This window comes from Bufo bufo, chromosome 2 (assembly GCF_905171765.1).
Source record: "Bufo bufo chromosome 2, aBufBuf1.1, whole genome shotgun sequence".
Lineage (NCBI taxonomy): Eukaryota > Metazoa > Chordata > Amphibia > Anura > Bufonidae > Bufo > Bufo bufo.
Genome location: NC_053390.1, coordinates 62483494 through 62627672, shown reverse-complemented (window position 1 = coordinate 62627672; position 144179 = coordinate 62483494).

Below are 144179 nucleotides of genomic sequence, written 5' to 3'. Positions count from 1 at the left end.
GCCCTCATTATTATTCTCATCTGTGGGGTCTGAGGGGTTCAATAACGGGGGGTAGCACAATCGCCATTCCCCGTCATTGAGCCCACTGCTTACAAAGAAATGTACAGGGTGGGCCATTTATATGGATACACCTTAATAAAATGGGAATGGTTGGTGATATTAACTTCCTGTTTGTGGCACATTAGTATATGTGAGGGGGGAAACTTTTCAAGATGGGTGGTGACCATGGCGGCCATTTCGAAGTCGGCCATTTTGAATCCAACTTTAGTTTGTTCAATAGGAAGAGGGTCATGTGACACATCAAACTTATTGGGAATTTCACAAGAAAAACAATGGTGTGCTTGGTTTTAACGTAACTTTATTCTTTCATGAGTTATTTACAAGTTTCTGACCACTTATAAAATGTGTTCAATGTGCTGCCCATTGTGTTGGATTGTCAATGCAACCCTCTTCTCACACTCTTCACACACTGATAGCAACACTGCAGGAGAAATGCTAGCACAGGCTTTCAGTATCCGTAGTTTCAGGTGCTGCACATCTCGTATCTTCACAGCATAGACAATTGCCTTCAGATGACCCCAAAGATAAAAGTCTAAGGGGGTCAGATCAGGAGACCTTGGGGGCAATTCAACTGGACCACGATGACCAATCCATTTTCCAGGAAACTGTTTATCTAGCTGGCACGTTCCTTGAGTTTTTCCAGCAAGATGGTGCACCACCACATTATGGGTGTCAGGTCCGAACATTCCTAGATGAACAGTTTCCTGGAAAGTGGATTGGTCGTCGTGGGCCAGTTGAATGGATCTGACCCCCTTAGACTTTTATCTTTGGGGTCATCTGAAGGCAATTGTCTATGCTGTGAAGATACGAGATGTGCAGCACCTGAAACTACGGATACTGGAAGCCTGTGCTAGCATTTCTCCTGCGGTGTTGCTATCAGTGTGTGAAGAGTGGGAGAAGAGGGTTGCATTGACAATCCAACACAATGGGCAGCACACTGAACACATTTTGTAAGTGGTCAGAAACTTGTAAATAACTCATGAAAGAATAAAGTTACGTTTAAACCAAGCACACCATTGTTTTTCTTGTGAAATTCCCAATAAGTTTGATGTGTCACATGATCCTCTTCCTATTAAAAAAACAAAAGTTGGATTCAAAATGGCCGACTTCAAAATGGCCACCATGGCCACCACCCATCTTGAAAATTTTCCCCCCTCACATATACTAATGTGTCACAAACAGGAAGTTAATATCACCAACCATTCCCATTTTATTAAGGTCTATCCATATAAATGGCCCACCCTGTACTTTGTGACAAAATAATTTTTCACAAAGCGAATTTCGTTGGCAAATTCGGTGAAGCAGCTGAATAGAATTTTTCAAAAATTTGCTCAACACTAGCCTAGACGCAATAGAACTCTTTGATGAACGGATGCCACTGTATGTCTTCAGTCTGAGGTGTTTTGCGGACAAGAATAGGCATGTCTACAATGGGCCGCGGGAGGCACACGGGCGGCAAAAACGTCACGGTCGGGTGAATGTAGCCTAACTGTTGTAATCACAATAGTTATTTTTGCTGTATCTCTGCTATTATTATTATTATTATTATTATCATATTTTAAGGGATTTTTTACTTATGAAAAATCACTCACCTATTTTAGCATCTTGAGATTGGATTGGGTCCCAGATAGGACATTTAGGGCATACAGTATCCTACCAATGTGTCATAAATGTCCAGATGGGAATACCCCTTGAGGGTACATTCACACGAACATAAGCTGTCCATGCCCATGCTGTGGATGGCAAATTGCCATCCACAATGCACAGGCACCGGCCATGTGAATCCCGTATTGCAGTCCATTGACTTGCGATCCGCAATACACATCCTATCTTTTGCGGTGCGGAAGCACAGACCAAAAAGCCCAAGGAAGTCCTTCTGTGAGCTTCCGATCCGTGCCTTCGTTCCACACTGTGCCCTATCTTGAGGATTGCGTTCCCATACAGTATTCACAAGGCCTGTGCCCGTATATTGCAGAACTGCCTTTTGCGGTACACAAAAAGAACACGACGGGCCTACGGTAATGTGAATGGAAACTTAATAGGATTCTTCTATACCTGTGGCTCAGCACCATCTGTCATATATGAAAGTGGCTCACAAGCTTAGGGTTATTTCAGGAGTAAAGGTGCCTGTACACCTGGTGCTGGGTGCCACGCAGTCACTGGGCGGCCTCTGACAATACATTCATTAATGAAATGATTGAAAGGTTGATTGATTGAATGGAGATATATGCTGTATGGTAATAACAAGCAGCTCATGAAGCAACATGACACCGCTTCTTTCTTACCTACGGCGGTGTAAATAATTAAACCTGCTGTTTTGTGAGATTGACACCCAGGCAGTCGGCATTAACATAAAATAACTTATTATGGAAATATACAGAAAAATTATCTGAGCGGCATGAAATAATGAGAATAACAATGCACATTGTCAAAACATAAAAGGAAAACCTGCATTTTCTCCTTAACAACTTCCAAAATCCTAAATGGCAGTGATATTATTATTATTATTATTTTTAATTATTATATTATTAGTAGCAGGAAGACCCGGCTTCGCACAGGTATATTTTGACTATTTTATTTAATGTTTGCGTGTGAGGTTAAAATATATACACAGTGTTCCCCATAACAGTGACCTCTACAGCACCCCTCCCCCTTAATAGTGACCTCCACAGCAGCCTGCCCCTTTAACAGTGACATCCACAGTTCTCCACCCCTTTAACTGTGACCTTCACAGCCCCCGCCCCCATAACTGACCTCCACAGCAGCCCATCCCCTTAACATTGACCCTCCACAGCACTTTAAGACCCCATGCAGACGAGCGTGTCCGGATTAGGTCCGGATGCGTCCCGGTGCATTGCGGCAAACCCGCGCGAGTAGGAACGCAATTGCAGTCAGTTTTGACTGCGATTGCGTTCCGATGTTCAGTTTTTATCGCGCGGGTGCAATGTGTTTTGCACGCGCGTGATAAAAAACTGACTGTGGTACCCAGACCCGAACTTCTTCACAGAAGTTCAGGTTTGGGTTAGTTGTAGTGTAGATTGTATTATTTTCCCTTATAACATGGTTATAAAAGAAAATAATAGCATTCTGAATACAGAATGCATAGTACAATAGGGCTGGAGGGGTTAAAAAAAATAAAAATAAATTGAACTCACCTTAATCCACTTGTTCGCGCAGTCGGCATCTCTTCTGTCTTGTTCTGTGAGGAATAGGACCTTTGATGACGTCACTACGCTCATCACATGGTCCGTCACATGATCCATCACTATGGTGATGGATCATGTGACAGACCATGTGATGAACGTAGTGACGTCATCAAAGGTCCTATTCTTCACAAAAGAAGACATAAGAGATGCCTGCTGCGCGAACAAGTGGATTAAGGTGAGTTAAATTATTATTATTTTTTTTAACCCCTCCAGCCCTATTGTACTATGCATTCTGTATTCAGAATGCTATTATTTTCCCTTATAACCATGTTATAAGGGAAAATAATAATGATCGGGTCCCCATCCCGATCGTCACCTAGCAACCGTGCGTGAAAATCGCACTGCATCCGCACTTGTTTGCGGATGCTTGCGATTTTCACGCAACCCCATTCATTTCTATGGGGCCTGCGTTACGTGAAAAACGCACAAAGAGGAGCATGCTGCAATTTTCACACAACGCACAAGTGATGTGTGAAAATCACCGCTCGTGTGCACAGCCCCATAGAAATGAATGGGTCCGGATTCAGTGCGGGTGCAATGCGTTCGCCTCACGCATTGCACCCGCGCGGAAATCTCGCCCGTGTGAAAGGGGCCTAACTTTGACCTCCACAGCAGCCCACCCCAGTCGTTTGGCCATGCATAAAGAACAGCCAGACAGACAGAAATTCATATGTATATATGATCAATAACTAGTGTTGAGTGAATCTAAGTGAAACAAATTGGCTTCGATCCGAATTTCAAGAAAAATTCTATTTGCCACAAATCCGAATTTCTTCTCACTTCGTGGTAACGAATCGTTTTTTTTTCTTCAAAAATGGAGGCTACACATGAAAGTAGAAGCCCGGGAACGTGATATGACCCATAATTTGGGATGAGTGAATCGACTTCGGATGAAACATCCAAAGTCGGTTCACATAAAACTTTGTTTCAATCCGTACAGTATTAGAATGTATTGGCTCCGATGAGCCGAAGTTATTACTTCGCAAAGTCTCGCGAGACTTCGCATAATAACTTCATAAATTGATTTCTACTGTAAAAAAAAACATTTTCCGAACTTGGGTTTGGTTCCAAGTGGTTCGATTCGCTCATCCCTACCCATAATACCGTGCAGCCAGCTAATCAGCAGAAAGCCATCTTCTGTGATATCACAGACCTATTAAAGCCTCATCTCGCCAAGTCTCTGTCATTTTACTGAGCTGAACATAGGGATAGATGTGCCAATCGCTAGGGACAGTGGTTAAAAAAGCTTTGAATGATAGAATATGATAGGGACAGTGCCGGGACAGTGTAAGGAGATCATAGGTAGAATTTTTATACACTGTAGGGAGCACATAGGGAGATTGCAGGGACAGTGCAGGCTCCGTGTAATCGCTCTGTGCATCTTGTTTACCTGCTGCGCCATTCATACTTAATCTGTTCTGTTTTACATAGACTTACAGTGCATCAGACTCATTGTCAACAGTCGGTCTAATATATAAGCGTGTTTTTCTAGTTCATTTGCTATGCCATTTATATTTAATCTGTTCTGTTATACATAGATTAACTGTGCATCAGACTCATTGCCAACCGGCAGTCTAATATAAGGCGTGTTTATCTAGTACACTCTATTGAGCTTTTTTTTTTTTTTCACTACTTTATTTGCTTTGCCTCCATGTCCATATTTTGTTCTACTAAGGAGTCAATGGGACACAAATCCTGCAGGGGCATGCAGCGTTTTGTTTTTTTTTTGCTTTACTGAAGGCTGCTGTATGATTTTCCTTTGGTTTAGAAAGGGGTTAGCTACGACTGTTGGTGACCTGCACACAGATATATATATGATCTGCCTGTCATTCTGACGCAGAGTAACTGTTTCTCTACCAGAAAGGGCTAGCTATGCATGTTGTTGCACAGCACGGTAATGTCTACCGAGATACATTCTCCATCCTGCAGCCTGGGATAGACCTGATTTAACGCGCTTCGTGATTAATTAATTTGTTATTAAGTGAATTTCTTGGAGAAATTCGGAGAAGCGACCAAATCAAATTTCTGAAAACTTTGCTAATCTCTATTAGTATTATTATTACTATTATTATTATCTATATTACTTTTCTTTTTAACCACTTATGAACTTTCCAATGTCTTTAAATGTCAGGCCGGTTCACATACAGTATAAGGTCTCAGTCACACGACTGTATGAATGAGTCCGCATCCGTTCCAATTTTGCAGAACAGGTGCGGACCCATTCAATTGGGTCCATCAATGGGGGAGCAAAAGATGCGGTGTGCTGTTCGCATCCGTAGTTCCGTTCCACAGCCCTGCAATAAAGTTAGAGCATGTCCTATTCTTGTCCACAATTGCAGACAAGAATAGGCATTTTCTATGATAGCAGCGGCCATGTACGGTCCGCAAATTGCAGAACGCACACTGGCCGGTAGCCGTGTTTTGCGGATCTGCAATTTGCGGATCCACAAAATACTACGGTCATGTGAAAGTTACCTAAGGAAATATTTCTAAATGTAAACAATGCCATGGCAGAACAAGAGAGCTGACAAGTTTTAAAAAATATATATGATTTTGCGATACTCTGTTGGGAGATGTTTATGCAGTATGTGTCTGTATGTGGCCACTAAGTGGTTGTAATCTGAATAGGAGTCTTTCAAGGGTTTTGTCTGGATGTCAACACATTTTATTGAGTTTGTATCAGTCCTTAAAAAAAAAAAATCAAGAAAAAGTAATGGGGACACATCTGTATATCAGTATACTCCTTAAAAAAAAGAGGATGCAATGACATAGCAGACTACATTTTTTCATTCAATAATACCCAGTAAAAGACATATATGTTGCATATATGTTGTTTTTACATTGGGACTCTTTAGGTGATGTATGTCAATGAATGGAATCCAGGGGTGGACTGAGAACTTAAAGTGGCCCTGAAAGAAATCCCTAAAAGTGGCCCCATGTTACAGGCGGGTCTACGTTGACAGAAGATGGGACAACAGAAGTAGGCCTTCATGCAGCACAAAATACTACCCGAACACAATGAAATACCACAGTGCAGCACAAAAAACTGCTGCCCCCTCTGCAGCATTCCACTGTATAAAAGTCCTGAGGATGGCGAGACGGCCACCAGCCAGGTGCATAAGTAACTAGTGCTTCTAGCACTAATTAATGCTGACTGCATCAGATTGTTATGTACTCGGCGGGCAGCCGCGACGAGGGCTTGGATGGCCCCCTGGATATCGGTCCACCGGGAAATTTCTATGTAGGGTCTATGGCCAGTCCAACCCTGATGGAATTGTCACAGAAATATACTGTAGACCATAAGCATACAGTAATGTGAACAGAACCTAACTCTGTGCTGCACAGTTCCTCTGTTATACAATGTAAAAAGTAATACAATAATTTTGACATTGTATTACTCCTGAAGAAGGGGGCGTTTTTAAGACCCCCGAGACACGTTGAGTGCTGTGTTGTCTACCTAATAAAAAGAATATTGATCAGACGCTGGACATCTGGCTGACATCATTTCCAACATCTTTAAGCAGACCCGGCGGGGGGGGAGGGTCTCTGTCTGAAGGTGTCTTGAGCTTTATCCGACAGACATCCTCCCCAGTGAAGTGAGTTCTACATCTTACTTTTAACCGACTTTTTAACTTTGAATATCTTAACCTTCTTATGTTTTTATATCCAGCTCGCATTTACTTATTATATTTTATTACGTATATTTTATACTATATCTCTCCCATCAGAGACATAAGTAGTCTTATTCACTTTATCATTTCAGTGTTCCTACTAAGGAGTGGCGCTACAAAGTGAGTGATTTACTTTAGGCCACATGAGTTCCTGTTGTGCCCTCTGAGCCCTCAGAGCCCAAAGTGGCAGATCTGTCTTTCCTACCACAACGTGTGAGCTGTGCTTAACGTAACCACTCAGCTGACTTCCGAATTCTTACTCATCTAATATCGTCTTTGATCTTCCACCCTCTTGGCGCCTGTCATCCTGATATCCCACATATTACGGGTTGCCGCCACTAATATCTATCGGATGTTTTAACCTCTTTTTATATCATTTTTTTTTCCTTTTTTTCCCATCACGTTGGGGTATGAGGCCAGTGCCAGAGTTTTATGTTTACCAGCACCAGTAGTTGTTAGTAGCCATTTACCTGCAGAGTGCCATACTTTCACTCTGTAGTGCTATGACAATGGAGTAGGAGCTCTTCAAGATTCTTGCAGTGCTTGGGGATAGCCTGTATTATATATCTGTTGCTCTGCCTTCTGTTTTAGATTGTCACAGCCAGTTTTTGAACCCAGGACCTTCTATAGGGGAGGTACAGAAGTTTTTCTCTGACTAAAAACTTCAATAGTATTCGTTACATGCAAAATGCACAGATATTTCTCTATATGCCAGTACATTGTTTGTTGTGCTGTTGTTGTTGTTGTAGAGTTGTTTTTTTTTTTTTTCAGTAATTGCAAACAATTTCATTGCACAAAATAAATTACAATAATCATAAAACCATTCATCATAGGAGAACAATTTAAATAATGGAAGTGCAGTTTCCATCAAATGGCAGAAATGAACACCACCTAATAGAACGCACTGAGTATAATGGGATCAGGTTTACATTAGAAAACCCGGCCTTTTACCTAACAAGAAAACATAGCATGTTCCTAACGGAGCCTCCAAGACAGATGTGAATGAAACCTTACATGGACTTCTGTGCATGTAATCAATCCCCCCATTCTCCATCATACTTGCTCTTTTATTGTCACACATATTGTCAGATTTTTTTTTTTGCTGAAGATAAGTGTCCACCTGTGCCAAATTATGCTGTTTTATTGACGACCCAGACATTTGCCAGCTTTCAGATGACAGCGCCAGATTAGTAAAGTAAAGCGTACAGTTTACACTGTTCCCCTGTCCATAATAGATCTTTAATGTACAACCTGGGGAGTGCTTCTCTATCGATAACCATTACGCGTTGCAGTAATGGCGATAACGATTATCACTGGAGAGGAAGATCTAATAGATGTCTGACAGACAGAGGTCTCCATCACTCCAGACATTTTCTTTCACTGACTGTCACCATAAACCATGGTCTTCAAATAGTTTTGAATTGGACCCATGTTACAGCCATGTGGATTGTCAACCTAGGTCGGACAACAACACGCAAAAATTTACAGTATGACATCCCCTTTTCCCATTGACTGACACTTCTCATTTAAATCCTCATTGTGTTGGCTGCCTACATTACCCAGACCCCCTCGTGCTGACTTTGTCTGCGGTAGGTAGACCACTGCCTTCACCAAACTTCGAGAAAGCATTAAGTACAGCATGAATCAAAAATGCTTTGTTTTCCGATATAAGAGTAGGAAATGATAAGAGATAAAGCCGGATTGCTATACATGAGATGCTGCGGCCTTTCCATTTTATGTAGCTTAAGCTTAATTAAAGTGAGAAGCACTTAATCCTATATGTGAGCTGCCTGAGAAGGCTTAGTCAGTAGGAAGCATTTTCTTTAAAAAAAAAAAAGGGGGGGAGGGGGTTTACACACAATAACATTTAAAAAAAAAAAATCTTTCAAAGACGACTGATATCCAGCGCTCAGCTACTTAGTCTGTAGCCAAGATCCAATTTACATTCTGTCTCATATTTCTGCTACCAAACAAAATATGTTTCTTTTGCTCCATTCTGCTGAGGTAACAAGGCAAAAAAAAAAAAAAATGAGAAAGCGGCCAGATTAAGCATTAGTACTTAATCTTAAGGGCTGCCTTAGTGAATATATTTTGTAAAATAATTCCTTTTTAAGCGATATGCAAAATGATGAAAAGAAAAATGCGCTTAGATTTTGAAACTTTTTTTTCCCTTCATTTTATTATACAATATTTCTATCGGGAGATAATTGTGTTTCTTTCTTCCAGTTAGATATTCCACCTCAAAATATATGGTTTGACTATGTAGGAGGAAATAAAATTCTCTAATATATATTTTCCATTTACGGTAATTCTAGAGAAACAGTGATCATTCCATTTGAAGTAGAAAGAGGTTCTTAGACTGGTCAATGTAATACATATCCTTAATACAACTGCAATTTTCCCAAGGCTGGAAGAATCCCAGGGCTGAATTTCATATTGGCAAAAGAGGCCTGTGCCTATGGCGTGCCCTGCAGGAACGGCGCTAGGTATTGTGGGTTAATGCTGCTTTACATATAGTGGAGGTGGTTGACATGGCCCAGTTACTGCTTACTTAGCTTGACCCTACCGTATATCATCTTTTCTTTGACCATCCTAAATTTGAGCCTGAAGAGGTCTATGACTTGTCCATTGTGATGACTTTTTTCAGTTTCAAGTCATGCTACTTTTAATTTTTCAACACCAAAATTCAAATGGTAGAATTTACCAGATAGCTAATAATGTATGATCATTTGTGGTCTAATTGTTTGGATCCTCGCCGATCTTGAGAATGGAGGTCCATCAATCCATTGTGTGAATAAAGGAGTAGTGCGCATGCCTTACTACAACTCCATTCACTGTCTATGGGACCGTTGAGTACCCCAGTAGACACATAGACAGTGAATGTAGCATTGATTAATCATGTGTCCTACCGTTCCATTCCACAAGTGGCTCAGGGACCCTCATTCTAGTAATAAGTGAGGGTCCCATTGGTAAGACTCTCAGCAATGATATAGTGTCACCCACCCTCTGGATCCTGTTCCATTATGGGTCGCATAATGATAATGCATCTGTGACATGTTGAGATTGTTCCATGTCACTTGATAAAATTGTCTCTACAAGGACTGGAGGAATAATTAGTATAATGTGATATCAGATACATATCACATTATTGGGCTCTGCTTAGGCTCTACAGCATGAAAACTCCCCATCTACACAATAACAGGGTTACATTATCCTGACAGGAGCCAAAAGAGTGTATTGTTGTTCTCCATTGGACTGGTAACATACCAAAGGTATGAAATAGCATAGTAAACTATGGGTGACTGATGCAACTTTATGCCTATACAGTGGCATCTGTGGGAGAGCTATGTACACCACTGTGCAAAAGGTAGGCAGATGTGGAAAAAAAGCTGCGAAATGCTTTCAAAAGTGTTAGTTTATGTTTTATCAGTTAACAAAATGCAAAGTGGATGAACAAAAGAAAAATCTAAATCCAATCAATATATGGTGTGACCGCCCTCTACCTTTAAAACAGCATCAATTCTTCTAGGTACTCTTATACACAGTTTTCGAAGGAATTCAGCAGGAAGGTTGATCCAAATATCTTGGAGAACACATATCTTCTGTGTATGTAGGCTTGCTCAAATCTTTCTGTCTCTTCATGTAATCCCAGGCAGACTCGATAATGTTGAGACAGGGGCTCTGTGGGGGCCTTATCATTACTTTCAGGACTTCATGTTCTTCTTTACACTGAAGATACAGTTGTTCTTAATAATAATAGCCGCATGTTTGGGGTTGTTATCCTGCTGCAGAATAAATTTGAACTTAGGCTATTAACACTTCTAATTTTGAAAGCATTCTGAATTTGCTGTAATTTTCAGCATAAAATCAAACAACAACCATGAACAGGGAAGTATAGGGTCTGAAATATTAGCACCGCAGTGTAAAAGTGAAGACTAAGTGGGTGTAAAAATATACTCACTATTCATTACTGTATTATTGCTATCCACTATACTTAGCATACTTTGCTGACATGTATGGCCATTGTTACATTTGGTTCTATGAAGTTATCTATTTTTGTAATTCATTATATCATTTATCTTGTAACTCCTCCTGCTCTGTGAGCTCACATCCTGGATCCTTCAGTCATTTCCTGTTTGTCAGACATGCATCACAGAGCTGAAGAGAGGATTTTCCTTTGATCTCTATCATCATTTCTGAAGGTGCATTCAATAAATTACTACTATATGTATTCTGACATCCAGTCTCTGTGTCAGGTCTGCCCAGAGAGTAAGATTCAAATTAATACTGGTGAGCTGGGAACTATAAAACTTAGCTTTTACTTTGTTATACAGATAATATAAGATGGAAAAGGTGCTCAAAGAAGTATAATATATAATGGAGGGTCAGATCAGGTACCGTTTGGTGAGGCTAAAGGGGTCAAATGAAGCTCACAAGTCTCAATGGTGGTGTGAACTCCACAATGCAATATAGCAAAGTGCCTAGGTACACTATCCCTCATAGACCCTAGTCTGTTCATGGGAAATAACTAAATGGCTAAAATCGGAGCACCCGCCCTGAAAAGAGCAACCCCCAGCCTCTTGAACCTCAGACCTATGTAATCCACCCTAACATAGACTAACCCCTAATGGCCCTAATGCGTTTCGCCGGTCATCCGGCTCATCAAGGAGCAGCGTTGTGGGTCAGTGCATTACTGAGCGGCAGTGGCAATCGAACACTGCCTTCCTCTTCCTTTTACACACCCAACCCCACCCACAAAAAGGGGTTGTCGACGCAATCAACCAATGGCAGGTAGAGGGAGGAGACCAGCCAGGTCAACTCAGTCAGCCTCTCTCTCCACCCGCTCTGATGTGGCCAAGGCGTCACAGGTTCGGGGAGGTAACCATGGGGATCAGAATACGCTTCCCCTGCAGGTTCGTCCACACCACAACTCTGGAGAGGCATAGCTTAGCAGAAGGGATAAACAATTGGGTAATCTGTCATCATGATAGTTTTACACATTGCTCTTCGGGATCCATTGGGTTGAAAGTTATAAACGCCCGAATGAAATGCAGCAGGAGCTGAGATGAGATGATATTTTATTAGATCAGAGTCACAAGACAGGCAGCTCAGTGCCTAGAGATATTTACAAGGGGCTAATAGAGAAACAGTAGTCACCGATTTGAAATTAAATGTCTCCCTCCTATCATAAAAAGGGCTTATATGAGAGAACCTTGTTAAGACCACTGGGGGTGACACTTTTCATTCTAAAGATGCACCTTGATTCAGCTCTCAGGATCAAATTGTCCCAATCACCTCCTCGGGGACCCTGCGGTACATGCTGGATCCCCATGAAGTGAATAGATGCTATATTGCCGTTATGGACTTCATTAATGTGTCTTGTCACAGAAGTATCTTTTTTATTTATGATATCATTGACATGATCTCTAATCCTGCGTCTAAGCTCTCTCTTGGTCTTCCCTATATAATCCAATAGGCATGAGCACTTGGCGAGGTACACTACACCACTAGTCTGACAATTGATGAAGTCCCAAATGGCATATTCACGGCCGGTGGATGCAGAAGTAAATCATTTGGTGGCTGTGACTTGGTCACAGGCGACACATTTACCACATTTAAACATCCCCTTGGACTTCGTGACAGCCAAATAGTGGGCTGCGGAGGAGGCCGAAAGTGACTATTCACAAATCTGTCCGTTAGGCCTCATGAACACGACCGTTGTTTTGGTCCGCATCAGAGACGCAGTATTTGCGGCTTGGATGCGGACCCATTCACTTCAACGGGGCCGCAAAAGATGCGGACAGCACTCCGTGTGCTGTCCGCATCCATTGCTCCATTCTGTGGTCTGCTCAAAAAATACAACTTGTCCTATTTTTGTCCATTTTGCGGACAAGAATAGGCAGTTATATTAATGGCTGTCCGCGACGTTCCGCAAATTGCGGAACGCACACGGACGCCATCCGTGTTTTCCGGATTGAATGTAGAGCGGCGCCCAGGGATCTCCCTGCACTTACTATTATATCTGGGCGCCGCTCCGTTCACCCGCTGTGGCCTCCGTTACCGTCTCCCGCGCTGTATGATAATTACTACTATCAGAGCAGGGAGGAGGAGACTGCCCTTTTTCTCAATAGGCGTTCCTTCTCCCTGGCTGTAGCGCTGTCCAATCGCAGCGCAGAGCGTTACAGCCAGGGAGAAGGTGAGGTTTTTTTTTCTCCCTGGCTGTGATGCTCTGTGCTGCAATTGGACAGCGCTACAGCCAGGGAGAAGGAACGCCCATTGAGAAAAAGGGCAGTCTCCTCCTCCCTGCTCTGATAGTAGTAATTATCATACAGCGCGGGAGACGGTAACGGGGGCCATGGCAGGCCAACAGAGCGGCGCCCAGATATAATAGTAAGTGCAGGGAGATCCCTGGACGTCTCTCTACATGTCCTGCTACTTAGTTAACAAAGTCCGGACCCATGAAGGGTCCTCTTTAATACAGTTTTTCAGGCCAGGCCCCTTCACATACAATGCGGTGCCAGCAACATTGGGGCCTGTCCATCATCATCATCCTTCCATCGTCCATCCATGTCTATGACGGCTGCCAGTGTGCCCCCCTTGCCCTTGTCAGCGTAGCCCCTGGTCCCTGTCTGTGCCTCTCTGGCTCTTTCAGCACAGCCCCTGACCCTTATCTGGGCCTTGTCTGTGCCCGCCATGGCCTGTGGACTCCAAGCCACTGTCTGCGCCTCCCTGGCCCCTATCTGCACCTCCCTGGCCCCTGTCTGAGCCCTGGCCCTAGTCTGTGCTCCCCTGCCTTTGTCTGTACCCCTGGCCCCTGTTTGCGCCTCCCTGGCCCCTGTCTGCGCCCCTGGTCCCTGGCCCTTATCTGTGCCCCCCCCCGGCCTTTGTCTGTGCCCCTGGCCCCTGTCTGCGCCTTCCTGGCCCTTGTCTCTGCCCCCTTGGCCCCTGTGTGCGCCACCCTGGCCCTTTCTGTGCCCCCCCTGGCCCCTGTCTGCACCTCCCACACCCCTGGGCCTTGGCCCTTTTCTGTGCCCCCTCCCTGACCCTTGTCTGCGCCCATGGCCCTTATCTGTGCCCCCCCTAGTCCCTGTCTGTGCCCCTGGCCCTTATCTGTGCCCCTTCTGGCCTTTGTCTGCACCCCTGGCCCCTGTGTGCACCTCCCTGGCCCTTGTCTGTGCCCCCTTGGCCCCTGTGTGCACCACCCTGGCCCTTTCTGTGCCCCCCTGGCCCCTGTCTGCACCTCCCTGGCCCCTGGCTGCACCCCTGGGCTCTTATCTGTGCTCCGTCCCTGGCCCTTGTCTGCGCCCCTGGCCCTTATCTGCGCCCCCCTGGCCTGTGTCCGCCCTGGCCTCTGTCTGCGCCTCCATGGCCCTTTTCTGCGCCCCTGGTTTTTATCTGAGCCCCCTCACTGATCCTTGTCTGTGCCCCTGGCCCTTATATGTGCCCCCCAGGCCTTTGTCTGCGCCCTGGCCCCTGTGTGCGCCTCTCTGGCTTTTGTCTGTGCCCCCTTGGCCACTGTCTGCGCCCCCCTGCTTGCTATTCTGCCATCTACGACTGCTCATTTTGTTACTCTTATATATGCAGAGGGTGTGCGCTTATATGTGCGATATTAAGTACAGGTACATGGCGGAACAGCGGGCAGAAAGGGGAGGCTGCCATGTACTGCAAGCTATAGACAGTATCACCCCCCCTTCCCAATGTTTTATATAAAGATAAATAAACAAAAAAAAAGTCTTCACTATTAAAATATAAAAATACTACAAACATGGTTTTGGTGGACCCCCCCCCCCCCACCAACACACACACAAACCAAACAAAAAAACATTTGAATAAGGGCCCATGCACACGACCATATGCTCTCTGAGACATTCGATCCTTGAGCGAGCCATATGTCCTGGAGCGGCATTGATCGTGTGCACGGGAGTGCATAGCTTAATAGATTACTAAAACGTATGATTATGGGACAGTAGTCTCGCTCGCAGCCCAACGCGGACATAACTTATGATGCTGTGGGCTCCTGTGCACATGATCAATGCCGCTCCGGGACATATGGCTCGCTCATGGACTGTATGTCTCAGACGGCATACGGTTGTGTGCATGGGCCCTAACAATGATCAAAAGATTTGTACCAATAAAAACTACAGTCCACCCACAAAACAGCCCTCATAAAGAAATATGAAAAAGTTATGGCTGTCGGAAAATGGTGATGCAAAGAATAAACTTTTTTTCTCAAAGGTTTTATTTTAACCCCTTCTACCCCTTGAGATTTTTTTCTTTTGCATTTTGGTTTTGTGCTCTCCGCCTTCCCAGAGCCTTAACTTTTTTTATTTTTCCATTCACATAGCTGTATGAGGGCTTCTTTTTAGCAGGACAAGTTGTACTTGTACTTGTATATTGCATAAAATGTAGTGGGAAGTGGTAAAAAATTCCAAAGGTGGTAGAATTGTAAAAAAAAAAATAACTTTGCCGCAGCAGTTTTTTTTTTTTTTTCACTTGTGATCTTGATTCTCCAGGTCAGTATAAATCTGGCAAATACCACATATGTATAGTTTTTCTTGCGTTTTGATACTGGAAAAAAAATGTAAACTTTTTTTATTTTTTGCCATTTTCGGACCCCTATAATCTTTTTGTAGTTAACTAGCATTAGAGTCTATAATGATTTTACTAGCTCTCCTATCGAGCCCGGGTACAGACAGGGGCTCCATAGGAAACACTGTGCAGCAGCCTCCTGTTATTCACTATGACAGGGGCTGCCGTACACAAGCTCCGGCTCCTCTGATCGCCACACAGGGGATCCGGAGCATTACCAGAAGCGCGTATTGAAAAAAAAGACTATGTAAATTAAAAAGTTCCTGATCTTGGGGGAAAAGGAGGAAATAAAAAAAATCTAATAAAAGTATTAAAGGGGTTGTTGTAATCTTATACATTGGTGGCATGTTGCTACACAATGCCACCAATGTCAGTTAGGCGCCAGTTCCAACTGTGGGGCCCACACTTATCTCTATAACAAAACGCCAAAACCCTACCCTCATCTTACATTTTCTACCTCTTGGGCTTATAGTATATTACAAAAGATTTTTTTCTACCTTCTAGATTTCATTGCTTGGAGCAGTGCGTCGGCAGAACTTGAAGAGGAGAAGAGCACGTCAGTGAAGAAACCAGTCCAGTGAGAAAGATCCCAACAAGGGTAAGTACGTCTGGCTTCAGTGCTGTGGACCCGAGTGTCTCCTTTTCAGCCTCTACTAAAATTAGAGGAGGAGAAGGATGGACTTCCGTGGCATCTGGCACTGGCTGCCAAGCTACACTGAGTGGGACTTGGAATGTGCAGGGTGTTGGAGGAGGGCAGCAGCAGACTACTAATGCCTCGTTTCCACTGAGCGGATCGGTTCGCTATTTTGGGTGTTTCCACTAATGAAAGCGATCCATACAAGCGAACCGTACCGCACCATTCAGGGTCCTGCTTCAGATGTAGGGCCATAGAAAAACGGAAAGGTTCGGATAGGGCGGAGCTACTTGCGTCACACAATACATTCTCCTGATTGGCGGCCTGAATTACGTCAAACGTAAGCGCAACATAAACACCACGCCGCGATTAGTTCAGATAATGGGAGAAGGATGCCTGCAAACAACAGCAAGCTGTGGTCGTCTCAGGAACTATCCACTTTTTTAACTATTCTTGGGGATGGCGCTATTCAGAGTGAGCTTGATGGATCAGTGAGAAATGAAAAGGTGTTCCAAGATATTTCTCAGCGGATGGCGGACGAAGGATTTGAACGGACGTCGGGTCAGTGTAGGGCAAAGCTTAAAGGGACACTGACAGGCCTTCTGAGCATAATTAGCTCTTTATATGCCCCCCTAGGTCTTATAATAAGTTCCCAATTCAAGTATTATCCCTGTGCGCATTATAAAACGTTAAAAATAATCTTTATAATCACCTCTCCTTTCTGCCCAAGGGGCGTTCTTTGTGGCGCATTTGTGCCCAGCCGCGACCCAACTGCCGGGTCCTTAGACACGCCCATCTCATTAGTATTCACTTGGCGCAATGTGATCCCGGCGAGCGAGGGTGCCGGGCGCATGCGCATGATCTCCGAATGTCGGGGACTGAGAAATACCGCCCAGCGAAGTGAATACTAATGAGATGGGCGTGTCTAAGGACCCGGCAGTTGGGACGCGGCTGGGCACAAATGCGCCGCAAAGAACGCCCCTTGGGCAGAAAGGAGAGGTGATTATAAAGATTATTTTTAACGTTTTATAATGCGCACAGGAATAATACTTATATGAATTGGGAACTTATTATAAGACCTAGGGGGGCATATAAAGAGCTAACTATGCTCAGAAGGCCTGTCAGTGTCCCTTTAAGAAGCTTAAAATACAATATAAAAAAATTAAGGATGCCAACGGCCGTAGTGGAAACAGTCGCAGTACCTGGAAGTGGTACGATGCCATGGACGCCATTTACGGTCATAGGCCGGCAAACCAAGGCAGGGAGGGAGGTCTGGACTCTGCTACTGCTCTTCTCAAGTCCATGATAGAACCTGTTGGTAAGTGTTTTTTTTTTTGTAGCTCTGCTAACCGTTATAAAAAAAATATATATAACCATACTTGCATTTTCAGATACAGTTGAAGGACTCTCCAATGATGCGTCAAACTTGTCTGATGATGGTCCGTCAATGTCGTTTAGCAGCACCAGCACTATTGCATCACCACCTTCCAGCCAACCACATAGTACGCCCAATGCACCCCGGCAAACAGGTAAGACATGATTAGGTTATTTCTTATTTTTTAATTTGTGCATATATTTTGTCCACTCACACTTGAAAGAGTACATAGCAAGATTACTTGTGAACTTTTTGGTGTCTATACTCTATTCTGTTCTGTTGTATATTCCAGGTGAAAGGAGACGCTCGCAGCTGGATCTGCGCACAGTCATGGAGGATATGCGGGCAGCTGAGGAAAGGCAGCTGGAAAGGCTGGATATCCTTTCTGAGCGGAGGTTTCAGGCACTGCGTCAGGATGCCCAGGAAGCTATGCGCCAGGAGGCTGAAATTGCACGGCAGCAGATGGAGCAGTTGGCTACATTCAACCAGGCCTTCCTGGGTGTCCTTGGGCAGCTTGTTCAAGTGCTAGGAGCCAGTCATGATACCAGACCACCGCCAAGGGAGTAGTCCCTCTCTGCCAGTGGTTCTGATGTAAAGATTTGATGTACATATGTATATTTCTTAGTATATAGCAAGATTACTTTTTGGTTTGAAAATAAAAGACATGAGACCCTGGTTGTGTCTGATGTAAGGTAAACTTTATTTGAGCAATAAAAAATTAATACAACAATAAAAATTAAGCGATAAGGTATCGCATCAGAGCCTGACGTACCTCATTGCACTCTTCCTCCATATCCTGTGCTACTACCCGTACTGGCTCTTCTGCATTCGTATTCCAGTCCTGGTAGAAGTCTTCTCCATGTCTTTCACAAATATTGTGAAGAGCACAGCAAGTAAGCACCATGGCTTTTGCAAGTTCAATGTCACTGTCATTCCTTTTCATAAGACACCGCCATCTACCCTTTAGTCTTCCAAATGCATTCTCTACAACCACCCTTGCCCTGGATGTTTTCCTGTTGTAGATTTGCTGTTCTGGTGTCAGGCGGCCATTGTCACCAAATGGTTTCAGGAGCCAATTTTGTAAAGGGTATGCAGAATCCCCGAGCACATAATAGCCAACATTCACCCCTGAAATGTTCCTTGTGTGGCCAGAGTACAGGCCTCCCTGGCCAACCCAGTCCCAAAATGTTGACAATCTTAGAACTCGAGCATCATGCAAACTTCCAGGTTTTCCCACATTCACACTCCAGAATAGTCCTTTTCCATCCACTACTCCCTGGAGGATGATGGAATGCCAGCCTTTTCGGTTAAAATAGTCAGTGTGGTATACTTGTGGTGCTATTATTGGTATGTGTGAACCATCAATGGCGCCAACACACTGTGGAAGGCCCCACCTGTCCTCAAATAGTTAGCCATGTCTTTTAGCTTTTCACTGTCTGGAAAATGAACAATCTCAGGAGCTAGCAATGTGCAGACAGCCTTACAGAAGTCCTGCACACACCGGCACACTGTTGATTTGCTCACACCGAAAAAGGTGGCCTATACTTCGGTATTCACTGTTGGTAGCCAGCTTCCACAGTGCAATGGCAACTCTTTTCCTTACTGGCAAACTAGCTCTGAAGTTGGTGCTTTGCTTCTCCATTGCTGGACTTACCTTTGCGCAAAGGTATCCAAAGGTTTCCTCCGACATTCTGAAATTGCGCAGCCACTGTGTGTGTGTAAATCCGAGGACGGTCACATCCCACCACTCATTGGAACGGGGTAGAGCCCAAATGACTGGTCGGCGGCGCTGCTTTAACGAAAGGAGAAGCATCAAAAAAACAAGTTTAAAAAACAAAGGGTCAGATTGCATCATTTATAAAAGCGGGCAACAAAAAACAAGGAGTATTTTATGTAGAATACTATGTCAATTTAACATACGTGTGCATACAGTAACGCATACAGTTGATGCTTACCCTATAGCTCTGCCGTCTTTGTCGTACAAGGCTGTATTTCTCCTCCCGGCTCAAGATCCAAGTTCGAAGTTTTCGTCTCTTTTCTGCTGTATTTCTCTTTGCAGCTCGCAACCTTCTCTGATACAGAACAGCATGTATTTTAACTACCATACACCAAAATGCAAGTAGTGAAAACACGAGCTGCTGGATGACCTCCATCTTTGTTGTTTATAGCGTCGCGTTTGTTGTCGCACTAGTGTGACGTCACGCGACACATTTTTTTCTAAACCACATATGGACCCTGGGGCCCGAGTTGCAGTGGAAACGCTCACCTAAATAGACCGGACCATTACAAATCGTCCAAACTGTGCCGACCCGAACCGATCCGCTCAGTGGAAACGAGGCATAATAGTTCAATTGTTACTATGGGAAGAAGCCCTCCTAAGTAGTGTTGATCACGAATATTCGAATTGCGAATTTTTATAGCGAATATCGGCACTTCGAGAATTCGCGAATCTTTAGAATATAGTGATTTATATTCGGAATTTCGCATATTTAAGATTTTTTTTTAATCAGTACACATGATCCCTCCCTGCTTCTAGCTTGTGGGCCAATGAGAAGGCTGCAATATCTTTGACTTTAGGAGTAGTGTTGATTGCGTATTTTTTAGAATATTCGTCTTTTTAAAAAAAAAAGTTGTTCCACTTTGGCATACTCCTCCCCGACAACCGTCACCATGGGAACGCCTGGGGGTTAGAATATACCATCGGATTTGAGTTTTTATGATCTCATTGATTCTCATTACAAAAATTCTCATTACGAATATTCTCATTACGAAAATTCGCATTACGAAAATTACAAAATTACAAAAATTTGCAATCAACACTACTCCTAACGAATATTTGAAATTTGCGAATATTCGAAGAATATTCTACAAAATATTCGCGAAATATCGCAAATTCGAATATGACCCCTGCCACTCATCACTACTCCTAAGTATCGTAGCCATTAAAACTCAATGTGACCAAGGCAAGCCAGAGATATGGAGGACCTAATGCAGTATGTCTGACAGCATTTCTCATTCTAGCATTTCTTTACCTCTTGGAAAGACAACATGTTATGAAAACCGTGATCTGCCATACAGAAGAACTGATCAGAAGGAAAGAATTTATAGAATTTATATTTAATAGACAGGCTTGAATAAGACTATTATGTGCTTATGAAGGGGGTCAGAGAGCTTGAGAAACGAAATGGATTTGAAGTTAATATTAAAGTAGGGCTATGTGATAAAAAGCTATAATAATTTAGACGATCGTGCTGAATGTGGGGATTTGTGAGTTATCTCCAGAGTATTTCATATGTAAATTGTCATTAATTAAATGTGCCTTGTTGTTTTCTGAACTATTACTAAAAGTGCTGCATAAGGCTTTAGATTTTAATTTAAAGTTTCTGCTTTAAGACTTTTTAAAAGCGGCGGAGATGCGGGGAGGTTTTAGAAGACAGCTGTCAGGGATTAATACCTGATGCTTGGACTATTTAGATTACTCCTCGTTTTGATTAGCAGTCAGTTTTTCTTTTTTTCTCTTGTGTAAATCATATTTTTTTTAAAAACTAAAAAGCTTATTTTCTACAACCGACACAAACATTTAATTTAGGCCTCATGCACACGACAGTATTTTTTCACAGTCCGCAAAACGGGGTTCCGTTGTTCCGTGATCCGTGTCCGTTTTTTTTTTTTTCCGTGTGTCTTCCTTGATTTTTAGAGGATCACCAGACAAGAAAAGTGAAAAAAAAAACTAAGTCAAGTTTGCCTTGAAAATGATAGGATCACGGACACGGGTGACAATCTTGTGTGTCTCCGTGTTTTTTCACGGACCCATTGACTTGAATGGGTCCGCGAACCATTGTCCGTCAAAAAAATAGGACAGGTCATATTTTTTTGACGGACTGGAAACACGGGATACGGACGCGGATGACAAACGGTGCATTTTCAGAGTTTTCCACGGACCGATTGAAAGTCAATGGGTCCGTAGAAAATCACGGAAAACGGAACAACGGACACGGATGCACACAACGGTCGTGTGCATGAGGCCTTACAGATACTTTTTTGTTTTTTTTCAACGCTAGACAAAATGACAAAATATCAGGAGGGAGGCGACCCTATTACAACATCTAGTGTAGACTTTTTGGTAAGGTTTGGTTTGGTAAGGTTTTGAGTGAACTTGGTGATAAATAATCTTTTTTTTTTATTATTTATGCTCTAATATTTAGAAAATCACCCATATGAGAGACTTCGGTCCAGGTTTACAAGTAAGCTAAAGGGCTTTTCCAAATGTTTTTTACTGATGACCTATCCTCTGAACAGTAGCGCCACAGCCTTCTCTCTGCTCAACAAGCACAGCGTCGTACATTGTATAGTGGCTGTGCTTGGTATCACAGCTCAGACCTATTCACTTCAATGGGACCTAGACCATGTGACCGATGAACGTGATGTCACACGACGTGGAAAAGGCTCCGGCACTACTGCAAGCGCCCCTGTCTTCTCAAAAAGCTGATCTGTGGGGTTCTGGGTGTCGTACCCCCACCGATCAAATACTGATCATATCCAGAGAATAGGCCATCAGTAAAAAAAACACTTGGAGAACCCCGTTAATCCCTTCAAGACCTAGAAAAAGTTCATTTTTGTTTTCTCCTCCTGACCTTCCAAGAGCCGTAATTGTTTTACTTTTCTGTTCACAAAGCCGATAAGGGCTTTTTATGCCAGATAATTTGTGTTTTTTTATGGCAGCATTTGAAAAAAACTGCAATTCCACCATGGTTCTTTGGGATTTGGCTTTATGGTGTTCTTGTTTAAGTACAATTACCATGATACCAAATTGATATAGTTTTTATTGTGTTTTACTACTATAAATGCCTTTGTAAAAAAAAACTTTTTTGATGTTCAACCTGTATATATTCCTATATATTTCTATCTACAGATCTCGGTGAACGCATTGTCAGATGCGGTGATACCAATTATGTTTTAATTTACATTATTTTTATGGGGAAAAGGGGGTTTAAATTTTTTTTTTTTTTTATATTTTTAAAAGTCTATATATATTTTTTCTCATCTATTACAGCATAGAATGCACAAGAATACTTTTTCAGTCTATAGGATTCTTACAGTCTGCCTGCTAAGCCCTGCCACAGGCACATCTTAAGGGCTCATGCACATGGCGTTGCCTGGCTATGCCCGTATTGAATGAGTCCGCAATCCGGAAGGTTGCTGCGGAGCGGAGGCACAGAACCCCACGGAAGCACTACGGAGTGGTTCCGTGGGGTTTCTGTCCGTGCGTCCGCACTGCAAAAAAGTATTGCATGCACTACTTTTTTGCGGTGCGGACCGTCTGATGCGGACTGCGGACCCCATTCAAGTAAACAGCACATTCCCGGCTGACACAATTTTGTGTTTGAGCCCTAACAGATAGCTTACTATGACAGGCCTGGAGCCTTCTCAAGGCCCCAGACTGTCATAGCAACCAATCAGAGCCCTGGTTGCACTGGTCTGACTTCAAGAGTGGTGTCCTGCACCGCCCTGCAAACTGGGACATGAAGCTAGGTATCGTGGATGATTGTTTTTCTTGTGCTCTGGCAGCAGGCACAGTTTCTCCGCACCCAGGGCCACGGCCTCTGCGTGCACCATCAGCATCACGGCCACTTCCCCGTCCCTTACTGCTCGCCTTCTTCATTTTAAATGTGATATATGCTTGAAAGTATGTCACACGTACAGTGTCGTAGGATTTGGAAGTATATGCGCATAAAAATTTACAAAGGTATATGTGACTAGGAAACAGGTCCCACAGGCAATGTTCGCAGTGTCTACGGAAAAAGGTGCACTGAATGTCACTGATATTTTAGGGATGTGCACACTTTAAACAGGAGATGTGGCGCGGATGATTTAACTGTCCACAGCGGACACCGTATACGGAAAAAGTACACTGGATGTCACTGATATTTTAGGGATGCGCACACTTTAAACAGGAGATGTGGCGCGAATGATTTAAGTGTCTGCAATAAAGCACCCGATGACACGTTCCGGCCACCCAATCACTGTAATGCCAGTAGCCAACATGGCTATTGGCATTACAGCGAGGGCAGCACTTACTTGCACATTTATTGGCTGCGTAGCAGCCAATAAATGTGCGGGGGGGAGACTCAAGCGTGGCGCTTGAGCACATGCGGTACTTGCCCGAGTACCCCATTGTGCCGAGCAATGAGATGCTCGAGCCGAACAGGTGTTCGGCTGAGCATGGTCGATCATCACACAAAAAAATAAATAAATATTATATATATATATATTTATTCCTTTTAATACTTATTTGTTATTCATCATCTATTTCTGTCAAGAATCTCCACCATTGAATTTTATATATTTATTAATATTATGTATCCATATAATTATGTGGAAATTGTGTCCTTATACCTACCAATCACTGCTATCACGTACCAACCACTCATTACCATACAATTCATTCATTTATACCCTTCTTTACAAATATCCTTATAAATATGCAGTCCCAACAATAAGTCATGTTATCTTATTTATTTTCCAATTTTCAGATATTTACTTTTTTTCAGTCAACTAGTGACAGCAACAGCATAAGTGGAACGTATCCTCTACCTATTGAAAAATGGGGCAGACAGCTGGATGCGTTCCATCCTGGAGCACATCAGCCTGTCCTCAATCTCCACCCCTGTCCCCTCCCGATGCTTTTCACGTTGGAGCGCACGCGGCCCCCTCCGATGCGTTCCACAGTGGAACGCATGCGGCTGTCTAACACTCCCGCTCCCATCAGCGACAGTGCAACCCCCCCAGGGAAGCCCAAAATTATTACCAGGACCACACATTAACCCCTCTTAGGGTAGTTTAAATAATTTCCACCTCTAGGTGTAAAATATATTCAACTAAAGACTAAGTTCTCTTCCATGCGTCCCACCCTGGAACGCATAAAACCCCACCCCCATTCCGGTCCCTACAATTCCAAACTAATAAAGTTTTTTCACATACTCATTACCCACAACTTTGTCAACATCAATTCTTTCACATTATATCTTAAATTGATTTTATTAATCACACAAGCTAATTCAGTTTTTGTGGAGTATCAGGAAGTGAGGTCAGATATGGCCAGCCCCTTCTAAGCACCTGACTGTTAACCATGTGCTTTTGTTCTACTATATAAATGTTGTCATACCAGCTTTTTATTCATGCTCTTGATAAAGGGATGTTATCCCAAAACGCGTCAAGATTTTCAATCAGAAATAAAGACTTCTACTATATCCAGGAGCCCCTGTGTCATCCTTTGGGGACCTAGAAGCCATATCTACGACCTATAGGCGACCTCGGCAAGGGAGGTGCAAGTATTGGTGTGTTGGGTTTATCCTATACTTCCCTCCCTGGTAAATTAAGTCCTTTACCATTGCAATAATACATACATTTTATCCATCAGCAGTCACAATTGTGACAAAGTATGGTACTAAGACTGATGTGTATGTGTTTTTATATACAATTTTTATAATTGCTTTTCTAACTGTTTTATATATCCATCTTTCTTTATATAATTTTTTTATTTATAAAATTTATATCATATTTAGAACTTCGCAAACTCTCTGGCTTTGTGGCGCCCCCTCGGTGCTCCCAGGAAATCCCTAGAATAGCACTGCTTACCGTCTCTCCTTTTTCTTTCACCCTATCAAATCAACAGTTCACTGGTGTGTACTGATTTTTACGATTTGGGGAGCTGCCTCACGTTTCTTCCTCCACTGTCCACCACTTCCATCCCTTGGTGATATCCCTTGGCGCCTCCCACCCCGTTCCCCCCTCCCACTTTCCTTCATCCACGTCCATCCACTTAACTCCTTTTTGAATTTCTTTTACATATGCCAAGAGATGGTCAGGATGGGAAAGCACTCAAATCCTGACCAGATTATTTGATGATTCTTTTATTTGAGAGGTAAATTAAGGGAGACAGCTAAATTGCAATGACTGGACTGATAAAACTGAGTGGAAGTTCGCTAGCAAGTGGGAGTGAGTGTTGTTCACAAATTGGTGTACTGCCTTTGAGGACTTAGATAGAAGTTGAAGTATTGACACCTACAGCAGTGGGGAGTGTTAAAATAGGGCACCTGAGCATAGCAAATCCAATCTCTCAAACCTACAATTATTTAGAGGATCTTTGATATACCTGATCAGAATGGGAGACTCCAATGTCCTTTTGAGGTCAATAGACATAATAGAGCACAGTCCTTCACTCGGGGACTGCGCAGTAAGAGCAGCTGCCATTCTGGTAGACTAGGACCCTCCATGCATTACATGTAAAGCCATTTTTGGAATGGCTTCCATGTGCTAGACAAATAAGTAGACAGAGCTGCCCCTCCCTTTTGATAAAAGCTGAATGTCAGTGATCTGAGACTTTTGGCTCGTCAGATATGCCCACTTTGTTTATCTGTGAAGACAACCTCTTTAGAAGAGATATGTCATATCAAGACAACCCCTTTAAGACAAATCAATTGTTATTACTGGGAATTACACTGGGGCTGACCACACAGTATATTCCACATAAATATGGAAAAGGGTGATCATCATGAGACAGCCCTTTAATTCCTTCACTAGACATCCCGAGTCCTTCTTTCCACATCTTCGTTCAATCCCATATTTAGAGATAGTTTAAAAAAAACACATTGAGTTTGATGTCTGCCGCTGTTTTAAATAAAACAATAAAAGAGATTTTTAAATTCATCGTTATGGTCTCCTTGTGATTTCATATTCTCCCCTTGCTGTGCAATAACATAACCTGAACTAGCCGAGAAGCATCTTGATAGCTATTAGTCTATCGGTAAATCACTTTTATGTTGGGATGCTGAAATCTCCAGCCTTGATTCTTTGGAGCTTTCCGACTTTCTGCCATCGTCATTAATACTATATACATGATGCCTGTGACTGTTAATTTGATAATAACTTAGAAATACAGTATCTATTCTTTATGATGGACAGGCCAGGGAATGGTTATTGTGTAACGGCATCGCATGGAATCCTGATAGACTGAGAAGCGAACATCATTTTTACGGCCACAAAGAAGTTAAATCGGAAGACTTAAAGTTGGAAAGGTGAAATAAATTGAAACAGATATTATTGCTTCCAAACACTCTCAGAAATAATGGCACCTTGACATTTTATCAGTCAGTCATGCGGTCATTCACGGTGGTATCAGCCAAGGCTTGAAGGATTGAGCAGTAAAGAAAGGATTGTCAGCCATAAACATCGCTCAAAACCACGAAAGCCCAAATGAAAGCTTAAGTAATGGAGGACACAATACCCTTGATATTCCAACAATTACCTGCAACAACAGGCTCAGTTCGGAGCTGTGGACATTTTTTTTAAAGTCTTTACTTGTCAAATCCAGATAACAAAAAAAAAAAGAAAAAAGAATTTCTGGAGGCTTGAACCCGAGTGGGTGACAGAAACGTAACAGACATACATTTTCAGTTCATTTTATTATGCCTATATTAAAATCCGTTAAAGGAGATATAACCAAAAATGTTATCTGCCAGTTAAAACCAGATATCAACACATATTCTTTTTTTTTTCTAATCTGTTTTTATTTTTTGATTGTAGATTTTTGTATTCTGTTTTTCTGAACATGACTATGGGGGCAGCCTGAGCTGTCCTTAAAGGGTTTCTGTCACTAGAATTTTCAGTATTAAACTGGCTGACATTAGCGATGTGCTAATGTCAGCTGCACCTAACTCTGCTATTCTAATGATTATCCGTGCCCCCATTACTGTAGAATTCTTACTTTTATAATATGTAAATGATCCTCTAGGAGCAGGGGGGGGGGGCGTTGCTCCTGCACCTAGAGGCTCCCGTCTCCCACTCAAGTCGCTCCTTCCAAGTGTTGATTGACATGGCCAGGCATCGTTCGCATCCTTCTGCCTGCCCTGTGCCCTGGGGAAATCTCGTGCCGTTCGGTATTCTCCTTAGGCGCGGTGAGGGAAGGATGATCGCAGGCTGCCAGCTTCCTCACCGCGCCTGCGCAGACTGCCGGTATTCAGGGAAACATGGGAAGGGGGAAAACACCTTTAATCACCTCTGGCCCCTTTACCCAACCTTGACCCATAACAAACAACACAGACAACTGTATCATTTTATTGCTGGATGGTGATCGGCCACAGCTTCTTTATTAAAGCGGCAAACCTTAATAAACCATAATATCAGAGCAGTATGCCAAACGCTGGACTCCCAGCGGGCAAGTTAAACCGTAATCATCAGAGCGGTATGCCCACCGCTGGACTCCCAGCAGGCAAGTTAAACCATAATCATCAGAGCAGTATGCCCCCAGCTGGACTCCCAGCGGGCAAGCACACCATCTGCTCCCACCATATCTCCGCTGTACTCAAATGCCGCCAGCTGTGACTTCATAAACTCAACCAGAATTTGCAGCTCTCCAAAACCGAAATCATCGGAGCGATATCCAAACTGCTGGACTCCCAGCGAGGGATCTGAAGAAATAGAAAAAACAACACAGAATAACCAAGTATACATAACTGATCATAACCGCGCACCTCGCCCGCCTCTCAATGATAACCGCAAAAAGGGAGGGAGGGCCAATTTCTGCTTCCACTTGCAAGAGGAAGTGCTGGAACAGGGGGAGGGGTATATGTACCTTCAGGATTCCTGCACCGCCCCCATCCAGTCTAAGGAGGTTCCACCAGTGAATTAACCCCTTAACGGCCGTCCTAATCCAACACTACTTAAACCTTACATGACGGGGCCAGCTCCCAGAATGTCCTGAAGGGGGGAATGGGGGGAGGAGGACCATCAGTCCCTAAGCACCCTCCCTATACAGTCGGGCGCTTGCCAGACTGCCGGTATTCAGGGAAACATGGGAAGGGGGAAAGCACCTTTAATCACCTCTGGCCCCTTTACCCAACCTTGACCCATAACAAACAACACAGACAACTGTATCATTTTATTGCTGGATGGTGATCGGCCACAGCTTCTTTATTAAAGCGGCAAACCTTAATAAACCATAATATCAGAGCAGTATGCCAAACGCTGGACTCCCAGCGGGCAAGTTAAACCGTAATCATCAGAGCGGTATGCCCACCGCTGGACTCCCAGCAGGCAAGTTAAACCATAATCATCAGAGCAGTATGCCCCCAGCTGGACTCCCAGCGGGCAAGCACGCCATCTGCTCCCACCATATCTCCGCTGTACTCAAATGCCGCCACGGAGGAGAACCGTTCTCCAAACAGGGCTCCGACCACCACCCAGCGGAACAGGGTCTATTTAAAAACGTTCTTACAAAAACCTTCACTTATAAGGCAAAGTAGATACCAATCAGCCATAGCAGCAACTCATAGCCGGAAAAGGAAAACTAACTAGCGTACAAAACGCAAAACATGTATCATCAAAACCAATGCCAATCAGAAAACCGGTTAATGAAAATGGGGAATAGAAACCCATGAGGAGAACATAGCCCAACCCCCATTTAAAATACTAGTCAAACCACCCTGAAGGACAGTGTACAGTTCTGGTGCCCCGTAAACAAGCAGGCATACCGGAGCTAGAGAGGGTTCAGAAGAAAGCAACACAACTCCCATAAATCTACCCCCAGGACCGAGCCACGAACAGAGGAACCACCTGGAATCCCGTATCCCGTTCCAAAAACTTCCACCTCTCGACAACCGAAAACGCCCACCGGGCCGTGGTCCTCTCTCCGAACCCACGGAAGATATCCGAAAGGCCAACCAGCAAACCGCCGAACGCCACGACCTGAAAGAAAAAACAATTAGCCCGAGCAGAACACATGGAGGATCGATCATATAACAAGCCATAGAATGCCTCTATTCCATACACATGACATTTTACAAATGTTATTCTTATCTTTTAATTATGTATTGGATTAGTTACATATTCCAATTTTATTTATTCATTTATTTTTTCATTCTTTTGGTGAAATGCAAAAACACAGGGGAAAAACCATGATGAGAAAAAGGAATTGAAGGCCCATCATAGTAAAGTCATAACCGAATACCCAACTAACCGCCGAATCGAAACCGGGCGGAAGAGGAGGTACACACCACTTAGATTCACTGGACCATAATGTATAGGCGGGCACTAAGCCCAATAGAACCATTATCCCATACAAAACCTGGGATAAAACCCCAAACGCAGTACGGCCTGGAATGAAGAGACAAACACTTTAATGAAATATAAATAAGCCAAAACAGAAGGCTGAAGGAGACAAAACATAGCTTGCCAAAGAAAATACTCACTTATTACAGCCGCATCGCCTACCGTACAATGAAATGATGCATGAAAATTATATTTTGGAGGGTCAAATGACGGCCTGAAGGCATAAGAGGACCAATCATCGTGTCTGATCCACTCCAAAACTGATAAGAACGGGGATTGAAAGGCTGCAGGTTAAAATGAAATTACATGAATTGTGCAAGCATCTTTTTAAAGCTCTATCCTGAGTGACAACTGAACGGACCCGGATGTCCGCTACCGTCTAAACTTCTGAAATACCTGAGACATGGATCCTAACATATGCACCCAAATAGAGGCAGCGGAGCACGTACAAACCCCTTTTTTTTTTTTTTTTAACCGCTGCGCCAATACCACCGAGCCAAACAACCCAGCAGCGCTAGGGTAAGGCCTCTTGTGCCAAACACATCGCGGGTATACCCCTTGGATTCGTCCCTACTGAAACCCACCTAACATGAACAAATGAAATATAAACAAGAAAAATTTGTGAGGGAGTCTGAACTCACAGCTACTGTATAATAGCCCAGGGGTTTGGGAAAAGTAAATATACAAAGTTATCTCTATTACCGAATGTTTCTGTCAGGATTCAAACTAAACCTAGAATACTAGAAGCAAGTAAGGCAACCACTACAAGAAGAATATCTCTTCATGTTGCTTTTCCCTTTTTTTATTTTTTTTTATTTTGGTAAAAGTTTGTGATGGGATTTGAACTCACTGCATCGTAGATCAGTACTTTAACCATTTTTTTTTTTTAAATCTATTTTATTGCTGACTATGATGAATAAAAACCCGCAATATATGATAGTATTGAAAGCACAAATAGAACGCATTAATGATTATTATCACTTTTTATTTTATTAAATACACACAGCATAGTGCCAAAGGTAGGAGCCCAACAGGCAGTACTACTTTACACAGGAAAGAACCCGAATGTAACACTACCCATACTTTACAATTTTATTATATTATTACGGAATATGAGAAAATAACCCCGGCATATTATGTCCTTACTTGTATATATATAACATACTCTAATATATATATACACACATGATTATTATTATTATTCTTTATTTATTTATTTATTTTTTTAATACTTACATATGATATACTCAAAGAGGGTCACTATACCAATAGCTAAATCTGTAACTCGCTACTGCAAAATAAAACCCTTAGATTTTTTATTTTTTTTTTGACATAAAAGTTTCCCCTGGGACTTGAACTCACAACCTTACAAATCAGAATCAAGGCAATTACCCACACAGCTATGAAAGCTGTATATTTGGTGAACTTACGTGAAAACCAAGAAAACATTGTTTGTTTGTTTTTTATATATATATATATATATATATATATATATATATATATATATATATATTTTTTTTTTTTTTTAAAAAAGGCTGAAAGGGGTTTGAACTCAGAAAGACTGGACGTTTGAGCTACCAGCTTGCCTTAAGCATCAACACAGCCAAAAGGGCTGCCAGGAGTACAGCATATGGCGGTAGCACTAAAGTTCCAACAGGGATATACGACCTCGTCCCTTAGGCAATGAACTAAATTTTTACAATATGTAATTTAAAATTATTATTATGTTTTTTTTTTTTTTTTATTGTATAGAAAGTTCCTCCAGAGATCCGAACACACATCAGAGGCAAGCATTTACCTTCATAAAGCAACAAGCTAAAAGAAATTTAATAGTTAGACCCAAAAACGTTAGAATTTTTTTTTTATTTTTATATTTTTTTTTTTTTTTTTTTTTTTAAGGGTGCACGCATCCAAGAGTGCCATAATTAATATATCACTATACAAGAAATTTCCCCAGCCCCAGTGCATTGGTACTCGCCAGGCGTAGCGTAATCAGGGACGGCGCCACTGAAGTAGCAGGTACAGGAACTGCAACCCAAGGGGCCACTACAGTGACCAGGCTGAATGGATGGTAGGCACCTGCCTCTTACGGTTTTGATTGCAACATCAGACCAGACTCCTCAGACGCACCCGACATACCATCAAAAGACGATGGTGAGCGCCGCCTGGAGGAACTGGGGCGCCTACTTCCACCAGAAGCGGCGACGGGCCCGGCGCTTGCGGGACCCACTTTGGCCTTGCCGTCTGGCACCTGCGAGAAGGAGGAAAAACACAAAGCCACCCCTGCTCCAAGAACGGGAGGGGGGGGGCAGATGAAAACAGGAAAAAACTGAGACCCATAGTGCCCCATGCTTAGGAGGTGACGGATTAATAAACGAAGCACCAGTAATCCGCTGTACGGGCAATATTATATGTGAGGCACAGTAGGTGGCAGCAGGGGCTTATATGCATTTTACATGGAAAGTGCGGGGAGAGAAGCTGCACAGTAAAAACCCAAAGAAATACAATAAGAGGGTGGTGCTAGGGCCACAGTGGTGCTGGAGCCGGTCCCTGGTGCCCGGGAAGGGGGGGGGGGGGACACATAAAATCAGCATGAACACAGAACCCCATGGGTACTGCTAGTAGGAGGGAAAAAGGAAGGGGGGGTGCGGTAGGGGAAGCTCTGTCGCTGGGGTGAAAAACTTTTCACATGCCCACACCACTGAATATAATTGCTAGACACACAGGTGCCATGTAGGGGCTATAAGGGAAAAAGCAGGGGCACGGTGCGACGCTGCAAGTTCCTGAGGGCCATTCAATAGAGGGACGCAGGTAAGATAAGGGGTTGTAATGGAGAGGGGGGGGAGGGGACTGCCGTGTGGATCGCAGGTCCCTCTCTCAGGCGGTGAGGCTGCTCGCATGAAGCGGCAGCTCCCGGCCAGTTCTGTAAATAGGAGCAGGGGGGAGGGAAGGGTGCCAGGGAGAGCCGGAACACTCAAAATGAGCCAGCAAACCCTCACCCTCCACATACATACTCGCCAGGAGGACCACGAGGCCGCAATCCCGCGGAAGCTTGGAGTGGACAGAGCAGGGAGGGAGACATACCTCTCCAATTTCTGCTTCCACTTGCAAGAGGAAGTGCTGGAACAGGGGGAGGGGTATATGTACCTTCAGGATTCCTGCACCGCCCCCATCCAGTCTAAGGAGGTTCCACCAGTGAATTAACCCCTTAACGGCCGTCCTAATCCAACACTACTTAAACCTTACATGACGGGGCCAGCTCCCAGAATGTCCTGAAGGGGGGAATGGGGGGAGGAGGACCATCAGTCCCTAAGCACCCTCCCTATACAGTCGGGCGCTTGCCAGAATACCGAACGGCGCGAGATTTCCCCAGGGCACAGGGCAGGCAGAAGGATGTGAACGATGCCTGGCCATGTCAATCAACACTTGGAAGGAGCGACTTGAGTGGGAGACGGGAGCCTCTAGGTGCAGGAGCAACGCCCCCCCTGCTCCTAGAGGCTCATTTACATATTATAAAAGTAAGAATTCTACAGTAATGGGGGCAGAGATAATCATTAGAATAGCAGAGTTAGGTGCAGCTGACATTAGCACATCGCTAATGTCAGCCAGTTTAATACTGAAAATTCTAGTGACAGAAACCCTTTAACAGCATTTAGAAAGCATTAAGAAAATTGCTTTAATACACAATGGTCAGGCGGGGACCTCATTGATTTCTATGAGAGAGTTTTCTAGGCATGCTCTGTGACCTGTGCAGAGGTCATTGTACAAGGAAGGAATAGATAAGATTTGACAATAACCTATTGTGAAACGGTGGATCCTGTCTTATCCATGCACATGGGTGATATCATTACAGGCAGGCTTAAAATGACAGATAAGCAGATAACTGCAGTAAAGTGATCTGTACAGACCAAGAAATGGCGCCTATTAATAGGCTTAAGGTTGTATTACACTGGACAGTATGTCCCACTCAGGACCCTGGTCTTTGAGCCAGAATAGTTACCTGCTGACAAGCAGCATCTCTTGCACTAGCAAAGTCAAGCTGTTCATGTATTAGAAAGACAATCATTCATCTGAAGGGCCTTCAGTTTTATACCACGTTTCCCCTACAAAGTCAGCTGAATCTGCTCCTGGTTTGTCGGGAGTGTAACCTCAAATAAATAGGCACATTTCTGGGAAAGCTGTCTGACAACCCTGAGGGAGATATAACAGTGAGAATATTGCTTGTCACTCAGCTTTTCCATGGGAAAGGCTGAATAGAATTTGTAATAACAGAAGGGGCCGATTATTACATTTACCGTCATAAGTTATACAATTCTGAATTCAACTATATCATCATCCTCAAGACGGTGATTCAGTTAGGGCGACAATATCTTGTGCGGCACTGTGGTTCTGTTGACCTCCTTAGGCGGTATTTTGTGCTGCACTACGGTATTGCTGACCCTGTCTACTCCTGTTGTCTCTGCCTACTTATGCTGTCCCTATTAACTTGTAATGCCCCCTCCTTCTCTCAATTTGGACCCCTCTACAACATGACCCCCCTACTGATCACTAGAAAAGGCCAGTGCTGTATTTGGCTCAGATAAATTGATTGGCAGTGCGCATGCTGGACCTGCCGCCCCGTTCATTTTGGGGCACCCTGGGGGTTCTGGGCCCCATTCTTGTGATGTGGTCTCAGTGGCAGGTCACCCACCAATCAAATAACTATCCTCTATCCTGTGGATAGGGGATATCTTCAAATTACTGGAATACCCATTTAAGGACTCCAAAGAACTTGGATAACCCCTTTAAGTATTGATTATACTGTATGTACAGTGAAATCAATGAGTGTCTGTATGATGTATGAATACAAGTGGTTCTCAAGAGCAAGATCTTCTGTAGACTGTAGACTGCCTCTATAGCCTCTATATACCATGCAATAGTCCAAACCATGCCCTTCTCGAGTGAAACTTTACATTTCATGGATTATATCAAAGTGTAACACACAAACTCCACTTGATGGACTAATATAGCCTGCATACTCTAGCACAAGGGCTGCAGAACATCAGATGAGCGAGCTCGGAAGTAAATATTCCGTACACCAATCCATACCGTAAAACGACTTACATGAAATTAGATACCGTGGCATATTTTATTTTAAGACTCTATAAAGGTGTGGACAGCGCCATATCCACCGCCATCTAATTTTCGCTTAAATTGTAGGTAAAGGCCATTAAATGAGCAGATCACACGTGTGAATCAGAGCAACACGGCTTATCAGATCAATCTTAAATAGGTTTCAGCCTGAGTTTTCCTTGCATCCAATAACAAATAAATGAATTTCTACTCCTTTCACTTTTATTGAAAGCAAAGTAAATGTGCAGAAGCGTTCATTCAGATCTCCCTCCAGGGAACAGGCAGGGAATTAAGATCTGTTAGCGAAAGCAGCCGAAGGTTATGAGAAGAGACTGAAATTGTAGAAAACCAATTGACGCAACTATAAAAACAAGAGGGGGACATGGTACGGTATTTGGAATAAAGCATATTCTACCGGTATTTCTTAGAGGTTTTCTTTTAGGTCATGTTGTATCTAGTAGACAAAATCAAAATCCAGTGTTAATGTTAGGGCTCATGCACACGACTGCATGTATTTTGCGGTCCACAAAAAACGGATCAGCAAAAAATAAGTCTGGGTGCATTCTGTATTTTGCAGAACGGAACAGCTGGCTCCTAGTAGAACACTACTATCCCTGTCCATAATGCGGACAATAATAAGACATTTTTTTGCAGAACGGAAATACGGACATACAGAAACGGAATGCACACAGAGTAACTTCCCTTTTTTTTGTGGACCCATTGAAATGAATGGTTCCGCATACGGTCCGCAGAAAAAACTGAACGGACACGGAAACAAAATACTTTGTGTGCATGAACCCTTAAGTAATGTCCCCAGTGCCCACCCAAAAGGTTGCCATTATAAAACATTATCATCTGCAGGGGCAACCAGTGTCAGACTGGGTTTTCATTGGGCGCACCAGAAGGAATTATTCTGAGGTCCGACCTCCATCTACTTACCACATTGGGGCACATTTATTACGACTGGCGTTTTAGACGCTGGTCTTAAGAAGCCCTATACCTGGCTGTGGATCTGCCGGAGTTATGAACAAGCACCGTCCTCTACATAACTTCGTCGGATCCACCGCCACTTCTAAATGTAAGACAGCTTCCGAGCTATCTTACCTTTAGACCATCTTCTATGTCTAAAACAGGCACACCCACTTTTTTAGACCTGGCACGAGCGTGGAAAAGTTGCGGATTGCGGCGCAAAGGACCTTTAAGGTCAATAAGGTTTAATGGACTACTTGTGAATCATCTTATAGGAAATAGACTATAGTAACAAGTGACTGGCTCTATGGGGCTGATTTCTGCTGGAAAATGAGGAGCCATTGTTGTGTTAGTGTAACACCGGTGGTCCTTGTCTGCTAGAATCTCCCCTTTCCTTCCTAGTGGGCAAGTACTTATAATAGGTCTCACATTAGGCCTCTTCTGGCCTCTTGCTTCTCGCCCGCAGTCTGTACTCCCATAGGACCCCTACCTAGCTCTTAGGCCCCTTTCACACGGGCGAGTATTCCTCGTGGGTGCAATGTGTGAGTTGAACGCATTGCACCTGCACTGAATCCTGACCATCATTAATTTCTATGGGGCTGTGCACACGAGCAGTGATTTTCACGCATCACTTGTACGTTGCGTGAAAATCGCAGCATGCTCCTCTTTGTGCGTTTTTCACGTAACGCAGGCCCCATAGAAATGAATGGGGTTGCGTGAAAATCGCAAGCATCCGCAAGCAAGTGGGGATGCGGTGCGATTTTCACGCACGGTTGCTAGGTGACAATCGGGATGGGGACCCGATCATTATTATTTTCCCTTATAACATGGTTATAAGGGAAATTAATAGCATTCTGAATACAGAATGCAAAGTACAATAGGGCTGGAGGGGTTAAAAAAAATTTTTTAACTCACCTTAATCCACTTGTTCGCGCAGCTGGCATCTCTTCTGTCTTCCTTTGTGAAGAATAGGACCATCATGTGACGGACCATGTGATGAGCGTAGTGACGTCATCAAAGGTCCTATTCCTCACAGAACAAGACAGAAGAGATGCCGGCTGCGCGAACAAGTGGATTAAGGTGAGTTAAATTCTTTTTTTTTTTTTTTTAACCCCTCCAGCCCTATTGTACTATGCATTCTGTATTCAGAATGCTATTATTTTCTCTTATAACCATGTTATAAGGGAAAATAATACAATTTACACTACAACTAACCCAAACCTGAACTTCTGTGAAGAAGTTCGGGTCTGGGTACCACAGTCAGTTTTTTATCACGCGGGGATAAAACATCGGAACGCAATCGCAGTCAAAACTGACTGCATTTGCGTACCTACTCGTGCAGGTTTGCCGCAATGCACCGGGACGCATCCGGACCTAATCCGGACACGCTCGTCTGCAAGGGGCCTTAAAGGGCCAACGCCTAACTCCCTTAGGAGTAACCCTAAGCAAAATCCTATCGGTAACACAGTGAGTCCACACCCACTGTTCTACAGTTAGAGAGTGGACACGACAAAGAATACTTGTGAGCCAATCTGAACTAGAGAACACCTTTATGACATTAAAATTAGCTTAATTGCGGCAAGGAGTCCATGTTAATCTCCCAGTCTTCACTTTTCACCCCAGTGGCATTTCCCAGAATGGTGCCCTATAGATAGCAGCTAGTGACTAAATGTGCATTTACATGCACCAACTGAGCAGGCAACTATCGGGAAGCAACAGTTCCTTCTCGATAACTGCCTGCTGGTCAGTGGAGGTAAAGAGCTGCATTTACTTAGAAATAACTGATGGCTACTGCAATTGCTCGTCCTCATATAGATTTATTGTTGCTTGGCAGCAGATCGTTGTTCAAACAGCACAATCTGAAGCCCAGAAATGATGATTTAGGTGCCCACATAAACAGTGATTTCAACCAATGAATGAGCGTTCACATCTGGCCTCTTAAAAGGCCAAAGTACACACTCCCAAATCCTTCCCTAGCCAATGGCTAAGGGTCCCTGGGTATTTAAGACACCCTCTCCAGTAGGAGGTTGCCGCAACTTTAGGGTGCCTGATCAGCAATGGTGTTTTCCCCTGCACTTTCAAGTGCAAGTTCAGTTTAGTTTATGTTTAAGTTAACCCAGTCTGTCTACCCTGTATGTGCTCAAGTGAAGTCACCAGCCTGCCTCTCTTATGTTTGCCTCTTCACTACACCACCTTCAAGTTTTTCCTGTGTCTGCATTAACTGTGGATCTCAGCATTCTAGTCTTGGTGACTGTTCAGACTATACTTGCGGTTTTCCTGCATTTTTGGAGTGTTTTCTGACCTCTGAGGTTCTAGTGTTTGCACCAGACTTCCTGACCACAGTGGGTCAGCTGCCAAGTACACCAGGAACTATCCCAGGAGGTAGCAGTCTGGTTCGCTCTTTGCAGCAAAGTCCAGATTCTAGTATAGGGCTTAAAAGTTGAATACCAGGGGCATACCAGTATAATACCCTTAGGGCCTTAGCCCAAACCCAAGCCAGTTAGTTGGCACAGTGGTTTCCCACTAATTGATCTATAACAATTATATCCAAGAGAAAGAACAACTAAATTTATCCATAAGTTAGAGGACTATTAACGCCGTGCTGGACAGACAGTAATGTAAATGCACTTTTATGGCAATATACTTTACTGCTTGTGGGTTGGGTTGTGTTTCTGGTACAAGCCACACTTCTGAGATGGACTAGTCATTCGGATCTAGGGTCTGCAGCCTGCAATTTGGAACTGCAGAAAGTTTGAGAGTGGTTGGATGACTTTGTTTAATCTGGATAGATTACATGGATATTTAAAGAGAGACTTAGAGTGGAACATTGTACTTTTGACCCCTACTACAAAGCCTTCTGGAGAACTACTACCTTGTGAACTACTTGAAAACAAGTTTTATTGCTTACATTTGACATCATCAACTCTCATAATCTATTCAGTATCTATTCTCCTGCTTCTGTCCTCCTGTCATGCGCCCTGCCAACCATCCACCATCAAGGGCACCCCAGTCATCAACAGACAGGAGATCCCAAAGTCCAGGGTGTGATCTAAGGAGAAGAAGGGTTGCACACTTCCATTCACTGCCCGCACAACCTAAAGTTGGAAGTAGGAACCCCCACCAGGAGGACTACGACCACCCTCGTTGCCTCAACGACCACTTCCATATCTTCCAACCCCACACCTCCCTTGCAGGCCGGCACTTGTATACATTTTGTTGTATATGGATTTTTCTTCATACTGTCCTGTGATTTTTGCCTGAACTAGTTTCACATTGGTGTTGTATATGATAGTTGGGGGCTGACCATTTGTTAATCTTGTTGTTAATCTTTGACTTTTGTGGTCAAACACCTTTTTCTTGTTTTTGGTGATATGCTTGTGGTTTGGTGCATTGAGACCTTTACAGTTGATGGGGGATTTTGCTCTGGGTTTAACATTTAGACCATATATGTACAGCAGAAGTTGTCTGTTTAAAAACGGAGCCAGCTCAAAAGTGCAGAGGTCGCCATAGCCGTAATGGGTTACTACTTACCAGTAGGACCTACCCACGGTAAAGCCCCCCATTCATGCCGGACCATCCATTTATGGGCGGGACTTACATAAATCCTGTCCATTTTGCATTTGCAGGCATGGTACCTGAAAATTGGGGATAATCCCTGCAAATTTAGGACTATTGGACTTTGTGACAAGCAGCCATCTCTATAGGACCAACCATTAGGGAGTCTGTCACCTTCAAATTCAGTTTTAAATTAAAAAATACCGGCAAGTAGGGTCGGTAACCTGAAACATAAACTTCTTTATGCTTATTTATGCTAATTAGGTTTTAGGTGCACCATAAGCGGGGCCACACCATTCAGTGCACCTTCGCTCTGCTGATTTCACCACACAGACTGTAGCATTGCTCCTAGATCTGACATCCCACTCCTGCACTGACTGCTCAAACTTTGGCACATGCATAGTACAATACGTAGAGGCCAGGCTAGAACCAAAGGCGGTTGTGTGCATGCACTAAAGTGTGAACAATCAGCACAAGTGTGGGATATCAGACCCTGGAGCAAAGATGCATCGGGAGCCTGATGAGACTAAATTGCAAAATCAGACACAGCCCATGGTCAAGAATGGGGCTGTCTTTGCAAAAGACATTGGTCCTCCTCATTTTAAGCAACCCCTTTAATCACCTATTAGCGGTAGCCCATTTCTCTAATGATAATGGGTCTCTGTATTCTAGATTTATTTGATGTTTCATTCTGACGGGAATTTCTTTAACTCAGAAATGCAAAAATGCATCCAATATGCTATGTTATCACCAGAATGTGAACATCCAGAGACGTGCAGATTGTCTGTGACCTTGACGAAAGGCTCCTGGACCGCCCGCTCTATGTCCCCATCTGTAAACCTTCTTTTTGGAACATTCAAAACATTTTTTTCATTAAAAAGCTTTTAGGTGTCCTGGTGGTCTGGCAGCAGCACTCTGTAACTATTACCGTCTGTGATGGATCGCAACATAGCTCATCGACCAAGCCTAGGCACTGAAACATTTTTCTCTCTCCGTAACAGGACTTCGTATGGCCGGTACCTCCTGCCTTGAGAATTATCATCCATCAAATTTTCTATTCAGAATTCAGGCTTTCATTTCTTTAAATTAGTACAAAATAATAATAATAATAATAGTAATAATAATAATATTCCATTTAATATTTGGATAGTTGAAGTGTGAAATTAATATTTGCTGGAATACAGATTTTATTTTTTTTTTTACATTTTACAAAAACGTTAAATTGGGGACATTTACTGTATCATGTGTTTTCTAACAGATTTTAGTCCTGGACTGGTGAATAAGTGCGAAGCATAACTGAAGGCACGGGCAACATGACCATTTGAGCCTTAGAGCCATGTATTCACGGTCTTTAAAGGGGTTGTCCAGGAATGATTTTTATTTATTTTTTTATACTATCTCTTCCCCTACCTGCTCCCTGCCACTCCATGGGTCTCCTGCTGGATTCGGTCCTGCATGTAAACTTCCATAATGGATGGGGTCATGTGTTAAGAAGAAGAAGAAGAAGAAGAAAATCCCTTTATTGTCCCTCAGTGGGGAAATTTTGGCATAACAGCAGCAATCAGATTCACAACAGGAGCAAAATAAGAGTAATTAGAAATTAAAGAGTAACATACAAGAAAAACATGACACAGAATTTACTTTAAAAATTCACTACTGGGTTTCTGGGAACAGTGGTGGTTATAAATCCTAACCGCTGGTGGGAGGAAGGACCTCCGATAATGTTCCTTCGTGCACCTAGGATGCAGCAGTCTGTCACTGAAGGAGCTCTCCAGCTCCACAACAGCTTCGTGCATGGGGTGGGAGACATTGTCTAACAGTGATGGTCATTTTGCTAGAGTTCTTCTGTCACCCACCTCCTGCACTGGATCAAGGGGACAACCTAAGACAAAGCTGGCCTTCTTAATGAGCTTATTTAATCTATGTCTCTCAGCCACAGATAAGCTGGCCCCCCCAACAAACCACACCATAGAATTTGGCTGATGCCACCACTGAGTCAAAGAAGGTCTTTAGGGGCGTCCCCTGCACTCCAAAGGACCTCAGTCTCCTCAACAGATAGAGTCTGCTCTGACCCTTTTTAAAAAGAGCATCAGTGTTATGGCTCCAGTCCAGTTTGTTGTTAAGGTGAACACACAGGTACTTATAAGAGTCCACCACCTCAATGTCCGTTCCCTGTATGTTCACCGGAACCAAAGCAGAGGGCCTGTGTCTGCGGAAATCCACCACCAGCTCCTTGGTTCTGCTGCACCCAGTGACTAGCCTCAGTGGTGATATCTCCCAAAGCAGCATATGATAACAGTAACATGCCAGTTGGGGACACATCAATGCTGAGGCCAGCCATGGACTGCAGCGGCGCATATGACTCTGTCCTTGCCAGAAGTTTACATATGGGGACTGAGTGAAGAAATCCGAAGACTCACAGGGGAGCAGCAGGGAGAACGAAAGTATGCTTCCCTTCACAGGTTTGGCTGGGAGGGGGTGGTATTTATAAAATATGTCCATCCCGAACAACCCCTTTAAATTTTAAAGGGGTTGTGTTACGAAACATATTCTACATTTTTTTAAACCAACACCTGGATCTAAATACTTAGTAAATTTAGTATAGCAACAGAGCTATTCAATAATATGTATCTGCTCTTTTTTTTTCCTTTTTTTTGTCCATCTCACTGAGCTGGTCCAACGTGCTCAGTTTAAATCTTCAACTGCCACCACACATATGTTCTGTTAGAAGCCATGGCAGTCACAGGGAGAGAGCTTCAACAGACAGGACACGCACTATAAGCTGCCAAGATGAAGATAATCTAGCGGAGCAATTGGATCAGGGAATATGGAGATCTCTGGATCCATGTGCGGTACAGGGCTGGTTCTAGCTTTGTTAGTTGCTGTTACTACAGTATATGATGTTTGATTTTCATTTTACATCAATCATGGCCTAACCCCTTTAAGTTCAGGACTGGCAGTAAAACAAAATAAAGAAACAAAAAACAAGAAGACATAGAGATCGCCCAGAAAATAAAAAAAGGGTCTTCACACAGCTGCGCAAACATAAATTCCTAAAAAAGTTATAGGGTTCAGAATATGGAGACTAAAAAAAACATTACTTTTCAAGGTTTTTATTTTTTCAGTATAAAAAAGCAATAAAAAATATACATATGTGGTATTGTCGGATTTGTACTGACCTGAAGAATGAAAGTAACTGGTCAGTTTTATGGTATAGGGAACGCTGTAAAAACAAAACCCCACAAAAACTGGAATTGTGTTTTTTTTTCCTATTTCACCCCATTTATAATTTTTTTCCCCATTGTATGCAACTGTAAATAGTGCCATTAGAAAGGGCAGCTTGTCCCGCAAAAAACAAGCCATCATACAGCTATGTGAACAGGAAAATAAAAAAGTTATGGGCTGGGAGTAAAAACCTGAAAATCGCCAGGTCATGAAAGGGTCAATTTTGACTCTTACTGCTGTTAGTTCTTTGAATCTCTACTTACATAATAATCCCAGGCCCTTTCTGCAGCGGACTTCGCAAATGCATGGACTTCTTGAAAGAGCTTCTGGAATGAGTAGAAAATTGTGTTAATCAAGCACCAAAGTGCTTGGGCCGAACACATCGGGATGCTCGGGTGCTCTACTGAGCACAATGGAAGTCAATGAGAGAATCCAAGCATTAAACCAGGCACCTCCTGCTCTGAAAAGGAGAGGGTGTCTGGTTTACAAAAAAAGTTAGAAATTGATGGAACCACCACCAAAATGGTTTGGTAACAACATGGTGAGAACATCTGGATGCATCTTAAACTCCTATTACCTATGACATACAATAGACAACCACACAAAGACTATATGCCAAAAGCCAGGTATGTGCAAGCCAACAATCTATCCATGAAACAGATACAGTCAGCACACCTTACAATGGCAGCCTTATACACTATGAGACATTCAAAAGCAGCTCTCATCTGACTGAAAGCCAGTTAGCTTCAAAGTTGCTTCATATCTGTTGGATGGCTTGGGTGGACCTGCGCACCTAGATCATTATCATTAGGGTGGCAAAAAGTTTTCTAGTTGTCCTAACGCAATATTCAATAACCTTTATATACAGTTTTGTCATGTAAACTAATTTGCATAAACATGGGCATTTGGGAAAGACATGCAAAAGAAAGACATGAAAATTTGCAATAGAAATTAGCGATTACAATATTCGCAATCTGCACAGCGCCATCTATTGGATTCATAGTCTTGTCATTAGACTATAAAACCAATAACATATAAAGCATCATTAATCCTTACATAAAGATGCACTACCATGAGACAATAAATCCACATGAACTCCAAAATGAGACACTGTACACCTCCAGGAATACCTACAATAAAAATAAAACTTTAAACCATATCACCGTATAAAAGGGGGGAGGATTAGGGGGGGGGGGGAATGTTTAGAGAAAGGATTATTGCACTGTTTATATGTGTTTTATCTTTATTTCCACTGCACATATCTGTAAAAAAAAGGAATATGACCTATAATTTGATCCAATATGTACCTTTGAATGTAAATGTGCAAATTATATCAAAACCTAATAAAAAATTAAAAAAAAGACTATGAAACCAATAGATGGCGCTGTTCATGAGTCATGAACAGCACCATCTATTAGATTCATAGTCTTTTTATAAGACTATGAATCCAATAAATGGCGCTGTTCATGAGTAGTGTTGATCTCGAATATTTTAATCGCAAATTTTTATCGCAAATTTTCCATGCAAATGGTGTTTCAGCTGAAAAACAAGCAGATTCAGCTCATTTGCATATGCTCATGAGTTTACATGACAAAACTGTATAGAAAGGCTATTGAATATTATGTTAGGACAATCAGAAAACTTTTTGTCACCCTAATGATAATGATCTAGGTCAGGCATACTCAACCTGAAGCCCTCCAGCTGTTGCAAAACTACAACTCCCATAATTCCCTGACAGCCTACAGCTATCATCCTACAGAATGGCATTGTGGTAGTTGTAGTTTTACAACAGCTGGAGGGCCGCAGGTTGAGAATCTCTGATCTAGGTGCACAGGTCCACCCAAGCCATCTAACAGTTATGAAGCAACTTTGAGGCTTACTGGCTCTCAGTCAGATGAGAGCTGGTTTTGAATGTCTCATAGTGCACAAGGCTGCCATCGTAAGGTATGCTGACTGTATCTGTCTCGTGGATAGGTTGTTGGTTTGCACATACCTGGCTTTTTGCATGTAGCCTTTGTGTGGTTGTCTATAGTATGTCATAGGTAATGGGAGTCCAAGATGCATACAGACATCCTTCCCATGCTGTTTTCATAAATGTCTAACCTTTTTTTGTGAACCAGACACCCTTTCTTATTCAGAGCAGGGGGTGCCTGGTTTAATACATGGGTTTCACATTGATTTTCATTGTGTTCAATTGTTCTCGAGCATACTCATTATTTGGCCAAACACTGCGATGTGCCGAGCATGCTAGCTCAACACTAGTAGAAAAACCTTTTTAAAAGCAACAGAACGGGTTCTTAGCATTCCTAGAAGAGAATGCCAGCAGGATGAGCACTTTGATGGACATTCGCCTCATGCTGAAATCTGTCTTGAAATAATTTGAAATTAAATGAACTAATTAAGATTATTTTAGAACAAACATGTCAAAAATGCTGATGTCACCAGGATTGTCTGGATCTGGTAATGTATGAAAAACACCCTTTCTCCAAGTCTACACAATGTACAGCACGTGAACCTGTCTAAATATAGAGTAAGTAGCACCAAGAGACAGACGGCAGCAGACAGGAGGTCAGCGGTGTATCGGAGACAGGGGACGTGCGATCTCATTAACTGCCACCATGTTTTGACAATAGCAATTATTCTGATTTCAATGAAGTTTTCTAATAATGAGAAACTTTATCACCTTCACAGCTGATAGCATACAAATCCAGCCAATTATTCTTAGTTAAAAGTCAACAAAACCCTAACGGTTAATATATACGTTATAAATGTAAGTAAGTTATTTAACCCTATCCTTATCAAGTACTGTACGTCTTATAGTAGTCAAAAGTTTTAAAAAAATCAGATTTTTTTTCTTTTTTTAAAAAAAAATAAACATTAGAGAGCAGCGAAGTTTTGTAAAATTTGATTCTTAAACTGCTTCATCTAATTTTTCGAGCACAGGATTTTGGACGGGATCTTCAAGCAAAGTGGGGGCGGCCGGCCCATCGCAAGAAAATGGAGGAGGTAAGTATTATTTTTTTGGTTTTTACACTAAGTTAAATCGATTCGCTACAACAAAGCACGAGGAAATTTGGCTTTGCGGCTAATCAAATTTATTATGAAATTCAAACCGAAGTCCACTTTTTGGACTTCAATTTTCTAATCATGAATAAAGACCATTACAATTTACAACCAGGGAAATGCATTCTCCATGAAATCTCTCTCCTGGAATTAAAGGATCAATGGAATAATCTGCATTACGGATAACCACTGGGTTTCTGACATTTAAATGGTCACTGTACTTACATAAAATAAGCTTAAGAGAATAAAAAAAACTTTATAAATACAGTATATCTTATTTTTCTAAAAATGCATCTTTCCACACTTCTTCTGCCTCCTGAACCAATAATTCATCCACAAGTCACAGCCTAAACTGGTATTGAGAGAAGAGATAGTCTATTAGCAGAGGCATCAGGTTACATGTTGCCCAGAGAAATTTGTAGGTAGGGCTGGAGAAGAAGTGAACTGCTGGAGGAAGACAGAGACACACAGAGGTGCTGCTGGCCTTCTGCCTTATCCCAGGGCTAGATTCACAACTACACTGCTGAGTACAGGTATAAAATATCTTCCATGCTTCTATTGCTTCTGAGGATGTTCTGTAATACCCCAGAGTTGGGTGGTATTACTATTTTGTACTTGTTTACTGCATTTTACATATTTCTTATAAAATATGAATGCAATGACATGATATGCACTTGGTTCACCAGCAGATGGAGTATGGTTGGTAATGTTAGGTAACAGGAATGGAACTTCGTCCCACGTTTGATAGAAGTGGGCTAGGCTGACTTCCTGTCAAGGGCAGGGCTGGACTAGGGAGAGTGAAGGCTAGAGAAGAGTTAGGCAGAAAGGGGATTTGTGAGGACCTTCTCCTGTCTGGGAGTGAGAAAGTATATCCTAGAGCACCCACTCTCCAGAATTAAGTAGGACTCAAGTGGAGTTTCGGAATCAGAGACCGCAGAGTGACCAGCTACACCCAGCTTTTGCTGACGCTGCTGTGAAGTGAGGGAAAACGGGCCGAAAACACCCTCATCATCAAACAACCATCACTAGGTAAGTATCAACTAAGCGTTGAATAATCACCAACCCACCTGCTACCATACCTTCTCAGCTGGTGCCAGAAGAGAGATGCACTAAAGTCAAGACTGCTGCTACTGTTTGTATTTTCAAGTTCTACGTTGCACTTAGTAAAAGGACTTTGTTACATTCAATTCTAGCCTCACTCTTCAGTGCTACATCTTTCACTGTAACAGACCCCAGGGAAAGACAGCAGGAAATAGGACACCGTGACACTACAACTACATCAGGGCCACTACCACTCCTATCCTCTACACTGACTGCCACAGGGGCTCGCTGCAATTCTACAGGGAGATGGGGAGCAAGATCTCCTCTTCTCTGTATGCTGTGCATGAGAAAAATCATAGCAGCTAGTCTCCAGCCACTAGCTCAGGAAAAGCTGAAGATTACAGAAACAGCCCATAGGAGAAAACTGGTGCAATTTAAAAATATATATATATATCTGTGCATCCTAATCAGGTGTGAGAGGTGTGGTTCAGTTACATTAGCCCACAACTGTGATCTGTGACTACAGCATAGCTGAAGTGCTTACAAGAGTCCGAGGTTCACCTGAAATTCACTTCCTGGATCATGTTTGGTCCAGGTTGCTGCTTTCTTCCTGTTCCTGCAGCTTTTTCCTTCAGATTGGCCACCATGTGTATCACAGACTCACCAGGAAGCCAGTGCATGGAAAGATGACTTCGACTACATTCACATCTGTGTTTAACTTTTCCGGTATTGAGATCCAGCAGAGGATCTCAATACTGGAGAAAAACGCTTCCGTTTTGTTCTCATTCATTGTCAATGGGGACAAAACTGAACTGAACAGAACAGCGTGCACCAGAATACATTCTGTACCATTTGGTTGTGTTCCCATGCCAGACAGAAAACTGTTGCCAGCAGTGGTTTTCTGTCCGGCATTGGATGCGGAGCTAAACAGATCTGGCATGATGCGCAATGCAAGTCAGTGGTGGCGATCCGTTTTCTCTGACACAATAGAAAACGTCATTGCAATTTTAAAGATAATACACCCGGAAACATTCATAACGGATGCAGCTGGTTGTATTATCTAGATGGAAGCGTTTTTGCTGTTCCCTGCTGGATGAGGCAAAAACAAGTGTGAAAGTAGCCTTCCAAGGGCACAGACCATTAAACTAGCAGTCATAAAAACAAGATAATACTACAGTAAAGGAGGCTTTGTAATGGAGAGTCTTGAGATTCACTTGTATTCAGGGGCGTTGCTAGGGTCTCAAAAGATCCGGGGCCCAAGCCCCAATGCATATGTGCCATATTCTCAAAGTATCTGCCCTGTCTCCCCCCCACACACACACACCCTAGGACTAAACATACATTATATTTTACTTGCTGCATGGACACTATTAAACATACATAATACGGCACCACATACCTATTACATCCAGTGCTTCACAGGCGACGTCTCCTCTGATGTAGCATTTTTCTTTCCTCATCTTCTCCCCTTGGCCCATGACGACTTCTTTCAGCAGCATCTTGTCTCTTCAGAGTTTACCAAACAGACATCTTAGGTTCCTCATTTTTCTATTATCTTCATCCTCCCACCCTGCTGCCCCAACAATATTATCCTGCTGATGCCCCCAGTATTGTGCCTGCTGTGCTCCCCAAATACTATACCACAAAAATTATATTGCCATACAGGTTAGTTTCTCCATAGTCATATAAAAGTCCTACCAATAGCAATGATTTTTTCTTATTGTGCACTTATTAGCAATAGTGCCCCCTAAAATGCCCCCAATAATGATACCGCTCCCCAAGAGTGCCCCTGTTAGTGAGAGTGCCCTCCATATTGTGCCCCATAATAACAACCACTATAGTGCACCTAGCAGTAATAAGGCTCTCTATAGTATTAATAAGGATGTCTGTGGTACCTCCAGTATTATTTATCCACCTTTTTTAGTGTCCCCAGTAGTTATAGTTTCCCCTATAGGACCACCAGTGGTTACTGTCTAATGCATCCCTATAGTGCCCCTGCAGTTATAGGGCCCCTTGTATCTCCCCTACAGTGTACTAGTATTTAAAATATCTCCTTATAGTGGTCCCAGCAATAGCAATGCCCCGGTTGGGCTATCAGTATTAATAATGCCACTGAGACACTGACAGTTCCTTCACTAATAGTAATGCCCTCCATAATTAGCCTAGTATAAAGGCCAGTATAGTGACATCTATCTTCCCCAGTAATAATAATTCCCATATAGTGCCCCCAGTAATAATAATGACTTCTTGGTGCCCCAGTATTTTAAATGCACCCTTAGTGACCCCGATAATAAAAATAACCCCTGTGGTGCTCGAGTAATAATAATGCTTCCACAGTGTTCTGAGTTATCATACCACCTATTGTGCCCTAGTAATATTAATGCCCCCTGTGGCGAAACCAACCTCGCCACTGGGTTTTGGAGGGGCCTGGCTACTAGCCTCTTGCCCCAGGATTATGGGCCCTCTTATCAGCCAGGCCTCATTTGTTCACAAAGGACTTGGACTAACTTGAACTCTCACCCCCACGAATTAGACCAGGGTTCAAGTTAGTCCATTACGTTTGGTAATTGTATTTTGTGGATTGCGTCTCAGACAATGCTCATTGTGTTAGTTAATTGCGTCTCAGACAATGCTCATTGTATTTTGTTTATTGTGTTACAGACAGAGGGAAGGGGATTTTGTGTACAATTGCTGGGGAGGTTTAAATACTGTAAATGCATGTGATTGGCTGTTTTTACAAAACCCTGTGGGTGGTGGCCTTGTTGGAAGATGTGTATAAAATGCTTGTGTGTTAGAATAAAGTGGTTGCTTTTTATACCTTCATGAAGTTTTGGCTCATGTTTGGGGAATGCGATAACTACACTCTTGGGGATTGCTATATCAAAATACTCCCCTGAGTATAAACTCTTGTAAGAGCTTGTTCATGGTTCCTGCTCTCTGGATGTAGGAGAGGTTCACCCACTGGAAGCTGAAGCCCAGTCTTGGGTCCAGCGTGGGTGGAGGACGGTGAGACCCGTCAAGTGGAGTGCTTGGAGTCCTCTGGAAGCACTAGGAGCATATATCGACTGAGGTACCCGGTCGGGGTGCTAGGCGTTCCGTTACATTGGTGGCAAGCAGTGGGATGGCGTCCTAGTGTGAGGAGAAGCAGCTCGGAGACACCGTTCGTGGAGTATATTGAGGGCAACGCTAGTATCCGTACAGCGCCCCTGGCTACAGCAATATGGATGCCGTTGGTTCCTGCACAGCATTCCTCCATGCCCTGGAGGACGTGCAGCGTCGGAGGGGTGAGAGATTGCGAATGCGATTGGCGCTGCGACTACCTCTACTGGGAGAGCAACCATTGATGGAGTGGGTGTGAGATCTGCATGGACACGGACTGAAAATATGGTTGTATAAATGCACCCTAAATCAGATGCTAGAATAGTAGAATGATGATATGCTTCTCACCAGAAAAGTGGATACTCGGTTTAGCACTGTCTAGACTGAGATGCAGAGTCTAAGGAATTTCTGCATGGGGGGAACAGACATTCCATGATAGATTTCCAGGTCACAGTCTCCAGAATAGTCAAAGATTGGTTACAGGGAAATTTTTGGAATAGTAGTACAGTCAGGAACATAGTCAAGGTTTGTCACCAGGAAGATGTCATAGTCAGAAGACTGATGAGGGGTCAAAACAAGATGTAGGACAAAAGGTACCAGACAATAAGTCCAAAGAGTGAGACAGAATTGAAATCCAGTAAAAAAAAAAAATATATGTCTGAGTCAAAATAGTAGTCAGGAACAAATTACCTTTTTTAGCAGGTAAGGTGGTGAAACTCCTTCTAAATAGCCTTCCCAGGACAATTTATTAAGGAACACTAGTTGCCACAACAATGTTCCCTATACACAAAAGTTAGTTCTATAGCCTTAAAGGGGTTATTTGCTTTTGCTTTTAACCCCCACCCACACACACACACCCCTTCCCGGCCAGCAGTACCTGTAAAGAGAAAATGACGTGACCCCATACGTATAGATGTTCACAGGCAGGATTCAGAAGTGCCCAGGAGCCAGAACCAAGCACCGGGAAAAATGCTGCAAAAAATAAGACCCCTAGTTATTAAACCTTATTGACCAGCCTGTTTTGGGCCTTAATGACCAGCTAATTTTTTCCATTTTTTCATGGTCGCCTTCCAAGAGCTATAACTCTTTTTCCATCTATTTAGATGTATGGAGGCTTGTTTTTTATTGAAAAAAGTTGTAGTTTTTAATAGTGACATTTTGGGGTACAGATAACTTACTGATTAGCTTTTATTAACTCTTTCTGGAAGGGAGATGGGAAAACAGCAATGCTGCCAACTGAGTTTTTACGTTATACATTTTGTGACCTTCATTGTTTTGCATAAATAACATGATAACTTTTTTCTCTGGGTCTGTACGAATACAGCAATACCAAATACATACAGGTTTTTGTATGCTTTACTACTTTTGTACAATAAAAATCCACTTATTTTAAAAGAAGAAAATGTTTTAGCATAGGCCTAACTATCTGGGACAAAATCCTCAAAAATAAAAATACTGCCACAAAATGGGATGTCTTTAAAAGCATCCTAAAATCTCATTGTGAGAGGTACATACCGTATGGGAATAAAAGGTTTAGGAACAAAAAGAAACCAATGTGGATAAATATAACTTTAAAGAAAGCAATAAATGACAAAAAGAAAGCATATAAATCACTAAAACAGGAGGGTAGCACGGAAAAACTATAAGGAAAAAAATAGAACATGTAAAAACAAATAAAAGCAGCCAAACTAGAGACCGAGAGATTAATTGCCAAAGAGAGTAAAACTAACCCTACAATGTTCTTCAATTATATAAATGTTAAAAAGTATAAATCTGAAGGTGTCGGCCCTTTAAAGAGTAATGAGGGGGGAGTCGCAGAGAGCGACGAGGAGAAAACAAAACTGTTAAATATTTTTTTCTCCAATGTATTCACTGAGGAAAATAAACTGTCAGATGACATGCAGAATGTAAAAATAAATTCCCCATTAAAAGTGTCCTGTCTGACCCAGGAAGAAGTACATCAGCGACTTAAAAAGATTAAAATAGACAAATTGCCAGGACCGGACGGCATACACCCCCGTATCCTAAGGGAATTAAGTAATGTCATAGCCAGACCCTGATTTCTGATATTTGCGGACTCTATACTGACAGGGAATGTCCCACAGGATTGGCGCATAGCAAATGTGGTGCCAATATTCAAAAAGGGTCCAAAAACAGAGCCTGGAAACTATAGGCCGGTAAGTTTAACATCTGTTTTGGGTCAACTATTTGAAGGTTTTCTGAGAGATGCTATATTAGAGCATCTCAACGGAAATAAGCAAATAACACCGTATCAGCATGGCTTTGTGAGGGATCGGTCATGCCAAACTAATTTAATCAGTTTCTATGAGGAGGTAAGTTCTAGACTTGACAGCGGTGAATCAATGGATGTCGTATATCTGGACTTCTCCAAAGCATTTGACACTGTACCACATAAAAGGTTAGTATATAAAATAAGAATGCTCGGACTGGGAGAAAACGTCTGTATGTGGGTAAGTAACTGGCTTAATGATAGAAAACAGAGGGTGGTTATTAACAGTACACACTCAGATTGGGTCACTGTCACTAGAGGGGTACCTCAGGGGTCAGTATTGGGCCCTATTCTCTTTAATATATGTATTAATGATCTTGTAGAAGGCTTGCATAGTAAAGTATCAATTTTCGCAGATGACACTAAACTGTGTAAAGTAATTAACACTGAAGAGGACAGTATACTACTACAGAGGGATCTGGATAGATTGGAGGCTTGGGCAGATAAGTGGCAGATGAGGTTTAACACTGACAAAGGTAAAGTTATGCACATGGGAAGGAATAATGTAAGTCACCCGTACATACTAAATGGTAAAACACTCGGTAACACTGACATGGATAAGGATCTAGGAATTTTAATAAACAGCAAACTAAGCTGCAAAAACCAGTGTCTGGCAGCTGCTGCCAAGGCCAATAAGATAATGGGTTGCATCAAAAGGGGCATAGATGCCCGTGATAAGAACATAGTCCTACCACTTTACAAATCGCTAGTCAGACCACACATGGAGTACTGTGTACAGTTCTGGACTCCTGTAAACAAGGCAGACATAGCAGAGCTGAAGAGGGTTCAGAGAAGAGCAAAAAAAGTTATAACTGGAATGGGGCAACTACAGTACCCTGAAAGATTATCAAAATTAGGGTTATTCACTTTAGAAAAAAGACGACTGAGGGGAGATCTAATTTATATGTATAAATATATCAGGGGTCAGTACAGAGATCTATCCCATCATCTATTTATCCCCAGGACTGTGACTGTGACGAGGGGACATCCTCTGCGTCTGGAGGAAAAAAGGTTTGTACACAAACATAGAAGAGGATTCTTTACGGTAAGAGCAGTGAGACTATGGAACTCTCTGCCTGAGGAGGTGTTGATGGTGAGTACAATAAAGGAATTCAAGAGGGGCCTGGATGTATTTCTGGAGCGTAATAATATTACAGGCTATAGCTACTAGAGAGGGGTCGTTGATCCAGGGAGTTATTCTGATTGCCTGATTGAAGTCGGGAAGAAATTTTTTATTCCCCTAAAGTGGGGAAAACTGGCTTCTACCTCGCAAGTTTTTTTTTTGCCTTCCTCTGGATCAACTTGCAGGATAACAGGCCGAACTGGATGGACAAATGTCTTTTTTCGGCCTTATGTACTATGTTACTATGTAGCATCGCTGTATCACAAGATCCATAACTTTTTTTTTTTTCTTTTTACGGAGCTTGATTTTTGTGGGAGCACTTGTAGTTTTCAATGGTATCATTTTGGGGTACATAAAAATTTAAAATCACTTTATATTTCACTTTTTTTGTGGAGAATAAGCAAAACACAGAAATATTCTCATTTTTTTCTTTACGGTATTCACTGTACAGGATAAATTACATTATACGGTAACTGAACTTTTTTTCATTGAAAAGCATTTTTGGGGAATTTTTTTATTTAATAATTTTTTTAAAACTTTTTTAAAAACATTTAATAGTCCCACAAGGGATCTATAATAGGCGACCTTTTGATCTCTTCTAATATACAGTACATTGCACTATTCCTGTAGTGAAATGTATTTTAATGTCAGTGCTAATCACTCTCTGTCTCTGCCTGCTTGGACACGCTAGAGGCAGGCCATGGGCCTTAACTAGGCCCTGACCTGCCAGCACTGACATAGGCACCCCACAGTCTCATTTGTGGGGTGCCGATGGGAGACAGAGGGAGTCCACTACCGCTATATGCTGAGTGTGATATTACCTGTGGCATGTAAGGGGTTAAACAGTCCAGATTTATGCTCCTGCCAGTCCAGGCCGTTAGAGCAGGAACTTGGCTCTCGTTACAGTCATGCCCCCGCTCTCCAGTGCACGGGACAACCTCAATAAGGAGGCAGCCCCAGCCTAAGACCCCTTAGTGACGGCTGTAAAAAGGTGTATTGGTGGTCACTAAGGGGTTAATATATTCACTACTGCTCTCATGGTATTAAAGACTGGCGTCCTCAGCTCTTTTGAGTAGCACTGGATTGTTTGACTAGTCTTAACTTACGCCCTATGTACAAAAATTAGATTTTTGTGTATTATAGGAGAGTGTTTTTGACAAACCTGCATATATTTTCTAGCAATATGAGATATTACAAGGGTATAATCAATATTGTTATTATTATTAAGATAAAATACAAAATGCAACCCTTCTGCGTAACACATCAATATTAGAAAGATCTTATATATGTAAAGCACATAAAAATAAAAGAAAGAAAATCATATAAAATAATTGTTCATTTTTCTGCCATTTGAAAAAAATGAAGTATAGCTGACATAAAGAACAGCAGGATGGTTTCGAAATAAAGGAATTGATGTATCGCTTTGTGCACCAAGAAAAACTATTTTAACTTTTCCGGTATTGAGATCCAGCAGAGGATCTCAATACTGGAGAAAAACGCTTCCGTTTTGTTCTCATTCATTGTCAATGGGGACAAAACTGAACTGAACAGAACAGCGTGCACCAGAATACATTCTGTACCATTTGGTTGTGTTCCCATGCCAGACAGAAAACTGTTGCCAGCAGTGGTTTTCTGTCCGGCATTGGATGCGGAGCTAAACAGATCTGGCATGATGCGCAATGCAAGTCAGTGGTGACGATCCGTTTTCTCTGACACAATAGAAAACGTCATTGCAATTTTAAAGATAATACACCCGGAAACATTCATAACGGATGCAGCTGGTTGTATTATCTAGATGGAAGCGTTTTTGCTGTTCCCTGCTGGATGAGGCAAAAACAAGTGTGAAAGTAGCCTTCCAAGGGCACAGACCATTAAACTAGCAGTCATAAAAACAAGATAATACTACAGTAAAGGAGGCTTTGTAATGGAGAGTCTTGAGATTCACTTGTATTCAGGGGCGTTGCTAGGGTCTCAAAAGATCCGGGGCCCAAGCCCCAATGCATATGTGCCATATTCTCAAAGTATCTGCCCTGTCTCCCCCACACACACACACACCCTAGGACTAAACATACATTATATTTTACTTGCTGCATGGACACTATTAAACATACATAATACGGCACCACATACCTATTACATCCAGTGCTTCACAGGCGACGTCTCCTCTGATGTAGCATTTTTCTTTCCTCATCTTCTCCCCTTGGCCCATGACGACTTCTTTCAGCAGCATCTTGTCTCTTCAGAGTTTACCAAACAGACATCTTAGGTTCCTCATTTTTCTATTATCTTCATCCTCCCACCCTGCTGCCCCAACAATATTATCCTGCTGATGCCCCCAGTACTGTGCCTGCTGTGCTCCCCAAATACTATACCACAAAAATTATATTGCCATACAGGTTAGTTTCTCCATAGTCATATAAAAGTCCTACCAATAGCAATGATTTTTTCTTATTGTGCACTTATTAGCAATAGTGCCCCCTAAAATGCCCCCAATAATGATACCGCTCCCCAAGAGTGCCCCTGTTAGTGAGAGTGCCCTCCATATTGTGCCCCATAATAACAACCACTATAGTGCACCTAGCAGTAATAAGGCTCTCTATAGTATTAATAAGGATGTCTGTGGTACCTCCAGTATTATTTATCCACCTTTTTTAGTGTCCCCAGTAGTTATAGTTTCCCCTATAGGACCACCAGTGGTTACTGTCTAATGCATCCCTATAGTGCCCCTGCAGTTATAGGGCCCCTTGTATCTCCCCTACAGTGTACTAGTATTTAAAATATCTCCTTATAGTGGTCCCAGCAATAGCAATGCCCCGGTTGGGCTATCAGTATTAATAATGCCACTGAGACACTGACAGTTCCTTCACTAATAGTAATGCCCTCCATAATTAGCCTAGTATAAAGGCCAGTATAGTGACATCTATCTTCCCCAGTAATAATAATTCCCATATAGTGCCCCCAGTAATAATAATGACTTATTGGTGCCCCAGTATTTTAAATGCACCCTTAGTGACCCCGATAATAAAAATAACCCCTGTGGTGCTCGAGTAATAATAATGCTTCCACAGTGTTCTGAGTTATCATACCACCTATTGTGCCCTAGTAATATTAATGCCCCCTGTGGCGAAACCAACCTCGCCACTGGGTTTTGGAGGGGCCTGGCTACTAGCCTCTTGCCCCAGGATTATGGGCCCTCTTATCAGCCAGGCCTCATTTGTTCACAAAGGACTTGGACTAACTTGAACTCTCACCCCCACGAATTAGACCAGGGTTCAAGTTAGTCCATTACGTTTGGTAATTGTATTTTGTGGATTGCGTCTCAGACAATGCTCATTGTGTTAGTTAATTGCGTCTCAGACAATGCTCATTGTATTTTGTTTATTGTGTTACAGACAGAGGGAAGGGGATTTTGTGTACAATTGCTGGGGAGGTTTGAATACTGTAAATGCATGTGATTGGCTGTTTTTACAAAACCCTGTGGGTGGTGGCCTTGTTGGAAGATGTGTATAAAATGCTTGTGTGTTAGAATAAAGTGGTTGCTTTTTATACCTTCATGAAGTTTTGGCTCATGTTTGGGGAATGCGATAACTACACTCTTGGGGATTGCTATATCAAAATACTCCCCTGAGTATAAACTCTTGTAAGAGCTTGTTCATGGTTCCTGCTCTCTGGATGTAGGAGAGGTTCACCCACTGGAAGCTGAAGCCCAGTCTTGGGTCCAGCGTGGGTGGAGGACGGTGAGACCCGTCAAGTGGAGTGCTTGGAGTCCTCTGGAAGCACTAGGAGCATATATCGACTGAGGTACCCGGTCGGGGTGCTAGGCGTTCCGTTACATTGGTGGCAAGCAGTGGGATGGCGTCCTAGTGTGAGGAGAAGCAGCTCGGAGACACCGTTCGTGGAGTATATTGAGGGCAACGCTAGTATCCGTACAGCGCCCCTGGCTACAGCAATATGGATGCCGTTGGTTCCTGCACAGCATTCCTCCATGCCCTGGAGGACGTGCAGCGTCGGAGGGGTGAGAGATTGCGAATGCGATTGGCGCTGCGACTACCTCTACTGGGAGAGCAACCATTGATGGAGTGGGTGTGAGATCTGCATGGACACGGACTGAAAATATGGTTGTATAAATGCACCCTAAATCAGATGCTAGAATAGTAGAATGATGATATGCTTCTCACCAGAAAAGTGGATACTCGGTTTAGCACTGTCTAGACTGAGATGCAGAGTCTAAGGAATTTCTGCATGGGGGGAACAGACATTCCATGATAGATTTCCAGGTCACAGTCTCCAGAATAGTCAAAGATTGGTTACAGGGAAATTTTTGGAATAGTAGTACAGTCAGGAACATAGTCAAGGTTTGTCACCAGGAAGATGTCATAGTCAGAAGACTGATGAGGGGTCAAAACAAGATGTAGGACAAAAGGTACCAGACAATAAGTCCAAAGAGTGAGACAGAATTGAAATCCAGTAAAAAAAAAAAATATATGTCTGAGTCAAAATAGTAGTCAGGAACAAATTACCTTTTTTAGCAGGTAAGGTGGTGAAACTCCTTCTAAATAGCCTTCCCAGGACAATTTATTAAGGAACACTAGTTGCCACAACAATGTTCCCTATACACAAAAGTTAGTTCTATAGCCTTAAAGGGGTTATTTGCTTTTGCTTTTAACCCCCACCCACACACACACACCCCTTCCCGGCCAGCAGTACCTGTAAAGAGAAAATGACGTGACCCCATACATATAGATGTTCACAGGCAGGATTCAGAAGTGCCCAGGAGCCAGAACCAAGCACCGGGAAAAATGCTGCAAAAAATAAGACCCCTAGTTATTAAACCTTATTGACCAGCCTGTTTTGGGCCTTAATGACCAGCTAATTTTTTCCATTTTTTCATGGTCGCCTTCCAAGAGCTATAACTCTTTTTCCATCTATTTAGATGTATGGAGGCTTGTTTTTTATTGAAAAAAGTTGTAGTTTTTAATAGTGACATTTTGGGGTACAGATAACTTACTGATTAGCTTTTATTAACTCTTTCTGGAAGGGAGATGGGAAAACAGCAATGCTGCCAACTGAGTTTTTACGTTATACATTTTGTGACCTTCATTGTTTTGCATAAATAACATGATAACTTTTTTCTCTGGGTCTGTACGAATACAGCAATACCAAATACATACAGGTTTTTGTATGCTTTACTACTTTTGTACAATAAAAATCCACTTATTTTAAAAGAAGAAAATGTTTTAGCATAGGCCTAACTATCTGGGACAAAATCCTCAAAAATAAAAATACTGCCACAAAATGGGATGTCTTTAAAAGCATCCTAAAATCTCATTGTGAGAGGTACATACCGTATGGGAATAAAAGGTTTAGGAACAAAAAGAAACCAATGTGGATAAATATAACTTTAAAGAAAGCAATAAATGACAAAAAGAAAGCATATAAATCACTAAAACAGGAGGGTAGCACGGAAAAACTATAAGGAAAAAAATAGAACATGTAAAAACAAATAAAAGCAGCCAAACTAGAGACCGAGAGATTAATTGCCAAAGAGAGTAAAACTAACCCTACAATGTTCTTCAATTATATAAATGTTAAAAAGTATAAATCTGAAGGTGTCGGCCCTTTAAAGAGTAATGAGGGGGGAGTCGCAGAGAGCGACGAGGAGAAAACAAAACTGTTAAATATTTTTTTCTCCAATGTATTCACTGAGGAAAATAAACTGTCAGATGACATGCAGAATGTAAAAATAAATTCCCCATTAAAAGTGTCCTGTCTGACCCAGGAAGAAGTACATCAGCGACTTAAAAAGATTAAAATAGACAAATTGCCAGGACCGGACGGCATACACCCCCGTATCCTAAGGGAATTAAGTAATGTCATAGCCAGACCCTGATTTCTGATATTTGCGGACTCTATACTGACAGGGAATGTCCCACAGGATTGGCGCATAGCAAATGTGGTGCCAATATTCAAAAAGGGTCCAAAAACAGAGCCTGGAAACTATAGGCCGGTAAGTTTAACATCTGTTTTGGGTCAACTATTTGAAGGTTTTCTGAGAGATGCTATATTAGAGCATCTCAACGGAAATAAGCAAATAACACCGTATCAGCATGGCTTTGTGAGGGATCGGTCATGCCAAACTAATTTAATCAGTTTCTATGAGGAGGTAAGTTCTAGACTTGACAGCGGTGAATCAATGGATGTCGTATATCTGGACTTCTCCAAAGCATTTGACACTGTACCACATAAAAGGTTAGTATATAAAATAAGAATGCTCGGACTGGGAGAAAACGTCTGTATGTGGGTAAGTAACTGGCTTAATGATAGAAAACAGAGGGTGGTTATTAACAGTACACACTCAGATTGGGTCACTGTCACTAGAGGGGTACCTCAGGGGTCAGTATTGGGCCCTATTCTCTTTAATATATGTATTAATGATCTTGTAGAAGGCTTGCATAGTAAAGTATCAATTTTCGCAGATGACACTAAACTGTGTAAAGTAATTAACACTGAAGAGGACAGTATACTACTACAGAGGGATCTGGATAGATTGGAGGCTTGGGCAGATAAGTGGCAGATGAGGTTTAACACTGACAAATGTAAGGTTATGCACATGGGAAGGAATAATGTAAGTCACCCGTACATACTAAATGGTAAAACACTCGGTAACACTGACATGGATAAGGATCTAGGAATTTTAATAAACAGCAAACTAAGCTGCAAAAACCAGTGTCTGGCAGCTGCTGCCAAGGCCAATAAGATAATGGGTTGCATCAAAAGGGGCATAGATGCCCGTGATAAGAACATAGTCCTACCACTTTACAAATCGCTAGTCAGACCACACATGGAGTACTGTGTACAGTTCTGGACTCCTGTAAACAAGGCAGACATAGCAGAGCTGGAGAGGGTTCAGAGAAGAGCAAAAAAAGTTATAACTGGAATGGGGCAACTACAGTACCCTGAAAGATTATCAAAATTAGGGTTATTCACTTTAGAAAAAAGACGACTGAGGGGAGATCTAATTTATATGTATAAATATATCAGGGGTCAGTACAGAGATCTATCCCATCATCTATTTATCCCCAGGACTGTGACTGTGACGAGGGGACATCCTCTGCGTCTGGAGGAAAGAAGGTTTGTACACAAACATAGAAGAGGATTCTTTACGGTAAGAGCAGTGAGACTATGGAACTCTCTGCCTGAGGAGGTGTTGATGGTGAGTACAATAAAGGAATTCAAGAGGGGCCTGGATGTATTTCTGGAGCGTAATAATATTACAGGCTATAGCTACTAGAGAGGGGTCGTTGATCCAGGGAGTTATTCTGATTGCCTGATTGAAGTCGGGAAGAAATTTTTTATTCCCCTAAAGTGGGGAAAACTGGCTTCTACCTCGCAAGTTTTTTTTTTGCCTTCCTCTGGATCAACTTGCAGGATAACAGGCCGAACTGGATGGACAAATGTCTTTTTTCGGCCTTATGTACTATGTTACTATGTAGCATCGCTGTATCACAAGATCCATAACTTTTTTTTTTTTCTTTTTACGGAGCTTGATTTTTGTGGGAGCACTTGTAGTTTTCAATGGTATCATTTTGGGGTACATAAAAATTTAAAATCACTTTATATTTCACTTTTTTTGTGGAGAATAAGCAAAACACAGAAATATTCTCATTTTTTTCTTTACGGTATTCACTGTACAGGATAAATTACATTATACGGTAACTGAATTTTTTTTCATTGAAAAGCATTTTTGGGGAATTTTTTTATTTAATAATTTTTTTAAAACTTTTTTAAAAACATTTAATAGTCCCACAAGGGATCTATAATAGGCGACCTTTTGATCTCTTCTAATATACAGTACATTGCACTATTCCTGTAGTGAAATGTATTTTAATGTCAGTGCTAATCACTCTCTGTCTCTGCCTGCTTGGACACGCTAGAGGCAGGCCATGGGCCTTAACTAGGCCCTGACCTGCCAGCACTGACATAGGCACCCCACAGTCTCATTTGTGGGGTGCCGATGGGAGACAGAGGGAGTCCACTACCGCTATATGCTGAGTGTGATATTACCTGTGGCATGTAAGGGGTTAAACAGTCCAGATTTATGCTCCTGCCAGTCCAGGCCGTTAGAGCAGGAACTTGGCTCTCGTTACAGTCATGCCCCCGCTCTCCAGTGCACGGGACAGCCTCAATAAGGAGGCAGCCCCAGCCTAAGACCCCTTAGTGACGGCTGTAGAAAGGTGTATTGGTGGTCACTAAGGGGTTAATATATTCACTACTGCTCTCATGGTATTAAAGACTGGCGTCCTCAGCTCTTTTGAGTAGCACTGGATTGTTTGACTAGTCTTAACTTACGCCCTATGTACAAAAATGAGATTTTTGTGTATTATAGGAGAGGGTTTTTGACAAACCTGCATATATTTTCTAGCAATATGAGATATTACAAGGGTATTATCAATATTGTTATTATTATTAAGATAAAATACAAAATGCAACCCTTCTGCGTAACACATCAATATTAGAAAGATCTTATATATGTAAAGCACATAAAAATAAAAGAAAGAAAATCATATAAAATAATTGTTCATTTTTCTGCCATTTGAAAAAAATAAAGTATAGCTGACATAAAGAACAGCAGTATGGTTTTGAAATAATGGAATTGATGTATTGCTTTGTGCACCAAGAAAAACTATTTTAAAACGTTTATTTATAGTTGAACAATATTGTGGCCGGCAAGATAAAGGCCATAAAGCAAAAGGAAAGACAAAGAATAATTACGGGAGTTATACGTAGTGGAAGATAAAGGCGAGAGCGGGCTAGAGCACAAGTCTCCCGGTCACAAAAGCTTCTGATGATGAAAGTCCATCGATACAGCATCTGCCCACTAACCATAAGCTTTTTTCCAAGCACACACTCCATTGTTGACTTGATACAAATCATAGGCTTTTATAACAAAGTATCCATCATGGCAGGTGAAGTTCTTATGGTCGCATTAGTCTCTCTTTGAAACCCTAAAGAAATAAGTGAGAACATGCCAATAATTTCAGCTTTTTGTCTCTGGGTAGTTTTCCCGCAGTAGAGTTTAGGCTATTTATTTTTAGGCACCATAAACCTGAGTCTCTTTTTTTTTTTTTTTTTTTTTTCTAGGAGGAATGTTTTATGGCCATTGCTAGTTTCCCAATATCCCAGCCGGGGCCTCACACAGAATGGAGAAGCTGTGATTTCATTCCATTCCGGCAAATAATAATAATGGATAAGTAGAGTCTCATTATCATAGCCAATAGGACTTTTAATGACTTTGAATCACAAGTTTGGTCACGGATTCTCTAAGGGATTCTTGTAATATACGTTAAACATAACATTTCTCGTCTTGTTGTTCATGTCGTAGATAAAAATGGATAGAGCATGGTTGTACGGGGTGGCATTAAATAGCTTAATGAGATATTATTTTAATTTTTCATTCAATTAAAATGCAACAGTATCATGGTGGGAAGAAGAGACAACTAACGGTTTAAGCCAAAATCCACATGTAAACAAATAAAATATTTTTATAAGGGATATAATGACTATCGGAGCCCTACAAAGAGTGAAATTACAATAATTAAGCACTACTAGGATAATAATGGGGAAAGTCCAGGAATAAAGAAGGGAACGCCATCATACCGTAATTTGACCAATGGAAAGACAAAATTCTCATTATTCCCATTGTTCCCCTACCCACAACCTAGCTTAGCCAAGGCCACATATGTTAAAATTAACTCCATGTTCTACAGATATGGCAAAAAAGGCAAGCAGAGGAATCCAGGGATAAAATAGACCTTCAAATCCCAAAGCACTAGAAATCATTGATAATAGGTAGGTAGTAAAGAAATGGGCTCCCAAATAAATGCAATTAGTTAATTCTTGGTTTATCAATTTGCCTGCAATTATTTTCCTCCTTGTGTCTACATCAGTGGACAGACTGTCCTTTTCTTCACCCTAAATACATGTGTTAGCCAATCTAATGTGGTAGGAGTTAAAGGGATATTCCAGTCATAGGCAATTATTATAACTGGATAGATGATAACTGGTAGATCACCAGAATGGGGTTCCCATGCCCCCGTTTTAAATGGAGTGGTGCGACCATCATGCACACTAGAAGGCTATTCAAAGTCTATGGAAATAATGAAGACAGCTCTCAACTATCTCTGTTAGCCCCATAGATTTTAAATGCCACAGGAGCACACAGGTTTGACCGACCCTACATTTAAACAGGGAACATGAGACCATGGTGACTGGTGGTGTTCCCAGCAGTTGAACCCCCACCAATGTAGCAGTTATCAATTATCCAATTGACAAGTGATCATTTTTTAAGGCTAGAGTACCACTTTAAGCTCCTGTCCCTGCTTTATTCAGACAATGCTTTCGCACAGTTTCACCCCAAACTTTGGATCTAAGAGGGAGCATGGTGAAGACAAGAAGACTGTTAACACTCAGTTGTCAGATTAGGACAAGAGCTTACTGTTTAACGATAGAGTTGAGCGAACACCTGGATGTTCGGGTTCGAGAAGTTCGGCCGAACTTCCCGGAAATGTTCGGGTTCGGGATCCGAACCCGAACCGAACTTCGTCCCGAACCCCATTGAAGTCAATGGGGACCCGAACTTTTGGGCACTAAAAAGGCTGTAAAACAGCCCAGGGAAGAGCTAGAGGGCTGCAAAAGGCAGCAACATGTAGGTAAATCCCCTGCAAACAAATGTGGATAGGGAAATGAATTAAAATAAAAATAAAAAAAATAAAAATGAACCAATATCAATTGGACAGAGGTCCCATAGCAGAGAATCTGGCTTCACGTCAGCAGAGAATCAGTCTCTTCATGCCATAGCAAAGAATCTGGCTTCATGTCAGCAGAGAATCAGTCTCTTCATGCCATAGCAGAGAATCTGGCTTCATGTCACCCACCACTGGAAGAGGCCACTGTCACACATTTAGGCCCAGGCACCCAGGCAGAGGAGAGAGGTCCCGTAACAGAGAATCTGGCCTTATGTCAGCACAGAATCTGTCTTCATGTCATAGCAGAGAATCAGGCTTCACGTCACCCACCACTGGAACAGGCCACTGTCACACATTTAGGCCCAGGCACCCAGGCAGAGGAGAGAGGTCCCGTAACAGAGAATTTGGCCTTATGTCAGCGCAGAATCAGTCTTCATGTCATAGCAGAGAATCAGGCTTCACGTCACCCACCACTGGAACAGGCCACTGTCACACATTTAGGCCCAGGCACCCAGGCAGAGGAGAGAGGTCCCGTAACAGAGAATCTGGCCTTATGTCAGCGCAGAATCAGTCTTCATTTCATAGCAGAGAATCAGGCTTCACATCACCCACCACTGGAACAGGCCACTGTCACACATTTAGGCCCAGGCACCCAGGCAGAGGAGAGAGGTCCCGTAACAGAGAATCTGGCCTTATGTCAGCGCAGAATCTGTCTTCATGTCATAGCAGAGAATCAGGCTTCACGTCACCCACCACTGGAACAGGCCACTGTCACACATTTAGGCCCAGGCACCCAGGCAGAGGAGAGTTCACAGCGGGGTGGCACCCAAAGCAGCTCGGGCCCATCACTGGTGCGTGGCTGGGGGGAAACACAGGACGATGACGATACGCCTCCCACAGAGGACAGCTTGTCCTTACCTCTGGGCAGCCTGGCACACATGAGCAACTACATGCTGCAGTGCCTGCGCAACGACAGCAGAGTTGCCTACATTTTAACGTGTGCGGACTACTGGGTTGCCACCCTGCTGGATCCCCGGTACAAAGACAATGTGCCCACCTTACTTCCTACACTGGAGCTAGATTCTGATTCTAGCATTCGGGTTACTGGATACGGCTAGGCGTAGGGGACATTACTGCAAGGTAAGTGTACAACATCTCATTATAAACCACTTTAGATTCTGCTTCTGCAGCTAGGCACAGGGGATGTCATATGGCACCTCATCAGACATCACTTTAGATTTTGGTTTTAGGACTGCACCTTCCAGCAAGATATTATTTTGTAACCCATTCATTGGGTTCAGATGGTGTCATCATTTAAGATGCCAAGCCAAAATTATGTACAATGTTATGCAAATATTTTATTTTACCTAAACTGGCTATTTTATACTTTTCCTGTCAGGGTCTTGTCATTTTTTTAATGAATTTTCTATATCTTGCTGCCTATCAAAACTTGCTGCCTTCACACTGTTACCCAGCAATCCAAAATTATTTGTTCAATCCCCCTAGAGTGCCTATGTGTCTTCACAGAGCAAACTGAGCGGCTGACATAGGAATTAAGCAAGTGAATACGAGTGTTTCCTGTGGGGACGAATAATTTAAAATCGAGTCACACAGAAGTCAGATTGGTAGACCCTCATTAATATTCCTGAGCATACTGAACGCTATCTCCAGCCACTGCTAATTTACAGGTTTCATTGCTCAATTAAGCAGAAAATACAATATGCAATCTCCTGAAATTTTTCAAATTTCTGAGCTAAAATAAGCGCAAACTTGATATAAACGGCCACGGCACCAATAAATATACATTCAATTGATTGTGATGATTGTTGAAAAGAATAATAAATAATAATCATGTAGACTGCGAAGGGCTCTGTCTGTATCCTGAGATTAAACAATTGGGGATCGCAGCTCCGACAATTGTTCTTCTCTCGAGTTCCCTAAAGAGATCCTCAAGTTTGCTGACTTGTAGGCTTCTACTTTTTGATCATGTCTTAATATATGTCTATCACTCTCCTCCTGTTCATTGTACTAAACCAAAGGGAGTGAAATCAATTCAGCTTACCCTCACTGCGCTTTCTTTGTCAGCTTGAAAACTGAATGTAAATTTAAATGTCTTGCAGATAGACCCAGCTACGGCGGGTGAAAGGAGTCCTGGAGAATGGATTTAATTATGAAGATCTGTGCATAAACTCTTGTTTAGTCTTGTTGCCTGTAGGCTCAAGCCAAAGCAAACTAAGTCTTACGAATCAGGCTGAGAATAGAAAGAAGTTTTTTGTGGAAGCCAGACTTCACTTCGGTCTTTCTATGAACTTGAGTGTAGAAGCTGTTGGTGGACACCCTTGGGAGGGCTATCCTCCTAAAGCCTCATTCACACGTCAGTGTTTCACGGTGTTCTCCACGGACAGCACACGTCCCTATTTATTTTAATGTGTGTATTCACACATCAGTGTTTTAGAAAGGTCCGTGGGTCCATTTTTTTTTAGCACAGATGCATGCTCTATTTTGTCTATGTTCACGGATCCATCACACCAATTATAGTCTATGGGTCCGTGAAAACCACGGATGCCATCCGTGTTGCATCCGTGTTTCACGGATCATTAAGAAAAGATTCTTTAAAAATTATTTTTCATCTGGTCAGTGTCAGTGAAACACGGATGCAATACGGGCAGCAAAAAACGGATATGCGGACCCAACACGGATGCATCACTGACCACCTGCTCACGGATTAGAGCATGGACACTGATGTCTAAATGAGGCTTAATGCTGGGAACATGGATGGTTCCAAGATTGCGTGAGTGATAAAATTACAGTGACTCCCCTCATGCTTTGACTTTTTATCCACCGCATATACTATATGCCAACAATGGAATACATTTTTGTATGGTTTTTTTTGTTTATAAAAATGACATAAATATAATTCTATTATTTCTCTTAATTATTTCTACAAAAAAACACCAAACAAGTACTTAAATGTACCCTAATAAAGATTGTAACTTAATCCTTTTACTAATGGAAATGTAGGTGTTTTATTAGTGATTAGAATGGCAGAAGATTTTTTTGCTTTTGCCTTCCCACATTCAAGTATACATCTACATAGTTTCCATCTACATTGCTATACAAGGTTTTGTTTCTGTGAGACGACCTCAGAGTTTTTCAGCCAATATTTGCAAAACATATACAAGTACATATATACAGAAAAATATTTGTGCAACATTTTTATCTATGACATTTACTACTCATCTTAAATAAGATGCTCGGTATGTTGTACGGGTCATTACAGTTAGAGGATACCAAATATGTCTATGTTATAAATATACAGCCATTAAGAAGTATTTTCAGTGTAAAGAAGAACGAGGAGTCCTGGAAGTGATGATATGGCCTCCACAGAGCCCTGATCTCAACATCATCCAGTCTGTCTGGGATTATAGAGACAGAAGGATGTAAACAAGCCTACCTCCACAGAAGATCTGCGGTTAGATCTGAGATGTTTGAAACAATCTTCCTGCCAAGTTCCTTCAAAAACTGTTTGAAAGTGTACCCAGAAGAACTGATTTTGTTTTGAAAGCAAAAGGCTGTCACACCAAATATTGATTGGAATTAGATTTCTTTTTTTCACTTTGCATTTTGTTAATTGATAAAAAAAAACTATTAACACTATTTTTGAAAGAATTCTTACGTTGCAGCATTTTCCTAACACCTGTCTAAAACTTTAGTACTATAAATATATATATATATATATATATATATATATATATATATACACACACACTGCTCAAAAAAATAAAGGGAACACTTAAACAACACAATGTAACTCCAAGTCAATCACACTTCTGTGAAATCAAACTGTCCACTTAGGAAGCAACACTGAGTGACAATCAATTTCACATGCTGTTGTGCAAATGGGATAGACAACAGGTGGAAATTGTAGGCAATTAGCAAGACACCCCCAATAAAGGAGTGGTTCTGCAGGTGGTGACCACAGACACTTCTCAGTTCCTATGCTTCCTGGCTGATGTTTTGGTCACTTTTGAATGCTGGCGGTGCTTTCACTCTAGTGGTAGCATGAGACGGAGTCTACAACCCACACAAGTGGCTCAGGTAGGGCAAGAAGGTTTGCTGTGTCTGTCAGCGTAGTGTCCAGAGCATGGATGCGCTACCAGGAGACAGGCCAGTACATCAGGAGACGTGGAGGAGGCCGTAGGAGGGCAACAACCCAGCAGCAGGACCGCTACCTCCGCCTTTGTGCAAGGAGGAACAGGAGGAGCACTGCCAGAGCCCTGTAAAATGACCTCCAGCAGGCCACAAATGTGCATGTGTCTGCTCAAACGGTCAGAAACAAACTCCATGAGGGTGATATGAGGGCCCGGCATCCACAGGTGGGGGTTGTGCTTACAGCCCAACACCGTGCAGGACGTTTGGCATTTGCCAGAGAACACCAAGATTGGCAAATTCGCCACTGGCGCCCTGTGCTCTTCACAGATGAAAGCAGGTTCACATTGAGCACATGTGACAGACGTGACAGAGTCTGGAGACGCCGTGGAGAATGTTCTGCTGCCTGCAACATCATCCATTATGACCGGTTTGGCATTGGGTCAGTAATGGTGTGGGGTGGCATTTCTTTGGAGGGCCGCACAGCCCTCCATGTGCTCGCCAGAGGTAGCCTGACTGCCATTAGGTACCGAGATGAGATCCTCAGACCCCTTGTGAGACCATATGCTGGTGCGGTTGGCCCTGGGTTCCTCCTAATGCAAGACAATGCTAGACCTCATGTGGCTGGAGTGTGTCAGCAGTTCCTGCAAGACGAAGGCATTGATGCTATGGACTGGCCCGCCCGTTCCCCAGACCTGAATCCAATTGAGCACATCTGGGACATCATGTCTCGCTCTATCCACCAACGTCACGTTGCACCACAGACTGTCCAGGAGTTGGCAGATGCTTTAGTCCAGGTCTGGGAGGAGATCCCTCAGGAGACTGTCCGCCACCTCATCAGGAGCATGCACAGGCGTTGTAGGGAGGTCATACAGGCACGTGGAGGCCACACACACTACTGAGCCTCATTTTGACTTGTTTTAAGGACATTACATCAAAGTTGGATCAGCCTGTAGTGTGTTTTTCCACTTTAATTTTGAGTGTGACTCCAAATCCAGACCGCCATGGGTTAAAAAATTTGCTTTCCATTTTTTAATTTTTGTGTGATTTTGTTGGCAGCACATTCAACTATGTAAAGAACAAAGTATTTCAGAATAATATTTAATTAATTCAGATCTAGGATGTGTTATTTTTGTGTTCCCTTTATTTTTTTGAGCAGTGTATATATGCACACAGTGGCATGCAAAAGTTTGGCCACCTCTGGTGAAAATTACTGCTACTGTGAACAGTTAAGCAAGTTGAAATAGTCTCCAAAAGGCATTAAGTTAAAGATAACTCATTCCCTTTGTATTTTAAGCAAAAACATTTTTATTTCAAAATAACAAAAAAAGAAAAGGGCCATGGCTTGCACCTTTTGAGTTAGTCTATTGTGGATTTTGAGCTGTTTCGGATAATTATGCATTTTTATAAGCCATCCTCTTTTCAACTTCAGATTTTTTACAGTTGGTGTTATGTTCGCTTCCAGAATTTGCTGTAATTTTATTAAATCCATTCCTCCCTTTACCCATGAAATGTTCCCCATACCACTGACAAAATCATGATTGATCCACCACCATGCTTAATGGTTGGTTAGGTTTTCTTTTCATGAAATGCCGTGCTTTTTTTTCTCCAAACATACATTTCAAACGAATGAAATGGCAACCTGAAACTACCTCAAAAGTTGCAAGCTGAAGGTTTTACCATGGCCTTACAGTCCCCTGATCTGATAGAGATGTGAACCTCCTGGCACTCTGGAGAATGTTGCTTGGAGTCGGGTTCCCACCCCATATATAATAATAAAGAGAATACTCCAGCACTGTGTGTCAAGGCTTGTTTATTTGGAATGCGGCGTCGTAACAACGTGACGTTTCGGCCAGAACGGCCTTTATCAAACTATGTGACAAAAATTAAAAGAAGCAACAATTACAATAGTGCATACAATCCAAAAATATAGATCATGGTAGTGTTGGATGATAGAAAATACAGATGTCATCGAAAGCGTCATTATACAAGAAAAAACGGTAAAACAAACAGAAAAAAAAACAGAAAAAGGCAGAGAAAAGCAAGTTAATTTCCATAGCAGGGTGAGTATAACACTCATAGAGTCAAGGGAGACCTGTGGGGGTGGAAATCGGTATACTGTTGTTAAGGACAAATTCTATGTATTTAGCATGATAAGTATATCTCACACAATGAGTATATTTAGAACATAGGGTCGGGGAAGACCTATAGAAGTGCAAATACTGTATGATACTATTGAGGGCATGACTACTGGTGGTGTCGGGCTGACCATAGTAGGTAGGATTGTCCGTCTATGGAGTAAGGCTATAGTGGGTGCATATCTCAATGGAGTTCCTAGTAGCCATAGTAACTATATGTGTGAGAAGCGTAGTCAGTAGATGGACAAGCTGGCTAGGGCAGTATGTTATTAGGTTAATATGCAATAGGCTTACCAAATGCCGCTGTAAGGAAAAACGCCAATGGATGCTGCGCTGCAAAGTAGATAGCGTGTATCCACATGCTGGATGAAGAAGCGCAACCAAATGTGGAAATGGCGCCCTTAACCACCTCAGCCCCCATAGCTTAAACACCCTGAAAGACCAGGCCACTTTTTACACTTCTGACCTACACTACTTTCACCGTTTATTGCTCGGTCATGCAACTTACCACCCAAATGAATTTTACCTCCTTTTCTTCTCACTAATAGAGCTTTCATTTGGTGGTATTTCATTGCTGCTGACATTTTTACTTTTTTTGTTATTAATCAAAATTTAACGATTTTTTTGCAAAAAAATGTCATTTTTCACTTTCAGTTGTAAAATTTTGCAAAAAAAACGACATCCATATAGAAATTTTGCTCTAAATTTATAGTTCTACATGTCTTTGATAAAAAAAAAATGTTTGGGTAAAAAAAAAAAATGGTTTGGGTAAAAGTTATAGCGTTTACAAACTATGGTACAAAAATGTGAATTTCCGCTTTTTGAAGCAGCTCTGACTTTCTGAGCACCTGTCATGTTTCCTGAGGTTCTACAATGCCCAGACAGTACAAACACCCCACAAATGACCCCATTTCGGAAAGTACACACCCTAAGGTATTCGCTGATGGGCATAGTGAGTTCATAGAACTTTTTATTTTTTGTCACAAGTTAGCGGAAAATGATGATTTTTTTTTTTGATTTTTTTTTATTACAAAGTCTCATATTCCACTAACTTGTGACAAAAAATAAAAAGTTCTATGAACTCACTATGCCCATCAGCGAATACCTTGGGGTCTCTTCTTTCCAAAATGGGGTCACTTGTGGGGTAGTTATACTGCCCTGGCATTCTAGGGGCCCAAATGTGTGGTAAGGAGTTTGAAATCAAATTCAGTAAAAAATGACCTGTGAAATCCGAAAGGTGCTCTTTGGAATATGGGCCCCTTTGCCCACCTAGGCTGCAAAAAAGTGTCACACATCTGGTATCTCCGTACTCAGGAGAAGGTGGGGAATGTGTTTTGGGGTGTCATTTTATATATACCCATGCTGGGTGAGAGAAATATCTTGGCAAAAGACAACTTTTCCCATTTTTTTATACAAAGTTGTCATTTGACCAAGATATTTATCTCACCCAGCATGGGTATATGTAAAAAGACACCCCAAAACACATTCCTCAACTTCTCCTGAGTACGGGGATACCAGATGTGTGACACTTTTTTGCAGCCTAGGTGGGCAAAGGGGCCCATATTCCAAAGAGCACCTTTCGGATTTCACTGGTCATTTTTTACTGAATTCGATTTCAAACTCCTTACCACACATTTGGGCCCCTAGAATACCAGGGCAGTATAACTACCCCACAAGTGACCCCATTTTGGAAAGAAGACACCCCAAGGTATTCCGTGAGGGGCATGGCGAGTTCCTAGAATTTTTTATTTTTTGTCACAAGTTAGTGGAAAATGATGATTTTTTTTTTTTTCATACAAAGTCTCATATTCCACAAACTTGTGACAAAAAATAAAAACTTCCATGAACTCACTATGCCCATCAGCGAATACCTTGGGGTCTCTTCTTTCCAAAATGGGGTCACTTGTGGGGTAGTTATACTGCCCTGGCATTCTAGGGGCCCAAATGTGTGGTAAGGAGTTTGAAATGAAATTCAGTAAAAAATGACCTGTGAAATCCGAAAGGTGCTCTTTGGAATATGGGCCCCTTTGCCCACCTAGGCTGCAAAAAAGTGTCACACATCTGGTATCCCCGTACTCAGGAGAAGTTGAGGAATGTGTTTTGGGGTGTCTTTTTACATATACCCATGCTGGGTGAGATAAATATCTTGGTCAAATGACAACTTTGTATAAAAAAATGGGAAAAGTTGTCTTTTGCCAAGATATTTCTCTCACCCAGCATGGGTATATATAAAATGACACCCCAAAACACATTCCCCACCTTCTCCTGAGTACGGAGATACCAGATGTGTGACACTTTTTTGCAGCCTAGGTGGGCAAAGGGGCCCATATTCCAAAGAGCACCTTTCGGATTTCACAGGTCATTTTTTACAGAATTTGATTTCAAACTCCTTACCACACATTTGGGCCCCTAGAATGCCAGGGCAGTATAACTACCCCACAAGTGACCCCATTTTGGAAAGAAGACACCCCAAGGTATTCCGTGAGGGGCATGGCGAGTTCCTAGAATTTTTTATTTTTTGTCACAAGTTAGTGGAAAATGATGATTTTTTTTTTTTTTTTTTTTTCATACAAAGTCTCATATTCCACTAACTTGTGACAAAAAATAAAAACTTCCATGAACTCACTATGCCCATCAGCGAATACCTTGGGGTCTCTTCTTTCCAAAATGGGGTCACTTGTGGGGTAGTTATACTGCTCTGGCATTCTAGGGGCCCAAATGTGTGGTAAGGAGTTTGAAATCAAATTCAGTAAAAAATGACCTGTGAAATCCGAAAGGTGCTCTTTGGAATATGGGCCCCTTTGCCCACCTAGGCTGCAAAAAAGTGTCACACATCTGGTATCCCCGTACTCAGGAGAAGTTGAGGAATGTGTTTTGGGGTGTCTTTTTACATATACCCATGCTGGGTGAGATAAATATCTTGGTCAAATGACAACTTTGTATAAAAAAAATGGGAAAAGTTGTCTTTTGCCAAGATATTTCTCTCACCCAGCATGGGTATATATAAAATGACACCCCAAAACACATTCCCCACCTTCTCCTGAGTACGGAGATACCAGATGTGTGACACTTTTTTGCAGCCTAGGTGGGCAAAGGGGCCCATATTCCAAAGAGCACCTTTCGGATTTCACAGGTCATTTTTTACTGAATTTGATTTCAAACTCCTTACCACACATTTGGGCCCCTAGAATGCCAGGGCAGTATAACTACCCCACAAGTGACCCCATTTTGGAAAGAAGAGACCCCAAGGTATTCGCTGATGGGCATAGTGAATTCATGGAAAAAAAAAATTTTTGTCACAAGTTAGTGGGATATGAGACTTTGTATGAAAAAAAAAAAAAAATCATCATTTTCCACTAACTTGTGACAAAAAATAAAAAATTCTAGGAACTTGCCATGCCCCTCACGGAATACCTTGGGGTGTCTTCTTTCCAAAATGGGGTCACTTGTGGGGTAGTTATACTGCCCTGGCATTTTCCAGGGGCCCTAATGTCTGGTAAGTAGGTAAATGACCTGTGAAATCTGAAAGGTGCTCTTTGGAATGTGGGCCCCTTTGCCCACCTAGGCTGCAAAAAAGTGTCACACATGTGGTATCTCCGTACTCAGGAGAAGGTGGGGAATGTGTTTTGGGGTGTCATTTTACATATACCCATGCTGGGTGAGAGAAATATCTTGGCAAAAGACAACTTTTCCCATTTTTTTTATACAAAGTTGGCATTTGACCAAGATATTTATCTCACCCAGCATGGGTATATGTAAAATGACACCCCAAAACATATTCCCCAACTTCTGCTGAATACGGAGATACCACATGTGTGACACTTTTTTGCAGCCTAGGTGGGCAAAGGGGCCCAAATTCCTTTTAGGAGGGCATTTTTAGACATTTGGATACCAGACTTCTTCTCACGCTTTGGGGCCCCTAAAATGCCAGGGCAGTATAAATACCCCACATGTGACCCCATTTTGGAAAGAAGACACCCCAAGGTATTCAATGAGGGGCATGGCGAGTTCATTGAAAAAAAAAAATTTTGGCACAAGTTAGCGGAAATAGATTTTTGGGATTTTGTTCTCACAAAGTCTCCCTTTCCGCTAACTTGGGACAAAAATTTCAATCTTTCATGGACTCAATATGCCCCTCAGCGAATACCTTGGGGTGTCTTCTTTCCAAAATGGTGTTATTTGTGGGGTGTTTGTACTGCCCTGGCATTTGAGGGTCTCCGCAATCATTACATGTATGCCCAGCATTAGGAGTTTCTGCTATTCTCCTTATATTGAGCATACAGGTAATGAGATTTTTTTTTTCCGTTCAGCCTCTGGGCTGAAAGAAAAAAATGAACGGCACAGATTTCTTCATTCGCATCGATCAATGTGGATGAAAAAATCTCTGCCAAAAAAAGAAAAAGGGGGGGAAAGGCGTCTGCCAGGACATAGGAGCTCCGCCCAACATCCATACCCACTTCAGCTCGTATGCCCTGGCAAACCAGATTTCTCCATTCACATCAATCGATGTGGATGAATAAATCATTGCCGGGATTTTTTTTTTTATATATACAAAGTGTTTGCCAAAGTATATGAACACCGCCACCTCCTCAGCTCATATGCCTCGGCAAACATATCTTTTACTGCAGAGGAGAAATCTCGTCTTGCAGCGCCGCATACACCGACTTGCGTGTAATCTGACAGCAGCGCAATGCTTCTGTCCGAATGCACATCAGTGCTGCAGCTGGTCGATCGGTTGGTCCACCTGGAAGGTAAAAAAAACAAAACAAAAAAGAAAAAACCAGGCCGCAAAGCAATAACTTTATTAACTTTAGAACAGAACATATTAACTTTTTTAAACTTTTTTAACTTTTTTACTTACCGGTAATTTTTTTTTTGTTTAGTTTTTTTTACCTTTAAAGAACAAACCTCTCCTTCCCCATGGGACAATGTGCAAAGCGCAAATCGCCCAAAGATGTGGCGAAGTACGTTATGCACTTTATCCCAGGTGAAAGGAGAGGTTTGCAGCAGCTGAGAGTAAAAGGGCCCTAATAGCCCTGTGTGCCTGTCCTGTGAGATGCAATCCCTATGCTAGGTGTACCTGTGTGTGGTACTTCCGGAAACACTCTCCATAGCATAGGGCAGGGTGGTCCGGACAGTCAGGACAGAAATAGCGGGTGTCACGCCTTATTCCACTCCTGCTACAGACACGACATCTTTTTCGGGGTGACGGTTGGGTTGAGGTACCAGGAACGACACTGGGGAAATGTCGCTCGTGTAGACGGCTAACTACACTGGGGGATGGGGCCACGGAACCTCCTGGGTAAAGGAGGTTCTCGATGATCTCTTCCTGGAATTTGAGGAAAGATCGTGTTCTCCCAGCCTTACTGTAGAGAACAAAACTATTGTAGAGCGCCAATTGAATTAAATATACAGACACCTTCTTATACCAGCGTCTGGTTCTGCGGGAAACTAAATACGGAGACAACATCTGGTCATTGAAGTCCACCCCTCCCATGAGCGCATTATAGTCGTGGACACAGAGGGGCTTTTCAATGACACGGGTTGCTCGCTCAATTTGGATTGTCGTGTCTGCGTGAATGGAGGAGAGCATGTAAACGTCACGCTTGTCTCTCCATTTCACCACGAGCAGTTCTTCGTTACACAAGACAGCCCTCTCCCCCCTTGCAAGACGGGTGGTTACAAGCCGTTGGGGGAAGCCCACGCGACTAGTTCGCGCGGTGCCACAGGCGCAAATCCGTTCTAGAAACAAATGCCTAAAGAGGGCCACACTTGTGTAAAAATTGTCCACATAAAGATGGTACCCCTTGCCGAATAAGGGTGACACCAAGTCCCAGACTGTCTTCCCACTGCTCCCCAGGTAGTCAGGGCAACCGACCGGCTCCAGGGTCTGATCTTTTCCCTCATAGACACGAAATTTGTGGGTATAGCCTGTGGCCCTTTCACAGAGCTTATACAATTTGACCCCATACCGGGCACGCTTGCTTGGGATGTACTGTTTGAAGCCAAGGCGCCCGGTAAAATGTATTAGGGACTCGTCTACGCAGATGTTTTGCTCGGGGGTATACAAATCTGCAAATTTCTGGTTGAAATGGTCTATGAGGGGCCGAATTTTGTGGAGCCGGTCAAAAGCTGGGTGGCCTCTGGGACGGGAGGTGGTGTTGTCGCTAAAATGCAGGAAACGGAGGATGGCCTCAAATCGTGCCCTGGACATAGCAGCAGAGAACATGGGCATGTGATGAATCGGGTGCGTTGACCAATATGACCGCAATTCATGCTTTTTTGTCAGGCCCATGTTGAGGAGAAGGCCCAAAAAAAAATTAATTTCGGAAACTTGGACTGGTTTCCACCGGAAAGGCTGGGCATAAAAGCTTCCCGGGTTGGCGGATATAAATTGTGTGGCATACTGGTTGGTCTCTGCCACGACTAAGTCCAAGAGCTCCGCAGTCAAGAACAGCTCAAAAAATCCCAGGGCCGAACCGATTTGAGCCGTCTCAACCCGAACTCCAGACTGGGCGGTGAAAGGGGGAACTACAGGTGCGGCTGAAGTTGGTGACTGCCAATCAGGGTTTGCCAGCACCTCAGGGATTCTAGGGGCTGTACGGGCCTGTCTGCGCGGTGGCTGCGACGGGGTAACTAGTGCACGTGCCACCGTACCAGCTTCAACTGCCCTTCTGGTGCTCGCCACGTCACCATGTTGTACGGCAGTGCTGGTACTAGGTCCAGGGAGGGCTGCTCTGCTGGTGTATGCCTCACCACGTGATCTGGCAGCGACAGCCCCACTCTGCTGCTCTTGAAGCGGATCCTGCATAACCTGTGGTCTAGCGACACGGGGCCGGGTACGCCTGGTGCTGCCAGGGACCTCCACCTCCTCGTCCGAACTTTGGGTCAGAGAGCCACTGCTTTCCACAGGTTCATATTCTGACCCGCTAGATTCATCAGATGAGGGTTCCCACTCCTCATCCGACTGGGTCAGAATCCTGTAGGCCTCTTCAGAAGAATACCCCCTGTTTGACATTTTGGACTACTAAATTTAGGGGTATTCCATGAGACTACCCAAGAAAAAAAGCAAACCTGTCTTACAAAGGGGAAGCTAGCGAAGTACCGGAGGCCGCTGCGGTTGATAAAAAATATCAAAACTGATTTTTTTATCGCCGCAGTGCGTGTAAAATGAATGTGCAGTGATCAAAAAATATATATTTTTTGTCACTGCGGTGGGGCGGGCGTGGGTGAACGCACGTGTGGGCGACCAATCAGGCCTGATCGGGCAAACACTGCGTTTTGGGTGGAGGGCGAACTAAAGTGACACTAATACTATTATAGATCTGACCGTGATCAGTTTTGATCACTTACAGATACTATAAAAGTACAAATGCTAATTAGCGATACGCTATTCAGCGAATATAAGTGACTGCGGTGCGGTGGGGTGGGCGCTAACTGACGCTAACTACCTAACCAAGGGGCCTAAACTATCCCTAAAACCTAACAGCCACTACCAGTGAAAAAAAAAAAGTGACAGTTTACACTGATCACTTTTTTTCCTTTCACTGATGATTGACAGGGGCGATCAAAGGGGTGATCAAAGGGTTAATTGGGGTGCAGGGGGGTGATCAGGGGCTACAGTGAAGTGTTTGGTGTACTCACAGTGATGTCTGCTTCTCTGCTGGATCCAACCGACGAAAAGGACCAGCAGAGGAGCAGAGAAGCCATATAACAGATCATATTTACTAATATGATCTGTTATATGGCTTGTGATTGGATTTTTTAAAAATCGCCAGCCTGCCAGCCAATGATCGTTGCTGGCAGGCTGGTGACGAACTTGTTCTTTAACTTTTGCCGGCCCGTGATGCGCATGCGCGGGCCGGCTTGGAGCGAAATCTCGCGTCTCGCGAGATGACGCGTATATGCGTGACTGTGCGCAGCGCTGCCACCTCCGGAACGCGAATCTGCGTACAGCGGTCCGGAGGTGGTTAAATAGGGTAGGGGGCGGGTCAGGGGGGCAGATGTAACTCGCGGTGCAATGTCTGGAGAGCGCTGAGGCTCTTTTCCGGTCCGGAAGTGGTGCGTTCCACCACTTGCGTGTCAGACCTCTCCTGGGTTGGTGTGGGGCGAATGTGACGTGCGGTGCGCATGTCAGGAAAGCATTTGGTCTCTATGCTGATATCAAACCATGAAAAAAGCCAGATATTCTTTAAATAACCTGGGAAGAGTCCCCTGATCTGAACATAATTGAAAATCTGTGGGTAGACCTCAAAAGAGCATTGCATGCCAGACGGCCCAGGAATCTCACAGAACTGGAAGACCTTTCCAAGAAAGAATAGAGGAAAATGCCTCAAACAAGAATTGAAAGACTTACAAGCTGTGCGCAGGGTGTCCAAAGTTTTGCTTCAGGCCCTATTCCTTTTTGTTATTTTCAAAACGTAAAACAAGAAAATAAAAAATGTTTTTGCTTAAAATACAAAGGGAATGTGTCATCTTTAACTTTATGCTTTTTTGAGATCATTTCAGCTTCAACCTGCTTGACAGTAACAGTTATTTTGACCAGGGGTACACAAACTTTTGCATGCCACTGTATATAAATACTGTATATATATATATATTTATATATATATTCAACGAATGAAGAGGCAGCACTTCCAGTTGTTTGGTGATAGGGTGACGACACCAAACTTTATTCCAGCAACGTTTCTGCCTTCTCAATGAGGCCTTTGTCAAGCTTGTTTGACCAGAGCAGGCTTGAGACAGCGGTCCGAACAGGAGGAGCCCCAACGCAAGATCTCACCGGTGGACCAATTCAGGACAGGGCTATGACGTTGAAGCCACGGCAGACCCAGGAGGAGTTCGGAGGAACAGAAGGGAAGGACAAAGAATTCTAAAGTCTCGGTATGAAATATTCCGATGTCCATCTGCAGAGGCTGGGTACGGAACTGCACGGTGGCTGAGAGTCTCTCACCGTTAACAGTGGAAATGAAAAACGGCTTGGGTAGATGGATTACTGGAATACGGTACTTGTCAACCAAGGAGGCGTGAATGAAGTTGCCAGCTGAACCGGAATCCAAGAAGGCGGCTGCGGAGAAAGAGGACTTGGAAGAGATGATCAACTGCACGGGTATGATGAGACGTGGAGAGGAAGAATCCACACCTAGTGGAAGAATCCACTCCCACGCTTACTAGGTGCGAGCGTTTCCCGAACGCGGTGGACGGAGAGGACAATCTCTAAGGAAGTGCTCGGTACTGGCACAGTACAGACACAGGTTCTCGTTTCTGCGGCGGCTTCGTTCTTGCGGAGTCAAGCGTGACCGATCCACCTGCATGGCTTCCACGGCAGAAAACCCAGTAGCGGGTTGAGGGGGATGCGGAAAAACGGGAGCCAGACGAGGAAAGCGTCTAGGACGAGCTTTTTCCTTTTCAAGGAGGAGTTCCTCTTGTCTTTCGGCGAAACGTTTGTCTATCCTAGTGGCCAGCAAGATGAGGTCACTAAGAGTGGAAGGAAGCTCACGTGCAGCCAGAACGTCCTTTACTTCACTGTTAAGTCCTTTCTTGAAGGTGGCGCAAAGGGCTTCATTGTTCCAGTTCAGCTCAGAGGCCAGGGTGCGGAACTGAATGGCATAGTCACCCACGGAAGAACCTCCTTGGGTCAAATTTAGTAAGGCAGTCTCTGCGGAGGTAACCCGGGCAGGCTCCTCAAAAACATTCCGGAACTCTAGGCAGAAGCTCTGGACGGAAGCGGTGGCAGGATCTGCGCGGTCCCATAGTGGTGTAGCCCAGGCCAGGGCCTTCCCGGACAGTAAACTGAGAATAAAGGCTACCTTGGCTCGCTCAGAAGGAAACTGGTCGGACAGAAGCTCGAGGTGGAGAGAGCACTGCGACAAGAACCCACGGCACTGCTTAGGATCTCCGTCATATTTGTCTGGTAAGGACAAACGGATTCTGGAACCGGTGGTAACGGCAGGCGGAGGAGATGCAGCAGGAGCAGATGGAGGAGCTGGCTGTTGCAGAGAAGGCAGGAGCTGCTGCAACATAGCGGTCAACTGGGTTAGCTGTTGACCCTGCTGGGCCACAATGGCGGTGAGGTCCTCCAGGCTTGGCAGGGGAACATCAGCGGGATTCATGGCCGGATCTTACTGTCACGCAGGACAGGTAGTGAATCCTCTGGACCAGAGAGGCGATGGTGCGGGTTGTACTAGAGGACCGGTTCTAAGCAGTTACTGGTCTTCACCAGAGCCCGCTGCAAGGCGGGATGGATTTGCCGTGGCGGTAACTACCAGGTCGTGTCCCCTAGTAACAACTCGACCTCTCTGGCAGCGGATAAGGCGTGGTACACAGGGAGAAGGTAAGAGCGTAGTCGGACGTACAGCAGCGGTCAGGGCAGGTGGCAAAGGTTCAAAGGCGAGTGGACGGTAGCAACGGGTACGGCAACAGGTAAGGCAAACTAACAACGTAGGGAACGCTTTCTCTGAGGCACAAGGCACAAAGATTCGGCAGAAAGCTGTGGGAGGAGAAGGTATAAATGGACAGTGCACAGGTGCATCCTAATTAAGTCAGCACTGCCTCTCAACCTTAACCCTTAATAACCCCTTTGGACCAGGCACCAATCACTGGTGCACTGGTCCTTTGAATCTAAGAGTCCCGGCGCGCGCACGCCCTAGAGAGCGAGGGCGCACATGCCGAGACGCTGGAGTGCTGCCTGGGGGCATACGCTGTGAGCGCTCCGAGGCCAGCAGGGGACCCGGAGCGCTCAGCGTAACACACACCTTCTCATTCAAAGAGTTTTCTTTATTTTCATGACTATGAAGGCATCAAAACTATGAATTAACACATGTGGAATTATATACATAACAAACAAGTGTGAAACAACTGAAAATATGTCATATTCTAGGTTCTTCAAAGTAGCCACCTTTTGCTTTGATTACTGCTTTGCACACTCTTGGCATTCTCTTGATGAGCTTCAAGAGGTAGTCCCCTGAAATGGTCTTACAACAGTCTTGAAGGTGTTCCCAGAGATGCTTAGCACTTGTTGGCCCTTTTGCCTTCACTCTGCGGTCCAGCTCACCCCAAACCATCTCGATTGGGTTCAGGTCCGGTGACTGTGGAGGCCAGGTCATCTGGCGCAGCACCCCATCACTCTCCTTCATGGTCAAATAGCCCTTACTTTCAAAGTTTTCCCAATTTTCTGGCTGACTGACTGACCTTCATTTCTTAAAGTAATGATGGCCACTAGTTTTTCTTTACTTAGCTGCTTTTTTCTTGCCATAATACCAATTCTAACAGTCTATTCAGTAGGACTATCAGCTGTGTATCCACCTGACTTCTCCTCAACGCAATTGATGGTCCCAACCCCATTTATAAGGCAAGAAATCCCACTTATTAAACCTGACAGGGCACACCTGTGAAGTGAAAACCATTTCAGGGGACTACCTCTTAAAGCTCATCAAGAGAATGTCAAGAGTGTGCAAAGCAGTAATCAAAGCAAAAGGTGGCTTCTTTGAAGAACCTAGAATATGACATATTTTCAGTTGTTTCACACTTGTTTGTTATGTATATAATTCCACATGTGTTAATTCATAGTTTTGATGCCTTCAGTGTGAATCTACAATTTTCATAGTCATGAAAATAAAGAAAACTCTTTGAATGAGAAGGTGTGTCCAAACTTTTGGTCTGTACTGTATATATAATACAGTATATTAGAAATGAGGGAATCAATTTCAAAGGAAATGTATTTGATTTGTTAGCAATGCTATTTTTTGGGATTCTAAGAGAAGGGCAACACAGTTTTCCTACCAAAAGGAAAAGAAAACTGAGCATCTCACACAACTGTAGCTATCCAAAAGTAGCTATCCAAACTTCTGCCATAAATGTCCAGTGGAGATTCTGAAGGGATTAAGATATTTTGACATAGGATATTCTCTCATACAACGTACAAAACATTGTAGCCTATGGCTCACCCCTGCATCAGGATCATGTGGATTGTAATGGCGGCAAGAAGCACCTTTACACTGACAGTCATAACATACTGCAATGCAGAAGTACTGTATTGCAATTTATCATAAAATTGATCAAACATTCACACTGTCAAGGCCCATAGTGGGACTAAATAAATTGTGCAGAAAGATCAATAAAATTTATTGGAAAAAAAATCCCAGTAAAAAACAAATAAAAAATCCCTTACACACACTTTATTATAGAAAGAAAAATTGCACATAAATGGTACTGCCACATTTGTAACAGCCCAAGCTACAAAATTATCACATTTTTATCCTACACAGTAAACTCAGTTTTTGTTTATCTCACAAAATAGCATAAAAAGTTATGAAAATGTTGTATGATTTCCAAAATAGTATCAAGGAAAATTCCAACCCATTCTGCAATAAAATACCGCTCTATTGTTGCCAAAATAAAAAGTGATGAGTCTTGGAACGTTGAAGCAGAAAAACAGACAATATTTTCATTGTGCAAAAGTAGTAAAGGATATTGTACATAAAACTATAGAAATTTGGAGTAACTATAAACATATTGACCCAGAAAATAAATGCATTATGTTATACACCCTAAATGGTGTGTTCCCACCCCCACCCCACCCCCCAAAAAAAGGGAACTTATAAAATGCATTTCCCCCTAAAATGTTTCCCAAATGTAGCCAAAATACTACTGGTACCACAAAGAACAAGCCTTCATATGGTTATGTTGACAGAAGGTTGTCAGTTGTCACTCTTGGAATGTGATGATAAAAAAAAAAAAAAACCATAATATATAAAAATGCTTTGTCATTAACCACTTCATTACTAGAGTGTTTAACCCCGCACCCCCCCCCCCCCCCCTTTCCTTAACAGGCACATTTTTTTAGTTTTAGCAACTAATTTAATTTTTTAATAACTAATTAATTTCTAAGCAAACCTACATGTATTGAATATAACATTACAAGGGACACCTTAAACCTTTCTTTTGTGCCATTAGATGACAGATTTTATATTTTTTTTAAAAATTAAGGAAAAACAGAAAATTATGAAAAAAATAATATTTTTCCTTTCTTATGAATTTTTTTTCTAACTGCTATAAACAGTTTCAAGACAAAACATTTTTAAAACTATTACCGTATGTCTGTACCATCAAAATGGACACTATTTGTATAGTTTATCTCTGGCTGGGCCCACCGCAAGACTTCAAAAGACTGAAGTACATTTGGGATTTAGGCGGCTTATTTCTCTATTACTGGTTCTATGGCACCCTACTTCCAAGTAGTCTCCAAGGCATTGCTCCTGGTTAGCCAGAATCCTACTCCACACTGATGAGGGGCAACACTCCAAAACAGCTGTCTGTGGATGGATAACTGGCTTAGGTCACATCCTTAAAGCTTGTAAAAGAGCAGGATCTTGACATAGGGGCCACTTAAAATGGTGGATCTGGTGATCTCTGTAATGGGGACACCCCTTTGCTCGGTTTTCCTTCCTTTGAAGGATATCTGGCTCTCTCTGTGTTGAAGACCAGTGATGGCCAGTTCGCAGTGTTCGCCAGCGAACACATGCGGGCTGCCATCTTGACTCACCTGTCCGGCGATGCACAGGTAAGCCCTTACCTGTGCCTGTGCCGGGAGCCGGTCTGAAATCAAATGTGGTCACCCGGAGCAGGCAGTTCCGAGAACAGCCGCCAGGGGTCTTCATCGGGCTGTTCTCGGAACTGCCTGCTCCCGGTGACCGCATTTGATTTCAGACCGGCTCCCAGCACAGGCACAGGTAAGGGCTTACCTGTGCATCGCCGGATGGGTGAGTCAAGATGGCAGCCCACATGTGTTCGCTGGCAAACACTGCGAACTGGCCATCACTGTTAAAGGCCCATAACTAGGGCTCCACAGTTATTTTTCGTAATACTTCCAGTACAGATGCTGTACAGCGCTAAAACATTACAAGCCCCATTCAAAGTGGTCTTTTTTTATGCTGTCCCCTTAAAGTATTCATCTTGGGGAAATCTGGACATTTTAAGCATTAGGTTTTATTCTTTTTAAGATTTTTTTTAATAAATGAAAAAAAAATGTGTGTGCATTTGTATATTTTACACAGAACCCCCCCCCCCCACGCTATACCAAATATAGCTAATAAGAATACCTAGATTTTACAATTTCTTAAGAAAGCAAAACAGAAAAAAAATGTGTGTGCAAAGTCTGCTATACTATTGCTAAAACCAATAAATATATAAAAAAAAATTATGAAAGAAAATTGGGGGGAAATGTGTGTATGTGTGCGTGTGTATGTGGTCTGCTATACTGCTACTAATACTAATAACTATAACTATAATGTTTTAATTCTTTTATTTGCTTTATTTAGCTTTTTATTAATTTTTTGTATACTTTTTTATTTATTAATGTTTTTACTTTTTATGTATTTTTTTTTTTTTTTTTTTAAAGTGAATTAACCCCTCCCTGCCACATTTAGGGGGATTATTCACAACCTGTAAGCTTACAATTAATTTTACAGCCAGCAGGGGGCACTCCCCTGCCGTATTTTATATTTTACACCGTGATGAATCATTGTAGATACCACGAAGCGAGACCGCTTCCACTGGTCTCGGCACTCCTTACTGTGACCGCAGCTGTCTAATGACAGTGTGGTCACAGTGATCTGTAATCACAATAAACCCGACACTTTTATGCTGGTTTCAAATGAGCGAGTCCTGAACTTCCAGCACTGCCGAGGTCACATAGCATTATATTGATTTATGATGCTATGTAACCCTTACAGTTATGGAATGTATTAGATGGCACTGACATGATGCTGTCAGTGTTATCCAGTACATTCTAGAACTGTAAGTGTTACATAGCATCATAAATCAATATAATGCTATGTGACCCCCAGCAATGCTAGAAGTTCAGGACAGGTGCTGCGCTGTGAGTCCGGAGTGTGACACTCGCTCATCTGAAACCAGCCTTATGCGTCGGGTTGCAATTAGAGCCTACCACTACGACGTATAAAGTCAATCAGCAGGAAGCAGGGGGTTAAGGCCCAAAGGCAGGTCAATAAAGATCAACTCTATTAAATCAGATTTTTTTTTAGGGGGTACCACAAGTGATTTTTCGAAAGTCAGGTATTTTCTGAATTCAGCAGGATCAACCATACCAGTCATATAACTGGTTTAATAGGATTTATTCTCCTGCTTTTTAATAATACAAAAGGATTACTCACCTCCACCGATCTACCACTACTGCCGCTCCAACACTACTCCTGTACCCGCCGCTCTCCACTTCCTGTCACAGCTCGATGTGCTGGAAATGCCATCAAAGACTCAAATAGCCAATTACTGACCTTATCATGGACCCGCCTCAGCCACTGATTGGCTGAGCATGTCTTCCCTGGCATTTCTGGTGTGTGAGTCAGAACACGAAGTGGACAGCAGCAGGGACAGGACCAGCATCGAAACGGCGGCAGCAAGAGATCTGTGAAGGTGATTAATCTTGCATTTTTTTTTTTTTATACATTCTAACCTGTTTTATTTATATCCTCTAAATCCCTTCTTTTATCTTCACCAGATCGCCTACTGAATTTCTTTGAGATTCGGAAAGTAGTGATTTAGAGGATTTCTCTAAGCATGCCCACACTCTGCATATAAGGCCTCATGCACAGGACCGTTGTTGGGTTCCGTGTCCGTTGTTCCGTTTTCCCATTGACTTTCAATGGGTCCGTTGAAAACACGGAAAATGCACCGTTTGTCATCCGCGTCCGTGATCCGTGTTTCCAGTCCGTCCAAAAAATATGACCTGTCCTATTTTTTTCACGGACAACGGTTCCCGGACCCATTCAAGTCAATGGGTCCGTGAAAAAACACGGAGGCACACAAGATTGTCATCCGCGTCCGTGATCCGTGTCCGTTTTTTTCCTATCATTTTCAAGGCAAACTTAACTTAGATTTTTTATTTACTTTTCATGTCTGGTGATCCTCCAAAAATCAAGGAAGACACACGGAAAAAAAAACGGAAACGGATCACGGAACAACGGAACCCCGTTTTGCGGACCGTGAAAAAATACTGTCGTGTGCATGAGGCCTAACACTGCTCAAATCTCCATCCAAACTTCACAATATTGAAAATACTGATGTTAAAAAAGAATCAAATAGAAGCAGCCCATAAAATAAACCTAAAAAGTTATTATTAAAGTTCGATCACATATACACTTTTACTTCCAGACATACGAGGCTGATACACCTAAACGTAAATTGGTTAAAAATTGCACTTTTATGACAAGTTCCAAACAAAAAAAACAGTGTTACATAAAGAAGAAAAAGAAAATCTATGATATGAATTACGGAAGGTCTTTATTGTTATATCCAGTCTGAGGCTGAACAAAAAAAAAAAAACCTCCTATGTGGTCAGCATGCCCCCTGCAGCTCCTCAAAGAACAGGGACTAAAGCCTTAAGAAAACAAGAAAATACAAACCCATTTCACCTATCACCGCTGTGATGAGTACAAACGGCAGGGAAGATATTCATTAGGGTGTGTGGGCTGGAAAGCTATAGGAAAATGATGCTCACTTCACAATTTACAAAACTCCTTTCAAGTCTGAGAAGAAAAGGAAAACAGCAGGGTCATTATTTAAATCCAAAACATAACATTTCCTCTATTTAAAAAAAAAGAATTACTAAATTCTTAAAACCATCAGAAGGTTTTTCATTATCGACCACTTCTATGAGAAAAAAGGGTCATGAAATAAGAGAAAATTAGGGCTAAAACTTAGTAAACACAGCAATGGAATGATAGGTTGGATATATTTGGATATACTTTAGAAGTTTGATAGGATAGTGTTACTTAGTCTTCTTATAGCCTTGAAGGGGTATTCCCATCTTAGACAATGGGGGCATATCGCTAGGACATGCCCCCATTGTCTGATAGGTGCGGGTCCCACCGCTGGGACCCGCACCTATATCGAGAATGGAGCGGGAAGCGCTGTGGCTGGAGGACCCCAGATTTCCCGGGGTCCGTCCACCACCAAGCGCTAATCCCTGTCTCTCCCATAGTAGGGAATGGGAGCAAGCCGCGCATGTGAGGCCCATGCTCCCATTCATTTCTATGGGGCAGACAGCAATAGCCGAGCCAGCGCTCGGCTATTTTTGATGGCCCCATAGAAATGAATGGAGGGCGGCTGCGCGTGCGCAGTGTGCTCTCCTTCACTTTCGGGGCTTCGTTCTCGATATAGGTGCAGGTCCCAGCGGTGGGACCCGCACCTATAAGACAATGGAGGCATATCCTAGCGATATGCTCCCATTGTCTGAGATGAGAAAACCCCTTTAAGAAATTTTAAAAGGCTTTTTAAGATCTTTTTTTCATAGCACCCCACCGATTTGTTGTGGCTGTGCCTGGTATTACAGCTCACATGACACTTAAAAGGCACCGACCTCCAGCCACTGATTGGCAGATTCCTCCCTATACAGAGTAATAGACAGAAATATATCAATCAGATGATGGGTGCAGTGGGAGCAAATATATTACCAGATAAAAATTCGGACACACACCATTTCATTCCTTTTTTTTTTTTTTCTACATTGAAGGTCCTCCACAGGTACTGATAGACCAGTAAACTTAAAGAAGTATTCATCTGAGACAGTGGGAGCATATCGCTAGGATATGTCCCTATTGTCTGACAGGTGCGGGTCCACACCGATATTGAAAATGGAGCAGGTAAGGCGGTGGCTGGAGGACCGTGGATTTCCTCAGGTCTGGCCACCACCAAGTGCTCTCCCCATAGTAGAGAATGGGAGCATACCATGTCTGCACAGCAACCACTCCCATTCATTTCTATGGGGCCCAAGGAAATAGCCGAGCCAGCGTTCAGATATTTTCAGCGGCCCCATAGAAAAGAATGGAGGACGGCTGCGCATGCGCAATGTGCCCTCCACAACTTTTGGGGCTCTGTTCTAACTGTAGGTGCAGGTCCCATAGGTGGGACCTGCACCTATTAGACAATGGGGGCATATCCTAGCATTATGCCCTCATTGTCTGAGATGGGAAAACCCCTTTAACTTCTGTTTTAGGAAAAATGTTTGAAGGACTCTTAAGGGACTATATACAGGAGAATGTAAATAATATCATAAGTGGTAAACAACATGGGTTTACCAAGGACAGAAGTTGTCAGACTAACCTGATTTTTTTTTATGAGGAGGTGAGTAGAAGCCTGGACAGAGGGGCAGCTGTGGATGAAGTGTTTCTGGATTTTGCAAAGGCTTTTGAAACTGTCCCTCATAGACGTTTAATATGCTTAAAAAGTATAGTTTGTAATTGGATTGAAAACTGGCTAAAGGACCGTGTCCAGAGAGTTGTGGTCAATGAAAACTGCTACAAGAGGACATAGTTTTAAATTAGAGGGGCAAAGGTTTAAAAGTAATATCAGGAAGTATTACTTTACTGAGAGAGTAGTGGATGCATGAAATAGCCTTCCTGCAGAAGTGGTAGCAGCAAATACAGTGGAGGAGTTTAAGCATGCATGGGATAGGCATAAGGCCATCCTTCATATAAGACAGGGCCAGGGGCTATCCATAGTATTTAGTATATTGGGCAGACTGGATGGGCCAAATGGTTCTTATCTGCCGACACATTCTATGTTTCTATGTTTCTATGATTCCTATTCAGAATGATCCCGGGTTATAAGTGGTGACCCCAAGGTTCAGTGCTGGGCCCTTTATTATGAAATTTATTTATTAATGATATTGAGGACGGGATTAATAGCACCATTGTAACTGGGTTCCGAAGGTGCACTCGGTCCCCCATTAGCCGCAGACCTGCTACTTAGCTTCGGGAGCGAGGATCTGTGTTTGACCTCGTTCCCAGGGCAGCTTTACTAGCTGGGTGGCTCCCTGCTCCTAGTCTGCCTTGAGCGCCGAGCTGATCACTCGGTGCTCGACTGGTTGGTCTGTCGGTCATGTGACGCTGGCCACGTCACATGACCTTCACTCCCCACTATAAATACAGGCAGCCTGCTGGCCACAGGTTGCCTGTTAATTTAGGTTCCACCTGTGATTTTGTCTTTCCTGGCGTACTTACCTCCTCCTGCTCTCCTGGTATTCTGACCCCGGCCTCCTCCTGACGATCCTCTGCTGACTCCTTTGGTACTTCACGTCTCTCCTGGTATTTATGACCCCGGCTTCTCCTGACTATTCTCTGCTTGCTCCATTTGTACTTTGTAGCTTTCCTGGTATTGACTCGGTCCGTTCACGTTCTGTTGTTTGTCTGTCTGTCATCCCTGCACTTATTCCAAGCTAGGGATTGCCGTCCAGTTGTCCCCTGTCATTAGGACTCGCGAGGCAAGTAGGCAGGGCCAGGGGTAAGGGTGGAGCGCAGTGGTCACTTCCCTCTCCCCTGTGTGTGTGTGTACGCGACCGTTACAACCATTTCTGTTTTTGCAGACGACACTTATCCGTGTAGTACTGTGCAGTCTATGGAAGATGTCCATAAAATACAGGCTGACTTGAACACTCTGAGTTATGCATCTTGGTAGTAATAATCTCTGTGCATAATTTGTCCTAGGGGATGTAATACTGGGAGAGTCACTTATAGAGAAGGATTTGGGTGTCCTTGTAGATCGTAGATTAAATAAAAGCACAATGTCTATTAGCTGATTCTAAGGCTACCAGGATATTGTCATGTATTAAATGAAGCATGGACTGTAGAATATTTTGGAGGCAGGGTAGAACTGTCACTGTTGTAATGAAGTTGAGCATAGGTATTTAGGGGTGGAAGGCATCATCACTAGTGGTGATCGAGCACCAAAGTATTCGGGTGTTCGGCCTGAACACATTGCTATATTCGTGTGCTCGGCCGAGCAACAGAGTATAATGGAAGTCAATGGGAGACAACCAGGCACCCCCTGCTCGGAAGAGAAGAGGGTGTCTGGTTCATAATAAAAGGTTTGAAATTGATAGAAACCTCATCAAAATGGTTTGGACACAGCATTAAGAGGATAGCTGGATGTGTCTTAGACTCCTATTATGTATGACATACAATAGACAATCACACAAAGGCTATATGCCAAAAGCCAGGTATGTACAAGCCATCCATCTATCCATGAGACAGATAACAGCCAGCATACCTTACAATGGCAGCCTTGTGCACTATGAGATATTCCAAACCAGCTCTCATCTGACTGAGAACCAGTAAACCTCAAAGTTATTTTGCATCTGTTGGATGGTTTGGGTGGACCTGCACACCTAGATCAATATCATTAGGGCGACAAAAAGTTTTCTGATTGTCCAAACATAATATTCAATAACCTTTCTATACAGTTTTGTCATGTAAAAACTAATTTGCATAAACATGGACATATGGGAAAGACATGCAAATGAGCAGAATCTGCCTTGTTTTTCAGCTGTCATAAGCCTATGAAAACCAATAGATGGCGCTATTGAGTTATCAACAGTTCATAACTCAATAGCGGCATCTATTGGTTTCATAGTCTTCTGACAAGAATATTAGACTGAGTCTTATGACAAGCTTATTAGTGTAGCCTTTTGCATGGAAAATTTGCTATAAAAATTCACAATTAGAATATTCACGATCTACACTAGGATGATATCTGACACTGGGAAAGCTGGGTAATAACTCAGTGATAAAATCTGACAATAGAAAAGCTGGGTAATAACTCAAAGATAAAATCTGACACTGGGAAAGCTGGGTAATAACTCAGTGATAAAATCTGACACTGGGAAAGCTGGGTAATAACTCATATAGAGCAATATAGCGAATATCATCTTAGCGAATAGTCTTGTCATAACACTATGCAACTAATAGAGGGCACTGTTCATGAGTCAAGATTCATGAGTAATGAATCATGACTTATGAACAGCATTATTAGTTGCATAGTGTTATGACAAGACTATTCGCTCATCACTAATCATCACATCTACTGATAAGAGTCCAACAGTACTGCAGTTGGGAGTGGATTTTGGACGGTGCTGTAATGAAACCTACCATCAGTACTCATGGCATTGCTCTGATACCTTAGCACCATTACAGCTGGGTGGCAGGAGCTCTGGGTGATATTCCATGTAGGAACTGTAACTGGACTAGTCCTTTCAGAGTGCGGCCACACTACGTCTTTTTGTTTGTCTTTTTTTGTCCTTGTAAAACACGGCATTAAATTCATGCATTTTTTGCAAGCCTTTTTTCCGGGGTAGCATTTTTTAGTTGCACAACGTTTCTTTTCCTCACACGTTTTACATTTTCCTATAGAGTCTATCGTAAAACACCTGAAAAAAACTCACCCCCAGAGCGTGCTGCAATTTAAAAAAAACTGTCTTAAAACATCACTACAAAAGAGCACAATGTTTGTAAGACGTTTTATAATTTCTAATTGGCCAAAATCTAACATCTGGCTGAAGCAAAAAAAATAATTAAAATGCAGACAAAAACGCCCCTTTACACAGGCCCGACACGGAAGGCAATTATTGGGTACGATCCGTTCGCTCTCAATAATTGCCTGCTTGTAACAGGAGGTGAAAGTTGGATTTGCGTGCAGCAATCATCTCCACTGTATGGGGACAATTGTTGTCATCCCCATACACATTAGTTGTTTCTGGCCAGCAGATCATTGTTTTGACAGCACGATTTAATGCCCAGAAACAATTATTTCAGAAATGCTTTCATCTGATGGATGAGTGTTCGGTCGTCCATTGGGTGGTTGATGGCACCTTTACACAGGAAAATTATCAGGCAGGAGCATTCCTAGAAATGCAGTGAATGACATAATGCTGGGAGGTCACCTCGAACTGCAGCATTAGTCCTTGTTCACACGTCAGTGATTCATCAGTGGAGATTTCTGTGAAGAATCCGTGTTTGGTCCGTGTGCCTGTCTTTTTGCGCTGTGTGTCATTCGTGTTCCACAGACACTGCACAGGTGAAAATCTATTTTCAGAACATCTCCTATAAATGGTCCATAAAACATGGATGAAACACGTACGGTGTCCATGTAGGGTCCATGTTTTTTATAGGATAAATGTGCATGATGGAGTAGTAATCACGAACAAAAATAGAGCATTCTTCTGTGTTAAAACCACACACCCACGGACCGTGCTAAAACACGGATGTATAAATACGCTGTCACGAGGGTGTCTAGAACCACGCCTGACTCCGTTATACCCGGGGTCAGGAAGTCGCAGCTGTTGGCTGCGCGCTCTATGTAAGATAGGGCTGTTTCCTTATGGTAGCTTTCTGGGTTTGCTTTGCAAACCCTTTTGGCTCACTCAGGGATCCGTAGCTCTTTCTCCTCAGCTGTTCCTTGTCCAGCACTCCCAACCTCCTTATATTCCCCTCTCACACTTCTCTGGTTGCCAGATATAGAGCTTCCTGCCTGGACATCTATTCTGACCCTCTGGAGCTGTGTTGCTGCGTTCTCTGGTTGTTGGTCCAGAATGCTACCCTCTGGATCCCTGTTGGACCTTTGTGGTCTGCTGTGGTCACCCACCTGAGTGTATGTGTTTGTCTGTATTGTCTGTCCACTCCCTGGTGTTTCCCTCTTAGTGTCAGTGGTGCGGACTAGCGATCCCACCGGCCCGTTCACTATCTAGGGCTCATTTTAGGGAAAGCCAGGGATTAGGCACGTGATCGCTGCACGGGTGAGGAACCCGTCTAGGGACGTCAGGGCAGTCAGGTGCCAGCCGCAAGGTGAGTCAGGGGTCACCACCTTTCCCTCTCCCTTGGGCAGGGCTTTCCCTTTTCCCTCCCTGTGCGAGTCGCCGGTCATTACATACGCACATTAAAAGGAACGGGCTGTCCGTGTCCATGAATCACTGTGTGTTCACACCAAGTTTTTACCACAAAGGGGTTGTCTGGGCTTTTATGACTGATGACCTATCCTCAGTATAGGTCATCAATATCAAACCGGCGGGGATTCGACACCCGGCACACCCGCTGATCAACTCTATGAGGAGAGTGCTCTGCTGCTGTTTATGGCAAAGACCATAGACAGCAGCAGCGGACAGGAAGAGAGAAGGGAGATGGCACGTGCACACTGCATGCGCCGTCTCCTCATACAGCTGATCGGCGGGGGTCCCAGGTGTCTGGCCCCCCATCATCGATCAAAATCCCGGAAAACCCCTTTAACTAAAAAGTTAAAGGGGTTTTCCGCGATTTTGATCGATGATGGGGGGCCGATACCCGGGACCACTGCCATTCAGCTGATTTAGAAGACACCAGCGCTGTACATTGTATTGCGGCTGTGCTTGGTATTATGCTCGGCCCTATTGAGGTGAATGGGGGTCCCTGCCGATCTGATACTTATGACCTATCCTGACTAAACAGCTACACAGAAGAGGTTTTGAACTCTGCAAGCAAAAATATATGCAGATTGTTATAAAGGTATATTAAGAAACATTAGAAATTTGGACTCAAAATTAAAGCAAGTTCAAAGTAAGAACTAAACTTTAACCCCTTAAGGACACGGCTATATTTCACCTTAAGGACCAGGCTATTTTTTGCAAATCTGACCAGTGTCACTTTATGTGGTAATAACTTTAAAACGCTTTTACTTATCCAGGCCATTCTGAGAATGTTTTTTTCATCACATATTATACTTCATGACACTGGTAAAATGGAGTAAAAAAAAATAATGTATTTTTATTTATAAACAAATACCAGATTTATCAAAAATTTTGAAAAATTAGCAAATTTCCAAATTTCAATTTCTCTACTCTTATAATAGATAGTAATACCTCTAAAAATAGTTATTATTTTACATTCCCCATATGTCTACTTCATGTTTGGATCATTTTGGGAATGCCATTTAATTTTTGGGGGAAGTTACAAGGCTTAAAAGCAAATCTTGAAATGTTTAAGAAAATTTCTAAAACCCACTTTTTCAGGACCAGTTCAGGTCTGAAGTCACTTTGTGAGGCTTACATAATAGAAACCACCCAAACAAACAAACTTTGTTAACCCTTTAGGTGTTCCACAAGAATTAATGGAAAATAGAGATAAAATTTCAAAATTTCACTTTTTGGGCAGATTTTCCATTTGAATCCATTTTTTCCAGTTACAAAGCAAGGGTTAACAGCCAAACAAAACTCAATATTTATGGCCCTGATTCTGTAGTTTACAGAAACACCCCATATGTGGTCGTAAACTGCAGTATGGGCACACAGCATTGCGCAAAAGGAAAGGAACGCTATATGGTTTTTGGAAGGCAGATTTTGCTGGACTGTTTTTTTGACACCATGTCCCATTTGAAGCCCCCCTGATGCACCCCGAGAGTACTTAAAAAAAGTGACCCCATTTTGGAAACTACAAGATAGGGTGGACGTTTTGTTGGTACTATTTTAGGGTACATATGATTTTTGGTTGCTCTATATTACACTTTTTGTGAGGCAAGGTAACAAGAAATGGCTTTTTTGGCACAGTTTTTATTTTTTATTATTTACAACATTCATCTGACAGGTTAGATCATGTGGTATTTTTATAGAGCAGGTTGTCACAGATGCGACAATATCAAATATGACAATTTTTCTGGTTATTTGTTTCAGTTTTACATAACAAAGCATAAAAAACAAAAAAATTAAATATATAATTCTTTAGTGTCTCCACATTCTGAAAGACATAGTTTTATTTATTTTTTGGGCGACTGTCTTGTGTAGGGGCAAATTTTTTTTCGGGATGAGATGACGGTTTGATTGGCACTATTTTTGGGTGCATATGACTTTTTCATCGCTTGCTATTACACTTTTTGAGATGTAAGGTGACAAAAAATGGCTTTTTTTACACCGTTTTTTTTTTTTTTACGCTATTCACCTGAGGGGTTAGGTCATGTAATATTTTTATAGAGCAGGTTATTACGGACGCGGCAATACCTAATATGTCTACTTTTTTTTTATTTAAGTAAGTTTTACACAATGATTTCATTTTTGAAACAAAAAATCATGTTTTAGTGTCTCCATAGTCTGAGAGCCACAGTTTTTTGGGCGATTATCTTGTGTAGGGTATGATTTTTGCGGGATGAGATGACGGTTTGATTGGCACTATTTTTGGGTGCGTATGACTTTTTAATCGCTTACTTTTATACTTTTTGTGATTTAAGGTGACAAAAAATGGCTTTTTTTACACCGTTTTTTTTTTTACGCTAATCACCTGAGGGGTTAAGTCATGTGAAATTTTCATAGAGAAGGTTCTTACGGACGCGGCGATACCTAATATGTATACTTTTTTTTATTTACTTAAGTTTTACACAATACCAGCATTTTTTAAACAAAAAAAATGATGTTTTAGTGTCTCCCTATTGTGAGCCATATTTTTTTTTATTTTTTGGGCGATTGGCTTAGGTAGGGGCTCATTTTTTGCAGGATGAGGTGACGGTTTGTATCTGTATTGTAATGCATTGCCTGTTAGTGTATTACACAGAGTAATACACTAACAGGTTGCCTAGGAGACCCAGCCTGAGGCTGGATCTCCTCAGCTCCCGTAGAAGGCAGTTCCCGATGCCTCCAAGGTATTGGGCAGCCTCTGCATGGCATTAGGCTGCCTTCTGAGACATCGAGTCCCCGCCACAGCAGCGCGGGGACTCGATGCGCTCCCTCAAACACAACCCCTTCTATACCGCGGTAGCCGCATAGAATGGGTTAATCCGCAGTGATCGCCGATACAGGGGGGTCACAGGACCCCCCTCGGCATTGACCCAGGGTGCCTGCTGATTGATTTTAGAAGGCACCCAGTTCCGATCACCGTCCGCCGCGCAGCGGTGATCAGAAATACACAGGGCGTACAGGTACGCCCTGTGTCCTTAAGTACCAGGACATCAGGGCGTATCTGTATGCCCTTGTGTCCATAACAGGTTAAAGAGATTGTCCACATTCCAAACTCTCTCTGCCCACCTTTGAAGGGAACATACTTACCTGCTCCCTGCTGCTCAGTTCTGGGTCAGTGGGTCAAATGCTTCCCAAAAGGGTTTTAAAGTTAGACAACCCCTTTAAAGGGGTATTCTCACTTATAAAGTAATGACGGCATATCGCTATGCCATTACGTTATGATCAGTGGGGGTCATTCTCTGAGATACCTATGGATTCTGATATGGAAATCACCACTTTTGTAAACAAAAGTCTTGTCTCACAGGCAGAAGAGTTTTAACTAGAGAGTTTATCGAGTATAAGAGATTTACAAGGATAGTAAAAAGTGAAGAACGTTACATGCTTGAAGGGTGCCCACTCAGAGATGGAGAGGAGACCTGGCTTGTTTCCAAGCCAAAGGGCTCTTAAGCCATTTTTCTGGCCACCTGTCACATGGGTGTTCCCCTTACAATTCTGCGCGCCCTGGACACTTTAAAGAGCAACATCAGGAGTTAAAATGTGTCATTGAGCTGCAAGAATAGTTTTGTCTAAAGTGCGGCCTCTGTCTGCGATCATCCTGGCTACCTTATCTGCATAAGACCTCATACAGGGGCGTAATGTCAGAATGACCGTTCCAGAACCATGCCTACAGATTCCATACTAGCACATCTTGTTACAAGCAGCTAAAGTTCAATCACACATGTGAAAACGAGTCTATAAAATAATAGCTATATACGATTATTACAGCGCTTGAAAAGCACTATATTGAAATTCCTCATATTCCTATACTTTAATAATACAGTGCATGAAAAGTCCCTATATTGAAATTCCTCATACTCTTATTTATTCTACTCCAGTTTTCTGCGATTAATACAGTCTGAACCAATTAAAATACAGACTCCATTCGAACTGCATTTCGAAGCTCTCAGCGCTGTATATTTTTTGAGTTGATCATATTTGTCATTTTTAATAAATCTACATTTAAAAATAAAAAAGTCCCCCCTAGAAATGAATGTCAGAATTTTTGGAGATTCAAATTTTAGCTGCCATGGACAATGTCACAGTTACAGTCCAGCTACCACCCAGTCTCACAGACACAGCAGGCGTACACGGCTCCTCATCTCTCACTTTCACACACTCACACCTACATGCACGCACACACATTCACAAACTTTGAGCTCTTTTGAAGCACTATGTACAGGTGAAACTCGAAACATTTGAATATCGTTCAAAGTTCATTTATTTCAGTAATGCAACTTAAAAGGTAACACTAACATATGAGATAGCCTCATTACATGCAAAGCGAGATATTTCAAGCCTTTATTTGTTATAATTTGGATGATTATGGCTTACAGCTTATGAAACCCCAAAGTCCCAATTTTGAGGTACCCTTTGCTCAGGGGGTATGGATTAATTAGCTGACTAGAGTGTGACACTTTGAGCCTAGAATATTGAACCTTTTCACAAAATTCAAATTTTAAGCTGCATTACTGCAATTCCTTTTAAGTTGCATTACTGAAATAAATGGACGTTGGCACGATATTCAAATTTTTCGAGTTTCACCTGTATTTCCTTCGGTAAATACAAATCTAGTGATTATTCTTCTTCTCCAGGTTTCTGCGATTAATACATCCGGAGCTTACAAACTTAATTTCAAAACTATCAGCACCCACACATTCAAAGCGCCTCTTCATTCACAGATGCGCACACACACAAAGTTTCAATTCTTTTCAAGCACCATCAGGGATACACCTAGCCTTACTGCTGCCTGAGGCGAAAACTGACACACCGTCAAATTCCAATTTCTTAACCTAACCCCTTTGCCACAATGAAAGCGCTCATTGCTCATGGCCCTTCCGTTGCCCCCCCTCTTGCCTCTACCTGGTGCTGCCTGAGGCGATCTCCTCACCTAGCCTCATTGGTGGTGCTCCCCTGAGCACGATGTATTTCCTTAAGGAAATGCAAATCTAGCTAATCAATCCTTAGAACAAAGGGGTCACAATGCTGGTTTAGTTCTGCATCCCCTTCATTTTTCCCCTGCACAGTGGTTCTATCAACGACCTAAACATCAACACATTCATTCTGGGAATGGAGGAGGGGGGTACACAAGAGGCTGGACCCCTAACAGTCATACACTATACAGCCACTTTATAAGATTAGAATATCCCTTTAAAGGGAGTCTGTCACCTAATCTGAGCGTTTTAGTCTGCTTAGATCAGGTTATAGACTGCTTGTCCCCCATTACAATGGTACCTTTCTTGTCTGTATCTCTCGTCAAGATCGTGAAAAATACACTTTTTAAACTTATGCAAATGAGCTTTGGCGAGTGCCCAGGGGCAGCATTACTGCCGCAAGTGCCCAGGCCCATCGGCGACGTGCCCATAAAACCACACCTCTTTCAGCCCTCTGGACCGCCCTTCTTTTCTACTATCATGTCCTTCTCTGCCTCCCTGATCTTGCGTGTGCACCACTCCACGGTTAGGCCGCACATGCGCACTGCTCTGCCCATTATGGGCAGAGGAACTGCTAGTCGAATTGCGCATGTGCCGGTCTTTGGTGGGAAATCCAGACTGCGGAAGTGACGAGCAACACCCAAAGATTAGTGGCTACTCTGCCCATAATGGGCAAAAGAAAAATATATTTGCCCTCGTGCAGTGCACTGATATAATCTAAAGCCCTGTTTGGCGTGTATTAGTGGCAAAATAAAAATATATTCGCCGTTCAGCGTTGCACTTATCTGTTGAAAAGCCTTTTGTGTAGTGTAAAAGTAGAAAAAATGTAGGGCCTAGTTGCCATTCAGCGGTGCAGTGATATTTTCTACAGCCCTGTTTGCCGTGTATTAGTGGTGAAATAAAAATATATTCGCCGTTCAGCGTTGCACTTATCTGTTGAAAAGCCTTTTGTGTAGTGTACAGTAGAAAAAATTTAGGGCCTAATTGCCATTCAGCGGTGCAGTGATATTTTCTACAGCCCTGTTTGCCATGTATTAGTGGTGAAATAAAAATATATTTGCCGTTCAGCTTTGCACTTATCTGTTGAAAAGCCTTTGGTGTTGTGTAAAAGTAGAAAAAAATTAGGGCCTAATTGCCGTTCAGTGGTGCAGTGATATATTCTACAGCCCTGTTTGCCGTGTATTAGTGGCGAAATAAAAATATATTCGCCATTTAGCTTTGCACTTATCTGTTGAAAAGCCTTTGGTGTTGTGTAAAAGTAGAAAAAAATTAGGGCCTAATTGCCGTTCAGCTGTGCAGTTATATATTCTAAAGCCCTGTCTCCCGTGTATTAGTGGCAAAACAAAAATATATTCGCTGTTCAGCATTGCATTTACAGTCAGGGCCATAAATATTTGTCTCTAAACACCACCACAATGGATTTGAAATGAAACAAACAAGATGTGCTTTAAGTGCAGACTGTCAGCTTTAATTTGAGGGTATTTACATCCAAATCAGGTGAACGGTGTAGGAATTACAAAAGTTTGTATATGTGCATCCCACTTGTTAAGGAACCAAAAGTAATGGGACAGAATAATAATCATAAATCAAACTTTCACTTTTTAATACTTAACATAGTAACATAGTACATAAGGCCGAAAAAAGACATTTGTCCATCCAGTTCGGCCTGACATCCTGCAAGTTGTTCCAGAGGAAGGCAAAAAAAAACACGTGAGGTAGAAGCCAATTTTCCCAACTTTAGGGGAATAAAAAATTCCTTCCCGACTCCATTCAAGCAATCAGAATAACTCCCTGGATCAACGATCCCTCTCTAGTAGCTATAGCCTGTAATATTATTACACTCCAGAAATACATCCAGGCCCTTCTTGAATTCCTTTATTGTACTCACCATCACCACCTCCTCAGGCAGAGAGCTCCATAGTCTCACTGCTCTTACCGTAAAGAATCCTCTTCTATGTTTGTGTACAAACCTTCTTTCCTCCAGACGCAGAGGATGTCCCCTCCTCACAGTCCTGGGGATAAATAGCTGATGGGATATATCTCTGTACTGACCCTTGATATATTTATACATAGTAATTAGATCTCCCCTCAGTCGTCATTATTCTAAAGTGAATAACCCTAATTTTGATAATCTTTCAGGGTACTGTAGTTGCCCCATTCCAGTTATTACTTTACTTTAGTTGCCCTCCTCTGGACCCTCTCCAGCTCAGCTATGTCTGCCTTGTTCACAGGAGCCCAGAACTGTACACAGTACCCCATGTGTGGTCTGACTAGCGATTTGTAAATCGCAAGTGGTAAGACTATGTTCTCATCACGAGCATCTATGCCCCTTTTGATGCAACCCATTATCTTATTGGCCTTGGCAGCAGCTGCCTGACACTGTTTTTTGCAGCTTAGTTTGCTGTTTATTAAAATTCCTAGATCCTTTTCCATGTCAGTGTTAGGCTACATTCACACGTCCGTGGTGTGTTGCGGACCCGCAAATTGCGGGTCCGCAACACACCAGCCCGTCACCCCCATAGAAATGCCTATTCTTGTCCGCAAGCTGCGGACAAGAATAGGACATGATCTTTCTTTTTGCGGAGCTGCGGACCCAAAATCAGGGCCGCGCTCCGCAATTGCGGCTGCAGACAGCACACTGTGTGCTGTCCGCATCCATTCCGTCCGCATAGAGAATGAATGGGTCCGCACCCTTTCCGCAAAATTGCAGAAAAGATGCGGACCCATTTTCAGGACGTGTGAATGGAGCCTTACCGAGTGTTTTACCATTTAGTATGTACGGGTGACTTGCATTATTCCTTCCCATGTGCATAACTTTAAAATTTTCAGTGTTAAACCTCATCTACCACTTATCTGCCCAAGCCTCCAATCTATCCAGATCCCTCTGTAGTAGTATACTGTCCTCTTCAGTGTTAGTTACTTTACACAGTTTAGTGTCATCTGCGAAAATTAATATTTTACTAGGCAAGCCTTTTACAAGATCATTAAAATTGATGGGTGACTGTACACCTCATTTTGCTGTATAGGCCGAATTACGCAGTGGTGAAATTTTTTATTTCAAGGCAAACTCCGCCGCTTTGTATGTCTTGTGAAGTCAATGTCTCCAACTCTGCCACCCCCCGCGATTTACACCAAATACATTATTTTCATGTAAACATCCAAGAATTATGTTGGAGGCATTTAGTGTATGCAAGCCATGTGCGACCCCTCTCATCACTATCACGCTGTTCTGCTTCTGGCTTGCTTGGGCAAATAGAGTCACACAGGGGAGGAACTGCTCTGTGTCCTTCAGCAAGAAATCAAATCCTGGCTTTCTCCGTGACAACTGAAAATAGAGCAGAACCGGAACCAGCAGGTGGTGGCATACTTGGAGTGCACCCTGCCACCCGTTTTTGAAGATCAGCTGGACTACTGGACAGCCAAACTGGATTTGTGGCCGCAACTGGCCGAGTTTGCACTGAAAATCCTGTCCTGCCCGGCCAGTAGTGTGGCATCAGAGCAGGTGTTTAGTGCGGCGGGGGCATAGTTACCCCAAGGAGAACTCGCCTGTCCACCCTGAATGTGGAGAGACTGACCTTTGTCAAGATGAATCAGGCGTGGATCAGCCAGGATTTCCACCCACCAATGCCTGATGCATCAGATTAGATCATCCATGGTGCCACACCAACACTTTGACAAAAGAGACCGGTTATTTCTGGCTATCTGTCTCAGCTACTATTCTGATGCTGCCACCCGCCTGATGCCACACATCTGATGCCAAGTGCTTCTTCTTTCACCCACCATCTGCAGCTGGTACTGGTATTTCCACCCACCTCCACACTATGTCACCTTGCCACTCTGTGGCCTCCTGATGCTGCTGCCACTTCCATACTATGCCACCTTGCCACTCTGTGGCCTCTTCATGCTGCTGCCACCTCCACACTCTGTCATTGTGCGACACTGTGGCCTCCGATGCTGCTGATGCCACCTCCACACTGTCATTGTGCCACTTTGTGGCCTCCTCATGCTTCTTCCACCTCACCACTATGTCATAGGGCCACTCTGTGGACTTCTCATGCTGACTCACAGTATTATTTCACTACCAAAACAGACTCCCTATGCGTGTTACTGCAAGGCACAGTGTTCTACACCACTACACTGCGTGCAGAATTATTAGGCAAATGAGTATTTTGACCACATCATCCTCTTTATGCATGTTGTCTTACTCCAAGCTGTATAGGCTCGAAAGCCTACTACCAATTAAGCATATTAGGTGATGTGCATCTCTGTAATGAGAAGGGGTGTGGTCTAATGACATCAACACCCTATATTAGGTGTGCATAATTATTAGGCAACTTCCTTTCCTTTGGCAAAATGGGTCAAAAGAAGGACTTGACAGGCTCACAAAAGTCAAAAATAGTGAGATATCTTGCAGAGGAATGCAGTACTCTTAAAATTGCAAAGCTTCTGAAGCGTGATCATCGAACAATCAAGCGTTTCATTCAAAATAGTCAACAGGGTCGCAAGAAGCGTGTGGAAAAACCAAGGCGCAAAATAACTGCCCATGAACTGAGAAAAGTCAAGCGTGCAGCTGCCAAGATGCCACTTGCCACCAGTTTGGCCATATTTCAGAGCTGCAACATCACTGGAGTGCCCAAAAGCACAAGGTGTGCAATACTCAGAGACATGGCCAAGGTAAGAAAGGCTGAAAGACGACCACCACTGAACAAGACACACAAGCTGAAACGTCAAGACTGGGCCAAGAAATATCTCAAGACTGATTTTTCTAAGGTTTTATGGACTGATGAAATGAGAGTGAGTCTTGATGGGCCAGATGGATGGGCCCGTGGCTGGATTGGTAAAGGGCAGAGAGCTCCAGTCCGACTCAGACGCCAGCAAGGTGGAGGTGGAGTACTGGTTTGGGCTGGTATCATCAAAGATGAGCTTGTGGGGCCTTTTCCGGTTGAGGATGGAGTCAAGCTCAACTCCCAGTCCTACTGCCAGTTTCTGGAAGACACCTTCTTCAAGCAGTGGTACAGGAAGAAGTCTGCATCCTTCAAGAAAAACATGATTTTCATGCAGGACAATGCTCCATCACACGCTTCCAAGTACTCCACAGCGTGGCTGGCAAGAAAGGGTATAAAAGAAGAAAATCTAATGACATGGCCTCCTTGTTCACCTGATCTGAACCCCATTGAGAACCTGTGGTCCATCATCAAATGTGAGATTTACAAGGAGGGAAAACAGTACACCTCTCTGAACAGTGTCTGGGAGGCTGTGGTTGCTGCTGCACGCAATGTTGATGGTGAACAGATCAAAACACTGACAGAATCCATGGATGGCAGGCTTTTGAGTGTCCTTGCAAAGAAAGGTGGCTATATTGGTCACTGATTTGTTTTTGTTTTGTTTTTGAATGTCAGAAATGTATATTTGTGAATGTTGAGATGTTATATTGGTTTCACTGGTAAAAATAAATAATTGAAATGGGTATATATTTGTTTTTTGTTAAGTTGCCTAATAATTATGCACAGTAATAGTCACCTGCACACACAGATATCCCCCTAAAATAGCTAAAACTAAAAACAAACTAAAAACTACTTTCAAAAATATTCAGCTTTGATATTAATGAGTTTTTTGGGTTCATTGAGAACATGGTTGTTGTTCAATAATAAAATTAATCCTCAAAAATACAACTTGCCTAATAATTCTGCACTCCCTGTATAAAGGCTCTCTGCAGCCAGGAAATATAAGTTTTTCTTAACGAAATTTGCCGCGAATATATTCGGATTGAACCTAATTTTTCCCCAAAAATTTGGCGAACTGGCTGAATCGAATTTTTGAAGAATTTGCTTATCTCTAGTTGTAAGCTTATGCTAGCTTTTACGATCAGCCACTCCTTGGGATTATTTTTTAATCTTTTCTGGTTTCACCTTGCAGTAGCGGATATACAATCTTACTGCCACAATACTGACAATTACTGCTAAACAAGCAAAGAGTACACGAATTGAAGGCGACATCACTGCTGTCCAGGGCACATCTTGTACTCACATAGGCACCAGAGGCCCATAAATATGCATTTGCAGGTAGCAATATAGCTTGTACATCCGCGTATCCTACGGTTATGTAATGTCCTGGGCTCCGCTACAGCCTTCAAACCTTTTATTCAGCAGATATTTTCTGCCCTCTTAAACAAGCAACATTGATGTTTATTCTACTGGTCATTACTCCAAAGTAATACAAATGTGTGACACCATCCTCAGAGCGAGCGAGCCCCTGCAACGGACAGCTTACCACATTCATTTTAACAGCAAACACAGACATCGCTATCCATTAAGCGTTTTACCAGCTAGTTATAAAACCAAATGCAGAACAGTTTGTCCTTCCTGGCAATGAATAGCTTACATTGTCAGATCACCGCAGCAGATGTGGGCCTGCACATTCATACATCTTCAAGGAATAATGCCGCTACTGACCTGTCTTCAAATAAATATTCAGCACTACCTAAGCAAGCCATAAATCCAGGAAAGTGATCTCCATAAGGTGAAAACTTATGGAGCTAACATACTTTAATGGGAAATAGCTCTCATCCAACAGGATAACACTGTCTACCTAGTGCCACCTATAGGCCACTACCTGGTAGGTCAATAAATAGCCCTTTAAAGAACCTTTAAAGGGAATGCGGCACCTATAATTTTTTTCTATAAGTTAAACCAGATAGCGACATACAGTATGTCCTTTTTGTATAATCAGTTTTTTTTTGTTTTTTGATTATAGATTTTTTTAATTCTGTTTCCTCAACATCATCATGGGGTCGGCCATCTTATATATACTGTATATTGGTCATGTCCGTCATTGTAATCTTGCCTGTGATGATAAATGACTGCTGAAAAGCAATTTTCAGAAAGAAGTGGAACCTATGAGTAGGCTTAGTGGCCAGTGCAAAACTGCAGGATTTGAGGATTTTCTTTTAAAATATACATAGTGAGATGGAAAATAAAAAATATCATCACCAAAAATTCTTCAAATATATATATTTATGTTCAGGGCTAGGAGTGAAGTCGGCGTACGCAGAGATCCCTGCCCTGAACATAGTGGCTGAATTGTGCCGGGAGCCACGGGCGCGGGTACGCCAAAAAAGGGGGCATACCCAAAGAAGAAGCTGGAAAAGAAGGGGCGGGAGGGAGGGGCGCGATGATCGGGCGACTGGCTGACCGCTGGCGTGAGGTATAAGTAGCCAGACGCCCCTCCCACAAATACAGGCTGAAATCAGCCTTGCCTATTTATGGTCAGGGCTAGGAGTGAAGTCGGCGTATGCAGAGATCTCTGCCCTGAACATAGAGGCTGAATTGTGCCGGGAGCCACGGGCACGGGTACACCAAAAAAGGGGGCAAAAAAGAACAGTTAGGTGCAAAATTTTATTGAGAACATTTACAAAGCCAAGGTACAAAAGGCTTGAGATATTTCTAATTGAGGATTCGGTATATAACTGGCGAAACAGGAGGACCGCCATCGCCCCATGGACCGAATGACATGAGCTGGCACCTGATGCCGGTATGCTGCTGAAGCCGACCCTATGCTGAACGAATGTCCCGAAATAACCTTGGGGTCATAACCTAAACCCTGGGCGAGAGCACGGATGTAGGAAATGAAATGCGAGGTAGTGAGAGGTTTGCCTGCGAATGGCAGAAGCGGGCTGTCTGGCGGCGAAGCCTGAATGTGTGAAAGCAATTGATGAAGTACCCGAACCGGGCACCAATGGTTTGAAGTCGGGTAGAATTTGACCTCTGTAGGCGGACCGGACTGATTAGTTTTGGTGGAAGGTAGTAGCAGGGTAAAATGGTCATTGCCCCATGACAAATGTTGCTTTAGAGGATAGCCTTGATGATTTGGGCCGGCTGAAACTTCCCCGGGCCTAAGAAACCCATAAAAACTGAGGTACATGGCAGCTTTCAGGATCAGGCTAGTGGAGGGCCCAAAAGGATTACCATCTAAAGACGAGGAGAGTTCTCTAAACAATTCACTGGACATGGGTTTCCTACGGCTCACAGACCCCTTACCTTCCTTTTTAATACCCCGGAGGGTAGCTTTAATAGCCTGAATGGAGAAAATGGACCTGCTGTGTGGATTAGACAGCATGAAATGATGTTGTAGACCGGCTAAATAAAGTTTGATGGTATTATGCGACAGAGATAGTTGTGAGTGACAATAAGCTATGATGACCCCTCGGATAAATCTTAGTGAACTTATCGAAGGCTCTCAACCCGGCTTGATAATTCCTGGCTGTATTGCATGACAGTGATTTCTTAACCAGATTCTTGGCCTCGTCTATGAGGGAATCTACTCCAGAGTGAGTGCGCTGAATAGAGGAACGGGCGTGCCTGACTGATCCGCGTCGGGCATTTCCTAAAAAAAAATGGAAAATTAAAACGGGAAAGAGCATCTGCAGCCCTATTCTGCTCGCCTGAAATGTGAACACATCGCATATGAAAATTGTGGAAGAGGGATAGCCAAACCAATTTGCGCAACAAAGCCATGATTTTGAAGGATTTGGCCCTGCCTTTGTTGACAATGTCCACCAGGGTCTGACTATCTGTAACGAACGTCACAGAGGAGTTGGCCCAATGGTGACCCTCAAACCTGAGCTGCCACCACGATGGGATACAGTTCCAGAAGGGGAGAGGATTTGAGCACCGCTGAATCTGAAGCTAATTCCGGTGGCCATCCGGAAGCCAGCCAGTGAGACCTAAAAATGGCGGCGAACCCGGAGGAACCCGCGGCGTCAGAAAATACAATGGGGGAAGAGGAATCCCATTGTGGAACGAACAAAGATATGCCGTTCCAGGCGAAGCGAAAAGTGTTCCACATGACGAGGTCAGCAATGGCCTGACTGTCCAGATGGACGACGGAATCCTGCTCTGGGGCAGAGGGCAGAAGTCGTAACTGTCAGTACTTGTCCCGACCTGGCACTTTTCGGGTTTGATAGTCAGCCCGGCGAAGCGGATTTTCTCGAGGACCTGGGTCAGGTGGGTGAGATGCTCCTCCCACGTGTTGCTGAAGACAGCAATGTCATCGAGATAAGCCACCGCGCAATGTTTCAACCCCCCCCAGCAAGTCATTCACCACTCGCTGAAAGGTAACTGGGGCATTTTCATGCCAAAGGGAATCACTAGAAACTCAAAAAGCCCAAAGGGGGTAATGAAGGCCGACCTTTCACGAGCTTCCGGGGTCAGGGGTGTCTGCCAGTACCCTCGGCTCAGATCCATGACTGTTATAAACTGGGATGCTGCCAGTTTGTCTAACAGTTCATCAATCCTGGGCATTGGATAGGCATCAAAGACCGTCACGGTATTTAACTTCCGGTAATCTACACAGAACCGGGTTGTCCGGTCCTTTTTTGGGACTTCCCGGGTAATCCGGTAGGCCGACTGCCGAATCGGGCGGTGACTGCCGGTATCTACATGGTGCTCTGCCAAGTGTGTCCTACCTGGTTTCCCCGTAAAAAGATCCTGCTGCACAGAAAGGACTGCTGCAAGTTCACTTTGTGGCTCCCCAGTAAGCTGAGGGTTGATTTGTAAAGCTTGCATAGATCCGCAGCCCTTGCTGGCTGCCAGCAGATCAATCAGGAGATCCTCTTCTCCATTCTCAGGTAGGCTACACACTGGCAGGGCCCATGTAGCCCTGTCCTGGTGGGCTTTAAGCATATTCACATGGAAGGTCCTTTCCCTCTTTCCCCCGTCATTCAGGGCCACTACATATGTCACTTTATTCACTCGTTTTGTAACGGTATATGGCCCTTCCCAGGCTGCCTGGAGTTTATTCTGGAGCATGGGAATCAGGGCCCACATCTTCTGCCCAATTTCATTAGCTCGTTCTCGGGAATGCCGGTCATACCATCTTTTCTGGTTGGCCTGGGCCTTGGTAAGATTCTCCTAGACCTGACCAACCAGAGTCTCCATTTTCTCACGAAGGGTTAACACGTAGTCCACCACGGATGTCTCGGCACCCGCAGTCTCTCCCTCCCAGGCCTGATGAATGAGATCCAGGGGTCCACGGACCCGTCTCCTATACAGAAGCTCAAAGGGGGAGATGCCTGGGGTACCTCCCGGTATGCGAACAACAGGTAAGGGAGATAGCGTTCCCAGTCCCGGCCTTGGGTCCCCACAAACATCTTAAGCATCTGCTTTAGAGTTCACAGAGACCGTTTGTTTGCGGATGGTAGGGGCTGGCAACTATATGCTCCACCTGCATTTTCTTGCACAAGCACTGCATCAAGTTAGACATGAATTGTCCCCCATGATCAGTGAGCATCTCCTGTGGGAACCGTACGCGAGAAAATATACCTAACAGAGCATCTGCCACTTTGTCTGTGCGGATGGAAGACAAAGCAACAGCCTCTGGGTATCGGGTGGCATAGTCTACCACAGTGAGTATAAACCTTTTGCCAGAAAAGCTGGGAATGGCCAAGGGTCCGATGATATCCACTGCCACCCTCTGGAAGGGCTCATCAATGATGGGCAGAGGGGTCAGTGGAGCCTTACTTACATCCCCATGTTTTCTGACTCATTGGCAAGTAACACAGTAACACAGGAACGACAATAGTTGGCAATGTCCGTTCCCATGTTAGGCCAATAGAACCAGCAGGACAGCCTGACATTAGTTTTCCGTACCCCCAAATGCCCAGACCAGGGGACTTCATGAGCTACTCTGAGTAGCTGAGCCCAGTACCTTTGGGGTACAATCAACACCCTCTCAGCAACCTGTGATTGGCTGGGGTCAGGGAAAACCGGATCTCTATATAGTTTCCCCTGTTCCCAGTAAACTTTTACCTTGTCAGACTCTCCAGGGGGCCTGGCGGCAGAGGCCCTTAAATCTTCCAAAGTGGCATCTGTAGCCAGGGCCTCCTCGAACTCCAAGTTTGTGGCGGGTGCCTGCTGCACCGCCCAGGTAATTTCAGGGAGAGGCCGTGGGGGAGCGGTATCCCCAGATGCTTCCCCTGGGCAATCAAGTTCCCCGTATCCGCCTCAGCAGCATTCTGGCCACTCTTCTGTCAAGTCACAACTGCTATGGAGGGTACAGGGGGGGCCCCAGTCAATGGTACCTTTTAATTCAAGTATATCACCATCATCATTCATCTGGGAAGCCGGTGGGGGACAGACAGGTGTCTGTCCGGCGTTCCTCTCTGTGGAAAAAACATGGTTAGGCAAAACACAATGGTTCACCCCCAATCCTTGCCCAAAGTCCTCTTCCAAGGGTCCCTGGTCCACGGGCAGAGGGGGTGAGGCAGGGTCGGTGGGGGTAGAAGCAGGTTCATACTGGGAAGTCATGCGGCCCAAGTCAGTGCCCAGCAGCACGTTAGCAGGGATGGAGTCTGACAACCCCACTTCTCTCTAGGTACACACAAGCCATGGGGACATTAGGGCTGACTCCCCCAATCCCTGTGACCAATCCCTGTCTTGGGGGTCCACCAGCTCAGGACGCACAAGGGTCAGCTGTGCACCGGTATCCTGCAGCCCCACTGTAACCTTTTTTCATATTTTAACAGGTTGCAGGTTATCAGCATGGGGATTTGGCTGGGTGGCCACACAATACACGGCAGGGGGTGAACTGGAGGGTTTCCCCAGCGGCCCAGATTTCTTCTTGTCCGGGTAGGTGAGGTTGATATGGCCGGTCTTGCTGCACACATAGCAGCGCCGGACATCTGTGGTTGCGGGTTTCCCACCAGAGGGGTGGGTGTTCGCAGTACCTGATCAGAACGGGATCAGGTACCAGCAATCAATCGGGACAAGTACTGACACCACACACACTATCGAATTTGATCACCTTGCTTCCTACAATCTACTAGATTGCACGGGAGATCAAATTGTTGCCGGTTCCTTCTAACTAATAAACTTCTGAGATTTGCATTTTAAAGCAAACAGGTTGCTGAAAATTAGGAACTCTAATTGCCTTAAAAAATATTGCCCGTGCTAGGTTAAATAATTGGTTTTAATAAAAATTGAAAGATGTAAAAAACAGAAGCACACAAATATACACAGAACAGTTATTAAAATAAAAAGGATGAAATAAAACTGACGCTTACTTTACTCACACAGAGACTTGCAGCTATCAGGTCCTGAGGCAAGACAGAAAGACACGGATCCTCATTCAATCAGATAGGCCTCAAAATGGGGAACACTGTACGATCTGCTCTGTCCAATTTATAAGAATTGGTCTAGCCAGTCTGTAAACCCACCTTTAGGCCGTGACATATGGGTTGGCTGTGACTTTTATGACCGGTCAGTCATGCTGAAATCTGGTCTAAAATGGATTTCTGCCCATAACTCTACACAGGAGAATGCCCGCCCGATAATTGTGGGCTAATTTTTCAGCTCTCAGTATTGGGGTCACAGGGGCACCAAACACGGGGTGTCCACGTGACCCCAATCAGAAGAACTGATTTCCTGAGCCAGGATTTAACATAAGTGGTTTGATTTTGGTATGTGTGGCACCGTCACCTCCTGACCGTTAAAATGACGTACCTCAATAATCTCTATTGAGTTGTATTTTCGAGTTATGACCGGAGTACGATTTTTGGGTTTTCCCACTGACAGCAAGGCATGGAGAGCAGCTTGCCCCCACCCTCCGGAAGCGTGCCCTTATCAAAAAGTAATAAACCCCTCTGAAGCTGTCCATTATACAGGCATGTTTATATAAAGTGTCGAGGAGGCCAGTGATCGTTGTCACCTCTGGGTCAGGGACTAAGAAGTTTATGGCGGTAGTCTGGTTTTGGATGTGGGTGAAGATGGAGAGGGAGAGAAGGGACAGTTATTTGTTTGAATAAGGGGGAGCTCCGAGTCAGAGAAGGGACAGTTATTTGTTTGGATAAAGGGGAGCTCCGAGTCCCCAGAACACAGGCCAAGCACTCATGCTCAGTGTGCCACAGTAACAACCTAGAAAGAAAGGCATAATTCTGGTAGCGAAGTTTAGCATCCCTAGCAAGGATTGCAGTTCCACCTTGGTCAGGGAGTGGGACTGAACCGCCTGGGAGATGGCAGAGCGGATCCTGAGCAATTTCTCGCTGGGAAGGCTAGCCTCCATCTTAATGGTATCCAAGATGATGCCCAGGAAGGTGACTCTGGTAGCCGGGCCCTCGGTCTTAGCAGCACCGGAACCTGAAGACGGGAAAAAGTGTCCAGCAGCGTGTGAGGAATGGATGGAACCTGCCTGGGCCTTTCAATGAGAAGAAAGTCGTCCAATTAGTGGATGACCATGGATAAACCGCCGTGATGGATGAGAATCCAATGCAGGGCTTTGGCAAATTGTTCGAAAAGCCAAGGGCTACTCTTAGACCCAAAGGTGAGCCGGTTGGCAAAGTAGAATTTATTCGCCCACTTGATGTCATAATACTTCCATAGCTGCGGATGGATTGGAAGCAACTTGAAAGCATCGGCGATATCTACCTTGGTCAACCAAGCCCCGGTACCTGCTTGCAAAATGTACTGTATGGCCTCGTAGACTGAAGAGTATTGCATTGTATATTCCTCGGAGGGAATAAGCGAGTTGAGACTGGGGATGGGAGACATATGAGGCGCGGAGAGATCGTAGATGAGACGCTTTTTATTAGAGGACTGCTTAGTGACAAGGCCAATGGGATTAATGCGCCAAGACTGGAAGCGAATTTCTAGGAATGGACCAATGATGAACCCTTTGTCGACCTCGGATTGGATGAGAGTAACCACCGCCTCGGGGTCACTGGAAGCGGAAAGTAAATTGGGGCCTTCCCAGCAGCCCTGAGGAAGCGTGATGAAACCGGTATGGAAACCTTCTCTGAACCCATCCAACAAGAAGGGGACGAAAGGTCGGTCCCGCAGGAATGCAGCCAACAACTCCAAGTTGATGTCGGTTAGTCAGGAATCTTTGGCTGCCTTCCTGGGACAGGAGGAGCGGGGGTGGGCCTGAAAACACAGGGAACAGACATGAAGTGCTCGCCAAGCAATGAAGTCGCAGCCCTTTGCGTTGAAATTATTGCATACCTGGCTACTACCCAGGTACACAATTGGCCTACCCAGCTTATCCAGGAAAGATGAGGACCTGGAGGACCTGGAGGACCCGGAGGGACCTGGCGTGGACACTGACTGAGGGGATTGCACCGGGTTAGGGCACCATTCGGATGAATGGAAAATAGATTGGCATATGGAACAAAGAGGGGCCTTGAGACCCGCAAAGTGACGAAAAAACAGTTCCATATCCAAATCTGCCCAGTTTGACACAAACTGAAACTGGCTTAGGGCAGCAGCGGCTTTGGCAGAAAATGACCGGTGCTAATCATAAAATGCCGTGCCGCCGTACTTGTGCCCCAAATCCGTAACCCGGTATAAATAAGTGTCCAACTCTTCCCTACGACTAGGCTGGGCTGAGCACACAACATCTCTTTAAAGGCTGAAGGCCAGTACGAATTCGGAAATAGATAATTTCCTGTTGAGACGAGCATCCTTAGCCTTCAAGACCACGGAGACCTCTCCGCAGTTGATGACCCGGTTCTCAAAAATATCCTGGGAGGCAATAAGAATAGACGCAAGATTCACGTCCTTGCCTGCCAGGATATCCTTTTTGATATGCTCCAGGACGAAATGAGAAGGCGCAATTTGAGGAGTGGCTGAGGGCCTACCTGCAACGTCCTGGGGAATGGCAGAGGTGGCTGCCAAACCTGGAAATTGCGGCGAGGCCGCTGGCCTGGTTTCCAATACTGCCACCCTTGATTGAATGTCCACGACCGAGCTAATAAGACCACTGATGGAGGTCTGTATCTGAGCTAGTGCGTGCTGAATTGAGCTGAGATTGGACTGCTCAGCTGTCGGACCCGGGGCCGTCATCAGTAGACGGTACAATTCAGCCTTGCAGGCGGACGTGGGATGCCGAATCCCCCGGCGATTAAGCTCGGCAATCAACCTTGGCACAGTCCAACTTTTCAAAGATGAGCTGCTGTTGTGGCCTGAGACGGAAGTTCCTGGCATGGAGATGTTGTCATCCATATCGGAAACGTGGGACATGCTTGACCTGAGAACGAAAAAGGCGAATTATTGCAACCAGAGCAACGGCAAAGGAAACAGACGAATGCGGAGAAATTGACCGGGAAGAAGGTGAGAGGCTGGAGGAGTGCGAAAGTGACCATCGGATGAACAGCCTACCTGGATGAACAGCCTACTTGGAAGCACGGCTTCGAAACGCCAAAGAGCTACATCAAAACTAATGAAAAAGACGACCCTGAGTATCGAATTCGACGGCTAACCCCACCCCAGCAACCATCTCTAACCAGACTTACCTGGAAGCGCCTCAGGATTTTGCCTAGGCGATTTATGAGAGAAAAAAAAATAGTTTCTGTCCAATCTAAGGAAGGAACAAAACAACATCAGAACTGGAGATGATGACTGGGTACCAGAAACGAGAAAAAAAAGAAACAGATGAGGTTTGACTGATTATTTTTTTTTTATATAGTGAGACAGGGGGAAAACCAGTGTGGAGAGCGAGGAGAGCGGAAGCCAGAAGAGGAAACCAGCAGGACAGAGTAAACTGAACAGAAGAAGACAAGGAACCTGAGAAGCCCAGGTAACAGACGCCTAACCTGGAAGTCAGGCAGAGAAGGACCCAGTAGTGATGGAACGAACAGATCAGGTGCCTGAACCAGAAACGAGCGTGGAACCGGGGAAAAACGGAAAGGTGGAAGTAGGCGAAGGAAATGACGCCTGGGCAGCCAGGAGATGGGGCACCCTGGGCGACCCGGCGGCAAGGAACCCTGGGTAACAGGAGGCACAGAACCCTGAGTGACCTAGAACACGTAGACACCCTGGGAGGACCAGGAGACACAGACACCCTGGGCGAACCAGGAGACGTATAATCCTGGGCAATCCAGGAGACACAGACACCCTGGGCGATCCAGGAGACACAGACACCCTGGGCGGACCAGGAGACACAGACACCCTGGGCGATCCAGGAGACAAAGAAACCCTGGGCGATCCAGGAGACACATAACCCTGGGCGATCCAGGAGACACATAACCCTGGGCGATCCAGGAGACACATAACCGTGGGCGATCCAGGAGACACAGACACCCTGGGCGATCCAGGAGACACAGACACCCGGGGCGATCCAGGAGACACAGACACCCTGGGCGATCCAGGAGACACAGACACCCTGGGCGGACCAGGAGACACATAACCCTGGGCGATCCAGGAGACACATAACCCTGGGCGATCCAGGAGACACAGACACCCTGGGCGATTGAGGAGACACAGACACCCTGGGCGATCCAGAAACCTGGACACCCTGGGCGATCCAGGAGACACAGACACCCTGGGCGATCCAGGAGACACAGACACCCTGGGCGATCCAGGAGACACAGACACCCTGGGCGGACCAGGAGACACAGACACCCTGGGCGATCCAGGAGACAAAGAAACCCTGGGCGATCCAGGAGACACATAACCCTGGGCGATCCAGGAGACACATAACCCTGGGCGATCCAGGAGACACAGACACCCTGGGCGATTGAGGAGACACAGACACCCTGGGCGATCCAGGAGACACAGACACCCTGGGCGATCCAGGAGACACAGACACCCTGGGCGATCCAGGAGACACAGACACCCTGGGGGATCCAGGAGACACAGAAACCTAGTGCGAACCAGAAGACAGAGCCCGGGTAAGACAGAAAACAAAAGAGAGCCGGAGTGCGCTGCGAAACACATGTGCTGACAGAGGAGGAAGCGAAATAGCTGAAAACCCATAGTGAGCAAGAACATGGAGTCAGGTGAACCACAGGACGGAGTACCTGAATGAACCAGGAGGCAGGTGGACCTGGCAAGCTGGCAGAGGGTACAACTATAAGTAAAAGCCATGCCACCATAAAAAACACAACCCCCAGTACATGCCCCTGATTGGGACTGCGCCGACCGTACCCTGTGAAGACCCAGCAGAGTAGAAAACTAAGTTAAGCCCCTGCCTGCAGCCTAGCCACAGGGTAGAGCGCTATATCATTCTGCTTGCACCCTTACCAGCGTTCTGTATGAAATAGTGGTGACCAAAACCGAAATCTGGCACATTATTACATACATTTCAGTGGTAGGCAACTTTGACGAGGTGCCGCTCCCCAGACCCCGCCGCCTGCACCTTTAAGAAGATGCGCAGGCGGCGTGCATTGGGAGAGCGGGGGCTTCACCCTTTACTGCCGGGTGCCAGTGATTCAAAGCCGAGCCCGGAGCTCAGCTAGAGCGGAGCCAGCTGAGCCCCGATTACCTGCTGTGCTGAGGGGCGGAAGTCCGGACCTCAGAAACACGCGTGCGCAGGTACGTCAGGGGGAGAAGGAGCGTGATGACCGGGCGGAAGGCGCGATGACCGGCAAGAGAGCGAGATGATCGGGCAACTGGCTGACTGCTGGCGTGAGGTATAAGTAGCCAGACGCCCCTCCCACAAATACAGGCTGAAATCAGCCTTGCCTATATATATATATACTGTATATCACACAAAGAAAGGACATCAGCACTTGTTAGTGAAGTCGGGTGCAGGAATCCTCAAACCTTAGGCAAATCGGTCATCAAAATGGTAGTAGTTTTCCAAAAAAGAGGCAGCACTCCAAGATAAAGGTGAAACGACCCGCTTTATTCCCCTCTGCAACGTTTCAACTGCTCATTACAGTCTCTCAAGCATGCTTGAGAAAGACTGCAATGAGCAGTTGAAACTTTTTTGGAAAACTATATATATATATATATATTTATATTTAGCATTAAAAACTTGATTTAATCCTTTGGATACTGGAGGTTTTTTCATTTTTATTCCCTGTCTTCCTGAAGCCATAACGTTTTTATGTTTTCATTCCTGCGGGACAAGTTGTACTTTCTAATGCCACCATTTAATATGGCATACAATGTAGTGGGATGGGGGGGGGAAATTCCAAATGGGGTGGAATTGGAAGAAAAGGCAATTTCCCCACCATTTTAAGGGTTTTATCTCTACGGTGTTCCTTTTGCGGCAAAACTGACCTGTGTCCTTTATTCTCTGGGTCAGAGAATGAAGGGCACATTTTGCTTTTTTTTTTTTTTACTTTTCTTTTAAGATTTCTTTAGCCAGTCCAGGAGGCTACCATGTTCACTACTTTTTTTTTAATTTTTATTCAATATTACCATACTGCAAATAACAGTATAGTATGTGAATTGCTAATTTCTTATGTTGGCCTGCCAGCTCTAATACGCTGGGTCTCTTTAGAGAGATCCAGCCTATTAGAATGAATTACCAGCATTCCTATTGGCTGCACAGATATGCCGGTATTAACCCGGAAATGAGCGCTTCCGAGTTTTTCACTCTTTAGATGCTATGATCACACTTGATGTAATGACAGCGATAGGCCATGGCGCCCGCTGCACACATGATCGGGCACCATGTTTACACATCGCTCCAGCGCCGTACATGTACGGCGGCGCTGGTAGTGAAAAATAATAGGTAGTAATAAACTTGTCTCCCATTAAAAGTACCCGGGAAAAAAAATCTTTCACCACTTAGGGTATGGCAAACTGTGCACAAAAAAATCAACAGCATTTACAGGAGCTGCAAAGCAGATGTGAGTGTTAAAAATATCGTATCCACTCGCTGCGGACATTTTCTACAATAGAATGCACACAACTTGACATGCAGTGTGGGAATAAATCTGCAGCATGTTAACTCAACCCTGAATCCATGAAATCCATGGCAAAACCACACAAAAATCTCCATGTAGATTTTACTACAGATTCGTTGCAAAAAAATACACCAGGTGTGCCCATACCATTAGGGGTCAGTTCACATTGCAGAATTTTCCGAAAGAATGTTGGCGCAGACACCGTGCCAAAATTTCAATTGCAGCTGTGTAGTTTCTGCTTCCTATTGTTTTCAAAGGGAGGTAGTGCTGCAGTTTACAGGATGGAAGCTTAAAGCCATGACCGTGCTATAAAGGGTCATGTGGTGTGTGGACAGCAACGGCTTAAAGCTGTGGCGGGTGCCCACTTGCGGTTTAGCTTCATTCAATGTAGCTAAGCCGTGAGAAATCCGTGGCATCCAAAGTGAATAACAGTGGTTTTGGGATCTCCTGATGGTCGGGGTACCCTTAGTGTTGGTGGTGAGTGCTGGGGTGCACCCTGCAAGGCAGGGTTTCCTGATGGAGAGGCAGACCATGTAATGCTACAGCCATGCAGGTGTTGGTCCATGCAATTTCAGCGGCCCGGGCTTTAGATATACAACTAACCAGGTCATGTCCAGGTGTGAAGGGTGTCTTAACAATGTCCCTCACTAACAGTCTTTGGTAGCAGGTTACCATGCAGCAATGCAGACTCTGGATTCTCTAGTTCTCTTCTCTGTCTTACTCCTTCTGTAGATCATGCAGAGATTGGTTATTCTCTGGAAGTTTTTGGGCCTAAAACTGATCTAAGGCTAGGAGTGGAGCCAGCCCACACCTAACCTCCTACAAGGACTGAGCCAGAGTTGTTAACCCCGATGGGGTCATCCATACATAGTTATGCTGGGTACAATACATAACAGTATAACATACTATAATCATCCATTTGCAGATACCCTCTGCTCTGGGGTACTGCACAATGATGAGATGATGAGACTGGCCTTTTCTCAGCTCATTAAGCACCGCGTCATATATTGTATAGTGGCTGTGCTTGGTACTGCAGCTCATTCCATTTCACTTTTATGGGGCTGAGCTGCTCCTAGGCCACGTGACCGATGAACATGTTGTCACTGGCCTAGGAAAAGCTGGAGAAGGCCACGGCGCTACTGAGAGCCCTAGAGCCTTCTCAAACAGCTGATCGTCAGGGGTCCAGGTGTTGAACCACCACTCATCAGATACTGATGACCTATCCAGAGGATAGATCATCAGTAGTGTTGGGCGAGCATGATCGGCCGAATACTTTTTTACTCGAGCATCGTGATAAGGCCGAACACCACGTGTGCTCGAGCGCGATGCTCGAGTCTACTCCCCGCACGTTTGTTGGCTGCTACGCAGCCAATAAATGTGCGCACGCAGAGGTACTAGCACTCACTGTAATGCCGTAGCCATGTTGGTTACTGGCATTACAGTGATTGGCTGGCCGGAATGCGTCATCGGGTGCTATAAAGCAACCGTTGAAACATGGTTGTGCTCAGTCTAAGTCAGGGAGAGCTTCAGCAGAAGGGACAGATAGTGTAGGGACGGGAATTTTTTTTTTTTTAGGCAGGGTTTACTGGTGAAAGGTGTTAAAGACCCAAAAGTCCTTTTAAGGACTATTGTTTTATCTGGCTGCCATATATATTATTAGTGCAACCTGCGCTAAATTGTGTGCAATTGTTTGGACGCTGCTGACAGTGACACAACCTCTGCTACATCTGTTGTGTTACATTTGTGCTGTGAAATTCAGCGCAATTGTTTTGCCACTGGTGACAGCGACATTGCCTGCGCTACATCTCCTGTATAACGTTTGCGCATCCTAAATATTTGTGACATTCAGTTAGATTTTTTCGCCGCAGTATTTTTTATTTTTTTATTGTGAAGCAAAAAATAGGACAAAATAACAGAAAAAGTCAATGTGCATAATTATTCACCCCCCTAAAGTCAATACTTTGTAGAGCCACCTTTTGCGCCAATCACAGCTCCAAGTCGCTTTGGGTAAGTCTCTATGAGCAGTTGCCACATCTTACCACTGGGATTTTTGCCCATTCCTCCTTGCAAAACTGCTCCAGCTCCTTCAATTTGGATGGTTTGTGCTTGCGAACAGCAATCTTTAAGTCTGACCACAGATTTTCTATTGGATTGAGATCTGGGCTTTGACTAGGCCATTCCAACACATTTACATGTTTACCCTTGAACCACTCAAGTGTCGCTTTAGCAGTGTGTTTGGGGTCATTGTCCTGCTGAAAGGTGAACCTCCGTCCTAGCCTCAGATCACGCACAGAGTGGTACAGGTTTTGCTCAAGAATATCCCTGTATTTAGCACCATCCATCTTTCCCTCAACTCTGACCAGTTTCCGAGTCCCATCCCCACAGCATGATGCTGCCACCACCATGTCTCACTGTGGGGATGGTGTTCTTTGGGTGATGTGATGAGTTGGGTTTGCGCCAGACATAGCGTTTTCTTTGATGGCCGAAAAGTTCAATTTTAGTCTCATCATACCAGAGCACCTTTCTCCGTACATTTTGGGAGTCTCCCACATGCCTTTTCGCAAACTCACAATGTGCCATTTTGTTTTTAGCTGAAAGTAATGGCTTTCTTCTGGCCAACTCTATGGAGCGTGCAGCTTATTGTCGTCCTATGTACAGATACTCCAGTCTCTGCTGTGGAACTCTGCAGCTCCTCCAGGGTTACCTTAGGTCTCTGTGCTGCCTCTCTGATTAATGCCCTCCTTGTCCAGTCCGTGAGTTTTGATGGGCGGCCGTCTCTTGGCAGGTTTGCTGTTGTGCCATGTTCTTTCCATTTGGTTATGATAGATTTGATGGTGCTCCTGGGGATTTTTATAACCTAACCCTGACTTGTACTTCTCAACAACATTGTCCCTTACTTGTTTGGAGAGTTCCTTGGTCTTCATGGCAGTGTTTGGTTAGTGATGCCTCTTGCTTAGGTGTTGCAGCCTCTGTGGCCTTTCAAAAACGGTGTGTATATGTAATGACAGATCATGTGACACTTAGATTGCACACAGGTGGACATCATTTCACTAATTATGTGACTTCTGAAGGGAATTGGTTGCACCAGAGCTTTTTATAGGCTTCTTAACAAAAGGGGGTGAATAAATATGCACATGCCGATTTTCTGTTTTCTATTTCTAAACAATAGTTTTATTTATATATTTTTCTCATTTCACTTCACCAACTTCGACTATTGTGTTCTGATCCATCACATAAAATTCAGATTAACAAAACACTGAACATAAGGCTGCAATGTACCAAAATGCAAAAAAAAGTCAAGGGGGGCGAATACTTTTGCATGGCACTGTACTGTATATATATATTTGTATTTTTCATAGATAAAGAAATCTGTGTATGACTACAGCTTGTTCATACTAGATTTCTTCCAGGATTAGGCCTCAGCCTAAGGCTTCATGCACACGGCCGTTGACCGGCCGTGGCTGTATTGCGGTCCGCAAATAGCGGGTCCGCAATATGTGGGCACCAGCCGTGTGCTCCCCACATCAAGGATGCGGACCAATTTACTTGTGGAACGGAGGCACATAACCCCACGGAAGCACTACGGAGTGCTTCCGCTGTGTTTCTGTCCGTGCCTCCGCACCGCAAATTGCGTTCCCCAATGCACGGAACGGCCGTGTGCATGAGACGTAAACTCACGTTCACACGGAAGCAGCTTGGTCAGTATTATGTATCAGCATTGTAATCTAAAAACAGATGTGGCGTCTACAGGGTGATAAAGTATAATAGACATGAGCGAATCAATTCTATACAAATCAAATTTGTTTAGGTGAGCGTGAATGTGCATGAGGGAGTGGTGAGGGAGTCAGGAGAGACAGCTATTGAATGTGTATGGCTGCTCCCTGTGTATAAAGTCTGTCACAGGCTCCCCAGGATGTGAGTAGACAGAGAGAAGATCTCCATTTTAACGATGGCAGAAGTACAGACTACTAAAGAAAATATCATGTCATTTCTATACACTATATGTAGAGATGAGCGAAGCAATCAAAAATTAGATTTTGCTGCTTCGCTGAATTTCACAACAAAATTCGGTTTGTTACGTATTACTTTGTCACGAATTGCACTCCATTGTACGTAGCTGGCGCAATGACGGGGAACGGCGATGACGTTGCCCCCTGTCATTGAACGTCTCAGATGCCGCAGGAGTCCAAAACTCCTCTGGTATTAACATCAGTACAAAAAGGATGCTGTGCCAGGAGCTTCATGGCATGGGTTTCCATGGACAAACAGCTACATACAAGCCTTACATCCTTTGGTGTGTTGTAAAGCACTCGGCCACTGGACTCTGCAGCAGTGGAAATGTGTTTTGTGGAGTGATGAATCAGGATTCTCTATCTGACAGTCTGATGGACGAGTCTGGGTTTGGCAAATGCCAGGAGAACATTACCTGCCTGACTGCATTGTGCCAGCTGTCATGTTTGGTGGGGGAGGGATAATGCTATGGTAGAGTTTTAGGGGTTTGCCTATGCTTTTTAGGGAAGGGAAATCTTAATGATTCAGTACACCAAGACATTTTGGAAAATGTATGCTTCAAACTATGTGAGAACAGTTTGGAGAAGGCCTTTTTCTGTTTTCAGCATTAAACAGGTGTGGAAGAACTTGACTGGCCACACACAGGACCTCAACCCCCTCAAACACTTTTGGGATGAACTAGAATGGAGACAACATCAGTGTCTGACGTCGCAAATGCCCTTTTGGACAAATTGTCAAAAATTCCCACAGACACACTCCAAATTTTTTTAGAAGGCCTTCCCAGTCAAAGATGTTTCAGCTGCAAAGGGGAAACCAACTCCATATCAATGCCTATGAATTTAGAATGGGATGTCATACATAAAAGCTCCTACAGATGTAATGTGTACAGTAGGTGTCCCAATACTTTCATCCATATAATGAATATTTAGGTAAATGAGCACTAGGAGGGGGGACTTGAAGATTGCTTAAACCTTTTTTTCTCCTGTGGCGCATGCGTATATAAATGATGCTCTTGTACAGATGTAGCAAGCACCAACATCAGTGGGTTAATGCATTATCCCGAAAGTGTTGCTCAATACCAATTTTAAGCTTTAGAAGCTTTGAACATTGTTAAACTAAGCCAGTGCGATAAGCTTGTGTGTTAAACTGCCAGGAATTAATTCTTTACCGCTACATCTGTGTATGTATATATATATATATATATATATATATACGACTATGGTATTATTGTACTTTATCTGGTTTAGCAGGGGGCTGTTGCATTGTCTTTTTTTCTCTATATATATATTGTGACAGAGTGTCTGGAGAAGAGATGGATGGGGTCTATGTTTGTCCAAGGTTCCTCACTTCATGGTTTTATTAAAAGCAACCAGGATATTGGAATGACAGATCTATGCAGTTGTCTCTGTTAGGGTTTGTTGAAAACCCGCCTTCAAGGCCTGGTTTGCTGGAGTGGGGACAGAAGGATGGGCCACCACTCCATCCAGAAAGTCTGGGTCCTTATTTAAAGTCAAAAGCCCAGTCAGACCTTGCTCTCAGCCTGGGAACAAGTCATCTGTTTGGAACCTGTGAAAGCACTTCAAGAGGTACAGACTTGCTGTTTTATTTGGTGCCCGGTATTAGGCTGGCACTAGGTCAGTGAGGTTATCTTTCTGTATAGTTAGAGCCGTTACATTTTATTTTATGTTCTGTACCTTAAAAGGGACAATAAAACTGTCTGAGGTCAGTTAAACAAACTTCCTGCTGTTCTGACGGAAATTTCTACTGTGTGCCTGCTAAACTGTGCCCGTCTACCCAGGAGACGACATCCCCGCTACCTAACCCCTTAAAAAAAAAAATATATATATATATATATATATACACTCACCTAAAGAATTATTAGGAACACCATACTAATACGGGTTTGGACCCCCTTTTGCCTTCAGAACTGCCTTAATTCTACGTGGCATTGATTCAACAAGGTGCTGATAGCATTCTTTAGAAATGTTGGCCCATATTGATAGGATAGCATCTTGCAGTTGAATAAGATTTGAGGGATGCACATCCAGGGCACGAAGCTCCCGTTCCACCACATCCCAAAGATGCTCTATTGGGTTGAGATCTGGTGACTGTGGGGGCCATTTTAGTACAGTGAACTCATTGTCATGTTCAAGAAACCAATTTGAAATGATTCGAGCTTTGTGACATGGTGCATTATCCTGCTGGAAGTAGCCATCAGAGGATGGATACATGTTCTCATTCTGTTTATGCCAAATTCGGACTCTACCATTTGAATGTCTCAACAGAAATCGAGACTCATCAGACCAGGCAACATTTTTCCAGTCTTCAACAGTCCAATTTTGGTGAGCTCGTGCAAATTGTAGCCTCTTTTTTCTATTTGTAGAGGAGATGAGTGGTACCCGGTGGGGTCTTCTGCTATTGTAGCCCATCCGCCTCAAGGTTGTGCGTGTTGTGGCTTCACAAATGCTTTGCTGCATACCTCGGTTGTAACGAGTGGTTATTTCAGTCAACGTTGCTCTTCTATCAGCTTGAATCAGTCGGCCCATTCTCCTCTGACCTCTAGCATCCACATCCATTTTTGCCCACAGGACTGCCACATACTGGATGTTTTTCCCTTTTCACACCATTCTTTGTAAACCCTAGAAATGGTTGTGCGTGAAAATCCCAGTAACTAAGCAGATTGTGAAATACTCAGACCGGCCCGTCTGGCACCAACAACCATGCCACGCTCAAAATTGCTTAAATCACCTTTGTTTCCCATTCTGACATTCAGTTTGGAGTTCAGGAGATTGTCTTGACCAGGACCATACCCCTAAATGCATTGAAGCAACTGCCATGTGATTAATTGACTAGATAATTGCATTAATGAGAAATAGAACAGGTGTTCCTAATAATTCTTTAGGTGAGTGTATATACAGTACAGACCAAAAGTTTGGACACACCTTCTTATTCAAAGAGTTTTCCTTATTTTCATGACTATGAAAGCATCAAAACTATGAATTAACACATGTGGAATTATATACATAACAAACAAGTGTGAAACAACTGAAAATATGTCATATTCTAGGTTCTTCAAAGTAGCCACCTTTTGCTTTGATTACTGCTTTGCACACTCTTGGCATTCTCTTGATGAGCTTCTTGAAGGAGTTCCCAGAGATGCTTAGCACTTGTTGGCCCTTTTGCCTTCACTCTGCGGTCCAACTCACCCCAAACCATCTCGATTGGGTTCAGGTCCGGTGACTGTGGAGGACAGGTCATCTGGCGTAGCACCCCATCACTCTCCTTCATGGTCAAATAGCCCTTACTTCAAAGTTTTCCCAATTTTTCGGCTGACTGACCTTCATTTCTTAAAGTAATGATGGCCACTCGTTTTTCTTTACTTAGCTGCTTTTTTCTTGCCATAATACAAATTCTAACAGTCTATTCAGTAGGACTATCAGCTGTGTATCCACCTGACTTCTCCTCAACGCAACTGATGGTCCCAACCCCATTTATAAGGCAAGAAATCCCACTTATTAAACCTGACAGGGCACACCTGTGAAGTGAAAACCATTTCAGGGGACTACCTCTTGAAGCTCATCAAGAGAATGCCAAGCAGTAATCAAAGCAAAAGGTGGCTACTTTGAAGAACCTAGAATATGACATATTTTCAGTTGTTTCACACTTGTTTGATATGTATATAATTCCACATGTGTTAGTTCATAGTTTTGATGCCTTCAGTGTGAATCTACAATTTTCATAGTCATGAAAATAAAGAAAACTCTTTGAATAAGAAGGTGTATCCAAACTTTTGGTCTGTACTGTATATATATATATGAAAGTAGTGGAGGGAGTGTATATCTCACACAGGTTCCTCAACTGGGTGAGATAGTGGAAATCCAGAAGGCTGCATTTGCTTCAGCAGAGCATAGTCTGCTGGAACTCTTTCTTTGAAAAGCTTCTCAGGGAGTCAAGAATATGAAAATACTTAAATATTACTTTATTATAAATATATTCCAAAATACCTTTCATTAGTTCTAATAGCTCATTTTGTCTAGGAAGCAATCATTAGAGGAAATAAAATGGCCACCATCAGAATAGTACACACAAAACCTGTCCTAATCACACAGCAGGACAAGTTACTTCAGAACACTGAGCTAAAAAGCTGCTTCATCCTCCTCTCTTCTTTTATTGTCAGGAACTATGATCCTGAATATAGCTGATATGATTTTCAGCTGAATCTTTGTAGGAATGGAGATCCTGAGGAGACCTGATGTACAGAGAGGATGGACAGGACAGACTGTGTTAATGTGGGGCTGTGGTAATGGAGACTGCACACAAGGCCTGCTGCTCATTATCCACATCCCCACATCCTCTTTATACTTCATGTCTCCTCATGAACTCCATTTCTACAGAGATTCAGGTGAACAATAAGATGTATTCAGGATAATAATCCCTGACAAATATTGCAGAGAGGAGGATGAGGCAGCTCTTTACCCCAGTGTTGTGAAGTAACTTGAAGTAACTCCTGCTGTGTGATTAGGACAGGTTTTGTCTGTACTAATAGGACGGCGGCTATTTTATTTCTCCTACTGATTGCTCCCCAGACAAAACAAGCCATTATAACTAATGAAAGGTATTTGGGAATATATCATAAAGTAATATTTAAGTATTTTCATTTTCTTAATTCCCTGAGAACCCCTTTAAGTTTAGATGGGCTGGATTTCTTTGGACTGAGAGGTAGGTTTGGTAGTGGGATTTCCCAGTCCACACTCCTCCACTACAGCTTTTTCCCCTAGCCCGAGGGGATCCAAGGTGAGGCCTGTAGGGATCATCACTGGGGAAAGAAAGCAGACCTCAGAATGCCAGCCTGGGGGGAATGAAGCCTGGAGAGCTGACCTGTGGGGTTAGAGCTTGGTGACTGGCTGACCGTGAGGCTGAGTGAAGCCTGATCTTTCCTGGTATGAACAGTACTCTATATGAGAAAGGACCCGCCTGTGTATTAGGTAGAGCCCAGATGGGCAGATATTTATTTTGTTTTATACTATGTTATGTTGGTGCCATAACTTCACCGTTCCGAGTGACGCTATAACTTAGATGCTACTCTGTTATGCTGAAGTGACCAAATAAAGCACAGTTTGGACTTTGAAACCGGTGTCTTTGTGAAAATCTGTTGTTGCCAAGCCTATTGTGAGTACAGATTTCTACAAGATATATATGTATATATATATATATATATATATATACTGTACACCCTTCTAGAGACATCACTCTCCCTAGATTGGATTCCACCACAAGTTTGGTTCAGAACAAAAACAGAAAAGTTTTTCCTTCTGAATTAAACATACAAGGGAATGGGAAATATGACAAGTAAGCTGCTCTCCAACCAAGTTAACGTCTTAAGAGCCGCACGCTAATAGACAGGACGGAGATGTATATTTCATTGGCATTAATACACTTGGTATAATTTTGTTTTAATCAGCAAAGCATAACAATTACTATATCTGAATATCAAATACATGTTAGTATGAATAAAACATTTCTGCAATAAAATATTTACATACGTAAATGTTTTATTAATTTCTTTATGACCTGGGCAGAAGTTTACTTCAGTAAGTTCTTCATGTTTTTACTGTTTGTAGCTCATTATAGCTACTAATGGGATGCAAATTGTAAAAGCAGCTATATAGTAAAATTACTTCGGAATCCAATTTGGCAACCTCCCATCTACCTCAGTAATCATGTTTCTCATACATACGGATATACTGTTCTTTATCTGATATTATTCCCATTAGTTATTTTTTTAAAGCCATATGATGCGGACCTAGGCAAGTCTGAGATGTGATCTAAGCTGTAAATGAAAATTTAAAGGCCTGGTCCTTAAAGGGTTTTGCCACTTTAGCAAATAGCATTTATTATGCAGAGAAGGTTTCCATGGTTACGACCACCCTGCAGCAGCATGGCTGTGCTTGTAACACCAGCCTACGTGTGCTCCCACGGTCCTGCCCACCAGAGAGGCTGGCATTTTTTCTTATAGTGTCAAGCACGGCCACCACTGATGGATTACAGGGTGGTTGTAACCATGGAAACGAGCAGTGCATAATGTGATTGAAGAATGAATCCAGGCAGCAAAGGAAGCAATATGGACAATCACAATACATTAGTAAGTGCCTTGTATTAACTTTCTCTGAAGTGAGACAGTCCTTTATGACCGCCCCCGGTCAACTATTAGTGACTGAGAGCTATGTACATATGTATACACACTTAGGCCTCATACACACGAAGGTATTTTCGGTTTGCATTTTTTACAGATCAAATGCGGACCCATTCATTTCTATGGGGCCGCAAAAAAATGTGGACAGCACACAAATGTTATATGTGTGCTGTCCACATCCATTTATCATGTAGAGAAAGTTAATACAAGGCACTTCCTAATGTACTGTTATTATCCATATTGCTTCCTTTGCTGGCTGGATCCATTTTTCCTTCACATTACACACTGCTCGTTTCCATGGCTATGATGACCATCCTGAAATCCAGCAGTGGTGCTCGTGCTTGCACACTATAGAAAAAAGCGCCGGCCTCCCTAGCCCACATAAGCTGGTACTTTTTCTATAGTGTACAACTAGAGCCATGCTGCTGGACTGCAGGGTGGTCGTAACAGTGGAAACTTTCTCTGCATGCTATTTGCTGAAGTGGCAAAACCCCTTTAAGGTTGAGTGCCTTGTGCTTTCATGGCACTGTGATTAGGCGATTATATGTTAGTATTAGTTGCCCACTATTAAGATGGCACCTTATTGTGGTATCATTTAATCACTATATGGTAGCAGTTATTTAAGTACAATATAACATACACTACTCACAAAAAGTTAGGGATATTTGGCTTGTGGGTGAAATTTCAGGATGAACCTATAATGCACTCTAACCTTTACAGGTGCATTTAATTTGACCTTCTCTGAACTCTTGAATGCACATGTCCAGCTGTTAAATGTTTCAGTACTTTTTCTACAACTTGCTGTTCTCTAACAAGGAGCTAAATGGCAAAATTCACAACGAGTGTGTGATCTATGAATCGCCAAAATAAATTTCCTGGTCAATTAGAAACAGTTCTTCTCATCATGCTGTTCACATTTTGACATCATGAGACCAAGATGACACCTAACAATTGATCATCAGTACATCGCCACTGTGAGGTTTCAAGCAGGATGTTGTCAGACGGAAGTGGCCACTGAGCTTATAGTGTCACAGAGCGTCATCAGCAGGTTGCAACAGAGATACAGAAAGACTGGAAGAGTCACAGAAAGGCATAGAAGTGGATGTCCTTTGGCCACATCCCACACTTATGACCAGATGATGAATGCCACACAACTCCAGGCACATTTAAGGGAGGTGAGTAACCCAAGTGTCACGTCAGACCATTCAAAACAGTTAAAAAAATCAGCGTGGTCTGTGTGGTGAACCTGAAAAAACTTCAGTTCATTGTGCAGCCACCAAATACTTACAAGAAGTGCACAAATCTTCCCACAACATGGACAGTGACATACCAGAGGGGGATCAATGGCAAAAATTCCCACAAAAAATATGTATTTTAATCAGGGGCCATTTTTATGCATCTTAAAGGGAAACTGTCAAAAATGTGGCCTGCTGGAGCCTAGAAAAGTTTTATTTTAGGCCACGGGAGTACAGGCCAAGAACATTATGCTTTCACCGGACAGAAAACATCAAGTGATTATGTGTCTGGAGGTACATTATGCGGTCAATGGATAAAATTTTTACTGTAGGCCACTGGACTACAGGCCGAAACCTTAGGCATTCACCGGACATAAAAGATCAAGTAAGTATGTGGCTGACGGTACGATGGAGTAGAGATGGAGAAAACTCCTGTTTTCTGAGATTTCAAAGTTGTGTTCTCTAATCTAAGCAAACACCTTCAATTGCTTTTCAATGGCTTTTGTCTCAAGATAACGCGATGAGTTATGAAATTTGAGTTAAGAGCTGGAGTGCTAACCCTGCTACATCTGTAGATTACACGGTCAATGGATATCAATTTTACTGCAGGCCAGTAAAAATACAGGTCAAATAAATATGTTTAAAAGAACTAAAAATATAAAACTGGCTAATGAAATCCCCCCTCTTGAAAATACCCCTAATGATAATAGTTGAAATTCGATAACACGTGGTCGTCACTGGTGTTGAATTCCTCCGAAGCTGCAACAATTATGTATTCAGCGTACATAAAAGAACAAGTATGTGACTGGAAGTAGATTACATGGTCATTGGATATCAATTTTAAAGCAAGCCAGTGGACTACAGGCCCCAAAAATTATGCATTCAGCGTACATAAAAGAACAAGTAAGTATGTGGCTGGAGGTAGATTACACGGTCATTGGATATCAATTTTACAGCAGGCCAGTGGACTACAGACCCCAAAAATTATGCATTCAACGTACATAAAAGAACAAGTATGTGGCTGGAGGTCTATTAGACGGTCAATGGATATCAATTTTATTGAAGGCCAGTACAAATACAGGTCAAATACATATGTTTAAAAGAACTAAAAATATAAAATTGGATTAAAAACGTGGCTAATGAAATCCCCCTCAAAAAAAAAACCCTAATGACACGTGGTCGTCACAGGTGTTGAATTCCTCCGAGGCCCAAAACATTAGGCATTCAACGGACAGAAAAGGCCTTTTATGCTGATGCATTTACCTAAGACAGGGACCATTATTTGTTTTGGGTGGTGGAGGATATTTGTGGGCTGTCATAAGGAAATTCAATTAAACGTGGTGGTCACATGTGTTGAATTCCTCCAAGATCCATGCCTCATTCATTTTTAGAAATGTGAGGTAGTCCACACTCGTGAGCTAGGCGAGTGCGCTTATCGGTCACAATCCCCCTGCTGCGCTGAACGTCCTTTCGGACAGGACACTGGACGAGGGGCAAGCCAAGAGTTCCATGGCAAATTGTACCAGCTCTGGCCACAGGTCAAGCCTGCACACCCAGTAGTCCAGGGGTTCCTCGCTTCTCAGAGCGTCCACATCGGCCGTTAACCCGATGTAGTCGGACACCTGATAGTCTAGGAGTTCCCTGAGGCTCGATCCAGAGGGCGGCTGTCGATGGGTTGGCTGCAACAATGATCTCATATCCGAAGTGACCAACACATCTTCAGCTGTTGGATTGGTACCCGCAACTGTTTCTCTGTGAGTGGAAATTCCTCTGCCAGGGCCTGCAAAAGCAGAATGCAGCATTTCTCGAAGCAATGCCTGGATGTGATGCATTCTGACAGCCCTCTGTGATGCTGGTAACATGTCCGCCATTTTATGTTTGTCCCGGGGGTCTAAGTATGTTGCCACCCAGTACTGGTCCTTGCCCTTTTATGCTTTTTATACGGGGGTCCCTCTTCAAACACTGGAGCACTAAACTCCTCAGACTCCTCTTCAGACTCCTGTTGACTTGTCTCAGATGGAGTAGCCCCCCCTGGGAATTCATCAAGCATTGCGACCAGGGGCGGATTAAGTGCATGATAGGCCCGGGGCTGTCTAACCAACTTGGGCCCCCCCCATTTTAGTTTAGTTTTTTTTTTTTATGAAGAGGCTTCATGAGCGCCACAGTCTCTTCTTAGGCCATATGACATCTTCAGACAAAAAAAAAATACCCCAAATTGGGTCCTAAACTGAAAAATTTGGTCGCCAAATTTAAAATACATATAATTGTAATAAAAAAAGACATGGAGGAGAATACAGCACCACATACCTCTTACATCCAGTGACATCTCCTGTCATGTAGACATTCTCTTTCCTCTTCTCCTCCATTTGACCCAGACCACCATGACAGATTCTTTCAGCCGCATCTCGTCTCTGCAGTTTGTAGCACAGACACGTTAGATTTCTCAATTCCTCCTCATCCTGGTGTCCCCACAGTGTCATCCTGCTGCCACTCCCAATACTGTGCCCGTTGTGCCCCCCAATGTCCAAGGTACTATACTGCTGAAAAAATAGTGACCCTAATAGACATAATTAGAGTCATTTATCAAACTGGTGTAAAGTAGAACTGGATTTCCAAAAGAGCTGTCAAATATGAAAGGTGGAATCTGATTGGTTGCTATGGGCAACTAAGCCAGTTCTGCTTTACACCAGTTTGATAAATTACCCCAAATGTCCCTATAGTGTCCACAGCAGCTATAATGTCCCCTAGAGACCCCCAGTAATAATAACACCCTATATTGTGCTCCAGGCAATAATCCCTGTATAGTGTCCCCAAAAATAATAGAATTGCCCCTACAGTGCCTCCACAATAGCAACACCCCATATAGTAATTTCCACCACACTGCCCCCACATAGTAATTCCCCCATTGTAATTTGCCCCCACACAGTAATTTCCCCCAAACTGCCCCCATATAGTACTTTGCCCCCACACAGTAATTTGCCCCACACTGCTCCTACATAGTAATTTCCCCCACATAGTAATTTGCACCCACACTGCCCCCACATAGTAATTTCCACCACACTGCCCCCACATAGAAATTACACCCACACAATAGTTTCCCCCCACACTGCCCCCACATAGTAATTTGCCCCTACATAGTAATTTGCCCCCACATAGTAATTTCCACTACACTGCCCCCACATAGAAATTACCCCACACTGCCCCCACACAATAGTTTCCCCCACATAGTAATTTGTCCCCACATAGCAATTTCCCCACACTGCCCCCCACATAGAAATTACCCCACACTGCCCCCCCACATAGCAATTTCTCCCACACTGTCCCCACACAATAGTTTCCCCCACATAGTAGTCCCTCTCATAATAATTTGGCCCCACACAGCCCCATATAGTAATTTGCCCCCACACTGCCCCCACATAGAAATTACCCCACACAATAGTTTCCACCACACTGCCCCCATATAGTAATTTGCCCCCACATAGTAGTCCCTCCCATAATAATTTGCCCCCACACTGCCCCCACATAGTAATTTGCCCCAACACTGCCCCCACATAGTAATTTTCCCCCACACTGCCCCATATAATAATTTGCCCCCACATAGTAGTCCCTCCCATTAAAATTTAGCCCCACACAGCCCCACATTCCCCCTCCCATGTACTCGAGGTTCCTTCCCTAATATGTCCTCCTCTGTGTCTCGTCCCCCACATGTCCCCCAAAGTAGGCACATGAAAAAAAAAATTAAAATTGGAAAAAAAAATGAAAAGCTAAATACTTACCGTCCAGGGCCAGGCACTTGATCGCAGACGAAGGCGGGATGAGGCAGGCACACGTCAATGTGCTGTGTCCCGGCACAGGCGTGTGATGACGTCATCACGCACGCCTGCGCCGGGATTTCACTACCGCATAGGCCTCAGGCCTACTAGGCCTGAAGCCTATGGCGGTGATAGGCGACGGGACAGGGAGCTATGCGCAGGGCCGGACTGGGGATAAAAACCAGCCCTAGAAAAAGTTGCATACCAGCCCCACAGCTTTGCGTCATTATTTACTTGTGCGAAAGCATTGCCCCACACTAGCTCTTTTGTAGAACCCCCATTGTTTATATTATCACAGTAGACCAGCTTTTCCCAAACAGGATGCGATAACGATATGCGATGCGATATTTTAAGGGAATTGTGGTATAGGGTCTATTTGCAGTGTTATGGGGGATCTGTGGATGGCGCTGTTATGGGGGATCTGTGGATGACACTGTTATGGAGGGGATCTATGGATGACACTGTTATGGAGGGGATCTGTGGATGGCACTGTTATGGGGGATCTGTGGATGGCACTGTTATGGGGGATCTGTGGATGGCACTGTTATGGGGATCTGTGGATGGCACTGTTATGGGGATCTGTGGATGGCACTGTTATGGAGATCTGTGGATGGCACTGTTATGGGGGACCTATGGATGATGCACTGTTATAGGGGATGTGTGCTATGACACATAGGGCCATGAGGGGGGCCTGCATAAGATGCTATATGTGTGAATGACACACATATAGCATATTATGCTGGTCCCCCTCATGGCCCAATGCGTCACAGCATTACTTTATTAATGTCCCCTCATGTGTCCTAAACCGCGCACATAACTGTCTTTGTATGCAAAGTCTTTCTTTACTGCTGAAACAATCGCTCTCCTATTGAAACTCCTATTGATATTGAAAATCACCAGCCTCTGTACTCAGCCTCCTACCTGACACAAAGCCCTGAACAGCCGGATGACAGCTCTGCACAAGCAGCAGCTAGCAGGCTATTGCTAAAGGACCTTCCGTGATGTCATGATCATGTGATCAGTCACATGTGTAGGAGGAGTCAGGCTCCGGGCAATGTCTGTGCTGGAGCCTGCTGTTGGGGGCGGGGCCGGGGGATGGGCTCCTCTCTCTGTCAGTCACTCTGTGTAATATACTACACCAGCCAAGGAGCCTCCTCGCTGTCGGCACGGCAGGCAGTATGTGGGCGTTCGGGTCGGCGCTGGGCCCCCCAGCGGTGCTGGGCCCGGGGCTGCCGACCCGAACGTCCCTATTGTAATCCGCCACTGATTGCGACTTCCTCATCTTCCTGCTCCAGCTCCTCGACGGCTTGATCAATGACACGATGCAATGCACACTCCAGAAAGAAGGCGTAAGGTATGATGTCACTGATGGCACCCTGGCTGCGACTGACCAGTCACTGGCGCGGTGGGAAAAAAAACAAGCTCCCCAGAACCTGTCCTGCCGCAGAGTTCGCACAGGTAGTCATTAACTGCACATTTCTGCTAGAGTAGCCTAACAAGTATCTATAAAGTGGAGTTGCAGCGCGTCGGGCAGTCAAAAATCAGATGTCTGACGGGCAGGAAGTGTCGCCGCTGAACGTCAGCAAGACGAGCCATGGCCGTGTGAGATCTTCAAAAATGGCCAGAGATTTTTATGGCATGCCGCAATACGTCCTGGACCCTGGGGTATTTGGCAACGAATCGCTGCACGACTAAGTTCAGGACGTGTGCCATGCACGGCACGTGTGTCATTTTGCTCTGTTTCAGCACGCTCAGCAGATTGGCACTGTTGTCGCACGCTACTTTACTGTAATATGTCTCTAAATATAAAATATTTATGTATGAAAAATGTATCAACCTGATTTGGTAATCCTCTCCAAATCTAGTGTATGCTTATTTGAAGTAAAGAACACCTGGAGGACTCATCACCAGGATTCAAAAAGAGTTATATAAAAAAATTAATAATGCAATTTATTTTCAGTCTTCAAAAGAGTTGATTACTTACAGAAATAGATTAGGAAAAGTCTTAATCTATTGTCCATGAGTGAATGTTGGTAGTCCTTGAAGTATCATTGTTGAAGGTCAGGATTCAGGAATCCTCTTCCTAAGGCTCCATGTGTCTTCTCTTCTAGCCATCGTAAAACAACCCCCAACAGAGTGTAAGAGTGAGTGTAAGAAGACCACCCCTTGTCTGTCCCTGTCAGTAATTATGGGCTTATACATTGTCATATACAGTGGGATGCGAAAGTTTGGGCAAGCTTGTTAATCGTCATGATTTTCCTGTATAAATCGTTGGTTGTTACGATAAAAAATGTCAGTTAAATATATCATATAGGAGACACACACAGTGATATTTGAGAAGTGAAATGAAGTTTATTGGATTTACAGAAAGTGTACTATAATTGTTTAAACAAAATGAGGCAGGTGCATAAATTTGGGCACTGTTGTCGTTTTATTGATTCCAAAACCTTTAGAACTAATTGTTGGAACTCAAATTGGCTTGGTAAGCTCAGTGACCCCTGACCTACATACACAGGTGAATCCAATTATGAGAAAGAGTATTTAAGGGGGTCAATTGTAAGTTTCCCCCCTCTTTTAATTTTCTCTGAAGAGTAGCAACATGGGGGTCTCAAAACAACTCTCAAATGACCTGAAGACAAAGATTGTTCACCATCATGGTTTAGGGGAAGGATACAGAAAGCTGTCTCAGAGATTTCAGCTGTCTGTTTCCACAGTTAGGAACATATTGAGGAAATGGAAGACCACAGGCTCAGTTCAAGTTAAGGCTCGAAGTGGCAGACCAAGAAAAATCTCGGATAGACAGAAGCGACGAATGGTGAGAACAGTCAGAGTCAACCCACAGACCAGCACCAAAGACCTACAACATCATCTTGCTGCAGATGGAGTCACTGTGCATCGTTCAACCATTCGGCGCACTTTACACAAGGAGATGCTGTATGCGAGAGTGATGCAGAGGAAGCCTTTTCTCCGCCCACAGCACAAAAAGTACCGCTTGAGGTGGGATAAAGGACATTTGGACAAGCCAGCTTCATTTTGGAATAAGGTGCTGTGGACCGATGAAACTAAAATTGAGTTATTTGGCCATAACAAGAGGCGTTATGCATGGAGGAAAAAGAACACAGCATTCCAAGAAAAACACCTGCTACCTACAGTAAAATATGGTGGTGGTTCCATCATGCTGTGGGGCTGTGTGGCCACTGCAGGGACTGGGAATCTTGTCAAAGTTGAGGGACGCATGGATTCCACTCAGTATCAGCAGATTCTGGAGACCAATGTCCAGGAATCAGTGACAAAGCTGAAGCTGCACCGGGGCTGGATCTTTTAACAAGACAACAAGACAACGACCCTAAACACTGCTCAAAATCCACTAAGGCATTTATGCAGAGGAACAAGTACAATGTTCTGGAATGGCCATCTCAGTCCCCAGACCTGAATATAATTGAAAATCTGTGGTGTGATTTAAAGAGAGCTGTCCATGCTCGGAAGCCATCAAACCTGAATGAACTAAAGATGGTCCAAAATACCTTCAACCAGAATCCAGACTCTCATTGGAACCTACAGGAAGCGTTTAGAGGCTGTAATTTCTGCAAAAGGAGGATCTACTAAATATTGATTTCATTTCTTTTTTGTGGTGCCCAAATTTATGCACCTGCCTAATTTTGTTTAAACAATTATAGCACACTTTCTGTAAATCCAAAAAACTTCATTTCACTTCTCAAATATCACTGTGTGTGTTTCCTATATGATATATATTTAACTGACATTTAACAATGTAACAACTAACGATTTATACAGGAAAATCATGACGATTAACAAGGTTGCCCAAACTTTCGCATCCCACTGTATGGTAGACTGCAAATATAGTTCTTGACGTTCCTATACAGACCTCCCATCACCCTTGTGTATCTGTAACAGTTACGTCCACACACACACAGGGGGAAGGATAGTGACCACTGCGCTCCACCCTCACCCCTGGCCCTGCCTACTTGCCTCACGAGTCCTGATGACAGGGGACAACTGGACGACAGTCCCTTACTTAGGATATGTGCAGGGAAGACAGACAAGACAAAATACGTAACGTGAACGGACCGGGTCAGAACCAAGAGAGCTACGCAGTAGCAAAGAATGGTCAGGAGAAGCCGGGGTCAAATACCAGGAGAGTAGAGAACTACCAGAGGAGTCCGCAAAGAGTAGTCAGGTGGGAGCCGAGGTCACAATACCAGGAGGGATGTGCAGTACAGGGAACAGGATCAGGTGAGTATTCCGTAGTCCAACAAATAGCCAGGAACCTAGAATTAACAGGCAACCTGTGCCCAGCAGGCTGCCTTCATTTATAGTGGGGTCTGAGGGTCATGTGACGTGGCCAGCATCACATGACCGACAGACAGACAAGTCGAGCACTGAGTGATCAGCTCGGCGCTCAAGGCAGACCTAGGAGCAGGGAGCCTCCCAGCTAGCAAAGCCGCCCTGGGAACGAGGCCAAACACAGATCCTCGCTCCCGAATCTAAGCAGCAGGTCTGCGGCTAATAGGAGACCGAGTGCGCCTTTGGCGCCCCGTGACAGTACCCCCCCTTTTACGAGGGGCCACCGGACCCAAGACTTCAGGCGATGGCTTTTCAGGGTGTTCTAAATAACATTTTCGAACAAGTCCAGGAGCATGAACCTCCCTGGCGGGTACCCAAGTTATCTCTTCGGGTCCATACCCCTTCCAGTGAATCAGGTACTGTAAGGAATTACGCACTCTCCTGACATCCACTATCTTAGACACCACATACTCGACAGCATCACTAACAAGAACCGGCTTTCAACAGTACAACAGGTTCAAAATACTTTTTAAGTAGAGATTTATGAAATACATTATGAATGTGGAACGACTCGGGCAGCTCCAACTTAAACGATACCGGATTAATCACCTCTGTGATCTTATACGGTCCAATAAAACGAGGAGCAAATTTTCTAGAAGCTACCTTGAGAGATAGATTCTTGGAGGACAACCATACTTTATCCCCAACCTGAAAGTTCACCCCCTTGGAACGTCTCCTATCGGCCTTTTCTAGGTTCGATTGAAGCCGGGCCCAAACTGTGCACAGTTCGGAGGAGAGTTTATCCGCTTCAGGGTTAGAGGAGGAGACGGATGACCCAGAATGAAAACGGGGATGAAAACCATGGTTACAAAAGAAAGGGGAGACCCCAGCAGAAGAATTGACACGGTTATTCAAAGCAAATTCAGCCAACGGAAGGAATTTGACCCATAATTGCTGGTCATCAGCAACATACAACCTCAAGAATTGTTCGACAGACTGATTAAGGCGTTCAGTCTGCCCATTACTCTCAGGATGGTAGGCGGAAGAAAAAGACAATGAAATTTTACATCTTTGACAGAAGGCCCTCCAGAATTTGGACACAAACTGCACACCCCTGTCAGAAACAATATTTTCCGGGATGCCATGTAAACAAACAATCTCTCTCACAAAAATAGACGCCAGAGTTTTTGCATTCGGAAGTTTAGACAGGGGAATGAAATGAACCATCTTGCTAAACCTATCGACCACTACCCAAACCACAGTCTTACCCTCCGCCAGCGGTAGGTCATTTATAAAGTCCATTGAGATATGGGACCAGGGTCTACTGGGAATGGGTAGGGGTCATAGGTTACCAGCAGGGCGAGTCCTAGGTGTCTTAGACCTGGCACAAACCTCACAGGCTGACACGTAGGACTTGACATCCCTGGTCAGAGTGTGCCACCAATAAGATCTAGAAACCAGATCCTTAGTGCCCTCAAAACCCGGATGTCCACAAAAGGCAGAATCGTGACACTCACCCAACAGCTGGAGATGAAATTGTACAGGAACAAACAACTTATCTGTTGGGGTGGATGCCGGTGCCAGATGTTGTTCAGCCATAATGCGAGCCGAGATATCCTGGGTTAGAGCTGCTAAGAAGATGTTTGCTGGTAGGATGGATTCAGGCGGTGCCTCAGTGGGTTGAAAAGCATGGAAGCTCTGAGATAATGTGTCTGCCTTCACATTTTTACTTCCCGGCCTAAACGTAATGGAGAAATCAAAACGGGTAAAAAAACAGAGCCCATCAGGCTTGCCGGGGATTCAACCTCTTAGCAGACTCGAGAAACATTAGGTTTTTATGGTCAGTGACAACAGTTACCCGATGCCTTGCCCCCTCCAAAAAATGCCTCCACTTTTCAAATGCCCATTTAATAGCCAGCAGCTCCCTATTCCCTATGTCGTTAAATATCAATTAATATTATATCACATATTATTTAACATTTAACAACTGTCAAATTGAGCGGGATTAGCCACTGATCGGCCTGTGACCGCAAAGCTGAAAGAAGTGCAGGGCGGGTGTGGCTCTTGGCTTCAAGGCACAACAGCCGCAGCACAGCATGGCAACGTCTCACCTGGCACGTCGAATAGGTTCTGGGGAGCTTGGGGGGCGCAGCGGAAGAGGCGGTAGCAGTGGAAAACGAGGAGTCAGCTGAAGAGGAGACGGAGGATAGAGTAGGAGGAGGAGAAGAAGAGCCAGCTCTGCATGCAATCCGTGGCAGTAACACCAAATCCACACGGGTGCCACAGGTTGCTTGCTTGACGGCCGTCAGAAGGTTCACCTAGTGGGCAGTAAAAGTTATGTACCTTCCCTGCCCATGTTTGCTAGACCATTGTCTGTGGTCAGATGTATCTTGGCAGCGACACTGTGTTCCAGAGTTACATTCACTTGCCGCTGAACGTGGCCATATAGCTCCGGGATGCCCTTCTGGGAGAAATATTTCCTTCCGGGGAGCTTCCATTGAGATGTGCCAATGGCCACAAATTTTCTAAAGGCCTCCGAGTCCATCAGTTTATAAGGCAGTAGTTGGCGGGCTAGCAGTTCCGACAAGCCAGCGGTCAGCCGTTGGGCAAGAGGATTATCCAGCGTCATCATTTTTTTACGCTCAAACATTTGGGCCACGGAATCCTGCCTTTTGCCAGATGAACGCGACGGCGGCACGGTGGAAGGTGTAGTGGAGAACAAATGGGAGGAGAGAGGAGAAGTAGAAGAGGAAGGACGTGGAGCACCAGGAGTGTGTCTTTGTGGTTTCTAATGGTGTTGCTCCCACTGGGCTCGGTAATGGGAGGCCAGTTGCACTTCCTAGGTGAGTGTTGGGCTTACCGTGACTTATGCGTTGACAGCACAGGCTGCAGATGGCAACACTATTGTCAGCAGCGGATATGTTAAAAAAAAGCCCACACTGCGGAGCCATGTGCCGGCATCCTGGGAGCGCCAGATGTGACCGTGCATGGTGGATGGCTCGTTCCAGATACATTAGCAGTCTGCTTTTTGCCTCCTGTGCACTGTAAGTTCTGCCTGCTTCTCCTCCATATCTGCTGCTCCGTCTCTCCCTCTGAACTCCACTCCTCTTCCTCTCTTGTGGGCACCCACGTGACGTCCATAGACTTGTCATCATCGTCCCCTTCACCACCACTGACATTAGAGATCTCGGAGTAGGCAGATACAGCGGGGACCACACTCCTTGGGCTGATCTGGGTACTGTCGTCAGACTGCTGGGTGGCGACCGTTGATTCCTCCTTTTCCTGATCCGATGCCAAAAATGGCTGTGCATCGGTAAGGTCTTGAAATGGATGGGAGGGTATATAGTGGTGGTGTCTTTGGGGGAGCACACAGCAGATCATAAAGAGGGTGCAGATAGAGAGGATGAGGAGGGTGCAGAAGCGGAAGGCTGAGTGTGTCACTCAACCAAGTCTGGTGCGTCCTTTGACGTAATCGCACGCACCTTCTGCAACTTCCCACTTAGGCTCCAGCCTGGTGCACCTGCCCGAACCCTACCACCCCTGCAGAATGGCCTGCCTCTTCCACGGCCTGTCATTTTCAAAATGACCCTGTGAAAAAAGTCCCTATAGAAGAGCAGTATTTTTGGAAGAAGGTATATCACACCCCTGCTTCAATCAGTTTTTTTTTAGGGGAAACTGGTATATCACACTAGTAGAAATTATTTGTTCCAATAGCGTTTGTCACTCTGTGTAGCTGCAGTAATGCAGTAAAACTGCAAACAAATGCTGCACTACCCAAATGCACTATATAGAAAGTATACTGTATTATTGGTTTTTTACACCCCTGCTTCAATCAGTTTTTTTGGGGGGGCAACTGGTATATCAAACCAGTTAAAATTATTTGTTCCAATAGCGGTTTTAACTCTGTATAGCTGAGGTAACGCAGCGTTTGGGACTCCGTTGTGGGAGGTGGGGTTTATGAACATTGCTGTTGTGTGAATTGCACAGTTTTGATGTGATGCACTGGAGTGAATAAAAGAGCACAGTTTGGACACAAAGCCTGTCTCCTGAGCCTCTATACTGCCACCGCTACCACCTACCTACCAGAGCGATCCCCACAAAAGGTACATTAACCCTTTGTAGACATGACAATTTTCCATTTTATACATTTCCGTTTTTTACTCCTGGCCTTCTAAGACCTATAACTTTTTTTGTTTTTCTATTCCCATAGCCGTATGATGTCTTGTTTTTTGTGGGACAAGTTGTATTTTCTAACGGCATCATTTAATATTTCATACACTTCCAAAAAGTAATAATTTCCAAATGGGGTGGATTTGAAAAAAAAAGCAATTCCACCACAGTTTTAGGGCTTTTGTTTTTACGGTGTTCCCTATGTGGTAATACTGACCCGTGCAGCTGGCAGCTACAGCTGTTGCTGCTATAATACTGCATCCTATATACTAGACTATAATTATTATAATACTTCCAACTATTCACAAGAATATAACAATTATAATATTGCCTCATATACAATACTGTCCCCTATATAAATGACAATAACTACTATAATACTCCATCCTATATACTAGACTATAATTATTATAATACGTCCAACTAAGTAATAGAATATAACTACCATAACATTGCTATATATGTACAAGAATATAACCACTATAATTGATCCGCCAACAACAAAGCAATCTCTTTAGGACAGGATGGCACCGGCATAGGTAGTATTTAGTGTAGGTTCCTGTCCGTAAGAGATTGCCTTGTAGTTGGCGGACAGGCACAAATAATTTTGTACAAAATGTTTTTGCCAAGAATCTGACATTTATAACGTAGTATTAGCATTAGTACGTTTTCTATAGTGAGTATGGCACGATTGTATTTACTTTATTATTTGTGTTTGCAGAGTGCTGTTGCATTGTATCTGTTTTTTGATTTTGTGCTTTAAGCCATGGCAACTAAAGATGAGTGAAGTTTTAAAAAATTCGATTCGGATGCCTTACCGAATGTTCACAAAAATTTGATTTGATCCAAATTAATCTGTGACAAAGTGCATTATAAATCAGCTGCAGGGAGCGCGTATATGTCACGGCCTATGGTGTACGCTGTGACACTGTTGCCACACTTGCGGTAGCCGGTGGTTAAGTGGTTGGGTATGCTTGTGTGTGCACTTCCCCTTTAAGTGGCTTCCTTCCCCTGTCTGGTGATGTAAGGGTTAACTACCTTGCTAGGTGTGGTCACTTGTGCTTCTTATACCTGTGGCTTTAGGTCAGGAGTCAGTTGTACTCCAGCCTTGGTGTGTGCTAGAGTTAAGCTCCTTGTCTGGTTGTTCCATCTGTCCAGTGAGGGCCAGCCTTGTGGTCATCAATGTTATCCCGGTGTCTCCTTCCCTTCCTGTCCCTATTTGTATGGAGTGGGTTAAGTTCGGTGTGTTTGTATGTCTAGTTTGGTGTTACATGTCTGGTGGTGTTTGGTGTCATGTTTGCCTGACATTCCCCTGTCTTATGTTTATTGCAGCTATGGGTGTCCTGGTTCCTGTGTGGTTTGTGGTGTGTGCTGTGTCCTTTAATGTTGGTGTGGACACAAGCACTTGTGCACTGGTTCCAGTCAGTGTGTCTGTGGCAGGTAAGTGTGTTATGGGTGTCGCTTACCTGCCATCTCCATATGCTGTATGTGTTCCCCTCTACTTGCAGCCTGGCCTCAGATAGAGACTCCTGTTCCTCCATTACTGGGATGAACAGGTCGTCTCTTCCCTGCTCCTTTATGAGGGATTACCAGGGCGACATAGGGTCTCTACGAATCCTGAGTATGAGTCGTCCTACCATCGGGGACCGCTCATGCGGTGAGGAGTCAGGGAGAGGATTAGGGATGTTGTAGGAGGTGACCTGCTCCCTTATTACTCCTTTTGGCCAGGCTGAACCCCTTTTACCCTTTGACACCGCACGGTGGGGGGTTTCCCCCACTCCCCGCCGTGACAGTATATTGGTGTACATCACTGTGCATTTGAGAAACATGCTTAGCTAGTCCACTGTGCTAGTGAAACAGTACTGTGAGTCAGTATGACATGCAGAGGACAGGCGTCACTCGTAGAATCACTTCTCACTTGGTCTGACCAAATAACTGAAGTGTGAACTCAGCCTTACAGGTCAATGTTAGTGTCAGGTATAAAGAACCGTGCTGTGGCACAATATTCTACTACAGAGTGAAAGAGCGCACTCCTTTTACACCATCTCCTGATTCCACATAGATTTCTACTGAACCTGTTCTGTTACACGCTGAGACAAATAGTGTCCCCCTGACAGAGTGGAGTGGGTGTCAGCAGTAAGCTTGTGTTGACGTCACTGTTTATTTTTCCCTTTTTCTGATCGGTCACAAGAACATCTCCAAAAAAACTGATCCTAGTGGAATTACTTATGTAAAAAACAAGATGTAAAACAAAATACAGTGTAAGTGAAAAAATATAGTGCTGTTTCACCCCAATTACAGAATCAAGGATTACTGGAATTACTATGTTACTTATGTATAAAACAATGTGGAAACCCCAAAATCAGTAGCATTAGAATGCTATTTTATCCCAATTACAGAAACAGGGCCTAATAGTGGAATTACTTATCTACAACACAAGGTGTAAAACCAAATACGTGAAGCAAATATTGCGCTATTTCATCCCAATTACAGAATCAAGGTCTAATGAAATTCCTTATCTATGACACAAGGTGTAAAACCAAATATGTGAAAAAAATAGGGCACTATTTCACCCCAATTACAGAATTAAGGCATTATAGAATTAAGTATGTATAAAACAATGTGGACACCACAATAGCATTAGACAGCTTTTTCACCCCAATTAGTGCATGATGGTGTAATAGAATTGTTCTATTGACCAAGTAGACCACTGTTGTCACACACACACAGGGAGTGGGGGAAGTGACCACTGAGCTCAACCCGCACCCCTGTCCCTGCCTACTTGTCTCGCAAGTCCTAGTGACAAGGGACAACTGGTCGACAAATCCTCAACTAGGATAAGTGCAGGGAAGACGGACAAAACACACAACAGAGTAGTCAAACGAACCAAGTCTATAACCAAGGGAGCAGCAAGGTACCAGAGGAGCAAGCAGAGGATCGTCAGGAGGAAGCCGAAATCAGAACCAGGAGGGAACACCAAGACCAAGGGATGAGACGGACGGGAAGTAGAACATGAGCAGGAGAACAACAAACCAGGTAAGTAATCGCAGGAAGGATATCAATAACAGGCAATCTGTGGCCAGCAGATTGCCTGTTTAAATAGGGCACCAGTGGAGTCATGTGACGTGGCTAGCACCACATGACTCCTGAGTTCCAATCCAGCCAGGATTGTGGTTACCACGGGGACGGGCGACGCCGGGCGCGCTGATGACGCGAGCGTGCCTTGACCGTCCCCGCCTCCTGGAACCCCCGCACAGAGCGCACCATGACAGTACCCCCCCTTTTACACGCTGCCACCGGACCCAAGGCCCCAGGCGACAGCTTCTCAGGATTTTCCCTATGAAATTTTTTAACAAGTGTAGAGGCATGAACATCCTTAGCTGGTACCCAGGACCTTTCCTCCGGTCCATAGCCTTTCCAGTGCACCAGGTACTGTAAAGAGTTACGGACTCTCCTAACATCCAATATCTTGAAAACCACAAACTCTACTGAATCATTAACCAGTACCAGTACAGGTGCAACATGTCTTTTGAGCAGAGACTTGTGGAAGATGTCATGAATGTGGAAAGACTCGGGCAGCTTCAACCTAAAAGATACTGGGTTAATTACCTCCGTAATCTGGTACGGACCTATAAAGCGAGGTGCAAACTTTTTAGAGGCTGCCTTAAGAGGCAAATTTTTAGAAGATAGCCACACCTTCTCCCCAACCTGAAAATCCATCCCCTTAGAACGTTTCTTATTAGCTTTGATTTTAATACTGTTTCAAACTTTTTCTAGGTTTGACTGAACCCGAGCCCAAACTGTGCACAGTTCTGAGGAGACCTTATCCACCTTGGGGTTAGACGAAGAGACGGATGATCCAGAATGAAAACGAGGATGGAAACCGTTATTAAAAAAGAATGGGGAGACACCATTCAGAGGAATTAACATGGTTGTTTATAGCA